This window comes from Ornithodoros turicata, chromosome 9 (genome assembly GCF_037126465.1).
Source record: "Ornithodoros turicata isolate Travis chromosome 9, ASM3712646v1, whole genome shotgun sequence".
Classification (NCBI taxonomy): Eukaryota; Metazoa; Arthropoda; class Arachnida; order Ixodida; family Argasidae; genus Ornithodoros; species Ornithodoros turicata.
In genome coordinates this window covers 8,958,020-9,080,139 of record NC_088209.1, presented here as the reverse complement: position 1 = coordinate 9,080,139, position 122,120 = coordinate 8,958,020, and the positions used below count along the sequence as shown (strand labels likewise).

The window sequence follows — 122,120 nt, the reverse complement described above, 5'->3', positions numbered from 1 at the left end:
AAAAATTGGCTTCGAATTTTAGTGATTTTTTTTAGTAATTAACTGGTTTCGGTTTACAAATTTCTTGCGCGGAGCAGTGCAGGAATGCGCTCTTTCCCTCAACTATATCCTGCACTCAAATTCGTGTTTATCCGCTTGCATTGGTCGCGTGGGAACGGCAAGATAGGAATCAGCCACGAGCTAGGGTTCGATATGGCTTCTCGTTTTCTACTACACTCGTAAATAGGATCGCGGTCGTGTCCTTGTATGGGGCCAGACACTGCGCCTTTACGCCATAATGACAAGCACTTGACAATGACCGAATGAAATGAAACCGAAACTCCGAAAGGGAGGGCTGGGTTCCACGAATGCCGAAGGTCGCGTCCCTTTCAGAGACCATCGTAATCCCCTCAAGATATAGACCGTTTACAGCAGCCAGTTGCTTCGGGCGCTAATAGATGGCGCCACAGTAGCCACGCCATTGCTTGCCTTCTGGTGCCTGTGTGCCTTTGCCTATGTGAGTGTTTCCAACCTTTTTTGCCGCTGTGCTACAGTTCTGTGCAAAATCTGGAAAAGCAGAGGGAAGACTTGTTCCGTGATTCAGTGTACAAACTGTGACAGAGATTTTATCGTGTGGGGCGAAGCTGTTTGTAGTAACTCGAGCATAGTGGGGCTAGAGTCACTAAATAAGCTAGCTTATTTAGTGACTCTAAGTGGGGCCGATCATCTGGGTCGCACGAGGACAGAAATATCACTCCTAATCAAGCAAATGCACTCACCTGACCGTTGAAGCTTCGGCCAAAGCCTCGTGTCATCCTTCCATCCGGAATTCATTGCAAAAAATTTAAAATCGGAGAAAGCGTATCTGGGTTAAACCGTCGTACTACGTACGTCGTGCCAACAGGCAGCCGAAAGAGAAGGCAAGCAATGGCGCGCAAGGTCACGTGCGCTAAGATGGCGGCGCCCAGATAACTCTGCTGTAAACGGTCTATAGGCTTTCGGGCGCGACCTTGTTCGCCCCTATAGCTTTGAGTGTAGTTCAGCTCTACCAAATTAGTGGCGCTGTCGAACACTATGACGTCATTTATTTACAAACAAGGTGAGGTCTATTCTCTTATTCTATTACAGATCAAACTGTCGGTCAAGTGATGGAATTTAAAGATTTGGTGTGACTCTCACTTGAGATTTAAAATGATCAAGACACATCGAAGTAACAAGTTCGGCTGCCTGAGTTGGCATATCTGCAAAGGGAGCTGTCCAGAACTTCTCCTAAGGTTAAATTATTAGCCTTTTACTCTATTACGTTCTAGCTCCCAATGTAGAAGTGTTGCGTGTGTAAATGTACTTTGTGTTCACCGTCCAGGGGACGAGACTGGCGAAAACGTAACACACGGGCTGTATCCCTTCAGCCCTATCCCGGGCAGTATCCCTAAATCTCGTGCCTTCAGAATCCTACCACTAAAATCTTCTTGTCTCACTTTACATTCCTGCCAAATATTTTGGCTCTACGTGACGCGAAAGCTAGAGAAAATTAATTTTTATTTTTCAGAACTCTGACGTCATGTTATAGGCTCTGAAGGAGAGCCCGGGTCTCATCTGACAACGTTGTTGCCCCTCGCGTCTTCCGGTGGGCTCACTTTTTGCACTCCATCAGCAGAGCCCCACGTGACATATCATCCGACCGCTCCGACTTTCGATTAAAAAACAAAGGAGGGAGAAGAAAACATCTGTCCCATTTCCCCCTCTTTCGATCAGTGTCACGTGACTTCTCCACCACTGACCCTCCCCAAACGCCGGCGTCGTTGCTAGGAGACGAGTGCCCTCTCCAGAGCATGACATCATCGCAATTTGTGGGCTTATGGTTACGTCACCCGCTACCCGCGTCATCGAAACTTGTGGAGGCTCAACAGATCGTCGAAAATTGACAGAAATGCACAGCGTTCGTAAACAGGATCGAAATTTCGCATATAGAATCCTCGAGGCACCTTCTTTTCAGGGACTAAGTGAAACAAAGCTCTTTTCCGTGTCCGGAGTGGCACTTTAAGAGGGAATTAAAAGGATACGAGAGCATGAGGTCACCTGGAAGAACACATCACTATACCACTATTTATACTCACTGCAGCGAAGAAAGTCACCAACTCACCCATGCCACAGATAGTAGTTTCTTGCGGCATTTCTTAATGTTGCAGCACAATTCAGCATCCATGGCTGAAAGAGATGAATACCTGTCAAAGCGTGCTGCCAATACGCCTGTATTTGAAAGGAACCAGGAAGTGGACGTGGTTACGAACCAACATATTCACTCGGAGATGTGCTACCAAATTGCGCTATCGAATTCTCAAAAAGGACCCTTGCCACTCCTGTTATGCTGCGCCAAATGCGGTGCGACATTCGCACAAATAGCGTGGCTTTAACGAAAAAAAAAGAAAAAGTGAGAGCTGTGGGGCATCACACCCAGCCCCCACCCTACGGGATATTAGTACCTCCAGTAATTTCCCCAGAAATTAAACCTCGGGAGGTAGGGGTACTGGGCTTCTATGCCATGTGGGGGGTGGGGGAGGATGTACGCGCGGTCGTAGCCTAGCTGTATTGTACAATCTCGAATGTAGGTTTTGCTTGATCCTGTGATGCTGTACTGCTACCATTTGAAAATTGTCTTGGGGGCTGTGAGCGCGCCAAGCTGCGTCGGCGGCTGTGTTTTTTTTTTTTACAGCTCTCATTAGACTTAACTGTGAGAAAAAAAATAAAATGATAATAGTAATAATCTCAGAAATTTCGTGGGCGGTGTCGCAAAGGAGAGAGAAACAAATAAAATCCCTGACCCCCCCCCCCCCCCCCCCCGTGATGGGAATCCTGTGATAATCTCTACAACCGTCGGCCAGGCTCAGGCCCGATTTCCTTGCATGACGTTGACATGACGGACCACGCGAACGTTTATCTGCTACAGCTACCGCACATCCGCGTTCATGTTTGTTCGCTCGGAGCAGAGCCATCGAACAGAGCTGAATCACAGTAGGAACTGATTTATCACTTGTCGACACACGTGTTGAAATAAAATATGAAGTATATTTGCAATCTGGCCCATTGTCGTGTGCTAACCCGATAGGAACGGCTATTGAACGTAGCTTAGACTATGGATGTCCATTAAACGTTTTTGGTTTACAGGGATGAATCCCCCGCAGATTCTCCCACTTATATTCAATCAGAAAAGAGGTGTTTCTGTCATGTGTCTGGTCATCAAAAGAACATGCACGCAGAAGGTGTAGACAGAACTGATTGCTCTCCGCACGCACTTTCTATTCTTACCTCTTCCTCAGAAAAGGTATTGAATTTACTTTTCATTGTGTTGTGTTTCTTTGTGTGTTTTCAATGATTATTCTGGAACTGAAGGTTGAGTGTAAATCCGGATGGTCTCGGTTAGGCCAGGTTGGCTGCGGAACTACGCCTGTGCTAGAATATAGTAGGCTTACAAATGTCGAGCAGCAGTCGTACTTCGAGGTAGCAGTTCCAGCGGGAGCACAAAATTACAGAGCACTGTGAATGAAAAGAAGCCGTCTGCAAAGTTTGTCGTCTGCTATGGCAGTTAACTCAAAATAGACAACGAGTTTAATACCTGTTCCACCTTGCGTTCGCAGGTTAACTTCGTTGCAAAATTCCCCTTCTGATGCGAAAAGGCTGTTCACAAGACGGTGAGGTTTGGCATATATCACTGTAGGATACACAGTAGGAGAATGCAAAAATTTCTTGAATTCTAGTCGGCAGGTTGGCCACGTTGACAGATTGCCCTATTCAATCCAATCCAATCCCAGCCAGTCACAGAACAGTCGAGTCGACCTTTAATCCGTTATGAGCCACGGTGAGGCTTTGCGCGAGTTTGGTTTGCTGCAGTTGGAGAAAAGGTACGGCACATTCGACTTTGCTTTGGAGAAAGCAATGTTTTGACAAAATGCATGTAATCTCACTAAGGCTGTAGTTGCATTAGTTACAGCTATATTCACTGTCTAACACAATACCAGTGAGTAGAATGACTGTTCCCTAGGCGTCCTATGTGAACGTTGCCTGTGTTTGGAATAGAAAAAATCACACGTGAACCCCTCTAAAACAATTAATTTCTTTGCACTGAGTTTTGCCACTCATGTCATACTTGTTTACAGCGTGGAAGATGTTGCTTCACAGAAGATAGCTCGTAGAAGCGTACATGACCGCCGTTCTAAAGAACCGAAGCGTGTGTTTCCCGAAAGTGGATCGTGGAAAGCAAGGAGTTTGAAAACCCGGGATACTGGGTAGTTTGAGCGTGCGCAGATCGTGCATCCTCACCCAAGCAAACATAATTTTCTTGAAATTTCTCGCGTTTGGAGAGTCGTGAAGCAGATGTTTTCTTATCGAGTAAACCAATCTTGATTTCACCTAGCCTGAGCCTAAATTACCGACGTGGCTTATCGCTGAATGACACGTTGTCAAGCTTGGACAAGCTTTCAGTGAATGTGTCAATCCTATGCACTCGTTGCAGAATAGCATGCTAATGGGATACAACCCACGGAAGTGGAATTCAGGTCACGTGATGGGTGGGAGCAATGCACCATTTCATTTTGCTGCAAAGTAGCAATGAAAACGTAGGCTCCTCATCAGCAACATATCTAGAGAAAATGGCATCTACACAGGGTTGGCGTGTAGGGTACGTGTATGTGCAAATTTCCCACTTGTGTCCCCAGAAGCAAAAAGTAGACACCCTCCCTGCATCTATGGAGCTTATTCACTGGGGCCTCATTCTCGTCAAAGTAATCAACCTCGATTACTTTGCGTCTCGCCTGTCCTTGGTTGTTATGTGAAGAAGGCGTGAAGGACTGAGATGAATTCCACGCGCCCTCAAGCAATGGTTGAGCACTTGATCCTGCACTCATCATGCTTTATCTACTTTATCACAAAAATTGTAGGATGGATCAAGAGCTCGACCAGGCCCACACAGCTCCCATTAGAGCCCATAGCTTGAGATAATTCAGACAACACTGGGCACGCAACCAATGAAAATGCACGGTGATACCTACCAATCGACCAATCAGGAGTGTCGCAGTTTGGCTCGCCTTTTGGCCGGTCCTGGCTGTCATCGACTTCTACTGGTTTTCATGCCTGATGCTGGTTATTCTGTATTTCAAAACAACCAAGACAAATTTTGAAGAAAACGCATTTATTTGGTGCATTGTACTGACTGAAAAGTCTCTCACAAATATTTACCATGGGTGCAGAGCCCAAAACGTTGCGTTCGTTGAAAGACTGCTATCAAACGAAAGTTAGGACTTGCAAAAGACACATACAATCTGCTCCTAGAAGTGAGCGACATCACGTGAATGCATGCGATTTTGTGGTGAGCATCCTCTTTCGTTTCTTGCAATGCATCAAAGGTTACGACGAAATGGGAAATGTCACACCGACACTGAATCCTGTCTCCGTTGTCGCTGCATTTGAAAACTCGACGGTGCTCGAAAGTGTTCCTCAGGCATCAGCTCACCACTGCATTCCAGTTCTGAACTGGAGAGATTGTTCGTAGGATACTTGCGTCGGGAAATATCGCAAAATATGCAGGGTCACTTTCACGCACGAACAAATCCGTGAACACACTTCTCTTTCAACTGTGCTGTGAACTGACGTCGTTGAGACGCTGTCACCTGCCATTCTTCCCTTCCTGTAACCACGACATACTAGGTTATAGCGACCATGTCATAGGCACCCCTGCCCAGCGCTGCATTTGGAAGCTAGCGGTGGCAACTACTCATTGGCCCGGATATTGCTTCCTCAATTTCTGTAATACTTTGTACTTCAGCTTTCCTTAGTATTTTTGTACAAGTGGTAGATGTCCCACAAGATATGCTTCTTTCTCAAGTCCATTATAATCATCACTCTACACATTTCCATGTGAGCTGTTGCTGTCGTCTGCTACAGTAGTCGTACCTCTACTTCTGCGCGTTCAAATTTCCATTGTCCAATCATGTTGGAGATCTCGCGGGCCAATGAGCAGCGCCCGTAGCGAATGGTGCGGACTGGCTCCTCATAGGGGGTTGCCGATTATGACATGGTCGTTGTAATCTAGTAGGTTGTGCTCATAACTGCCTGCCAGATCGGCAGCCCATGAAAGAATGCTACTGTATTTCGGAACTTTGCCAACCAACCGCGGTGCGCGCAATCTCCTTCAGCCAGTTGGAACTAGCGATGATGCCTCACGCAGTGATAATACTATGTGGTTATGACGTGATAACTTTTTTTTTTAGACCCATGAAGGCTGTGGAGGCCTGGCTCGACTATCGATTGAGGGTGCGTGACATTCATTTCTGTTCTTCGTGGCTTCCTCACTTTACGACCAATGACAGGCAAGAGGTTGATTATTTTGACGAGAATAGGGACCCTGACGTCTCTCCTCCAGAGGGCACTAGCAAAAGGGAAAATAGCCATCATGATGTAGGTCCCTCCAAGTTTGGTTCCTGTTTTCGTTCACTGCCATGTGCTACTGAAAGGACTATTAAGGTTGAAAGCATGGAAATTACGAGCCTGTCCCTTTGTGTTCCCTACTCTTGGGCTCTTGCATTATAGTACATGGAAATTACTTTATGGTACAAATAATATTCATACGGTACAGTAACTTTGAAGCACCAAATATACAGTGAATGTGGTGTGAGTGACAGTCAACCTGCGGAGCTACGTTGGATTAAAAACAATTAAAAACTCCCAGTGCTGGGTAGGACGAGGAAAGAGGATAAAAAGGACAAGGACCGGCACTGATCTCAAGGACCTCAATCAAGGACCTACGTTATGGCGGCAAATCTGCTGGCAACAGTGGTGCTCTCTGTGGTTTCTCCCGTGGATCATAGGGAGAGACGTGGTGGAGCTTCTACAAGACATCTATGCTGATAACAAGATAATAGGAAATTTTGAGGGGATCAGAACAGAAGAGATTAAGTCCAACAAAGGATTAAGACAGGGATGCCCACTCTCACCACTCCTCTTTATGCTTTATATATCACAACTGGAGAAGAAGTTGGAGCAGACACAATTAGGTTTTGATACTCATACATGAATATAGGACAAAAGATAATGCAAACGGTACCAGGAATAATTTATGCAGACAACATCATACTACTGGCAAACAGCAGGCAGGAGCTCCAAGATCTCATGAACATCTGTTCGCAAAGCAGGGAACAAATGGGACTGAAATTTAGTGACACTAAAAGCAGCGTAATGAGCTGGAGCAACAACCAAACAGACGAAGGAAATGAAATGTACAATGCAAGGAAATCCTGTGGAGAAATCACATAAGTTGAAGTACCTGGGGATCATAATAACAGATGAAGTAGGATACTTGAAAGAACACGAAAATGAACTGCGGCGGAAAGCCACTATGTGCCTGGGAATGCTTCGGGCGAAGGCCCTCTGGTCCTTTAACCGGTTTGAGGTACTATGGGAGCTATGGAAGACTGTGGCTGTGCTGGGACTCACATATGGGAACGCGGTGTTGCCCATATCGTCAGCGACTATACGCTTCCCAGTCAGGAAACAGAAAGAAGCAGGACGGGCAGCCCGAAACGTACATAGGTCAGCTCCGATTACAGCCATACAATGGGATGTCGGTTGGTCGAATTTGGGAGCCCAATAAGCTAAAGCAAAAATCACCTATGAAGATAGGATAAGAACAATGCCAGAAGACTCAATACCACATAAAGTATACAGAAGAATGATCTACACGGACACTTAAACTGGAGGAAAAAGACATGCCAGCTTATGAGGGACATAGGCATCACCGAAAAGACACTAACCGACGAAACTCGAATAGGAAGACGCGAAATCAGAAACCAAGTCCAACGGTGGGAAACAGACAATTGGTTAAAAGTTGTCCAGTCAAAACCAGCACTCCGGACTTATGCAGAAGGTAAAGCAGAGATAAAAACAGAGAAGCTATTGTACGATAATTCAATGGGAAGCGCCCTTCTATTTGAGGCACGGGCGGGAGTTCTGCGAACAGAGCAATGGTGGGCAAGGATAAGGCGACAGCAGAAACCACTGCCGATGGACACAACAGACGAGAGATGCGCCACCTGTGGGGAGAGCTCGGAGACGGTGGAGCACATTGTCTTGAGATGCGCAAAATTGTCCCCGAAAGCAGAAATAAACTTGCTGGTGGAGGCACTGGGCTTCGTTGAACAGAAATATGTAGACCAAACAAGAAAACGTTTGGAAATGTAGTGGAAAGGAGGAGGACGCACCCCGTCAGAAACCCCTAAACTCCTTTAGGTACTATTGTATGGATGTGAGCTGTACTGGGTGAGGTGTGAGTGAGCACTTCTGTGAGACGCATGGTGGACCAACGGTGATGTGAAGTGCGAACGGTACTTTTTATTAGCCGTATTCTTTTACTAACATTAGGTGATCTGTACTTTTTTTTTGGCTAGGTAGCGCGTTGTCAAATGCGCTATCCGCTCGATTCAAAGGGTATAGCCCCCACTATCATCATCATCATCATCATGCCGTGTGAATAAACCATGTACCAAACTGGGAAATTGCACTTCTCTCAATGCATCTGACACACGTTTTTAGAGTGACATCGACACATCAGTGGTGTTCAACCAAGGAGGGGGGATCAACTCCCCCAAGCCTCCTCCCTTATGTAAAGCTCCCATAGAACCCCTCCCGAAATAATTTTCTGGCTGCACCACTGTGCAACATTATCGAGTAACAAATACGCTGCAAGCTTGTTGAGTCGAATTTAATTTAATTTTAATGACTTGAAACATAAATATAAGTCATAGTGAGTAGTTGTCGGAGCACAATGATATCTCAATGTACAGTATTTTGCCATCTATGCAAGACTGATACACACAGTGATGAGGGCGATTACAACCTGTTCTGCCACATTCACTTCCAGGATGGGTGCAAAACAGACACCTTGCCAGTATAACAAGAATAAACTGGACGTCCCCCTCCATCATCCCATACTTCGAATTACGTGTCAAATGAGGACGGTGGCTGAAAATAAATTTACATTCTAACAGATGCTCAAGTGTTGCGCTAATAAGATTTAATGTGCGGATACAGAATCAGAATGGTCATCACCAGTAGAATGCTGAGATACTCCTGTACTGAAGCTTGATTTGATTTGATTTGATTCAGGTTTTATTGGCGCATCAGCTACAAAGGCCATAGTGCGCCAAATACCACTGAAGACTACTTAGTTAAAAAGTACATGAGCAGGACTAAAATTTGAGTAACTGTTACATTAGTATTTAAAATCACAGATCTTTTAAAAACCCAGAATCTTTAAAAAGCTAGACACGTTCTCAAAAGGAACAAAGCTGTCATCTCCCAGCAGAAGCATTGGGTGGAGGGGCAAAAAGGTTCTATAAAAGGGAGCAAAATGATGTTGACGAAGATGTTGGTACACTGGACACGTGATGAGGATGTGAATGATCGAAAGCTGTTCACCACAGTGGTTGCGTTCCACTGAAGCTTGAATTTGTTAAAGAAAAAGTTATGAGCTTTTAATGTGCAACCTCTCCTGTTGCATTTATTGTTATGGGCATTGTTATGAAAAGTAATCGCAAATTTTCTTTAAAGGAGTGCAGCGGGCCATCCAAAACAAATTCAGATTAAGACGTCTGATGAGAGTGTGTGTGTCATTTTAGCGAATAGCGCGAAAGGTTTTCATGCGTGCAATTTGTTTCTCAGAAAAGAAACCACATAAACATAGCTCCGTGCGTTCACCCTCAACTCGCTACCCCTGGTATAACGAGGAGGAGAAGGTATGACGGCACGTCACCGGTGATGTTACAGGGGCAGCGCGTTCTGTTTCGCTAATCAGTAGGGGTCAGCACCCTGTCCCTTTGTCGCCGTAACCTAGCTTTGTCAGTTCCCCTGGAGAATTGGGGACACAAGGAGCGGCCGAATAATGACCGAATCGGGATAAATGCTTTTTCAGAACCCCGAACAGCCGAGTAGCAGACGACAGCGGACCAATTCGCTGGACCAATCAGGGAGCTGGCCCCTGTAGCGTCAGCACGAGGTACCAGGCAGATCACAGGCTGGTGCTATTCCCTGCCGTTGCACGCAGTCGCTTTTTGTGACATATTTTAAATTCAATTTCTGCAATAATTATGATTCTGTGGTGCGAATTACTTCTCATGGTGCATCTTACTGACCTACTTAACAGCTTTATGGGGGGAAAACAGGGTGTTAAAAATGACTTTTGTTACTTTAATATAAAGGGCTGCCTGAAACGCACTCAAACGAAACTGGAAATGTGCAGGGAAGCATGAAGGAAAAAAATTAAAGTATGACCATGTGCAGGACGAGCAACGCGTAATCCAGTAGTTGCTTTCACCGAAACACAATGATCCACAAGGCGTACGAACAGCGATTTAAAATGGGGAAGTGTGGACCATTGTGCTAGTTGGTACCACGACCTACTAGATTATACCGACCATGTCATAACCGACTACCCCTAAGAGGAGCCGGAGGAGAAGGAAGCATCTCTCGTGAGACGTCCACCGTTTGTACAAAAATACCCACTAAGGTAAGCTGAACTACAAAGTATTGCAGAAATTGAGGAAGCAATAACTGGGCCAACGAGTAGCGCCACCACAAGCTTCCAAATGTGGCGCTCAGAAGGGGTGCCTATGACCAGAGGTAACTGTTATATTCTTGATGGTGTTACTTACATGCACCGCTGTATGACGCTCACACGACGTATAAAAATAAATGGAGGCCGTGCACTTTCTTCTTTTCTTTCTTGCCCATGCCTCGAAGAAGACATGAGTCTCCTATCTATCCGATAGCGCCCCGGGGGAGGGGGGGGGTATTTCTCGCTTCCCATGTTGACAATGTGGGCACGACAACTTCGTGCAACGTCGGGCTACCCATTCTCTCAATCGTAACAGTAACTCAGTACTGCAACTAAGTGCCTTTTTTTGGTAACTTGTAACTTAACTCTCTACTTTTGGGTCGTGGTAACTTTCAGAGGAATTCGTTTCTTTTCAGGTAACTTTCCCAAAGTAACTTAAGCAAAGTTCCAAGTTACTTTTAATTCACTTTTCACTCATGTCCACTTATTTTCTTGCTTTCTCTCCAGTTCTTTCGTGGCATTTTATGCCATAAAACGTGATACTTGATCATTGACAGTGTTCTCTACAGGGAAGTAAGAACTGCTCCCATTGAAATGAAGCTGAATCATTGTGCACCCACAGAGAGTAAGATGCAAAACATTCGAATTGTTGAACATAAACGAAAATGATCTAAGCGTGGTCAACTCAACTCAACTCAACAACTCAACTCAAGGTCTAACTCAACTGCTCATGCGTGCTGCACCTGTGTAGTTCTATTCTGTGTCCGAAGTAACTCATTCTTTTTTTAAGTAACTCCATAACTACGAGTTAAATTTCAGGCTGAAGAACTTCGTTATTAACTTAGTTACATTTTCACGTGGTAACTTAAATCGTAATAAGTTCTTTTTGACGGGTAACTTCTCAGTCTATGCTTATGACATGGTCGTTATAACCTTGTAGGTTGTGGTTGGTACATGACTACAGTCGACCCCCGTTTATCCGGACGGTGCCGTTCCCGGCGAAATCGTCCGGATACTGGGGCATCCGGATAAATGAAACGACCGAATAGAAACGTCCTACAGAGCAAGGTTTAATTAAAACACAGAAATCTCGTCAATGACAGCTGTTACATAGGTGTAGGCACTCGATTCCTGCAAACTTTTGCTAATTGCATGGAGTTGAGCCACGCTGTTGCGCTGCTCGAAGAATGTCAGTGCGGACGCAAAGTGTCAATGTCGGAGCCTTGTTTCTCACTGATGTCATCGGCACCGTCTTGCTGCACATCATCGGAGGCAACAGCAGCAATCACACTGTCATCAGTCATAGCTGCACACGCGTCATCATCCTTATCAACGTCAACATAGTCAGAAATCGCAGCATCATGTACGGCAGTCGCAGTGAGCCTCTGCATCAGGGATCGCAGCTCAGCTAGGGGAATGTCTTCATCCGCCAACGGGCCGTAAGCAGCAGGCCCTCGGGTTGGAGTTTTCCCCTCTAGAACCGGACAGTTGCTCGAGATATGTATTTCCAAATGACTGGACTGGTCAACGTGACCCAACGCACACAAAGAGGAAAGGGGGTCATCGTCCACAGTTGTCTCCCCTACGGAGGAATGTAGGTCCCTGACGTGTAACGGGAACAACCCCAACACAGCAAAACGAGTGACGAAGCGGGGTCAGTGTCTCCTCTTACTCACCGTAGTCCGGATAACTGAAGCTGGATTACAAGAATTTTCGACTTTCGTTCCCTGGAATTCTTGTCCGAGTCCGGAAGCTGAAGTCCGGATAAACGAGAACAAAATACATGGAGGAAAATCCGTTCCTGTGCCTTTTGTCTGGATACCGCGGGATCCGGATAAATGAAGTCCGGATAAATGGGGGTCGACTGTACTAAAGAATTTACAGCAAAAAATTGCCATAAACTTTGTGCCATTAAAGCTCAGTCGAGAATAGAGCTTGTTGTGTTGTGTGGCCCCCGTCGTTTTTTTTCTGAATTCTTCAGAAGACTTAAGTGGAGTTCTGTGACAGGTTGCAGGTCAGGAGACAGGGCAGAAGACGCGCCACGTGCCCTGCACCAGAAATTATTGGGCATGGCCAGCACGTAAGTATGCAATGTAAAGGTGCATACTCACTATGCCCATCGGTGTAGGGAGCCATAGACAGAGTGCAGCGGGGCGAGCTAATTTTTTATAGTGAGGATTTCACCTTTATATGGAATTCGTGGCCTTACACTGCAAAACAGCAGTAGAACCTGTCTATAGTGGATCTACAGTAAATCTTTCAGGACGGAGGCACTGAGCGACAGTCAAGGACAGCGAGTCCGTGTTCTGTGCAGTGCTCACTGTAAAATTTGCTCGTTTGGTTACACAGAATGAAGCATTGTTTTTGCAAATGTGATGCACATTATTTTCTTCCAACCACAAGCACATATACATTGATTGCACGTGGCTTTGTTTAGCTAGAAATTTGAGAAAATTTGCATGAAGCATTTCCAACTCGCTGTCTGTTCTTACCTGATCCTATATTTTTCCAGACTGTAGAGGAAAGCACTCTTACCAAACATGAGCACGCGCTGACGTGAAATTTTTGCCACAGGCAACGGTGTGTCTCGAAATCGTCCCACTTTTGTTATCTGCGTGTGTGCTTCTGCGCCACCGAGAATCATCTCCATGTGTAGTCGCGAGTGACTTTCTTTGAAACAGCAATTGCTGCACGGAAAGCTCAATTATTACTGTGTATGCCTGCCGGAGAGGAAATGGCAACGTTGCAGGTTAGGCAAAGCCAAGCTAAGGCTTGATAATATTTAGGGCCTGAAGTTTTCGGGAAATATTTTTTTCTAAATTCGGGTAGATCTAAAATCGGGTAAATAAACATGCGCTCTAAATCCATGCAAATTCAGGTGGGGAAAACTTCCAGTACACTAAATTCAGGGAGAAATCGGGCTCAGTTACTCAAACTAACTGAACTAGTTCGGTACAAGTGGTGATGTAAATGTGTTTTGTGCCATACAAGTTAGTGTGCATTCCCACAGACGTTCCAGTGAGGGCTATTTGCCGGGTAAAAATCTGGTTTCATCCTAAAGTGGCAACCTTCAATTCGGGGTGCAAATTCGGGGAAGAATCGGGTTAAACCCTCCGAATTACAGTTTGGCAGTTTGGTTATTAGCATCACTGTAGCGTTATTTACTGTGGATTGCCCGGTATGGAGCGGGATCCACTACTGGGAGGGGGAGTGGAACAAAGAGCTTCCACACTAGGTGACGTGTGTGGTAATTTTGAGGCTGTACTATGCAGGTATTGGGAGCCAGATTAAAAATGGCTGAGCAGTGAGGATGCCACACTCATTTTGGCCAGGCTGTGCGGTACCGAGTACAAGGACTGGGCCTGTTCAGGCTGTATACCATGAGGACAGGAATGCGATGTCTTCTGCTAAAAAAGGCTGTGAGCCTTGCATTCCTGCCAGTGGAACAAGCCAGGACAGGCACTCTTAGGCTGAAGGCAGGGGCTCCATAACTTCCAGCCATTGAGGAATTTATTGTCTACTTTGAGGGCACGTGGATATTGGGCAACATCGTGTCAGGAGGCCGAGAGCCAACAATGTAACGGAGGCTTGGCATAGGTAAGCTTACTATTGCGTGTTTGGCAATTTAGGTTGCACACTCGGCTTTGAAAACTGGGATGTGATTTCCCTCTATAGATCTAATTGTCATTGAAATTGGCAACTTCGAGAAAAACTGTCATCGCAACGCCTATATTTTTTCAGAACAAATCTGCTCACGATATTTCTGCCAACCTTGCCTGAATTGTGATGAAATCACCCATTTCTGTCCTTGTGCGTGCTTGTGTGTCTCATGCAGAAAGCTTCTATAAATTTTGTCTTCCCTTTTATCCAATACGTTGCACACTCTTCATCGAGACTTTTATGGAAGTACCCGTAGGGCCGTTGGAAGGAAGCCTGATGATTACCCAGATGTGGCCGTTTTTGACACTTCGTAATTAGGCCCTGATTCTTTCGGGTTTTATTTTTCAGCAACATCGGGGAAGTAAATATCTGGTTATATTTTGCTTCAATAAGTCTGGTGTATTCGGGTTGACCTGAACCTGATTCAGACCAATTCTTATTGAATCGGATAGAATCAGGCATAAGTCTTCGGTTTAATCGGCATAATACACAACAGTAGACATAGAGCTCATGCATGTAAGAGGCACTAAGGTCTCTGTTTTGACAGTTTGTATCAGCATATTTATGCATTTACAACAGTTTCCAAAGTTCTGTGTTAGTTGTGATGACTTTGGATCTCCCTGGTCCAGCAGTTTTCGGGGAAATATCGGGTTAAACCCTGTTTTTGCTGATTTGAATCTGGGGACAAATATCGGGTATAACCTTAAAAAGTCAGGCCCTATTCATAATCAGTGTTGACATTCCACATGTTTGCCTGGTAATTGGCCTGCATTGCCTGTCGCTCTAGTCTTTTTGAGAATGAGGATACAAAATGTGGAGCACCAAAAAAAAAAGAAGAAAAAAAAGTCACAAGCTTAAGTGCGGGGTCTCTGCTTCGTCAGACGCGAAACATGTAAACATTGAGAAATATAGTGGACAAGCGAGAAAGGGAATGCAACATGGTCATACGTACAAGAATGGGTGGCAAATAAAAGTAAACATATAGTTTATAGAACCATATCACCTTACAGATGTAGTTCTAAGAGGAATGGGACAGAGGAAGTCTGGAGGGGGACTGGTTTCTGAGAACAGCAGACATAACTCAATTTTATTAAAGGGGCACTAAAATGCAAAAACAAGTTCATTTCAAATTACGCTACACGCTATGTTAATTTTCATTATCACAATTCAAAACTGTGATTCTGTTGCGAAGCTACAATTGAAATTATGCCGAACTATTTCTTGCTTCTTCACTTTCTGGTGATATAGCACTGTTTGATGTTCCTACCCAGGACCTGATATCAGCCTTGAGGAGGACATCCAATCAGAAGTGGCAACTGTTTTGGAATGTGCGCGTAGATAACGAGCTTTGACTAGTGAAAAGTAGTATAGGTAATGTTATGCAAAATTCTAAGAATCGCATGCATGAAGTCATTCTATCGCGCCTCAGGATTGGACATACACATCTTACGCACAGTTTCTTACTTCGTGCAGAAGAGCCACCTCAATGTAGTCATTGTGAGGTGTGCCTCTCCGTGCTGCACATCCTCATCACATGTGCTTCACGCGAATCCCACCGGCGTCGTAACGTTTATGAATTTTACCGATATACTCTGCCTCTTCACCCCGCACTACTGCTGGCCGATGAACCCCTTTTTCCCTTTAGTAGAGTTTTAAGCTTTTTCACTCATATTGGTTTTATAACTGACCTGTAATTTTAGAAGTCCTTGTATATCTTTTATTGTATCATTCAGTTTGGTTTTACCTTTCACAATGTTTTCGGTTTTAATCTAACAATTTTTGTTTTAACCACTTTGTACTTTATTTAACACTGTCTTGGCGCATTGTGGCCTAAGCTGCTGATGCGCCATAAAAACACCAGTCATCATCATCGTCATTTCAGCTTGTGCATCAGCAGTTCTAGTGCACGCTGCGCCTGCACATGCGTGCCACGCCACGAAGCAGTCCCAGTGAAAAACATAGCGCACACTGCAAAGCGGACAGGCGTCTCTGTCCGAAGGATGTGAAGATAAATGTTATCAGTGGAACATTTGCGAGAACTGTTGTGAGCTACAATTCAGTGAACCGGTATTGAAAAATGCAGTGGTGCACATCACGCCGCACATATACGGAACACTAGGACCGGACCCGTTCCAAAACCACACGACCACGATAGGTATGCGCACGCTTCTCCTGCTGTCTCATTGGATGTTGCCAATCACTGCCCCCTGGAGATCGCATTCGTTGCCGGCTCAGTTTTCATTGTGGTTTTCTTCTAAACGGTAGCGCTGTGCAAAGTAATTTTTCTTGCATTAAACTAATTGAAACACAGACTTTCATTTGAAAGCGAGTTGTTTTTGCATTTTAGTGCCCCTTTAATAATGGATTGCTACTGTTATTTTCGGGGCTTTATGACAGTAATAATAAAATATTACTTAGAAAATGTGCGCATCATGAGACCTTAGCAAAACTCACTCGCGCTCAATTCAGCTAATGAACTGAGCGTGATTGAGCAGGCAGTGAGCAAGCGAGCCGTGAGCGCTCCGAGAACTGGGTGCCCGCTGAGTGCCCGCTGAGTGAACTTGAGTGAGCAAGAGCCAAGACTGCCATGCTTTGTATGGAGTTACGAAGGACACTTGTGAAAATAGTGCGCTCTATAGTCATAGGCTGTAATGATTATTCTCAGATGTCACGATAGGAACACCCACACAGTGCGCAATGTCTGCCTCCAGAAGAGATGTGGTAGGGGGTGGCGATTTGCACTCATTCTCCTTGTCTCCGGAAAAATTGCCCAAAATTTTCAGGCAATAAAATTTAAAAATGTAAATTTTCTTGCCTTCGACGCGTTTCAACCTGCGAACAGTGCTTTAGGTGCCTCTAATCCACCAACAACCACCAACTTAGAGATCTGTCTGGCCGCTCCGAGCGCGATAGCGTTCACATAATGTCAGAGTTCTGGTCGGAGTGGACGGGTTGTTCCAATTACCTATCTCCGAGTAGACAGCAGTCTCATGGGATGCTATGCTCTGCATTTATGCCTAGAGGGTGAACACTACTAAAGTTTCTAGCTCATTGTATGCTGTGGTTTGGTCGGCAATGCTTCGAATCAGCAGTAACCGCGTTTGTTTCCATTCTCTATCAATTTTATGGGAAAGACAACGTTTTTTTTTTAGCGATCCAAATTTCCGGAAATTTTGCATCTCTAGTCATGTCCCTCGTACCCCTTCACATTCAAGCGTGCTCACAGCAGTGCAAGCATTCGGCACGCACCAAGGTCGCTTGTCCTTTTTGGGTAGCTATCCGGATGCGAATTGTGGCCAATACAAAAGCAATTGAATTGAAAAGAGATGCTTTTCCCCTTCTTGTACTGCATTACGGAACCATCTCAGGATTGTCACATTCTTGTCTCGTGCAGTAAAAGTTCGAGTTCCTCGAGACAACGCCTGCCGATGGAGGTTACTCGAAGCAGGTGGAGAATTTCCCGTGGCAACAGTGGAAGCCCCAGGAGCAGGAGGAGCGGTGCTGGAGGAGCTTTGGAGGGTACCCTGGAAGTTCGGACAGCCAGCAGTTCTTGACGCTTAGGTCTGCATTGTGGCCAAGGCCAGGAACACGCCCGGCCGTCTGGTCGCCTACAGGGCCCTCCCCAACGCAGAGGGCTCTCCCCTCTTGGCAGCACCCAATCCCGTCGCTGCCCTCCAGCAGCGTATGGGGACCGGCCGGGCCACCAACGAGATTTCCCAGCACCTCGGGACCGTGGTGGACCACAACGGGCAGACCCCGGCGAAGCTCCCCACGGAAAGGAGGACACTCATCCTTGGCTACTTGGCTCACTTCACGACCATCTTCGTTCGTTCTTTCAGAGAGAGATGCATAAAAGGTAAGCAGCTATCGGATAGAACTATTCATGGTACACTCTGCCATCTGTAAAGTACACTGTATATGAATAGAGCCTGAAGTTTTCCGGAAATATTTTTTTCTACATTCCGGGGGTAAAAATCGGGTAAATAAACGTGTGATCTAAATCCATGCGAATTCGGGTGAACAAACTTCCAGTATTCTAAATTTGGGGACAAATGGGACTGTGCATGGGACTGACTACAAATGGTGATGTAACTGAATTTGTGCCAAAGAAGATAGTGTGCATTGCTACAGACGTCTCAGTGAGGGCAGTTTGCCGGGTAAAAATCGGGTTTCACCCGAAATAGGCAACCTTCAATTTGGGGAAGAATCGAGTTAAACCCTAAAACTTCAGGCTCTACATATGAAATACAATAGCAGTGCAATTACCTAGGTCAGGACCCCACGATATATTTCCAGCCACGACTTTCGTAAGACAGCGTTTGAGAGGAACCCGTGGAAGGAAATATATGGGTCTGACACTGCTTTCTGCGGCTTGCAAAGTGGGACGGTGCCGTGCACCATCGCGTCTCACGTCTGACAATCAATGCACAGAAGACAAGCACCGTGAACCATGTGTGAAAACCAACCAAATCCAAGTGCAAATGACGACAGCAACGATATCCTCATGGCATGTGTTTTCTGCCGAGGGCAGATCTGAGGGGTCCGTATTTAGCGCCCAGTGGCGTAGCCAGGGGGGGGGCTAGGGGGGGCTCGAGCCCCCTCTACCTGCCACAGACCGACCCACGCAAATCGTGCAAATCCGAGGAGAGAATAATATATGGGGTGACCAATGTGACTGTCGCGAAAGTTCTTGCAGTTCGTGGCGTCTATCTAAGCAGCACTCTTGAATGGTTTTCAAAGTATGAGCTTTTCAAAATATTTCAAATCGCGTGACACCGCCTCATTGGTCATTCATGACAGCCTACATGTAACCGTATTGTGAACGCCCAAATCAATTTTTTTTTCATCCGCATTTTGCGGTGTGCACAAGTATGTGTGTGTTGTCGCACCCAGGTTCAGCGGGGGGGGCGAGTTTTCGTGTAGAGCCCCCTATTTGGAGGTTTGGCTATTGGCGCCACAAATGTGTGGCTGCCGGTTGGTGAAACTAAGTCAGTGGCGACTAAGGTATTAATTAAGCTAGGTACGAGTGTGTGTATTATAGAGATGGTCGTGCCCCTGGCATGGAGACTTTGTAGGTGGAGTTTCGTGGCTGTGAGACAGAATGCAGCCTCTTTGGTGGACGGTTCCTCTACGTGGTGGGGTAGACGTCCCAGCAGGTGGCTGCCATTGAAGACTGCGACCACCACAGCCAGGAGACCCAAGAGAGGAAGAGGCACCGCAGCGCAAGCCCGCTTAGGGACCCCGACTATCAGCGAGAACGCGGTTTGAAGTAGCCAAGGCCTCCCCGCACGACTATTGCCACAAACGGAGGCGAAGGTCATCATGGAAGGAATGAAATATTTTTAAATACATATGTAAAACTTTTTGCAAATATACATGTAAAAATTTGTAAATATATGTGTTAAAATTTGTATACATATGTGTAAAATTTATAAATATATGCGTAAAGATTTGCGTAAATATACCCATAAATAAATGTTTTGTAAATCGACAGAGGAATTTCGATTTTCTCATCACCATTGTCTCGTTGGTCACAGCATTTTGTTGGACATGGTAACCTTGCGATGACAACGTGATGTAGAGCATTACCCATCGTTGCCAGATACATACTTCAACTTCTCTGGGTAGCGGTGGTTGTGCAAGCTAACAATACTACATCATCCCCCTGGGAAAGGAAAAAAAATGCTGCAAGTAGTATACGACATATGTTAAACTACGGCACTGAGAGTTAGCAACCTGGACCCCTGCCCCTGAGCCCTTCGCGTATTTTTCCCTGCACGGCGCGTGTGCGGAGGGTTGTCCGCGCGCTTATAACATGCAGAGACATGCGAAAGAAGGGTCATACACAAAAAGTACGAGTGAAAATATATTTATTAATGCCAATCAAGTTGAGATATATTTATTAAAGCCAACGGTGCTGGGAATTGTGCCAATTGTGATGCCGATCAGGTGAAGGAGAAAAACCCAGTCGAAAAACCTTCACGACCTGTAACAGAAGAAACACAAGACAGTACATGTGAATAATACACAAATTTATTAACGATATCCAGTCCTTACATTCTGAAAGAAAACATAAAATCAACATTCATCAAACTGCTTACCAATTGATCACTTATGGAGCCCCACACCAACGACCTGAAAGATGACTTATCTTTATATGACACTATATTCGCATTCAATAATACATACAATATTGCGGCCACACGGGATAATCTGGAAAAGATACACTTAATATCATCACACCGCCATTATAGCAACAATAATCTCGATTAATATTCTACTTTCAATAATACATACACTGAGGTGGTGGACCCCAAGCGTCTGGAAGAGAATGTCATTTATTATCATAATCGTTTCCTATAACTTTTACTCACATTCCTGGTGATGCGGTCGTTCTTCTCTGTTGTCTAAAAAAGATACATGCAATTAGTAATAACTAAACTTAGTCATATGTTAGTACATACAAGACCAATCGGTAGCTCCAACAAAATCGTCTGAAATGGAAGTCATATATTAAAGTCAAAATTAAACAAATTTATTACATACATCTTGACGGGGTGATTCATGATCTGAAACAAGAAATAAAATTTGAACACTTAATTTTTTCATATTCATTATAATTCCTTACCTGTTATGACTCCGTGTGAAGGAGAAAACCCCAGCCAAAAAATCTGAAGCAGAAGAAACACAATACAATACACATAACAAAGAATATACTTATTACAGGTACGATACAATAGCATTGAATAGGTATCACAGATCAAACACAATATTTTTTTATTAACTGTAATCACACAAGTTTTCAATGAATCAGAATTAAAGTGATAACACATTTAATCAAAGAAGATATTCTTAATCAATACGATTACAATCAAAATTACAAGTTTTATTATAAAAGCCTGAGACGTGAGAACCTGAGAGATGTAAGTAATTTCGAGCACAATATGGAAGCTAACTTTAATATTCCAACATGACACAAATTTAATTAATCAGTTTCTTATGAAGTGAATAGCGCAGACATAAGGAAATAATTCGAATCAACACATAGCATTAATATAAAACCAATCATCCATCATGTAGGGAAATAATAGCTACACCATATCAAAACGAGAAACGATCACCACATTTAATCAAAGAAGATATTCTTAATCAATATGATTATAAACGAAAATTATAAGTTGTGTTATAAAAAGTCTAATATTCCTATACGTAAGGATCATCAGTGCAATAGCGGGAAGTTCTGATAGTTGTATGTAATTAACTGTGAACAGCAGAGACCCTGGAAGACTATATGGGACACGAACACAAGAGGAAATAAAATCTATACCATTACAAAGAAGTTATTCTTAATCAAAACAACATAGTAATCTATCTTTCAGAAAATAAGAAGAAAAAAAATCGAACTCATCAGAAAATAGATATGTTAAAAATGAACTTCACCACATAGCACGCTCCTAGCCAACAACCAGATCTGATGATATCTGCCCTGATTTGTTGAAGACGGCTGCCAATAGATGTATGGAAGACCACGGAACACGAACGACACGAACACATGAGGAAATAAAATCTATACCACTACAAAGAAGATATTCCTAATCAAAACAATAGAGTAATCTATCTTCCAGAAAATCAGAAGAAAAAATATCAAACTCATCAGAAAATGGATATGTTAAAAATGAGCTTCACCACATAGCACGCTCCTAGCCAACAACCAGATCTGATGATATCTGCCCTGATTTGTTGAAGACGGCTGCCAATAGATGTATGGAAGACCACGGAACACGAACGACACGAACACATGAGGAAATAAAATCTATACCACTACAAAGAAGATATTCCTAATCAAAACAACAGAGTAATCTATCTTTCAGAAAATAAGAAGAAAAAATATCAAACTCATCAGAAAATAGATATGTTAAAAATGAACTTCACCACATAGCACGCTCCTAGCCAACAACCAGATCTGATGATATCTGCCCTGATTTGTTGAAGACGGCTGCCAATAGATGTATGGAAGACCACGGAACACGAACGACACGAACACATGAGGAAATAAAATCTATACCACTACAAAGAAGATATTCCTAATCAAAACAACAGAGTAATCTATCTTTCAGAAAATCAGAAGAAAAAATATCAAACTCATCAGAAAATAGATATGTTAAAAATGAACTTCACCACATAGCACGCTCCTAGCCAACAACCAGATCTGATGATATCTATGATATCTACCCTGATTTGTTGAAGACGGCTGCCAATAGGTGTATGGAAGACCACGGAACACGAACGACAAGAACGACACGAACACAAGAGGAAATAAAATCTATACCATTACAAAGAAGTTATTCTTAATCAAAACAACAGAGTAATCTATCTTTCAGAAAATCAGAAAGAAAAAAATCAAACTCATCAGAAAATAGATATGTTAAAAATGAACTTCACCACATAGCACGCTCCTAGCCAACAACCAGATCTGATGATATCTATGATATCTACCCTGATTTGTTGAAGACGGCTGCAAATAGGTGTATGGAAGACCACGGAACACGAACGACAAGAACGACACGAACACAAGAGGAAATAAAATCTATACCATTACAAAGAAGTTATTCTTAATCAAAACAACAGAGTAATCTATCTTTCAGAAAATCAGAAAGAAAAAAATCAAACTCATCAGAAAATAGATATGTTAAAAATGAACTTCACCACATAGCACGCTCCTAGCCAACAACCAGATCTGATGATATCTGCCCTGATTTGTTGAAGACGGCTGCCAATAGATGTATGGAAGACCACGGAACACGAACGACACGAACACATGAGGAAATAAAATCTATACCACTACAAAGAAGATATTCCTAATCAAAACAACAGAGTAATCTATCTTTCAGAAAATCAGAAAGAAAAAAATCAAACTCATCAGAAAATAGATATGTTAAAAATGAACTTCACCACATAGCACGCTCCTAGCCAACAACCAGATCTGATGATATCTATGATATCTACCCTGATTTGTTGAAGACGGCTGCCAATAGGTGTATGGAAGACCACGGAACACGAACGACAAGAACGACACGAACACAAGAGGAAATAAAATCTATACCATTACAAAGAAGTTATTCTTAATCAAAACAACAGAGTAATCTATCTTTCAGAAAATCAGAAAGAAAAAAATCAAACTCATCAGAAAATAGATATGTTAAAAATGAACTTCACCACATAGCACGCTCCTAGCCAACAACCAGATCTGATGATATCTATGATATCTACCCTGATTTGTTGAAGACGGCTGCCAATAGGTGTATGGAAGACCACGGAACACGAACGACAAGAACGACACGAACACAAGAGGAAATAAAATCTATACCATTACAAAGAAGTTATTCTTAATCAAAACAACAGAGTAATCTATCTTTCAGAAAATCAGAAAGAAAAAAATCAAACTCATCAGAAAATAGATATGTTAAAAATGAACTTCACCACATAGCACGCTCCTAGCCAACAACCAGATCTGATGATATCTGCCCTGATTTGTTGAAGACGGCTGCCAATAGATGTATGGAAGACCACGGAACACGAACGACACGAACACATGAGGAAATAAAATCTATACCACTACAAAGAAGATATTCCTAATCAAAACAACAGAGTAATCTATCTTTCAGAAAATCAGAAGAAAAAATATCAAACTCATCAGAAAATAGATATGTTAAAAATGAACTTCACCACATAGCACGCTCCTAGCCAACAACCAGATCTGATGATATCTATGATATCTACCCTGATTTGTTGAAGACGGCTGCCAATAGGTGTATGGAAGACCACGGAACACGAACGACAAGAACGACACGAACACAAGAGGAAATAAAATCTATACCATTACAAAGAAGTTATTCTTAATCAAAACAACAGAGTAATCTATCTTTCAGAAAATCAGAAAGAAAAAAATCAAACTCATCAGAAAATAGATATGTTAAAAATGAACTTCACCACATAGCACGCTCCTAGCCAACAACCAGATCTGATGATATCTGCCCTGATTTGTTGAAGACGGCTGCCAATAGATGCATGGAAGACCACGGAACACGAACGACACGAACACATGAGGAAATAAAATCTATACCACTACAAAGAAGATATTCCTAATCAAAGCAACAGAGTGATCTATCTTTCAGAACATCAGAAGAAAAAAAATCAAACTCATCAGAAAATAGATATGTTAACTAGATATGATAGATAAATAGATAAGATGTAGATAGATATGTTAGTCGGTCCAGAATAAAGTGCGCTCAAGCAGCCTCAGAATTTCCTCCTCTCCCACGCGGAAACTACTCCACCCACGAGCGTCGCACGTGGCGCGATTTGCGTGGTTTGAGCTGTCCTCTAACATATATTTTTTTCTGGGCGAATTAAAAAATACGACTTTCACACGTTGTTCGATTTAAAATGAAACTACCCAGTACTGCATGAACGGCACCTTAAAGCCTACTAGTCCAATATATGAAAACACTCCTGAATTATGCATTTATATGCAGTTAAAAGCCACTCCATATTGGATATAGGACAGTACTAAGATGGGCAAAAGCATATAAAGAAAAAAGTATTGCATGAAAATTTTGCCTAACGTACAAACTCGTATTAGTGGGACATACAAACACACCAGCCACATATCTCTTTGGTGCGTTCCAGTATGTTTACTTTACTTAGAGACAATTACTTTACTTAGAGAGAGAGTTTTTCAACCTCGAATGTCTACTCTTTATTCTCCCTGCTTAAGTTTGCGACAATATATGTTTGAATGCAGCCCAAATGAAAACAATGTGATCCGTCTGATCAAAGAAGTTTCCCAGTGCTACAGCAGTATAGGACTGTACCACCTTGCCAAGGAATATACAGAGAAGGTGACAGCCAGGCCACATCTGCGAAAGAGATTGTCAAGGCTGATCATATTCAACGACCAGTAATGCACTCTGCCCACTTACCTGGTTGACTGCTTCAAACTTGCTGTTGCAACTGGACTTGTGATACTTTGATGTTGGAGCTTTCACCACAAGACCTTGCTACTTAGCCTTTTTATGACTTATTCACTCTACCTCTAGTCATTTTGAACTGTCTTTACCGCCATTTACTTCCCCAGTGTACATATTTCTAGTCGATATGTTTTTACCGTCATATAGCCTTTATATCACATAATATCATTCTATAGTCCTTTGGAAGTGCCTTAGTGCCGTTCGGCATTTCGTGTCATAACTAGTCATATCTAAACTTCCTGTGCAAAGCATAATGTTTATACCCAAGCATATTAAGGTGGTTACATAAACAAACGTGCCAAACATTCCCTGGCATTCCACACCCCCGAGCAGAAAGGAAATGGGAGAAACACGAGAAGCAACACGCTGCACACGCTGACAGACGACAAAGGGAACGTAACACAACAAATACAACAACACACAAAACCAGCAAATCACATAATCGAAGTTCAACGCGTATGCGCATGCCCAGCCCTTGAGTCCGCCATCTTTGAGTGGAAAACATCGCTATGAACCCACCTGCGGGAGACTGTCATGTTCATTGTGGGGAGATAATCGGTTTCAAGGTTACGCCATAGAGGGTTACGCGGACGTTTGAGGTCTGGTAACGAGTACAATGCGCTTTCACTCTTTCCGCATTCTTCTTCCAATCTTCTCTTGCTACTTTCCCACGCAACGTGCCAGTCCGAAAAGCGCGTCACCATTATTGGGGGGAAAGACACGACGTTCGACATTCCGTCGCCAGGGGCGACGCGAATATGGAAATGGTCTATTGGAACGACACGATCTCACACGAGTACAAAATAGACATGAAATAACATGTATGTGACGGCATTTCACACAAAAAACGTAAGGAATCCAATCACGAAGGATTTCTGCAGCGATCTGTGGCAAAATTTTAGGGGAGACTCTTTTCGGCTGTAGTTCGAGTCACACCGGCTCCGCCTCATGGCGTGCGTCATATGTCACGTGAGGAGGGACAGAGAGAGCAAGGGAGAGGCGGGAATAGCAAAGGCGGGGTGGTAAGATTGGTATGTGCATGGCGGCAGAACTGTTTACAAGTAGGGCAATTTATGCGATTTTTTGGGAGTTCTAACTTCAGCCCGTCAGACTGAGAACACGTTGAAACAGTCAGCACGTCATGAAATATTATTTACGCTGTTGCCTGTGTCCTGCTGTCCGAGGCGTGTTACCCCATTACGGCTTCTCGAATTCAGCATTATGTATTCGATGCACGGCGATTTTCACATTTATCTTACTTCACAAAATAGTAAGATTATCATGGCTATGTGTAACTTTTGTACGTGTAACGTGTTTACTCTCATATTAGCCTCTGTGAAGTAGGGTAGGGTCCTGAGGCTACCAGGGGTAAACACCGCACATCATCATAACTTCACTATCATTTATGATTGTTGTTGTACGTGCTTCCGAATTTCGAGATATAGATATTAACAAGAACATACAGAGTCACAGATACAATAATCACGTGTATATTGCTCTCAGTCTATTATTTTGCTCATTTATTTTATTTTATGTTTCCAGCGATTTGAGCACACATTTGAATCACACATCACAGACACAACTGCTTGCTCACACCTGTCGCACTTACTCTAAATTGTGTTATACTGCAGTTGTCCGGGTGTTAAGGTGACGTGACAGAAGACGAAAGTTCAGGGAGTTCAGAACAGTCCTCTTGCGATTTGTAGTTGTTGATCGCAAAATTTTCCGAAGTTCAGCAGCAGGCACTTGTGTTGCCGTTCGGCAAACACTGATCCCCATCTTGCGTTTCCTCCCCTTTTTTATTTGGTCTAATATATCTCCCCACCCATCTTGCCCGCGAAGACTGGTGAACGAGTTACTCTTCTTCTTGCAATCTGGAATGATATGCTTGGTTTAATAAACGAACAAAAGCTTTCCTTGCCGTATGAATTATTTTGAGTGACAAACACCCAGCGCTGTCACGGGTCGGCTTTCCTATTTTGCCCGGGGAAGCGGTGAAACTTCAGACACTTCCCCGTTTCGCTCGGGAGGAAGAACCCCCTGAATGCACTCAGTGTAGCGAACCTCTGTCGGTTTTACGCAAACTCATCTCATGTCCATCCAGCAAGGCTATGCAGTAGTGCGCGTAAAACACATTTACCTTATGAAACTACGAGCACATGTCCACATTCCACATCTCTCCGCAGCTAGAAGAATCCCCAGCGCGCGGGCAGAAGCGACCTTCTCACGTGACATATGACGTTCGCCCAGAGGCGGAGCCCGTGTGACTCGAACTACAGCCGAAAAGAATCTCTCAATTTTAGCGAAGCAGCAAGGGAAGCGCTCACAAACAGCAAAACTTGCCACAGCCTCTACATGCATTCCAATGGGCTGTAATGGCTCTTTTGAGCACCGCAATATGGCGGCCGGTTGGCGTACCCTTTCCCGCGATACCCTCACCCATCCGCTATCCAGCCTTTATACATAGAGATCAGTGGCTTTGCCCTTCTTCTCGAAAGGTCAGTATCTTGCATATATATATGAGTACTTATAAAGTATTTACAAAATGAATACTGAAAAACTGGTATTTAAATATAATTATAAATACATATTTTCCAAGTCTGTATGTTTAAATACAATGTAAATACGCGTGTTTACATTTTAAATAATATCTGAATTACGGTGTATTTAAATAGCGCCCATCCCTGTCTGAAGGTTAGGTTGTCAGTCATTCTGCGTTCTGCGGATTCCTCATGCTGGTATCTTCTTGTGTGACATCGACGTCATGGTATTTAGACGGCTGAAGGCTGCGCTGTTTTATTGTGTGTTCTTAAAATCTGTTGTGGTTCGCTGGTAAAGACGCTGCAGCACTGGTTACCAGCCCCCCACAGCTCTCGCAAAATCTGTATCAAAATGCGTGTTACTGCGCACGGAGGAATCCGTGCCTCTCTATTGGTCGGACGCCACAAGCGTGTCCGGATTGGTTGCCGGAATTTAAAAAACGGCACTTCGCGCTTCCTCGCCTGCGTGCGGCGTACTCCCTCGGCGGTTTCATTTGAAATTTGAACGGTGGACGCCGGGTCGGCGGTATCTTTCGTTGGGAGGCAAGTGCGTTCTTACTTGGGACAGTCTTATCAGTGTATTATGGGTGTCTTTGATGGTGTTTTTTTTATTATTACTTTTTTGACACATGCTTTAAACAACATAACTGCATAATCCATACGGATCATAGCCTAAGGCTAGTACGATCCGGTAAAGAGAGAAAAAATACAGTAACAATGTTCAACAGCAGCAACAGTCAAATGTCAGTGCCAAGCTACCGACATCCAGTCGACAGCAAACATAAAAACGTAATCATACCAACTAACACTTATAGCAAGAAACAGTAATACTAACACTTATTCAGTAGCAACCTTCGCACAGCTAATTTTAAATTGTTGGACATTATAACATATAGAGGCAGAGAGTTCCACTTGATAACTCCTTGGTGTCGCAGAAGACGCTTACCATATATATTCGAGAACTGCGCAACATTAAAGTGGTGTTCCAACATAGCACGGCTCGTGCGTGTAACAGATATAAGCCTTACTCCAGCAACAGCTCCCTCATTCATAATGCAATTTTTTATCATCAATACAGTTCTCTCAAAGCATAAAAGATTAAATGGCAGAATGCCTAATGGTTGATACAGACTAGAACAAGAGATCCTCGGATATGTATTGGATATAATACGGACTGCACGATTTTGTAGAACTTCAACTGGGTTCAGATAAGACTGATAGGTATGCCCCCATGACTCTACACAGTATAACAAATGACATTGAAAAATTACAAAATATAAAGTTCTGAGAATAGGAACTGAGAGTACCTGTCGCGCCCTGAATAGTGCGCCATTTGCCCGTGCAAGCTTAGAACATATATACGAAATATGTGGCTTCCAGTGCAAATGAGAGTCTAGGATGACACCAAGGTATTTAATGCTATTAACACAGTCTATGTTTGCCCCTTTGATTTGTATTTTAAAATTCGACAATCTAACAGCTTTACGATACGAACTAAAGACCATATATTTAGTTTTTGTAAGATTTAATGTTAATCAATTTGCCTCTAACCACTCTAGTAGGTGTGGGACAACACAATGAATTTTGGCTTGAATGTCGTCAATACACGAACCCTTAAAAAGCAGAACGGTGTCGTCAGCATACATAATGCTATCAGTGTTTACCGCGGTCGAAAAATCATTTACGTAAAGAAGAAAAAAGATCGGCCCTAGGGCAGATCCTTGAGGGACTCCCATATGGACTGGTAACGCATGGGAGCGACACCCATCTACCGACACTGTTGTACTGTACCGACTGTTGTACCGACACATCTGTTGTACTGTTTCTCGACACAAGCATCGGTCTACGAACAGCCAATCGGATTTCAAACTGAAGTGTTGTGGTGAATTCTGTCTAGATGAACATGTTCGAGCGCCGTCAGATCTGCATCGCGGTGACAAGAAAGTGGGATTCATGAAGCAGCAGCATTTTATGTTTGACGTGTAGCAGGCAAGGACATGATGATCAAGAGATTGTGCGCAAGTATGTGACAGTTGTTCGTTGCTGGGAATAAGCTGTGTCGATATGCGTGTTTTGCAAGCTTGAACATTGTTCCAGTGTGCTGGAAGCGCTACGCAATGGACTCAGTACTCTCAGTGCATGTACATGCGTCAATCTGCCGATTGTGTCAGTATAATGACTCAAACAAATTTCTGTTCATTACGACACTTTTCACAGTTGTTTGGGAATCACGGAATAACTTTACGGTGTGCATGAAAGCTAGTAGACTTAGAGGTCAGTGGTAGCCGGTACAGGCCAGTATGGAAAGCAGGAGTCAGCAACAGCCAGAACCGGTCGGGCTGCGAGCCCGACGGAAAGATTTCTGATTGGAGGATTGAGGGAGCAATCGCTGCATTCTCATTGGTCGTGTGCCCAGTGTTGTGTGAATTTACCTATACTATGGGCTCTATGGAGAGTTGGTGAGAGCTGTGGTTACCTCTTCAGTTCTTTCAAGGTTTGGACAGCAGAGGAAGGTGAAGAAAAGAACGACATTTTACGTATTACACGCGTGGAGCTTGAGTACAGTATGAAGAATGAAACGCATCAGTTTTTGTAGCGGAATACGGTGGTGCCAGTAGTGCCGGCATTCCCGGCGTTTGGAACACAGTGCGAACGAGAAGATCGCGAATGCCGTAAAAGCGGTGAATGAGTTCCCCGCGGCTTTCGACGATGTAGTGTGAACGTAGCATCCTGAGGTGTAAGGTTGCCGCTAATCTTGATGCCACTTCCAAGTCAGCCACTTGGGGCTTGAATGGGCATGACGCAGTAATCCATATTTTTTGCTGTGCATGGTGTTGCTCGGCTAATTGTAGCGTCTCGGATGGGTTGCCAAAGTGCACATATGTTATTTGAGTCATGAGAGAACTGATGTTCTGAGGCTGGAAGAACATATAGAAAGGTCAAATACACACAAGGCCTCAAAGGCGAGAAGATGTGGGTTCGAGTCCTACAGCTGGCTAATCTTTTCAGTGACTTCCATCTTTCAGCGTTATTTGAGACATTGGTTCGAATTTGAGCCACGACGGGTTGAGAAATATCTTTAGGCTTCATTTGAGACTGCACGAGGTATCTACCATCTGAGACTGCAGGCTGGAGACTTCTAAAGGTATTCCCGAGTGTGGAGGCACCTTCGTCTGACGTGTACAGCGGGGGCTCACGGATGCTTTATTGCGTTCCGATGCCCGGGAACCTCCGTCAATTCCAAGTGGAAAAGAAGGTACGTGTAAAGAAAATAAGATCCCCTGGGAAGTCCAGCACCAACTGCGAACTGGCGCAGAATGGCAGTTCACGCGGAACTTCGCGTGGACACTCCGTCAGGACTATATAGGAATGGCGCTTGAAGAGGTACGGGTCCTGTATACACTGATAGTTCCACAGCTCCCGCACTGTTTGCCAGTTCACCATTTACACTACGTACTGCTGAAGTCACAGGGCATAGGATGTCCTGTCTGTTGCGCAAAGTTTCCTGACGCTATATAGACAGCTGCACCGGTGTCCAATACCACGTAGACGTTGATTCTCTCAACGACTGCTGGCACAGTCATGAGATGTGACCCGTGGTATGTTATGCATACTGGGTGCTCTTGACACACCAGAGGGTCTGATGCCTACAGCACCTGCTGGCCCGTTTCGCTGGTGTTGGCTTATCCGTTGGAAGGGTGCAGTTGTTATTGGCTGCGAGGCTATAGAAAAGGTTGGCTCCGCTCCGATGGCATTGGTTGCTGGAACCATGGGCTGGATGGTGACCACTGTGCCAGGTGTATTCCTCGTGCAGGTTCTATGGTGCACTGGGGGAACTGCCTCATAATGTGACCTGGCCGATGGCACTCCGGCTGGCCTGCTTGGCTTTGTGCTCGGCGTGGAAGGAACCGTTGTGCTGTAGCGGGCCGTGGACAACGACGAAGATGGCCACGCGCCTGGAGCACCTGTCTCAGTTCCACCGGCGCGGCCATGGAGATAGGCCACCGTCATCGCCTCTCCGTGGCATACCATCATCGCCGGTCGGGGCTCATATAGAGGAACAACACCTCCTCTACATTTGGTGACCCGAACTATGAACACCACGTTCGGCGCAATTAGGCCCTTGACCATCCCAAATTTCTGACACCATCGACTACCACTACCACGGTACGCTCTCCCTGGAAGCCACCGCCATTACTCGACTCATTACAACGACATCATGGCCTCTGCTCGCCTCTCGATGAACACGCCGACCGCTTCCGTCTCGCTTCCGTCCCGCTTCCGTCCACGCTTCCGACCCGACCGACCGACCCGCAACGACCCACCGACCCGCACCGCTCGACCGACCGACCCGCAACGACCCGACCGCTCACTGATCATCGCATCCGCCCACCGACCATCGCTTCACGGCTTCCAGGGACCGACCTGCGCTATCCACGGCCTCCAGCACACTAACGACCCACTGCTTCATTTCATGCATCTCCACACTCATCCCCTGCCGGCCGCGACACCAGAGCAACGTGCTCGCCTGCTGGTTTCGGCAGTCGCGGCAGCCGACGCCACGGCACGTTTCAGCCGGCGTCTCGGCAGTCAACACAGCTAACGCAGCCTCACTTCCTGGGACCATACGAGCACTCGCTCACGTGCCGGTTGCGGCACCCCAGACGACTCCAGCGCCCGTCCACGACTTCAACGACTTCGCCCTCATCGACTTCTTTCTGCCAAGTGTGCTTTGCCGTGCCATGGACATGTCCAGCAGTGCGTGTCTTCCACGGTCGCTCTTGCTTCTCCCTCCTGTGTCGACGTGATTCTTCGATATTTCTTGTCGCCGCTCCGCGTCTGAGGGGGGAGCACTGTAGCGGGCCGTGGACAACGACGAAGATGGCCACGCGCCTGGAGCACCTGTCTCAGTTCCACCGGCGCGGCCATGGAGATAGGCCACCGTCATCGCCTCTCCGTGGCATACCACTGCCATTTGGTGACCCGAACAAAGAACACCATGTTCGGCATAATTCGGCCTAGCACCATCCCAAATTTCTGCAAGCCCACCTCCGAAGGTACGGTGCATCGTTCTATACCGAGGAACCGCTGGGCGACGACGTCAATTCACCGCGGCTCCACTCATTGCAACGCACGGCCGCGCAACACCATGGTTCTACCTAGCTCGCTCATCTACTCAGCTCACATCGCCATGGTCTCTCACTATGCGTCACGTCGCCACATGCTTCGCGATGGCACTCCTCGGGCTTTCACCAGCGGCACCTTCACGAGCATCACGCTCCCATACCGGTCGCGGTACGCCGCTGGCGGCTGAATGGTCCCATCCTCATCGTCATGCCATTCCCAAGAACCCTGCCCACCTTGCCTTCCCACCAGGCTTCGATACAGAGTGCTGGCAGCCCATCCAGTGGCGCTCAAGAGGCACCGGGACCAACGTTCCACCGGGGACACGCACGGAGGCCACCGAGTTCTACTCCCGGTCTCCCCGTGCTTCGCGATGGTCCTCCCCGGCACTCTCCTTGGCGACAGTACGAGCTCACCGCTCACGAACCGGTCGCGGTTCTGTCGCTCCATCCTGCATTACGTTCTGCCTACTCTGCTCTCCACTTCGGCCCGCCCCTGGAACCCTCCCGGCCAGCTCTTGTCCGCACCGTTCATCCCGCCACTTCTGCCCACTCAGCACAAGATGCAAGACCAGCCGTCCCTGTTCCACCTGTCGCCCGTCGTCCTCCTCTTCATGTATCGAGGCGGACCCCAACCGCTAGCTCTACACCGCTCCGCGTCTGAGGGGGGGAGTGATGTGGCGGCCCGTGTGTGATGACGAAGACGTGCCTCTGCTGCCACGCGCTACGGCGCTGGCACGGCAGTTCTACCGGCACCGTCCTAGCGTGAGACCACGCACATCTGCCCGCTGGGACAGTGCCAGTGTCTGGTACATCGTTTCGATAGACCTCTACCCGAGAAACGTCATCATGACGTTGGTAAACAGACGGAAACCGAAACAAATCGGAAGATGAGGGCTGGGTTTCACGATTGCGCACTTGTTCGCTGCCTCCTATTGAAAGAAAAGTAGGACAGAAGGTCGCTTCCCTTTCAGGGACCATCGCAATCCCCTCAAGACCATGGCTTTCGGACGCGACCGTGTTCGACCCTACCCTCGAGTGTATAGTTCAGATCTACCAAATTGATGGCGTTGTCGAACACTATGACGTGATTTGTTTATAAACAGGCAGAGGTCTATTGCTGCCGCCAGCGTTCTCACGCTGTCTTGAGCGAGCTCGGGAGTGTTGCAGTGTCTTGACCCATGTTGGCGGTCGGGACCTTTAGCGGGGGGAGTCTTCCCGGGATACACCACGCTGGGAGGGTCTATTGTGAATGTGGAGTCTGCTGCAAATCCTGGCAACGGTTGAGACGGCATGCCGTGCTATGGCACCCGGCCGTACGACGCAATCCCGGTGGCATTCGTGGACTGGTGATTGCGCCCATTTCAGGACTAAGGACACGCATATGGAAGACCTCACTTTTTCAGGGTCTGTCATCAGGGGATTAGCTCTGCTACAAAGTGCGTCATACACGCACATCGAGGGGGGTTCGTCCAGCTGCTGTCGTCGTTCTTGAAGTTGCATGTATGCCAAGCTAGCTCACGTTTGCTCCGTCCTCGTTAGCGCTCGTTCAATGACCATGGTGCACATAAAAAGCCCACGTGGCAGCGATGGCATTCTATATGTGCTGTGTTTGTGTTTGAAGAGACCTTGAGCCTATGTTGGCGCGTCGGTTGAATCAGATACAGATGGAGTAAGGTAGTTTATGTTGAAGACAGTTGAACAATTTTGTGAAGAGCAGTCAGAATAATCACCTAAATTGTACCATAATTCGAATCCCCAAGCCTTTGAGAAATGATCCACAAATTACTGTGGTGCTAGACCAGGTATTTATTCCGCACGAGGCAAAATGACATCAACTTAATATTTTCATCAACTTACCCCACCCTATGAGTAAGTTGAGGACGTCAACAAACTAATACCCGGTTTAAATTTTGTCTTTTGTTTGGGCCAGCCGAAGCGGTCAGCCACGAGTAGTGCACATGAAAACACAGGGCATGCAATGACACAGCATATCATAACGGTAAGGCATATTTTATTAGCCGGGGAGCAGAAATGAGCAAATTGGAAGTCAATGCTCGCGAAAGTTACAGATGGGACCCTATTAGACCACATCTGCAAAACAGCGTCTCACGTCTTTCTAAAAAGCCACGTGCAGAACATCAACACTTTGCTTCGAAGCCGAGACAACGACAGTGCTTCACCCTGGTGTCACATACGAGAAAAAGTTATTGCTAAGAAAATGCCACGCGAGAAACCCAAGCTCAGCGGTCCTCCACTTGCCCCCGTCTTCAAGTAGCCCCACTTGACCCTATACCATTTGTTGGGGCCCGTTCGTTTGTGTAGTGGGACGTTTGTAACGGTGTCGGGAATGCGTTTTTTTGCAATTAACACGTACGCCTGCAACGAGTTAAAGATACCAGCTGAACTCCTAACATCCCTCCCTGTCAAATACTTTGCTTTAAAATCAGGTTATTGCCTTACTTGGTGAGCGGCGCTGTGAAACCAGCGTCATTTTTTCTTCCAGGACTTCAAACACAGTTTTAACACATACGTCCTAGTTCAAATGGGGTGTAAGAAAAGTGTATTGGATGTAAACACGTCTTTGAACACCTCATCTTACTCCGCTGGATTCACACATGCGTTTTTTGAACGCGTTTCGCGTTCGCATCAAACATGTGTCTCGCATCTTCTCGCCAACGATTGATGACTCCAGCAGAAATGCTTCACGATAATTCTAAAATGGATAACGTGATTCACAATGTAAATTTTAAGGAAGAGCGCTGGAAGTGTCAGTACGATCTTGACGTAGTAGCAACAATGAAGCGCGTTTCAAGGATGGCGGCTCGACTATCGGCTGCGCCGCGAATGCTGAGGCGGCGCCGCTTTTGGAACGCATGTGTGAATGAGCCTTTAATGATCAACACCGGACAAAATGTGGCGTATGTCGATTTTACACCTTCAGTAATGCTCTTGTTGAACACCCTTTGGTTCAATCTGCGGGATGGTGAAGGGCGTTTTCTCGTAAGAATACCCCTGTTTTGAGCGGATAAAGATTAAAATGGTTTACTGTCTACGGCATTGGATCACACCCGGTGGCCACACTCTTAAAAATGAACTTCACCACATAGCACGCTCCTAGCCAACCATCAGCCCGAATGACAACGTTCTCGCCTTAGATTTGTTGCAAACGGGAGGAGGAGCCTATTTTGTGCCGTGCATAATGGCCACAAAATAGGCTCCTCCTCCCGTTTTCAGCAAATCAGGGGCGAGAACGTTGTCATTCGGGATGATGGTTGGCTACGAGCGTACTATGTGGTGAAGTTCATTTCTAAGAGTGCAGCCGGTAGACCCAGGGGATATTTTCTCCGCGTTTTCGGTTGTATGTGTTTTTTTCGGGGGGAGTGGCATTTCTTCCAGATCCCTGGAAGGGTACAAAAGTCGGCGACATGGTAAAATGTGTGTGCGGCTCACTTTCCGTTGGCGCCATACAATTATCGTAACATTTATAGTCATCGCCGAAATGCATGTCTGTTTTTCTCTTTTTTTCAGTGTGACACTTGCCCTTCGGTCGAAACGCAGCGGCACAAGCAAAACGCCTACTGGTGGTGGTGGTGCGGGTGAAAAGACCTGCAGTTGTCGGACTCACAGCTAGGTGGGCAACGTCGCGGCTGACGCACCGAGAGAATGTGCGTCCTGGGTCTACTTCTAACGGGAGATGTGCCGATACATGTCTGAAAGCGTCTGTGGGAAAACCCAGGAAAAAAAAAACCAGATAGCACAGTCGGCACCGGGATTCGGACCCGGGTAGCTCCCAGTCTCGACGTGACACGGCTAGCAGGCTAACCACTGAGCCACGGGAGCCGGTCTCTTTGAGATTTATTGCATCGTGCTCGAAATGACAGCAAACGAAAGCTTCCGTGAGATGAAGAAGTGAAAAAAAGAGGGAACAGCCTCGTGCTCCCGCAGACATTTTCAGAGGCATGGCTTCCAAATGGGTTGTGGTAATCGTAGTCTTGTGCACAACTCTTGAGGTCGTTGTTTCTCAAAGGCCGCCGCACTGGAGTCACCAGGTACGTGGAGTACTTTGTGTACACTGTTTGGAATACTCAGCAATTGTTTCTGTGCCATTTCGGTATCCACGGACTTCCTTTTTTTTTTCTTCTCGTGGGGGGGGGGGGGGGGGGTAACGAAGCCTCACCCTCCCAGGACGTCTTTTCCTGGAGACGAACGCTACATACTGCGCGGGTCACTAGAGGGTCATGCTGAAGCATCTGAGAGTATAGTCATTGCCGTAGTAGCGTAGTGATAATTGCGTAGTCATAGTCGCGACGTCAGCTCTGATGGGATCTAAACACTGGTGCTAAACTTCCATTCTGCTGTAGTTCGTTACCGGAACCACTGCCTTTTCAAAATTAGTGAAAGGTAAATATCGCATACACGTGAAACAAGGTCGTACGCTGAATCTAAAAATATAATATTTATAAAGCCGTGTGGTCTAGAGCCTTTTTGTATGCACTTCAACAACACCAACTGAAGCACTTCTAGCGCAGGAGAAACACGGCAACATCCTGTTTAATTTCGTTCCTAATTTGCTCCTGCTCCAAGTAAAAACATATCGTTTACGCACTTCTTTTCTCTGGTTACAAAAACGCAGTGGTCCCGCGGTAACGAACTACGTCCCTTCATTGCTTTCCGTATACCTGTTTCTTGACTGCAGATTGTTATGTGAGCCAGGAAGACCGGGTTGACTACTGGCAGTGAGATGAAAGTACCAAAACATAAGTCGTATACCAGCAGTTATAGAAAAAGAAAACACGAGATTTTAAGCGACGGTAATTAGTTGACTATATTCGTGTTCAAAGTAAGAAGGAAAAAAAGAAGCCTGGTCCGTCAGCTCTGAAACTGCGCCGCAGATGGAATGGCTGGACGAAGAGCGGACACTCTTCCTCCTGCGCCAGATAATGTAATCGATCGTGCTTGCGTACTGGCTGTTAAGATTGGCTGCATGACACTACCAGCGCCACCTAGATACATAAAGCCTGCTCATTACCTCCTCTCTCTCCTTCGCTACGTGGACATATATAGTCAGAATTCGTCTGCTATACTGCGATTCACCGTTCTGCGACTTCAGGAACTCGCAAACGAGTGCAGCTCATCTCAAAACTGCATACCTAAATATTTAGACAAAAAGGGCAAGACGCTTTCAAGAAAATCGGATTTGAGAAAGACTGAGACCGTTTTTGCGCTTTGTTTTCAAGTTTTCTCATTTACACTCTAAAAACTGAACTTCACCGCATAGCACGTCGTGCGCCAACCATTGCGACGAATGATAGGACTATCGCCTCTGATTCGAGGAGAGAGGGAGGCGTACGCCTTTTTGTGTCAATTATCATATATCCAAATTGACACAAAAAGGCGTACGCCCCCTCCGTCTTGGAATCAGGAGCGAAAACCCTTCAATCCCTGCGAACGTCACGTCGAATACACAAATAGCTTGAAAAAATTGAGGTGAGGTGTGGAAAATTTCGAAAAAAATTGAGGTGAGGTGAGGTGAAGAAAATTTGCAAACCATTTGTTGAGGTGAGGTGAGGAAAAATTTTCAAAAATTTTTTAGGTGAGGTTGAGGTGAGGAAAATTTTTCTTCTAGAAAATTGAGGTGAGGGCGAGGCTCGTGAGGACAAACGCCCACCTCTGCTCGGGAGTAAATGCACGGGAGTAAATGAATTTCACAGATTGGAGACTGCATTTCACGCTCTGTTCTAAGAGTCCCAGGAACAAAATTCGCGTGCATGCATGAAAATACTTCGGATCAAACAGTCAACAGTGATGTGTCGAGTGATATAAAATCTTACGACATGCATAAGGCACAATTTGCGAAGAAAGAAGCGCTAACTGTTTCTTACTCTGTGGGAGGGGAAAATTGGTAAGTTGGCTGAGTAATACAGCCTTATGCCATCAAATTGACCACGAGCAGTGGTCACACAGACTTAAAAATGAACTTCACCTCATAGCACGCTCCTAGCCAACCATTATCTCGAATGATATCGTTATCTGCCCCGATTTGTTGAAAACGGGGGGCGTACGCCATTTCTGTGACACTTATGCTGTTCATAATTGTCACAGAAAAGGCGTACGCCCCGTGAAGTTCAGTGACAATTTGCAGTCCTGGGGAGTAAATGTCGGGGTTATGGGCCAAAATGGAGAGTAATTGCATTCTAGGGGACTATAGAAGCTGCAATTACTCCCCAGTTTACTCCTTTTCCTTAGAGTGTAGGTGGCGTTGAACAGGGCCCCATCGCTCTGTAGATCACCTACGCTCGTAGGAGTCAGTCTGACAACACATCTCTTTGCCAGGAACAGTTTCTTCTTACGGTCGCATTCACCCATTCTCTGTAACTGCCCTGTATGTTAACACGGAACACGCATAATAACTGGCCCAACACACAAGGTGCTGCTGCCAAGTTTATGTGTACGATGTACGGCACATAATGCGCGAGTTTCACAGTTTTACATGCCACCTACGCTTCAGAGCACAGCCTATTTCTGAGTATTTAGTTTCAGAACTCTTAACTCTACATGAACAGAGAACATGCGACAATACACAAACATGTACGCACGAAGAATTAACCACAAGGACCACTCATACTGCACACAGCTCAGCTACAACAGGCGCTCTTCTGGGTCCCGCAAGTGGCGCCCCTGGCGGGCGCTCCGCGCGTGCATACGGCACTTCCGCTCCTCGAGGCGCGGACGGAAGTCCCATAGGCGAACGGGCGAGTGTTATGGTCGTGTATTATAGAGATGGTCGTGATGTAGAGTTACTAATCAGTGACTCTACTTTGATGTGATGCCACTGGAACTCGCATCGCATATGCCTGTTTCTAAATATGTAAGGGATTAAAAGGTAACAGCGTGTTTTGTAGACCGCAGTTAGCGATTAACGCTTACAGTACAAGTACATTAACATTACAGTACAAGCATCCACGACGGAGTCTTCTTTCAACGACTGAGGAAGAAGGTATGTTGATCAAATATCCTTCACGGGGATAATATAGTATTATTATCTCGTAAGAATTGTTATTATGTACGCGTGAATCGACGATAATTCGTACAGGATGTACAGGACATACAGGGTGTCTCGAGTAACGTGTCAATAAATTTTATTGGAAGAGAGCAATAAAAGAAAAACGACCGTTACTTTTCTGCTACTTGAGTTACAAACGGGTGCTACATCAAAAGTATCACTCGTTTGCACTAGCTCCACAACCTGTTTCCAGGTTGTGCCGTTCTTGACAATTGGTCCGCAGCTCAGCTCTAGCGCTATGCGCGAACGGAGTGACCAGAGTTATCGGCCCGACTCGAAGAGAAACGGGCCCCGATGTTGAACGAATACAATTGTCACGTGAATTGTCACGAATTGTCACGTCACGCGCTAACCGCGGTTACACGTAACCACCGCCGGACGACTGAACAGACGTCACGCCGCTAACCGCGGTAATGGGAAACCGAGCTGGGAAACCTCGGTTTTGCTATAGGACCCCGCACCAAAAACGTGTTGAGTTAACAGTGCGACATCGATCCGTATAGTGATATTTCAGTGAATACAATTTCCCATCCTCAAGGCACAGATATATATAGTTAGGAAAGGAACATTTTCCTTTGAATTAATAAACCTCTCCTCAACGGAGAACGAAAAGAATAAGCAAAACGCCCCATTCCTTTGAAGTGGGTGACATCATATTGTGGATCTTTGTTTTGACAGCTTCCCTTATTTTTGCCAAGTAATTGATCTGAGGCAGGAACACACGAACAGACAACAAGAATTTTATTGTGAGCGGCTGGATGGGGAGCTTCATCGCCAGGATGATGCGGGGAATGAAATAACAGGTCCCTTCACAATATAAGGAAGGAAGTCTTATGGTATCCAGAAACGTCAAGAGAGCTTCGAGGGCAGAACGTAACGTTGGTGGGCTGGATGTGGTCAGGGGCCAATCAATTTTGTGAGAGAGGGGAAGCGAGAGTCATGCTCGTAAAAGGGGCACTAAAATGCAAAAACAAGTTCACTTCAAATCGCGTTCCACGCTACGTTAATTTGGTACTTGTTACGATAATTCAAAACTTTGATTCCGTTGCGAAGCTACAATAAAAAATATACGGGCCTCTGTTTTGCTTCGGCGCTAAGCAGTGAACGACGTTTCAGCTCGTGCATTGGTGTTTTTAGTCCATGCTGCACGAGCACGCGCCTGCCACGCCATGGAGCGGTCACGGCGAAAAACATAGTGCGCGTTGCGAAGCCGACTGGCGTCGCTGTCCGAAGGACGTGAAAATAAATGTTATCAGTGGAACATCTGCGAGGACTGTTGTAGGCTACAGTTCAGTGAGTCGGAATTGGAAAAATGAATCAGTGCGCATCATGCGGCGCATGATTTGCAGATCGGATTTTGCAGACGAGAGGAACGGGTGTAAAGTTGTGCGTCTTTGCGCAACTATGTACACTGTTCAACAAAACGGAAACGAAACCAGCCGAAGCCTTCGTACTTGTGTATATTTTGTCTAGAGTCTTAATTAATGTTGTTGTTGAATCACGTGCATTTCCCTTGGAATCACAGTGCCTTGAACGTTTTGCTAAAGTATCTGCCTGCTGTTTCATGCGGCCGAGGATTGCGCTCTTACATGCAATAGACGAGTTCAGAAATTCCCAGTGCTCTTTGCGCACGCATGGCATCCTGGGCGCTTGCTGAGCGGGGGAACGAAGAATAATCCTTCACACATTTCGCTTTCGCTGACTTTGACACGTCGTGGACAATGGACCGGTAGGGGTGAAATCGGAACAGTTTGGAGGCCACCCGTTTCTTTCGTATTAGTAAACTCCCACAGTTCAAATCGGCGATAAACACTATGGGATTTTCTCAACTCGTCTATTGCACTGTAATTGTCAGCAATTTATTACCATCATACCTCCATCAATGAAACGCATTTCGTTGCAGATGAAGACATGGCTCCAGGTAAGTGCACATGCAGGTGCAGTATATATGAATGAATGATATTACGGAGTTTTAGAATAGCGGGCTCATGCCACACAAGGGAGCGCTACGTGCGCGACAAATAGCGTTATCACCACTGCGCATGCTCAGAACGTAAACTGAGCTTTTACATTTTTGCCTGGGCTCGCTATTAATTGGAAATTGCGGGGCCAGGCCAAGCTGCCTTCGCGGCTCTGCGTTGCTCTCGCGGCCGACCACAAATAGATCTCTACCCGAGAAACGTCATCATGACGTTGGTAGACAGACTGAAACCGAAACTAATCGAAATGAGGAGGGCTGGGTACCACGAATGAGCATTTGTTCGCTGCCTCCTGTTGAAAGAAAAAACAGTTCGCGTCCCTTTCAGAGACCACCGTATTCACCTCAAGACCGTGACATTCGGGCGCGGTCTTGTTCGCCCCCTAGCTTTGAGCGTAGATCAGCTCTACCAAATTGGTGGCGTTGTCGAACACTATGACGTCATTTGTTTACAAACAGGAAGGGGTCTATTGCGTGAGCATTTTGAAGATTTTTTATCATGCGCGGGATTACGCTGTCGTCTGCTAGACGTATCCAAGTAACTCACAAGAAAACAGCGAGTTGTCTTGCGATAGTATCTGTCTTTGTTACGGACAAGAAAGCGTGTTTAGAAAATAGTAATTCGTCTTTGATTTTTCATTCTTCTTTCGAGTCTTCCATTTTAGCTGTAACGGCGCTGCAAGCGACAGACGCAAGCCAGTAGCAGCTTTACGTCACAGAAACGCTACTCTTTCACTTTCACTTTGTTTATTTCCGTAGAAAGAGGAGGTACAGGAAAAGAAGCGCGATTCCAAGCACAGGGGTGGCATTCTATGTATTGCTCCGTACACTCTAAAAACAGAACTTCACCACATACTCTGGTTCGAAGAGAGAGGTGGGCGGCGCTCGAGTGGAGGGCTGCTGTTGTGGGCGTCGCGTGGCCGGAGGGCTGCGTGCGCGTTTACCGTTCAGCCTGGGCCGCCGACTTTCGTCATTTTTCAGCCTGAGTCGACTTGAATCGTAATTTTTCCAGCTACAACAGGTGTGCAGTTTACATGCAAATGTTATGACTCTGCGTGAATGGGAAAAACTTAGCCAAAAATCTGAAATAGAAGGAACACAATACACGTAACAAAGAATATACTTATTACAGGTACGATACATTAGCATTGAATAGGTATCACAAATCAAACACAATATTTTTATTAACAGTAATCACAAGTTTTCAATTGATCAGAATTGATAGCGCATTTAATCAAAGAAGATATTCTTAATCAATATGATTATAAACAAAATTACAAATTGTATTATAAAACGTCTAATATTCCTATACGTGAGAACCATCAGTGCAATAGCGGGAGGTTCTGATAGTTGTATGCAGTTAAATGTGAACAGCACAGACCCTGGAAGACTATGGGGCACGAACACAAGAGGAAATAAAATCTATACCACTACATTGGTTAATCAAAACAACATAGTAATCTATCATTCAGAAAATGAAAAAATCAAACATCAGGAAATAGACATGTTAAAAATGAACTTCACCACATAGCACACTCCTAGCCAACAATCAGAACAAAGAACGACACGAACACAAGGGGAAATAAAATCTATACCACTACAAAGAAGATATTCCACTACAACACATAGCACTCTCCTAGCCAACAAACAGAACAAAGAACGACACGAACACAAGAGGAAATAAAATCTATTCCAATACAAAGAAGATATTCCACTTCACCACATAGCACGCTCCTAGCCAACAAACAGAACAAAGAACGACACGAACACAAGAGGAAATAAAATCTATACCAATACAAAGAAGATATTCCACTTCACCACATAGCACACTCCTAGCCAACAAACAGAACAAAGAACGACACGAACACAAGAGTGAATAAAATATATACCCCTACAACGAAGATATTCCTGATCAAAACAACAGAGTAATCTATCATTCAGAAAATCAGAAGAAAAATCAAACTCATCAGAAAATAGATATTTTAAAAATGAACTTCACCACATAGCACGCTCCTAGCCAACAACCAGATCTAATGATATCTGCCCTGATTTGTTGAAGACGGGTGCCAATAGATGTATGGAAGACCACGGAACACTAACGACACGAGGAAATAAAATCTATACCATTACAAAGAAGATATTCTTAATCAATACGATTACAATCAAATTACAAGTTATATTATAAAAAGTCTGAGACGTGAGAACCATCACTGCAATAGCGTGAATATCTGTCATAACATTTCGAGCGCAATAGGGAATCTCAATTTCATATTCCAACATTACTCAACTTTTAATTTCTTAGTAAGTGAACAGCATAGACGTAAGGAAAAACGAGAAACAACACAATCAACAGCTACAATTAATAGAAAGCCAAACCTGCGCACCATCCAACACATAGAGAAATAATAGCTAATCAATCTATCAAAGGCGAAATAGCACAGACTTAACGCTGAAGAACAGAGGAACACGCGGCGACACGTAAACAACAACAGAGGAAAATAATCTATAATTGAACCATCATAAAATCGACCAACATACAATTTTCATTCTAACAAACACTACGAACCTTAATGGAGGTATCCAAGACGTAGGAAATATGCACTGTTTTCACTCTTTTCCTCAAAGCCGGGAGACTTTATGTCTCTATCTATATGGCCAAAGCACTGCGCATGCTTTATCACTCAAATGGTTTGGGGCTATATTCCTTCGTCCAGCAAACAGAACGCTCTAGAGGTCAGATAAGAGAGAGTTCAAAGGCGATATATTTTATTGTGCAGCGCAAATAGATGTCGATATCACTCGCGGGGGTCACTATCTTTTCGCATCCTATCCCTGAAACGGAAATCTTTCGTCAAAGTGGTTGACAAGTCGACTAAGTTTGTAGAGATGCGATATTGATATTGAACACGTAGAGAAAGTCCAAATTATTAATTGGTAGCAACGATACTCAATCAAAAAACAAGACACAAATTTAATTACATCAATTTTTTGTAATATCTTGCAACAGAAATTTCTAATGAACCACACAGAAATATCAAATGTGAAATGCAACTCAGAGTTATGAGGCCTTCCCATCTTAGAGGTATATTATGTCAATCGAGTGAACAATTGAAACAAATACAAGACAATAATTATTTCAGGCAGTAAGTTCACAACTCATAGAATATCAGTCGAGCGAATACTTGAAACAAAATCAAAACAATAATTCTCACGACAGGTGGAGATTATAGCATTTTAAATCAGATAATAAAATTTTAATCAATAAAATAAACATAGATATGCTTTTAATTAAGTGTAGACATGCACTTGAAAACAGAAGAGACAATTGCTCTACTTTGAAAAGATGGACAGATTTTGTACTCGATACCATAAGTCATGGGAGGACCTGATAAAAAGCTGCTTCGAAAAGGAGGAGTCTCAAAACGATTCAATTATCGCTGCATTTCAATACGTCCTAGACATGGTCGTATTCGGAGATATGGTGCAAATTATGGAATTCAAGATGCGAGAACTTGTATGCCGAATCTACAATAGTTATAAAAATATTTGCACGCAAACATCGGAAGGACCACTGGGATTGATGGCGGAGTTTTTGAGATTTGCTAACGAAGAATTGAAATACGCTAGACCAGATGTAATTGTAATCATTGCAATGGGCATTGCATTCATCAAGAAAGCAGTCGGATCAAATTATCATATACAAGCGGTCTATATCGCACATTTCATTACGGCTACAGTTCAGTGAGTCGGCATTGGAAAAATGAACCAGTGCGCATCATGCGGCGCATGATTTGCAGATTGGATTTTGCAGACGAGAGGAACGGGTGTAAAGTTGTGCGTCTTTGCACAACTATGTACACTGTTCAACAAAACGGAAACAAATCCAGCCGAAGCCTTCGTACTTGTGTATATTTTGTCTAGAATTAATGTTGTTGTTGAATCACGTGCATTTCCCTTGGAATCACACTGCCTTGAACATTTTGCTAAAGTATCTGCCTGCTGTTTCATGCGGCCGAGGATTGCGCTCTTAGATGCAATAGACGAGTTAAGAAAATCCCAGTGCTCTTTGCGCACGCATTGCATCCTGGGCGCTTGCTGAGCGGGGGAACGAAGAATAATCCTTCACACATTTCGCTTTCGCTGACTTTGACACGTCGTGGACAATGGACCCGTACGGGAGAAATCGGAACAGTTTGGAGGCCACTCGTTTCTCTCGTATTAGTAAACTCCCACAGTTCAAATCGGCGATAAACACTTTGGGATTTTCTCAACTCGTCTATTGCAATGTAATTGTCAGCAATTTATTACCATCAATGAAACGCATTTCGTTGCAGATGAAGACATGGCTCCAGGTAAGTGCACATGCAGGTGCAGTATATATGAATGAATGACAATACGGAGTTTTAGAATAGCGGGCTCATGCCACACAACACACACAATAGCGTTCAATAGGGCTCATGCCACACAAATAGCGTTATCACCACTGCGCATGCCCAGAACGTAAACTGAGCTTTTACATTTTTGCCTGAGCTCGCTATTAATTGGAAATTGCGGGTCAGGCCATTTCTGTGACACTTAATGCTGTTCATAATTGTCACAAAAAAGGCGTACGCCTCCCGTTTTCAACAAATCCGGGCAGATAACGATATCATCCGATATGATGGTTGGCTAGGAGCGTGCTATGCGGTGAAGCTCATTTTTAAGAGTGTAGAGCTCCTGATCTGTAAATCAGAACGGGCGTAACCGGCTGTAATAAAATAATCGCGGAACAAAAAATTCAAAAATGCCTGTTGTTCCTTCTTGCCGCGACCCTCCGGGCAAGAGGAGACGACGCGTGGGGCTAGGTGAGACACGCCGTGGTAATGAACTACACAAATTAGTTTTACGTTCCTTTTTCTTTCTTTTTGCAATTTAAGCACCTACACGGCCCCCTTTAGCCCACCGCCTAGATATGACATGCAACAAAAGCACACAGAACCCTGTGAGTATTTACTCTCCACTGTCCTTTGCAAACAACTTAACAAGGTACCGCCAGTCTGATGTGTCACTAGTCGCTCCCTGTTGAGTGCGCTGCTGCTTGGCTGGAGATGTCCTATAGGACACAGGAAAATTTGATGGCAAACCCTGGGCAATGTTCAAAGTAGCAATCTCTGACGAATAAGCATAACGCCACCTAATGGATGAGTGATCAGTCTCTAAACTGCATTACATTTAAATTACATTAAGTTGTCGCGTCTTGCCCTGTGGATACCAACACCGATGCATTAATTTTTCAGTTAAACACCGCATAACCGAGAGCGCCCATATTTTGCATATATCTAAATGAATATATATAACGAAATATGATGTGGACTTACATTGACAGGACAAACCTTCGGCACGCTGCTGCACAGGTGACAAGAAAAAAAAAAAAAAAAAAAGATCGTCTACAGAAAATCGCGGCTTTTTTGCCGATCTCTGTATTCCAGGCAGAAGCAACAGATTTATTTATTTTTTTCTCTTCAACGCAAATACTAATCCGGAGAATTCTCACGTGGAATATACGAGTAAAGCTTCAAGCCCATTGGGAAACGCGTCTTTGAGAACAGACGGCGTCGAGCAGAAAATATCGTATCTTACACCATGTCGCATCTTGCCACACCTTACACCATACCGGGTGTTTCAGTTAAATCCCCGGGCTAAATAATTCGCGAACGGGTGCACCAATCCACGAACTTTCTTTTTTACAAGTATCTGTCCGATACCACCTACAAGCTGCACACCGTATGAATGAGTGGGAGGCGCTCATTATTAAAATAAAAATGCAAATGAGTTTCGTCAAAAAGCGTAACTTCTAAAGCAGGGCGCTGTCGGTATTAAAATGGGTACTACCCCTTTTGGGACCTTCAGTGGACACCTTTCAGAGAAAAATCTGCCACCGAAGCGGGTCATTTGTTGCAGTAATTAATTGGTTTCGGTTTACGTATTTTTGTCGCGGCTGGTCGCGGCGAAGCGCAAAAGGACGTAATTCATTGGTGTAATTCATTGGTGTAAGGACGTAATTCATTGATGGATAAGGGAATGAAAGAGCGTCTTTTTGCGCTTCGCCGCGACCAGCCGCGACAAAAATACGTAAACCGAAACCAATTAATTACTGCAACAAATGACCCGCTTCGGTGGCAGATTTTTCTCTAAAAGGTGTCCACTGAAGGTCCCAAAAGGGGTAGTACCCATTTTAATACCGACAGCGCCCTGCTTTAGAAGTTACGCTTTTTTACGAAACTCATTTGCATTTTTATTTAAATAATGAGCGCCTCCCGCTCATTCATGCGGTGCGTATTCTTGTAGGCGGTATTGGACAGATACTTGTAAAAAAGAAAGTTATTCGATTGGTGCACCGGTTCGCGAATTATTTAGCCCGGGGATTTAACTGAAACACCCTGTATATATAGCCGTGTTATCACTTCAGGGCCCTGTTCTGATGAGCAAGGTACTTGCAGATTATCAACCCAAGGAAGAAGAGAATTGCAACTTGACAGCTCTGGAGCAACTTGCGCAGTCCACGTACTGCAGGCCTCGCATGGACTTCGAGATCCTCTCACGTCCTAACGACCATTCTATCCTCTATCCGGAAGCGGTCCGAGTGGAACGTTGCTCCGGAGGATGTTTCGGGGCAGTCACTTGCTCTGCCGTTACCATGGAAAACGTCACCGTTCCCGTACGTCGCTCTCTTCTCTCGCACGGAAAACCGTATACAGTCAACCCTCGATTTATGAACACCCTCGGTTCCCCGAGAAATCGTTCATAAATCGAGGGATTCATAAATCGAAAATTCCGTTAACTGAGTACTATCGAGCAAATGGAACAGTATTTCCGAGTTGGGATTGTGTTTATAATGTCATATATTGTGTAATTTTGCTTTTGACCATGCCTTCTGCTGTATCAGTCTCACAAAGAACAGACGTTAGCGCATTCACACACTGTTCATTATGCAATACTAAATTGTTTAAGATTAAGATTCGCACTGGACTGCTCTCGGATTTCCTCCGGGATTTTTAACCTCCGTTTATTAATCTCCGGGTGACAGCGACCACCTTATTCATCAACTGAGGTCAGGAACACTTGGTCGCACCTTGTGCGACCCCGGAAAACCCGTTTGTCGTTCGGATTTCGAAGGGTTAAAAACCGAGGGTGCAATACCTGGAAAACGTTTTGTCCGTTCAGGCGTCATTCATAAGACCACGGAATAATCCCTTTGAAGGTTTCTGTTGACCTCGGAACGATCCGTTGATAAATTGAGGGCAAAAACGCTGGGCAACTCCAAGTTGGTTCCCAGAAATTCCGTTCATTATTCGAATATCGAGGTTCATAAAACGAGGGAAAAATGAATGGAAAAAGTTTGGTTCCCCGTGCTCGTGTTCATAAAACGAGGGAATTCATAAATCGAAGGTTCATAAATCGAAGGTTCATAAATCGAGGGTTGACTGTATACCGCGTTGTTGGCAAGCGCACAACTTGAAACCCGATCCCGGATCGACTCTGCACTCAATATACGCTCGTTGTAATGGGTGCGTTTTTTTATTCTACCCGGGGAACTCGGGGGTAACCCATACTGGACGAAAAATCGAGGGTGACGGAAGTGACGTCATAGCCTACCGGCGAAAATTACTCTTACGGGTTACTCTGGGTACCTACTCTCACTGACCCAGCTCAGCAGGTGGATACCAGAGGGTTATGACGTCACACGACGTCAAGTGAGAGTCCCACGTCTTTTAACTTTCGGATTCCGAGCATATTTCGGTGGCTTTAGCACGAGTGTTGTTTCGTTGGATGCGTGCCTGTTTCTTCCTTCGTCATCATCTTCCCCTTCGTCAAATGCGTCAAGCAGCACATGTGCCGCAACTTCTAGAATCATGTCCTCGTCAAAAACGTCGTCTGCCTCTGCCGCCAGGTTCGCTGAGACGGGCGTAACTCGTAGTGGGCGAAAATTATTAACGGGGGTACATACACACAGGTCACGTGACATCTCACTCGGGTCGCGTGGTGTGTAACCCGGGGGTCACCCGGATAGAATAAAAAAAACGCACCCAATACCACGCGAGGCGTCTATAGGGTGTTTGTAATACCACACGGGCGTCTATAGGGGGTTTTTATAGGGGGTATAGGGTGTTTTTGTTTCACCCTATAGGCGTCTATATGGTGGCATGACGTCAAAGGAACGTGTTTGGCCGCCATGGTGGTCGTCACTTTTTCGGCGTAGCTGCCGAGATTGATCTAGCATTTGCTCGAAAACAAAGCTTGAATGGTGTTTTGAAATCCGGTCACCTCCGTACCCTGGTTTTATCCCGAAGACGCTTCGTCATTGTCGTTCTCACGTTTTCTGTCATGAAAATTGTGGTTGTCGCATCGAAAAACAGCGCAGTTTGTCGTCTTGCAATGCAACTCGGAGGAAAAGGGACCACCAGTGCGAGGAGCTTCCGAGCACGTCACTGCTACGTCACCAGTGCCGGATTTACAGTGGTGGGGGCCCCCGGGGCACTCTGCTGTGGGGGCTACCTCGTGTATTCTATATGTCTATCCAATGTGTTATTCGGGGTCGATATGCGTGGACGGATGACATATTTTTACAAAGTTTCCGTTTCAGGGATGCGTTTCAGGCATGCAAAACATATTTCCATTTTCTGGTGGGGGCCCCTTTGTGGTGGGGGCCCCGGGGCAAGTGCCTCGTCTGCCCCCCCCCCCCCCCCCTAAAATCGGGCACTGCACGTCACAATATGACATAGGTGAACTCCCTATGCAGTCTAAGAAAAAAATAAATGGAGTAATTGTAGTCAATTTTTGGGAAATATAAATGCGTGGCAGCAAAAATATTTTAGTCTTTATAGGGAGGAAATGCATGTCACAGAGGAGTTTGACGCTCTGTTCTAAGAGTTCAAGGTGCATAATACGCAGGCATAAATGAAAACAAGTTGAATTAAGCCGTCAACCGTAGTATGTCGAGTGATATAAACTCTCGCGGCATGCATATAGAGCGCAATTATAAATAACAACAAAAAACGCCTCTAGGTAGGTGGAAAATTATTCAGTTAGCCAAGTTGTAAGGCCTTATTCCATCAACTTCATCGAATCTCCAGCTTGTTGTTCGCCACCTAGGGGACTCCAGCAGAAGCACTCAGTTAATGATAATAACAGCAAATGTAGAAGGTATGTTTCGCGCTGTTCCGGAACTGCCGCAACTTCCCTTCGTGTACGATGGAGTTTCTCGGTCTGCAGAACTCAAACAGTAACAGTATTGCTCAATTCCGCAGTTCAAAACCACTGTGGAGAAGAATATTCAATGTCGAGAAGGGGAGAGGAGAAATATACAGGGTTCGCCAAGATAAACTTCGGGGTTTGTAACGAAGATAAAACAAATAAGAACAGTGTCGGGAAGCTAAAGTAGATGTTAGAGGACGTATTACGCCCCAAAATTTTATGTCGATAACACCGCTTGTTCTGTTTCTCTGTGGATAAATCGTGAAAAAGAAAAAAAAAAGAAAAAAAAAAACGCCACTGCCTAATCGGCTATACCAGTGTTTCAGCGCCTTTCCGTCAGATGGCGAAACGGTTGAGCGCGGCATTGCAGACGACATCGAAACCAAGTGAACGAGTGGAAGTGAATGCAGAGACTACTGTGCGAAACACGACCATCTCGATCATGAAGTCGTCCGCAACGCCGCGTTCGACCGTGTCGCCATCTGACAGAAAGAAGCTGAAACACGGGTATAGCCGATTAGGCAGCGGCGTTATCTTTCTTTTTTTTTTTTTTTCATTTTCACGATTTATCCGCTAGAGAAACAGAAGAACCGCCATTATCGACATAAAATTTTTGAGCAAAATACGTCCTCTAACATCTACTTTAGCTTCCCGACATTGTTCTTATTCGTTTAACCTTCATTACAAACCCCGAAGTTTATCTTGGCGAACCCTGTGCTATTACAGGAGCGGCGTGAACGAAACAACGAAGATAACGGGAAACCACGCGCCAGTTATGTTATTTGTACAAGGATCGAATTTGATTGTATTGTATTGATTTGCATTGTATTTGAAGAGAGCACAGGGCGATTTATTCATCGGAAATATTTTTTTCACGGCCATCTTGAGAACGACGCGAGCGCCTCTATCCGTGTATTCACACGAGCGACATCCTGACGTAAGATACACGTGGAAGAAAAAGCGAAAACAGTGCTCACAGAGCCGAAGTTCCTTTCCGTGTTATGTTGAGCATTCACACTGTGCGGAAAAGCGGGAGTGGCGTACTGCGTTTATAGCAGACGACACTTAGCAGACGATACCATCAGCGTGTTTTTCTGTCATCTGCTACGGAATATCTTGTGGATGTGTAGCAAGATATTCAACACGGTTAGCGGTGTATACGTGAAGACATGACGTTGATCTTTCGCGCTGACGTGACAGCACAAGGCTATGGCTCTCTTCGCTTCTTCCGTTTCTCGGGGAATGTCGCTCGTGTGAATACACGGTACAGGCAGACTTGTGCCCGTTACCGAAAAAAAGGAACCAAATACCGTTACCCGTTACTTCAGGAAAAAGTAACTAAATACGTTACTCGTTACCAACATACAAATGTAACGAGTTCTCGTTACTCACAGGTAACGAGTTACTTTTACGTTACCGCAGCATAGTTAAAGGAGCCAACAAACATGCCGTCACTCGCCTTGAGGAATTGCACTTCAGAAGAAGCTGATACTCGAAATTTGTCGTCCGTCCTTCATGTTCCGTGTCTCTCGGCCCGTTACCATACATATCAGTTTGCCTGGACCTTCTCCCTTGTTTCCGAAGTGGGGGTGATCGGAGATTACGAAAACACAAGAAAAAACACTGGTTTTCGTGCCACCGATCACAAACGCTTCCCAAAAACAGACGAGGGGCTGCGTCATAATTTGGAGCGCTCAGAGGCTTAGCAAAGACAAGAAAAGGCTATAAGTCGAAACACGTTTTTTGTAGCCATAGCAAAATTGGTGGCCATTCTTGGGAAGCAGTGATGATCGGAGATTACTGAAACAAGAGAAATGACAACAACACATCCAGCGAGGAACTGGAATAATACTTTGAGTCACACGTCACGCAGGTCAAATCTGCACGCATTGCGCCGCACGGAGTGCCGAAATGTGCTCCCCCGCGCTGAAGAAAAGGAACGAGTAACGTCAGTAACGAGTTACCAATTTTCGTAACTGATTCCGTTACTATTACAATTTTTTAAAAAGTAACTGAATCGTTACTTCGTTACCAAAAAAAGTAACCGTTACCAAGAAACGAGTTCCTTGTAACGAGTTAGGCACAACTCTGGGTACAGGTAGTTGGAGAGGCGAGGGAGACTACTTGCCAAGTTTTACGACTATTTGCAGTCCTATATAGGGAGTGAGTTCGAGAGTTAGGGGCTGGGGTGTCTATGGGCCTGAAATTATTGTCCATTGTATGTGTTTTATGTTCCTCGCTTTGCAGGTTATTCGGTTTAATATGGCGGAAGGTGGCACGCTCCAATGTACCGAGGTGACGGTCGTACGGCACAAGACATGTCACTGTGGCTGCACCAAGAAAGAATCAGACTGCGGAGAATATCAGGTGATCACGTGATGATTATTTACAAAGTGCACGTTCCGTGCATGCGTCCTGCACTACGTGTATAGTTCTCGTCCTAACCTTTCGACGAAGTTGGTCTGGCAGGTGTCTCCGCTGACGTTTAGGCCCATAAATGGACGCGGAACTGCGGAATTACATTGTGCTGAACTTAAGAAAGAAAAGAAATGTACTCCGTTAGTTACGTACGCCTAGAGTCACTAGATAGGGAAGCAGAGTAGCGACACTGAGCCACCGGCGAGCGAGCCCGCCATCTTTGGTCCGGCGCGGCTGCGTTGCCTAGCAATGGGACGCCAATCTCCCAGTTCTCCGCCGGAGAACTGTGCGCAGTCGAGCCAGCTCGGAACCGCGGAAACCGGTTTTGGATGGAGGGGGCTCAACATGGACGGCGCGTTCTTGGAAGGAGAAACCACGTGACACGATCGGCCCAATTGGGGGACAGCGGTTCCATCGCGGAAAAGAAATGCGACACTCTGTACCCCTGTTTAGAGGCTCTACAAATGCCGATGGAGATGAGCAGACGCAATAGCGCACCACGACGACAGAGCCATTTATAGGGAGAGTTTGGCCATTCTTTGATCTTTCGCCGCCTCATGGGAGGAGCTTATTTTGACGTCAGAGTCGTCGTTGCGCCGCCCAAAAAGCCTGAATCCGAGCGGAATCCGCTTATCAGCCATCTAGTCCGCGTCATATTGATGCTGTCCGCCAGCTGGTCGACAGCTTCCTGGTCGCGTTGAATGTAATCTACAGGAATAACCGGATTATGACCTACTGTCGCCGGTGATAAGGGGAGCTTCGTTGCCGAATAGGAAGAGTTCAAGGACGAAAGGCTTTTCAAGCAGGAAGTACGCACGTGTCTCCTCTCCTTGGATTGTAAACAACGATCAGCATCGATCTGGCGTCGGCGACCCGTTGACGACTGGATAACAATGGAGCACGACGGGGGGAGGTCGTTCAGCCATGACTTCGCATGACGGCTCCTCCTAATGTCCAAACTCTCTCTATAAACGGCTCTGCACGACGAGATACACTCTTAAAAATGAACTTCACCACAGAGCACGCTCCTAGCCAACCATCAGCCCGATTGACATCGTTCTCTCCCCTGATTTGTTGAAAAGGGAGGAGTACGCCTTTTTGTGACACTTATGCAGAAACGTTAATTGTCATAAAAAGGCGTACGGCTCCCATATTCAACAAATCAGGGGAGAGAACGGTGTCACTCGGGATGATGGTTGGCTAGGAGCGTGCTATGCGGTGAAGCTCATTTTTAAGAGTGTAAGGCAGCGCCATCGTTCGCTATCATCGCTCTTAGAAAAACGGGTGGGAGCAGTTACACCTTTGAGGAGGTAATATAGCCATCGCATAAGTTTTGCTTAAAAGGTTGCAAAAGTTCTACCTGCTACCTACGAATGATGGGGTTTCCGCTTCTCATTCGGTGAGCGAGGGGGGCGTACGCCTTTTTTTGTACTAATTTGGAGATATGACAATTGCTTTTGACACCCTTTTATACCCTTTATCAGAATCTATGCTGACCTAAATGTTAACTATTGGAATTAGCACCTTTTCACACCCTTTTTTTTTCTTCTTAGAGTGCAGTTTTTGCCGTAGCGTTGTGTCATGTGGTTAGTCTTAGCGAGTATAAGGAAGCAGAGTGGGCTGATGAATTACATCAGCGTTCGCTCTAAAGAACATTGACTGTATCCGGCGCAGGTGGGAGCATGGCCTCTATATGTCTAGGCGTCATGCCTGCGGCGCAGTAATATTTTAAGGGCTGACACACTGCAGTCGTGCATGCGAGAAGTACAGAACAACCGCCTGCGTTTCTGCAAGCACCAGAGAAGGGGTTTGTTAACTTTGACGGAAAGTGAATAGAAAAAAAAAAAAGGAGAGGGAGGTGAGAAAGCAGTTGATACTTGGCCTTCCACCTTCGAGAGGCTCGAAGGTCCAACGCCAGCGTGACGCTGTATAGCGGCAGGTCAACGCGCACCCAGCTGCTTATTGGATACGATAAACGAAAACGGGACATAGAGTGAGATCCGACAGGACGGTATAGAGGGTGCCCTTCGGCTGGCAGTAAAGGCGGGCGGCAACAGCTTGTCCAGCCATTCGCCCTTGTAACCCACATGCAGAACACAAAGCTTACGTGGCGTTTCCAGATTACTCGGGCTGATGTCTTGTGGCGGTGTGCTCTGGAACGCTAACCCCCAATGGAACATAATTCTATTTCGCTTAATGAACAGTTTCGTAGGACTCGATGTAGGACAACTGATATAAAACGAGCGAGATACGATATGCTAATTGACTGAACAGCAACGAAGACTCGCGCACTCAAGTAGTATAGATGAGCACGTACTCGCTATTTCAAGCCCTCCCCTTGAGCGGCCGCACATCTGGCATGCTGGCGACGTTAGAGTCACTAAATAGGAAGCAGAATAGCGCCACCTGTCGGACGCGTTGCCTAGCAATGAGACGAAATCTCCCCTTTCTACGCAGGAGATCAGAGCGCGGTCGATCCTAGAGTCACTAAATAAGCTACGCTTCAGAGTATTGACACTGAGTTCCAAGAGCGAGCATGCGCCATCTTGTTTCCGCGCCACGTTACCCACACGCACGCGCACTTTAGCGCACGATGCCATCTATTGTGCGCAGGTGAAATGTTCCTTTCGTTTACAAGCAGCAGTTGACGGCCTTGAGCTCACCTTGACATCCTCGGGACGCTGTGGTGGACAATACGTGGATTATCGCACAACAATTATACACGCTTCCTACCCCACAGCGAGCATTATGTTTGCCGTCTTTGATCCTCAACTGGAAATGGTACCCGTGTGGTGCGGAAACAAGGTGGTGCCCCTGCTCTTCCTTGGGCCTCCGTGTCGATACTCTGAAGCGAAGCTTATTTAGTGACTCTAGTCGGGCCAGCTCGCAACGAAGGAAACCGGTTTTGGATGGAGGTGACTCAACATGGACAGCGTGACAATACAGAACTCATGTCCTGAGGCTGGAACAATATAGAAAGGACAAATACATACAAAGCCTCAATTTGCTTAAGAAATTAGCATTGAAAGATGAAAGCCACTGAGAAGGTTGCGAGTTCTTGTAAGGAGAAACCGCGTGACACGATCGGCCCAATCGCGGACAACGAATGGCGGCGCGGAAAAGGAATGCGATACTCTGTACCCCTATCTAGTGACTCTAGGCGGCGGTATAGGTCACATCTCGTCCGAGCCGTTTATACAGAGAGTTTGGCCATTAGGAGGAGCCTAACTTGTACAGCGTCATGCGACGTCACAGCTGAACGACCTCCCTCGATGCGTTCTATTGTCGTCAACCGGTCGCCGACGCCATGTTGATGCAAAGCGTTGTTCTCACGATGCAAGGGGGAAGACACGTGGGTATAGCGCCCTTCAAAAACCCTTCGTCCTTGAATCCTTTCAGTTTGGTAACAAAGCCCCCTTATCACAGGCACCTGTCGGTCATATAAGCTGGCGACTGTTGTAGATTACATTGAGCGCGACAAAAGTACCTGTCGACCAGAGCCGTTTATAGAGAGAGTTCGGCCATTGGGAGGAGCCTAACTTAAACCGCGTCATGCGACGTCACGGCTGAGCGACCTCCCTTGTCGTGCACTATTGTTATCCAGCCGTCAACCGGTCGCAGACGCCATATTGATGCTGATCGTTGTTTACAACCCAAGGAGAGAAGACACGTGCGTACTTCTTGCTTTGAAAGCCTTTCGTCCTTGAACTCTTTCTGTTTGGCAGCAAAGCCCCCCTATCACCGGCGACAGTAGGTCATAATCCGGTTATTCCTGTAGATTACATTCAACGCGACCAGGAAGCTGTCGACCAGCTGGCGGACAGCATCAATATGAGGCGGACTAGATGGCTGATAAGCGGATTCCGCTCGGATTCAGGCTTTTTGGGCGGCGCAACGACGACTCTGACGTCAAAATAAGCTCCTCCCACGAGGCGGCAAAAGATCAAAGAATGGCCAAACTCTCCCTATAAATGGCTCTGCTGTCGACTAGCCGGTGGACTGCATCAAAATGGCGCCTACCTGCTGGATGGTAAGCGGATTTCGCTTGGAATCAGGCTTTTTGGGCGGTGCACAGCGACTCTGACGTCAAAACAGGCTTATCCCGTGAAGCTGCAAAAGATTAAAAAAAATGGCCAATCTCTCTCTATAACGGCTGTGCATCTCGTTACCTGCGGAGTCAATGTTACAGACTCTCAAAGGGAAGCCACGCAGGGTTGTAGCTCATAAGGACCAAATGCTCATAACCTCCAAAAGCCCATATGCACCGAAAGAACAGTTGGATGTGTCATCCGCACCACCTTTTCTGTAACTTTTGACTCGAGCATACGGGGCGGACAATCAGTGTCCTCTGCTTTTTGTTGTTGTTGTTGTTGTTCCTTTCTGCGGAGAGACCACTGGTTATTTGCAGACGTTTGTCATTTACGAGCCAGTAGGACACATACTGGAGAAAGTGCCCCAGGTTGGGAGCAGCCGATAGTCTGTGCTTCTTCTGAGCACCCTTCTCATTGCTGGTAACATTTAAAGGGAACGGTCTGAAACGGGACAGCCATATGTGCGCGAAAGCCACTGGAAGTCTGTGGATGCTAAGAAGGAAATTTAGCCATAGCACAACGAAAGATATTAAATTAACAGCCATATAAAACCTTAGTTCAACCTCGTTTAGTGTATATGCATCTGCAAGTCTGGGGTCACTACACATGCACGCCATCAAAAAAAAAAAAAAAAAAAAAAAATAGAGAAAGTACAAAGATCTGCTGCCCTGCTTACCTTGTCTGGGTTTCGAAGGTCTTCCTTGGTTACATGTCTGTTGTGTAGTCGTTTTTCTAGTTTCTTCCCATACGCGAAAGAGATCCATTGGTATGTTGAAGCGCCTAGATGGCATCGGATACGATAGAGCACCAGCGAAGTTGTTTGGGTTTAAAGGGATAGTCCGGGAAAACCGGAGGTTGATTTTTTCCAACTGCCACGGAGGCTTACATGCTCTGTGGAACGTTTCCGCTCACAAAATGGCGTGGTTTTCGAGACACCGAATAAAAACTACTCCTCTAAAGATCGACATCCGGTTTCGTTTTTCTCCCTCGCATACTCCTTGCCCCAAGGACCCTCTATGTACGTCAGCCGTAACGTGAGCATGACGTCCCCAAGAGACAAAGTGGAGCGGAGGACTGTGCCGATGCTGGGAATGCAGAGAGGTGTTCCTTTTTTATTTAGTTTTTGTATGAGCGTACTGAATAGAAGGCTGCGTCGTGATAAGTATCTGTGGTTACATTGACGCTACTCTGCATCTTTACTTTGCATAACGTGTGATGGCTACTCAAAATCATCATAATGGGCAAATGCTAGCACGCAACAACCAACTATCGCGCAAACAGGCATGCGCAAGTCACGTGCAGCATTGCTCTTATGCACGTCACGCGAGAGCTCGTTGCAGCCTTTACTCAGGACCAACTGCGGCACAGAAAAAAATCGATCGTGCGATACGATTTCTGAAATATTTTGCACAGTGGTTTTGAGGAGCATTAGAAATCATAAGGCGGTGTTTTCCCAGACCTATGTTTTCGACCGGACTGTCACTTTAAAGGGCTGTTGAACGTTGGACATTGAACAGAATAAGAAGAGAGTTGCGGCTTGCATCGGCGGGACGCGGTATGGCGATGTGTCCGCGCTTTTGGTCCTGAGAGTTGAAATGGAACGTAAAACGCAAGTATTAAAGTGTGTGTGTGTGAAGAGAGTACTACAACTTCTGGAGTGGGATAAAGATCCGTCTTGGACTGTGACGGCGAAAGAAATGTGCGAAGAGAGCGAAGCCTAAAAGCCAACTATACGCTGTACGGAAACATGGCAGACGGCAACAAGGAAAGTGAAGTCTGGGAGGTTCCAACGGCGGAACTTTTGCGCATGGTTTCGGAGAAAGATAAGCTAATCACAGAACTACTACAAGAACGTAAAGCTGACCCCCAGCGACCTGTGTCAGGTTTTTAAGTCATGCCGGACTTAAGCAAGGGGATCACAGACTTCAACGGAGAAGGCGGCTCATCGTTAACACGTGACTGGATGGAAAACTTAGGGAGTACGGCGGCTTTACATAAATGGCCAGAAGAAATTCAGCTCGAAACAGCAAAGTCCCATTTGAATGGAGCTGCGTTGGACTAGTACCGCAGCCGAAGTAGCGAGATGGCGTCATGGAAGGAATTCGAAGAACGCAGCCGAAGGAGCGAGATGAGGTCACGGAAGAAATTAACACTTGAAGAGGACTTTCATAAGTCAAGCTAATACAGCAGAAAGGCACATGAAAGAGAGAGTCCAGAAGCGGAATAAAAGCACAGTGGCGTATACTTTCATGCCAAGATTCGATTGTGCACAGAAGCAAATCTGGATTTTTGCCTTACCAGAGAGCAAGTACTGGTGGGATTGCGATCGAGGCAGTTATGCAGTTTGCTGACGGCACGGGTTCACGACGATGAGGACGATTTATTGCACGACATTCAAGAGTTTGAACGGGTAGAGCGGGATGCGGGTTTGGCGCCGTCCGCAAGAAGCCGACGCAAGATAATGAATTACGTAGCGCAGAGGCAAAAGACGGGGAAAGACGTGCAACCTCAGTCCGGAGCTCGAGTCGTCTCAACGGGAAAGGACTTGCGTCCTCCATTACGAAACGAGAAAGGGGATCCGAAGTGCTACAACTGTCACGAGTACGGATATGGTGGGGTACTTGAGCCGGTTAATGGATCTTCACAGAAAACTGTCCACAGAAGGTTACGGATTCACCGATAACGAAGTTGCTTTGGTCGTGCTTATGGGATTTACCGGAAGCCTACGAGCCACTCATTGTGAAGCTTGAACAAGACAAAGCCACTCTTAGGACGAGAGAAGTTAAAGCAGGACTATTGCGTGACGAAGAACAGGTGGCAGATCATGAAGGAGAAGCGAAGGCCCTTGCAGCCAAGGGCAATTTCAAGAAGTACGGTCACAGGAAAGACGACAATCAAAAAGAATCAGAGAAAGGAAATGACAACAAGATCTTCATAGGCACTCCTGAGTCAACAAAACCACGTGTGAGATGTGTTTTGTCACATTGCAAGGAACTGTGAAGCAGACGATGCTGACGACAGGAATCAATCTCAGGGGCGAGACGGTACATCGCAGGCAAAGAACGTGAATCATAAGGCATTATGCGCGAAGAATACGGGCCAAGAGAGAAGGCACATTTGGCATTTGGACAGCGGCGCAACTGACCACATGACGTCGGACGGGACTAAGTTTCTGAGATTTTACTCGTACACTTGAGCAGTGGAAGCAGCAGACAAAGAAGTCATGCAAGTTCTTGGTAAAGGTGAAGTAGAATTTCAGCTTCCGTCAGAGAAATACGTCGGAACGTATGTCGCACTTAAAGAGGTTTTGCATGTGCCAGTCTTAGATGTTAATCTTCTGTCAGTTGGAAGAATTGAGGAGCTTGGATTCAACGATGGAAAGCGGAAGCACGAGAGAAAAATAACGAGCTGGTTCTCACAACAGTACGAACAGGAAGGTTATACAGAGTAGAAGAAGAACTGCACTCAGCATCGAAGCTGTCTAATACCCAAAAACGCACCGATGCAGGATCCACATCGCGCGCAATCGTCATTAGGCACCGATTGTAATCGCCCTCAGGTGCGGACAAAGCGAGTCTCGCCGACGGAGACCAACAACACAGACACTTGTCACCCGTTCGCGAATATGATGATGCACTTCAAGGAGGGTTGGCGCAGGTGCAGTGGCTTCCCTTCGCCCTGACCTTCTCGCTACTCGCACTGCCGGTTCCGGGTTGGCAAGATGGCGGCGATGACAGCAGCCTGCACAAAGAAAGCATCGACGAACGCCGAAACAGATGAAATCGCATTTGTAATAATGCGAATTTCTTTCAAAGTAGACATCCTGGACCAATGTTTTCTTTTAATTTGTAACTTCTGGAGGTATTGTGTAAAGCTTCCACCAGACGTCTGCAAATGGAAACCAAGAACACGAACTTGAAGTAGCTCGCCATACTTGAAGTGCGGACGGTACGACGTGCTCAGCGGGTTTGAGCCGTCCAGGATTGCGGACCGATCCAGATTGTGTGCGACAGTGCGTTTTGGGTATAAAGTAAGACACGCAGTGGGGGGGACGCATCGTCGTCGGCTATAGGTCATCTACATCAGGATGCTGTACGCCATCTTTGCGGAGAAAGCTCATGCACTGAAGAAGAAAGGTGCTCGATATGTACGCTAGGTAAACAAGGAAGGGAGGAGCTTTCCTTGTAGCGACGTCCCGCATCATGCAAGAGCACCGTTGGAACTAATTCATTCTGATGTGGGAAGAATTACACCAACGTCAAAAGGAGGGGCAAACTAGTTCGTAACCGTCATTGACGACTATTCGAGGTATACTGTCGTGTATCAAATGAAGACGAAGCGTGAAACACTGGTAAAAATCAGACGAATACAGACTCATGGCTGACAACGTGCACACTACTACCGTCAAAGTTCTTCGCGCTGACAATCGTGGCGAGTACATATAGGAAAAAGCTCCAACAGTTACGTGGTCAAGCATGGAATACGGCAGTTCCATGACAGTTCCTGGAACGCCACAACAGAACGGTGTCGCCGCGGAAAGGGTGAATCGGACGTTACTAGACATGACGAGATGCCTTTTGATTGAGTCAGGACTCACCAAAGCGCTTTGGGCGGATGCTATTGTTACAGCAGCTCATATACGAAACAAGTGTCCGTCAAAAGCTGTCTGTGGTCTGGCTCCAGAGACAATATGGGTAGGAAGAGAACCCAGCATCGACTACCTCAGAGTCTACGGGTGCAAGGCTTGGGCTGTATATAGCAAGCAGCGAAAAAGAACCAAGTTAGACCCGAAGGGGGGCAGCCGAGTGTGTACTTGTTGGTTACCCTGAGGGCGTTAAGGGGTAAAAGCTCTGGGACTAGAGAAACGACAGATTCTTCGTGAGTCGAGATGTTGTATTCGACGAAAACAGTTTTCCAACCAAAACCAGAGCACATGTCAACGAGAAATCTACAGCAGCGACTCAAAACACAGATACCTACGACGGAGTTGTATTTCTCAACCTTGAGGATGATGAATTAATCGCACCGCAAGCAGCATGCTAATGGGAGGTAAATATCAGTACGAGTGCGACGAACTTTTGCGAGGTCCAACACGAAGAAAATAATGAAGACACACCGCAATCAAATTCAAACCATTTTCCAAGACTCAGAGTGACTAGCATACAAGCCGCGACCGAACTACTGCTGTGTAGTCAACAGTGACTTTATCCGAGAGCCCACTGCTGTCGAAGAAGCTCTGTCTACGCCTGATGAAAGGAACTGGCGGTACGCCACACAGGAGGAGCTTAATAACCTAAAGAGGAACGGTACATGGGAAGCAGTTCCGAGGCCGAAGGGCCGACGTGTCGTGAAATGGAAGTGGGTATTTAGAAAAAAATACGAGGAAAATGGGGACTTTTTGCTTGCGGATACTCCAAAGTTCAACGCAACCTTCTCCCCAGTTATAAAATTGAAGTCTATTCGCATATTGCTCGCGTTAGTAGTCTAATGGGGATGGCCTGTACAAAAGGTCGATATAACCGCAGCTTACTTGAATGGTACTTTGAAGGAAACCATATACCGTATTTTCACGCGTATTAGCCGCGGCTTATGCGCAATTTTTTTTTCTCACGGGCGCCCTGCAGCTTATCCACCGGTGCGGCTTATCTGATGACTATTTTTTCCTGGTATTTTCCCCATACACCGATTTTAACAGCACTGCCCTGCCGATGCACGAACAGTGCGTAACAGGAACGGGTCCATATTCGAGTAGATTGATCTTCCTGGTGCATTCCCCCAAGCAGCTTTAAGGAAAGTGGTGACAGTGATTCACGTCTTCTGGAAGATCGCGGACCCATCAGTCCACGAAAAACACCCGACAAGGGCACAATCCGATCTTGGTAGAACTCCAGAACTGACCTCCTCTGTTGTACACTGTGCCGACCCCGGAGTATGGACCACAGGGTTTATGGCCTTCTCTATGGTCTCCTTTGTCGCACAAATCAGTCGTCTCGTATTGCCCGCGGCTTATCTGCGGGTGCGGCTTATCTGCCAGAAAATTTTCAAAACGTCCCAAAAAACGCGTCCTGCGGCTTATCTGCGGTGCGGCTTATACGCGTGAAATTACGGTACGTGGAACAACCTGTCCCGTTCCATGAAGAGTTTATATGGACTGTGCCAGTCAGGAAGCGAGTGGAATATTCGACTGGACAAATTTTGAAACAGTGAGGGGCTATCCAGATCAAAAGCAGATCCGTGTGTCTATTTCAACATCGAAGAAGGCATTATTGTCGGAGTATATATGTGGACGACATACTGATTCTTGCGAAGAATGACACGAAGTGCAACGACTTGAAGGAGAGCCATGAAGAACGTCTTTGAAGTCAAAGATCTTGGTGAGGCAAACTACATACTGTCAATGAGAATTCAACGTCACCAAGATGGAAGACTCACTCTCGACCAAACAGCCTACGCCGAAGACATCGTGAATACCTTCCGGGATGAAAGACGCAAAGGGGGCTTCATCGCCACTGGACCTTGCATGGGTTTGGGGAACTCACTAAACAGTTGGTGTATTTTCTGCCGAGTATCACTAAAATGTGCTGCGTGACAGCACACGAATGCAAGTGTGACTCGTTGAGAGTTACATTAAAGGGTCGGTCTCGTACAGCCGGGGCGATTCCGAAACTTAGCCAAAACTACCTTCACGAGTACTGTATACACATAACCGTCAAAGTTTCATTCGCAATAACCGAGTCGTTTTCGAGGAACTTGTCGAAACGTGCCGTAATAGCAGACGACGAAACCTGCGCTTCTCTCATGCATACATCACGGGTGACGTCGGCCTGCGGGTACGTCGTCGTCATGGCAATTGTAACTTGCAGAAGGACCTTAAGCCGAGTCATCCCCTTTGCTCTCGGGGACACTCAGGCATATATCTCGGACAGCAGAGAATGTAGTCCGAGCATTAACTGTGGGGTCTCCGATAATGTGGCGCATAATTGCATACATGGAAGCTAATACCCCTGTCACACGGCAAATTAAATGTCATTCCCAGCGAATGATGTTCGCACTGAATGACATTCGTTTCGTGTCACACGGTGAAATCAAAATGGCAATACATGCGAATGACATTCGCTTTTCGCTCTCGCACCGACAGCGTAACCTCGCACTAGGGTGGCATCAAAAACAACAACGATAAACCGTATGAAGAAATGAAAGACGAATGAAAAGTTGTACTCCAATATTTTATCACGAATTTTATAATTTTTGACGCGAAGGAAGGAAGGCTAGGCACTGTTTTTCGGAGAACTACTCTGGTTCCCAGTACCCAAGCAGCACAATGTATACTGAAAGTCGAGTGCAATAGGGGTGGGTGGAAGGCCTTGAGCAGACTCGTGAAACTATTGTACTCGACTTTCAGTACATTGTGCTGCTTGGGTAGCCACGTTGCCAAGTGTGGTGCGGAGAGGCTTCTTAGTTGTCTTTGCCAAGGGAATTTAGCCAATTTGGTGTCTTTGATAAGGCAACGGTTCTGTGAAATAATCTAATGTTTCGCTAGTTTCGAGCAAAAGAAATAAAACTATAACTAATGCTTCAGATGTTCGGCCCTGGTGTCTTAAATATCGACAATGACATCGTTTACGAATGGCATTCTATTTCTTCGTGTAGCTCGATGCAAGGCGACATTCGGTGCGATTGTCATTCGGTTTACCGTGTGACCGGGGTATTAGTCACGTATGTTCTTACCGCGAGTATTTAATGCGGTTTTTAAATAAGCACGCACTCCTCCTCCATGTACGTCGTCAGCGACATTTCATTTCGAAGCACGATCACTGTGCAACGGGGAGTGTAATGGAAGCGCGCGTAATATATTTTTGGTCGGAGCTGTAATGCGACCGCGCGCGCCGATGGCCGGCGACTTCAGATGTGTGATTGCCGGTGGGGTTGTCCTGCGACTTTTAACTTGTCCCTGAGGACTGACATAGTTGTTCTAAACCACCATGTTTGCCACTTCTTAGAATGTGCGTTTTTCGCCTGAGAACTGAAAGAAAATGTACGAGAGTTGACGCGGTCCCCAGTAATTTCTGAAAGTCGTCTGCTCACGCTGGCGCACTAGCGCGCGCAAAAACAGACGACTTCTGTATCCTATCACGTGCTTTCCCACAGGGCGACGTGGCCGTTCTTAGTGTTGCCAACACAGATCGCGGTATGCTCTGCAATCTCTATCAGTTTAATTCGGTTATTTAATAACCGTGACGTGTTTTGTCGGGTAAATTCTCAGTATTCCATTTTCAACAAAGGGCAATCGAATGGTACACTTTATGAAAGGGGCAGGGGGTACGAGACCGTCCCTTTAAATCAGTCCGTCTGACAGGGGTACAGTTTTAGACGCCATATCGAGGTGCTAATTTTGCGCGTATCTATGGATCAGTATTTTAAGGTGAAAACATAAAGAACAGGGAATATGCTTATGACTACTTGATTTACCTGTCTTCAGTGGAAAATGCATTAAGTATGTTCTGGAAACGTATTTTTCGCGGCGTACTTACTTGCACAGACCGGCAGTCCCGCGATAGTCGTGGAAGGAAAAGGACGCGGACAACAAATTTTAGGGAATGTAGGAACACTAGTTTACTTAATGGGCAGCAAATTAAACGTGCAAATGAAAAAGGGTCGACGTTTCCACAGTGGCACTGTCTTCGTCAGGGCAAATGATGCATAGGCGGTTACACATTGCTTAAATGGGTTTGGTACGTGACGTCATAATCGGTACAAGCACGCCACGAGGCGGTTGTCGGTGAGCAGCCTGTTAATAGCATGTTTTCTGAACGGCTAAGCCGTATTAACAGAGAGCAGAAAAGAAAAGTAAATGAGGGCGTCCTTTTTCGGCACACGTGCCGTTGTTACTATTAGTTTTCCATTATGACGGCCTACACAGTGCGCTCACATGGAAAATATATATCTGTTGAGTCACCTCTTGAACGCGGTGGGCCTCATTAATACCTTTCCTTGACAAGCTTCACTGGGTCAGGAAGTACCCGCTCACCCTTCCGCCTCTCCCTGAGAAACGGGGAAAGCCTGTCCTTACCAGGACCATCCCGCCCACGACCATAACACTCGCCTGTTCGCCTATGGGAGTTCCGTCCGCGACTCGAGGAGCGGAAGTAAAGTGTTTACGCGCGGAGCGCTCGCCAGGGGCGCCACTTGCCATACCCACGCAGAAGAGCGCCTGTTGTAGCTCAGCTGTGTGCAATATGAATGATCCTCGTGGTTAATTACTCGTGCGTTTGTGTATTGTCGCAGGTTCTCTGTGCGTGTAGAGCTAAGAGTTGCGATACTGTGCTCTGAAGCATAAGGTGATACGTAAAACTGTAAACTTTGCGCGCTATGCGCTGTACATCGTACATATATGAGCTTGTCACCTTCTGTGTTGGGCCAGTTAGCATGTGCTTAAGATTGTTAGATGCAAGCGTGTTCACAGCGCGTGAGAGGCTTTACGTTAAGGGGAATCATTTCTGCGCAAGACAATAGAGAAAGTTTGTTCGCACACCGCTCAGAAACGGCGTAAAATATCGTCAAATCAGAAGTACTGGCGTATTCTCCTTGCTTTACCCTTGTCAATGACACATTTTGTAGAATCCCAGGGCTATCCGTTGATTTGTATTTGATATGTATTGAGCCCGAATTCGCAAATATTTTAGTGCGCGACACTCTATCGATAATGGCAGCACATGTTCGAGACGCACCAAACTTTAATTAATGAAAAATCAACGGCTCAACCTTGTCCTCTAAAAAACACGTCATTGACTAGAGAAAAGCTAAGAGACCACGCCAGTGCCAATCTTATGATGATAGTTTAGAGCGTTCACGTGTCTTGTGCGAACGAAAATCGCCCACAGATTTCTGAAGAAGTGGTTACTCCTTAATAGGCAGTTATAGGGAATACGACCGTAAGAAGAAACGCAAAGAAACGACTGACACCAGTTACGACGACATCCCAAAGAATTTGTTGTATAAGCAGGCGTGGTCGAGTACCCCGCTTTCTGTGGTTCTGGGCGCTCGGGTGAAAAGATCATTTGGCGTATGTTGATCACTGCTGCCCGCGTGCCCAGAGCAACAGAATGCCCAGAACCTCCGCACATTTTTTCGGATGAAATTAGTTTTTTCGGATGAAATTAGTTTTTGGAAATGGGCATTCGGAAAACATGGGGCCTCAGTGCCGGTTCCAGCTGGCGCTGCCGCTGTGCTGTCTGTTTGAGCGCTTGCGAACAAATTTGAAAACGGCTAATAATCACTCATAAAACAAATCCGTCCTTATGGGAACCCATCAGTGAGCAGTAGCCACCGGATGTCATCGTGGCGTTAAATTTCTGAACGTTCACTGGCGTCCGATGGCGTGAAACGCAAGAAGCGCGTTTCACTCATTCACTTATCCCGCAAAGGAACTGGCGAATTTCGGGGCACTTACCTCGCCACGCAAATTCACGTATTGTCGGATCTCTGAAACCCTCTGTACCGTAAGAGCCATTATAGGAAACCGGCGTTTTAGAGCATCTCATGTTGTCGCTTGGTCAGAGACTTTTTCTTCTCGTATAGCACTACAACCGGGACACCTGTTCCTGCGAGTGTACCAACGACGCTGAGAAAGAACGCTGCCGACCACTTTCACCACCCATGCGGTGGAACTCGTATTGGTGCTTTTGTCAGTGCCCAGAATGGCACAGTTGCGGCAGTCCACAGGACTACTTCGACCAAGACTTATGCAGGTTAGTGCACTCCCGCTGTATAGTGGATAAGGCAATTAATAGATATCTGCCGGAGAAACGTCGTCACGACGTTGGTAGACAGGCTGGAACCGAAACATATCGGAGGGCTGGGTTCCACGAACGGTCACTTGTTCGGGTCACTAAATAAGCTACGTTTCAGAGTATCGACACTCAGATCCAAGAGTGAGCATGCGCCATCTTGTTTCCGCGCCACGCTACGCACGCGCACCTTAGCGCACGATACCATCTATGAAATGTTCCTTTCGTTTACAAGCAGCGGCCTTGAGCTCACATTGACACCCTCGGGACGCACTGGTTGACGATACATGGATTATGGCACAACAATCACACACGCTTCTCTATCCTAGAGTCACTAAATAGGGGAACAGAGTACCGCATTCGTTTTCCGCGTACCTTGGGATGCGTACCTCGTACCTCGACCACCTTTCACCCGAAAAGTGTGTCGAGCTCCATTTCACGCGCCAAAGCTATGACCAATTTCCCTTTTTGGCTTGGTGCAAAGAAGCTTGAGCCGGTACGCTTCCACCGATTCCTTGGCGTGGTAATAGACTCGGACTTGCGCTGGGCTCGGCACATAGGCGCCGACTGCGGGGGGAATCCCCCCCCCCCCCCGGGAAAATGAAAACTCTCCGCCTCTGGCTCGGCACATTAAACACCTTGAAACTATAGTGCAGCGATGGCTCCCCGCAATTCAACATCTTTCTGGCTCAGGATGGGGCTGTGATCAGCGTTCCCTGCTCGCGGTTCACGCGGCGTTGGTGAGGGCGACTGTGCTTTACAGCCTTCCTATTCTGCAGGGGATATCAACAACATCATTAAATACCCTTCGGACCCTGTTTGCTCGAAGCCTTCGTCGGTGCCTCGGAGTTCCAAGAATGGCTGAAACACGGCAAGTACTGGCTGAAGCTGGTGAGCTACCGATTGAGGTTCTCCGTGGACGTGAAACGGCTCGGCACTTCCTCCGTTTCCGTGCTCACATTCCCCGTCATCCGCTCCTCAGGAAAATTCGATACCGCCCTGAAAGCGACTTCTATCGAGTAGCGCAGAGGACGCGCCAGACTCTCACTGGCTTCATAGCTAAGGACATTATACCGCCGGAAGCCCCCTGGTCTCTGCCGGTATCACCGACTTTTGTACGCCTTCCAAACCTTCTGGAAAGAAGAGATCAGGTGCCCCCTCAAGTCCTCCGAGTCCATTTTCATGCTCTGGTAGACGAGAAGTTTTCTATGTTTACGGCAGCATATACCGATGGCGCATCCCGAAACAACAAGTCCGCCTCAGCCTTCATCATACCATCCGAAGGCGTAGTGCACGGAAGACGCCTTTCACATCCAACCTCCTCCACAGCTGCGGAACTCTATGCCATCCTTTTCTTTCTACAACACATCGCTGATTCTACCATAGGTGGGCATTTTGGTGAAACCTCACTCGCCCTCACCCTCACGGCCCTCACGGGCACATGCCCTCAGTCGCCCTCACCCTCACCGCCCTCACGAGCACATGCCCTCCCTCGCCCTCACGGCCCTCACAGACACATGCCCTCAATCGCCCTCACCCTCACCGCCCTCACGAGCACAGGCCCTCACTCGCCCTCACCCTCACTGCACTCACAAACGCAAGCCCTGAGGGTCTTACCCTCATAATGTCTCCTGTGGGTGCACTCATGAGGTCTGAGGGGCGCCAGGTCTCTGTGAGTGAAGTCACTGGTGAGGCCTGAGGTATGTGATTCCAGCGACACAACCACTGGCTGTGTACACTTTAAAGGGCTGGTGTGCACATATTTAACAATTTCGTCTACGTCGCGCTGGGAACACAGCAAAGCGTCCTGAGCTGACTGATTACTTTGCGATATGGTTCCAGCGACCTAACTACAGGCAGGGTGCACTTTAAAGGGCTGGTGTGCACGTTTTTACAAATTTAGTCTATGTCGCGCTGGGAACACAGCAAAGCGTCCTGAGCTGACTGATTACTTGGCGATATGGTTCCAGCGACGCAACTACAGGCAGGGTGCACTTTAAAGGGCTGGTGTGCACGTTTTTACAAATTTAGTCTATGTCGCGCTGGGAACACAGCAAAGCGTCCTGAGCTGACTGATTACTTGGCGATATGGTTCCAGCGACGCAACTACAGGCAGGGTGCACTTTAAAGGGCTGGTGTGCACGTTTTTACAAATTTAGTCCATGTCGCGCTGGGAACACAGCAAAACGTCCTGAGCTGACTGATTACTTGGCGATATGGTTCCAGCGACCCAACTACCGGGAGGGTGCACTTTAAAGGGCTGGTGTGCACGTTTTTACCAATTTCGTGTATGTTGCGCTGGGAACACAGCTAACCGTCCTGAGCTGACTGATTACTTGGCGATATGGTTCCAACGACCCAACGACAGGCAGAGTGCACTTTAAAGGGCTGGTGTGCACGTTTTTACCAATTTCGTCTATGTTGCGCTGGGAACACAGCAAAGCGCCCTGAGCTGACTGATTACTTGGTGATATGGTTCCAGTGACCGAACTACCGGCAGGGTGCACTTTAAAGGGCTGGTGTGCCCGTTTTTAGCAATTTCGTCTACGTCGCGCTGGGAACACAGTGAAGCGTCCTGAGCTGACTGATTACCTGGTGATATGGTTCCAGCGACCCAACGACAGGCAGAGTGCACTTTAAAGGGCTGGTGTGCACGTTTTTACCAATTTCGTCTATGTTGCGCTGGGAACACAGCAAAGCGCCCTGAGCTGACTGATTACTTGGTGATATGGTTCCAGTGACCGAACTACCGGCAGGGTGCACTTTAAAGGGCTGGTGTGCCCGTTTTTAGCAATTTCGTCTACGTCGCGCTGGGAACACAGTGAAGCGTCCTGAGCTGACTGATTACCTGGTGATATGGTTCCAGCGACGCAACTACAGGCAGGGTGCACTTTAAAGGGCTGGTGTGCACGTTTTTACAAATTTAGTCTATGTCGCGCTGGGAACACAGCAAAGCGTCCTGAGCTGACTGATTACTTGGCGATATGGTTCCAGCGACGCAACTACAGGCAGGGTGCACTTTAAAGGGCTGGTGTGCACGTTTTTACAAATTTAGTCCATGTCGCGCTGGGAACACAGCAAAACGTCCTGAGCTGACTGATTACTTGGCGATATGGTTCCAGCGACCCAACTACCGGGAGGGCGCACTTTAAAGGGCTGGTGTGCACGTTTTTACCAATTTCGTGTATGTTGCGCTGGGAACACAGCTAACCGTCCTGAGCTGACTGATTACTTGGCGATATGGTTCCAACGACCCAACGACAGGCAGAGTGCACTTTAAAGGGCTGGTGTGCACGTTTTTACCAATTTCGTCTATGTTGCGCTGGGAACACAGCAAAGCGCCCTGAGCTGACTGATTACTTGGTGATATGGTTCCAGTGACCGAACTACCGGCAGGGTGCACTTTAAAGGGCTGGTGTGCCCGTTTTTAGCAATTTCGTCTACGTCGCGCTGGGAACACAGTGAAGCGTCCTGAGCTGACTGATTACCTGGTGATATGGTTCCAGCGACCCAACGACAGGCAGAGTGCACTTTAAAGGGCTGGTGTGCACGTTTTTACCAATTTCGTCTATGTTGCGCTGGGAACACAGCAAAGCGCCCTGAGCTGACTGATTACTTGGTGATATGGTTCCAGTGACCGAACTACCGGCAGGGTGCACTTTAAAGGGCTGGTGTGCCCGTTTTTAGCAATTTCGTCTACGTCGCGCTGGGAACACAGTGAAGCGTCCTGAGCTGACTGATTACCTGGTGATATGGTTCCAGCGACGCAACTACAGGCAGGGTGCACTTTAAAGGGCTGGTGTGCACGTTTTTACAAATTTAGTCTATGTCGCGCTGGGAACACAGCAAAGCGTCCTGAGCTGACTGATTACTTGGCGATATGGTTCCAGCGACGCAACTACAGGCAGGGTGCACTTTAAAGGGCTGGTGTGCACGTTTTTACAAATTTAGTCCATGTCGCGCTGGGAACACAGCAAAACGTCCTGAGCTGACTGATTACTTGGCGATATGGTTCCAGCGACCCAACTACCGGGAGGGCGCACTTTAAAGGGCTGGTGTGCACGTTTTTACCAATTTCGTGTATGTTGCGCTGGGAACACAGCTAACCGTCCTGAGCTGACTGATTACTTGGCGATATGGTTCCAACGACCCAACGACAGGCAGAGTGCACTTTAAAGGGCTGGTGTGCACGTTTTTACCAATTTCGTCTATGTTGCGCTGGGAACACAGCAAAGCGCCCTGAGCTGACTGATTACTTGGTGATATGGTTCCAGTGACCGAACTACCGGCAGGGTGCACTTTAAAGGGCTGGTGTGCCCGTTTTTAGCAATTTCGTCTACGTCGCGCTGGGAACACAGTGAAGCGTCCTGAGCTGACTGATTACCTGGTGATATGGTTCCAGCGACCCAACGACAGGCAGAGTGCACTTTAAAGGGCTGGTGTGCACGTTTTTACCAATTTCGTCTATGTTGCGCTGGGAACACAGCAAAGCGCCCTGAGCTGACTGATTACTTGGTGATATGGTTCCAGTGACCGAACTACCGGCAGGGTGCACTTTAAAGGGCTGGTGTGCCCGTTTTTAGCAATTTCGTCTACGTCGCGCTGGGAACACAGTGAAGCGTCCTGAGCTGACTGATTACCTGGTGATATGGTTCCAGCGACGCAACTACAGGCAGGGTGCACTTTAAAGGGCTGGTGTGCACGTTTTTACAAATTTAGTCTATGTCGCGCTGGGAACACAGCAAAGCGTCCTGAGCTGACTGATTACTTGGCGATATGGTTCCAGCGACGCAACTACAGGCAGGGTGCACTTTAAAGGGCTGGTGTGCACGTTTTTACAAATTTAGTCCATGTCGCGCTGGGAACACAGCAAAACGTCCTGAGCTGACTGATTACTTGGCGATATGGTTCCAGCGACCCAACTACCGGGAGGGCGCACTTTAAAGGGCTGGTGTGCACGTTTTTACCAATTTCGTGTATGTTGCGCTGGGAACACAGCTAACCGTCCTGAGCTGACTGATTACTTGGCGATATGGTTCCAACGACCCAACGACAGGCAGAGTGCACTTTAAAGGGCTGGTGTGCACGTTTTTACCAATTTCGTCTATGTTGCGCTGGGAACACAGCAAAGCGCCCTGAGCTGACTGATTACTTGGTGATATGGTTCCAGTGACCGAACTACCGGCAGGGTGCACTTTAAAGGGCTGGTGTGCCCGTTTTTAGCAATTTCGTCTACGTCGCGCTGGGAACACAGTGAAGCGTCCTGAGCTGACTGATTACCTGGTGATATGGTTCCAGCGACCCAACGACAGGCAGAGTGCACTTTAAAGGGCTGGTGTGCACGTTTTTACCAATTTCGTCTATGTTGCGCTGGGAACACAGCAAAGCGCCCTGAGCTGACTGATTACTTGGTGATATGGTTCCAGTGACCGAACTACCGGCAGGGTGCACTTTAAAGGGCTGGTGTGCCCGTTTTTAGCAATTTCGTCTACGTCGCGCTGGGAACACAGTGAAGCGTCCTGAGCTGACTGATTACCTGGTGATATGGTTCCAGCGACGCAACTACAGGCAGGGTGCACTTTAAAGGGCTGGTGTGCACGTTTTTACAAATTTAGTCTATGTCGCGCTGGGAACACAGCAAAGCGTCCTGAGCTGACTGATTACTTGGCGATATGGTTCCAGCGACGCAACTACAGGCAGGGTGCACTTTAAAGGGCTGGTGTGCACGTTTTTACAAATTTAGTCCATGTCGCGCTGGGAACACAGCAAAACGTCCTGAGCTGACTGATTACTTGGCGATATGGTTCCAGCGACCCAACTACCGGGAGGGCGCACTTTAAAGGGCTGGTGTGCACGTTTTTACCAATTTCGTGTATGTTGCGCTGGGAACACAGCTAACCGTCCTGAGCTGACTGATTACTTGGCGATATGGTTCCAACGACCCAACGACAGGCAGAGTGCACTTTAAAGGGCTGGTGTGCACGTTTTTACCAATTTCGTCTATGTTGCGCTGGGAACACAGCAAAGCGCCCTGAGCTGACTGATTACTTGGTGATATGGTTCCAGTGACCGAACTACCGGCAGGGTGCACTTTAAAGGGCTGGTGTGCCCGTTTTTAGCAATTTCGTCTACGTCGCGCTGGGAACACAGTGAAGCGTCCTGAGCTGACTGATTACCTGGTGATATGGTTCCAGCGACCCAACGACAGGCAGAGTGCACTTTAAAGGGCTGGTGTGCACGTTTTTACCAATTTCGTCTATGTTGCGCTGGGAACACAGCAAAGCGCCCTGAGCTGACTGATTACTTGGTGATATGGTTCCAGTGACCGAACTACCGGCAGGGTGCACTTTAAAGGGCTGGTGTGCCCGTTTTTAGCAATTTCGTCTACGTCGCGCTGGGAACACAGTGAAGCGTCCTGAGCTGACTGATTACCTGGTGATATGGTTCCAGCGACGCAACTACAGGCAGGGTGCACTTTAAAGGGCTGGTGTGCACGTTTTTACCAATTTCGTGTATGTTGCGCTGGGAACACAGCTAACCGTCCTGAGCTGACTGATTACTTGGCGATATGGTTCCAACGACCCAACGACAGGCAGAGTGCACTTTAAAGGGCTGGTGTGCACGTTTTTACCAATTTCGTCTATGTTGCGCTGGGAACACAGCAAAGCGCCCTGAGCTGACTGATTACTTGGTGATATGGTTCCAGTGACCGAACTACCGGCAGGGTGCACTTTAAAGGGCTGGTGTGCCCGTTTTTAGCAATTTCGTCTACGTCGCGCTGGGAACACAGTGAAGCGTCCTGAGCTGACTGATTACCTGGTGATATGGTTCCAGCGATCCAACTACAGGCAGGGTGCACTTTGAAGGGCTGGTGTGCCCGTTTTTAGCAATTTCGTCTACGTCGCGCTGGGAACACAGTGAAGCGTCCTGAGCTGACTGATTACCTGGTGATATGGTTCCAGCGATCCAACTACAGGCAGGGTGCACTTTGAAGGGCTGGTGTGCCCGTTTTTACCAATTTCGTCTATGTTGCGCTGGGAACACAGCAAAGCGCCCTGAGCTGACTGATTACTTGGTGATATGGTTCCAGTGACCGAACTACCGGCAGGGTGCACTTTAAAGGGCTGGTGTGCCCGTTTTTAGCAATTTCGTCTACGTCGCGCTGGGAACACAGTGAAGCGTCCTGAGCTGACTGATTACCTGGTGATATGGTTCCAGCGATCCAACTACAGGCAGGGTGCACTTTGAAGGGCTGGTGTGCCCGTTTTTACCAATTTCGTCTATGTTGCGCTGGGAACACAGCAAAGCGCCCTGAGCTGACTGATTACTTGGTGATATGGTTCCAGTGACCGAACTACCGGCAGGGTGCACTTTAAAGGGCTGGTGTGCCCGTTTTTTTTGGGTGGTGTGCTCCCGATAGCGCTTGGAGACTGGGAGGTCCGCGGTTCGAATCCGCGGGCCGGCTGTGCCGTCTGGGGTTTTTCCTGGGTTTCCCTCAGATGTGTAATAGGCGTATGCCGGCACAGTTCCCCTGAAGTCGGCCCATGGACGCAGCTATCCTCCCCCCGAGCGGATTCCACTCGGTCTTCTACTTCACCCTTTCCTCTCCTCCTCTCCACCACCTTTCCCTTCCCGAGAAACATGCCGCCTAATCAGGCAGGCAGACCTCTCGGTTCCTCCCAACGACACTCCTCCTCCTCCTCCTCCTGCAATTTGCAGACAACTCCGACAATACACCAAATCTTCAAGAAGGTTAATCCCAAATAGGGAACACGTGGAGGACACAGCCTCTTTGTAAGATAACGGCCTCTGTGCCCTCCTTTCGGCTATTTGCCCGGTCTTCGCAGAATGAGTTGTGATATCGGGCAGCTTATTCGAAGGCAGACAGTGGAGGATTGATGATAGGTCGAAGTCGAGTTGTCGCGAACCCCAGCTCGGAAAGTAGCGGCAAATTTGTAACGGAAGTACTTCTTTCGTTACCAGTTTAAAAAAGTAGCGCGATCTCTACTCCGCTACCGAAAAAAGTAACGGATACGGTAGCGCCGCTACTAGTAACGGCGCTACGTACAACACTGCTTGTTAGTCTAGGTGGCATTGACTGCTGCATGGCGTGTGCACGCCAGCGTGGTCTAAAGACAATGCACGAGCTGAATCGACGTTCAAGCAAGAAAGAGTCCGGTATAATTTCCATTGTAGATTCGTAATGGAATCAAACTATGATAACAAGTACAAAATTAACATAGCGTGTAATGCAATTTAAAGTGAACTTGTTTTTGGAATTTAGTGCCCCTTTAAGCAGTATGGCTAAACGGAGTTCCAGGAATAATTTAGCAGAATGGGTACAGATGAAGGCACGTTGACTCACGAAGCGGTTGGGCGGGTCGTCCGAGCTCGTCTGCTTCGCATCGAAATATACCGAGTGAAAAGTCCTCGGTAAATGCGCCGACTTTCGCTTACTGTAGTGTGAGCTGTGACGTGACCACGGTGTTACGTTCCCGGCTGTACGAACATGTCGGATGCTCAGAAACAACATTTCACAGTAAATCTGTTCCTGTGGCACAGTGGTTAGGATGATAGCTTACCACGCCGAGACTGGGAGGGGACACTGGCTCTCACCGGCTGTGTTGTCTGAGGTTTTCCCTCGGTTTTCCGAAGACTTTCCAGAGGAATGTCGGCACAGTTCCCCATGAAGTCTGCCCAGGACGCATACTAATCCCCCACTCCTTCTCTCCATATCTGTCCACGTCTGTGCGCAGCTCATAGCCACAGTTGCTTCGCGGCACTAACACGGAATTAAAAAAAAACACCCACCCATTTTGCACCCATTAGGGTGTAAAAGGGACGTAATTTGCGGATAGCACGCCACTTTTTTCACTTACACCCTTCGCTTCACCCTTGTGAAATTACAAGCGTGTTAGTGTTTAATTAGTTACAAGTGTAAAATGGGTGTACATTAGAAACACACCCTAATAACACCCTAAAACACCTTATGACTGTGTTACTGGCCGCGGATGTCTAAATTCCCATGTTTGCTACAAGCAGCATTTGAATACAGGGAATGGAATAGGCCATTTGAAACAGTTCCAGGGAGCAGTGCGCACCCTGGCAGCCCGTGCCAGAAAATGTGCCAAAACGACAGCCGTTTGGCTATCGCCAGGGATGGGATACTCCCATTGATCGCAATGGGGACGTTTTTCGGGCAGCAGCAGCGCCAAATACGACCCCAGTGGTTGCAAGACCAATTCTGCGCATGCGCATTCGCTATGATTTTGGATAAGGCGGCGGGTAGCGCATTCATCCGAGCACGCTGTTTTTCATGCTTATCCAACATGACGGAGCGCTCTGCGGCCTCTCCGGTGCTGGGGTTCTGTGCCTTTCATTAATTATTCTACTGGTTTACGAGGACGTCAGAAAGTGACAAAAGACAGATATTGGAACGGAAACACTGTATTCATCAAGCTTATTCATAGATATGCAAATATGATGTCACTACTTTTCTCGAAATCGCTGCACAGGCGTTGCAAAATAGCATAATTGCATAGTTTACAAACACATCACAGGGTTTCTTCGCAACAAGTCCCTTCTGGAGGAGGCATGCTTTGTGACTTGCTTTCCAGTATCATGAAGCTTGGCTTTCAGGCGGTCTTTATATATTGGCAAGGTTCTCTGGCACGCCCAATGTGGATTTCCGTACGTACACAACGCTTCCGGGAAAGCAGTTTCGGTGCTCTGCACCCCGAAAGATTTGAAAATAATCCATCAAATGTGAATCCTGCAATTCCGGTTTCCGCACGTACTAAAAACCTTCGCAGAGATACGACTATTCTTATACCAGTGCGATTTTGCTTGGCGTATATCCGTGTATCTGGAACTGGTGTCTATCACATCTGTGCAATACAAAATCGCATAACAGTTCACGCACCCACCCAGGCACATTCATCATAACTCATAATATTTCTACGGTTGCTTACTTTGAAAAATACAGGCTGATACAAAGCGCACACTAACGCACCAGTTTCCACCTTCCACTGCTGCCACTCCAACGGTCAACGGTTCAAAGCTCGCGCCCAATGTTTCCGATTGCTTGCTGGCGGTTCAAAGGAACGTGACCACGTGACACACACATTCTAAATAAAAGAGAACGAGTTTACTCAAAGAAACGTAGGCTCGCACTTTGTTCAGTTGTTGTAGAAGAAGTACACCTATTAAGTGGGGTTTTGTTTTCGTAGTGAAGAAGTCTTGCGAAGTGATGGCGCCCCAATCGATACTACCGTGGCGACACACTTGGCGCGGCCGCGAAACTCTCCCAGTGGCCCTCCCGAGCTATCGTCTCCGATCACAGCATTTCCCAGCATGGCTTCCCAGGAACTTTTGTAAACGGCACATTGAGGCTCTGGAACGTATGCATAGCTAAGGCTGCTGTTATAGATTATATGGACTCGGAGGGGTTTAAATTAAAACTATACGCTTTAGTGGTGACATGCACGATGGAGAGTGGCATAGACTGGAGTGGATGGAGAGTGGCATAGACTGGCAGTCATGCGGCCGTTGCAGATCGAGCAGCAACGGACCGTCCCAGCCTTGCAGAGGAGTGTATCGCCGCTCTGACAGTTATGTACAGTCAATCCTCGTTTTATGAGCACGAGGAACCAAGCGTTTTACGAACCGCGATATTCGAATAATGAATGGGCAATTTATGAACGGATCGTTCCGAGGTAAACAGAAACCTTCAAAGGGATTATTCCGTGGTCTTGTGAATGACGCGGTAGCAGCTAATATCGTCCAAACGCGTATTTCCACCGACGTTCCAAATCAACAAAAGCTCATTTCCTCCGAAGAAATATTCGGAGGTTCTGGGCTTTCGGTTGATCTGAGCATGCTGGTGGCAGTGACCCATATCCCCCAAATGCTCTTTTCATCCGAGCGCCCATAACTATAGAGTCACTTAGAGTCTACGCACAGCCAGACACGCAGCGTTTACACTGTGCAAGAGACACCCGATCACCTTGGCGACACAAGAGCAAAAATAAAAGGAAAAGAAAGCTCTGAACATGACGGACTGACTCCTCTTCTCTGTCGTGTTCCGCTGAGGTAATCGCTGGGTCAAAAACATTCAATTCATTCAATGCGTATCCTCACATCTATTGCGCAGACATAGAACGAGGGGATGGCATGACGATCTCCAATATGGTTTATTAACTGACGTCACCTCGCCGCCATACTGTAGGTCCAAGTTATGTTCCCGCATTAGTTCGCTGCCATATGCTTTTCGGGTGACTATTAACGTCGAAAACATGGAAATTGTTTGGATATGCTACAAATCACACTGCACAATAGCTTTGAAACGCCAAATATACGGTGGGTGCGATATGGTTAGCCTACAATATTGGACCTACAATATGGCAAGCGACAGTGGCGCTCTCCTGCGGATGACGTCATGTCAATAAACCCTATACGGGAAAACGAAAGAAACAAGCTATACTTTAGTCGGAATTAATGAATGCTCAGCTACTATATACCACACACTCGTATTGCAAATGACTCAACCACTCGAACCACTCTTTGCACTAACCGTGTATTCACACGAGCGACATTCACCCAGAAGCGAAAGATGCGTCATAGCTTTCTGCTGTCACGTGAGCACGACCGCTCAACGTCGTGTCTTCACCTACACTGATAACCGTAGGGAATATCCTGCGACGCAACCCCAAGATATTCCGTAACAGACGACAGGGAAATACGCTGACGGTGTCGTCTGCTAAAAACGCGCTGTACGCCACTCCCGGAATTCTGCACCGTGTAAATGCTCAACATAACACCGGGCGGAACTCTGGCTCTGTGAGGCAGTGTTTTCGCCTTTTCTTCCACTAGAATATTCTGTGAGGATGTCGCTGTCTGTGAGGATGTGTGAATACAAGGTAAAGGGAATAATCTCTTCGTTGCAGTTGTCAACCGTTCATGACCAACCTGCCGGACGCGAAGATGATCCTGAATGTCATGAAGCCGCTCGAGTGGACCAAGTTACCACCGCCGCTTTGAGGCTTTTCAAAAATGAAACACAATAAATTTTGTCATGGCACTAATATACTATAGTTTTCGTCCATGCTGCGAGAATTTTAGGCTCCCGATAGAAATTTTCCAATTTCATGCGGTCGTGCGAAATCGAACCGGGGGAAATGGGGAAGACTTCCGTGCGCGCCCAATACAGATACGAAGATATCACGCTAATCCAGACTTGTACAGGTTACTCGAAAAAGGTAATCGGTTACCGTTGCTATTACTCTGATGGCAAAATTCTTTTCACCGTTACAAATTACTCGGCCAAAATTGCAATAAAGTAAGGGCTCAAGTCTCAGGTTACTTCGACCAGAATTGCTTTCGAGAATAAGTCATGCGGCTAATTAAAATTCGTGAAACTACACGTACCTTGACCTAGAGTACCTCGACCCGCTTTGTGAGGCTGGAGCTGATCGACTTTGAACAGAATATAGGAGCTTTTCTTTATGGAAACACATTATGCCATTTCAAAAACACATTTGTTTTTGTCTTTACTCTCCATCACTATAAACATTTCCGAGAGGCTGAAGCCGTAGCGATAAAGTCGGGAGAGCTAGTTGACATGGCAGTATGCAATGACATGGCAGTATGACACGGCAAAAGGTGCAAAACGCAATGCAAAACGAATATGCAAAACGCAGCACCCTCTCGTAGCGTGCAAGGGAACCTCCGGAATTCCCCGTCATGTCTGAGGCTCCCTCCCCTACCGGAGCCATACACACGACTCACGTCCAGCTGTTCTATCGCGTGTCTTGCCTCACACATGTGCTGTTTCACTACGTAATTCACATGGTGAGACGAAGGGATCAAAAGGGAATGCAAGCAAGGCAAGTGTGCTTCTGAATTCCTTGGTGCATTGGAGCGCCGTCGTCCTCTACCCGACAAACGTCATCATGACGTTGGTAGACAGACCGAAACCGAAACAGATTGGAAGGGGATCGCTGCCTCCCATTGAAAGAAAAGGTGGACCGAAGGTCGCGTCCCTTTCAGAGACTGTCGTAAACCCCTCAAGACCGTGGCTTTCGGGCGCGACCTAGTTCGCCACTTGCTTTGAACGTAGTTCAACTCTACCAAATTTGTGGCGCTGTCGAACACTGTGGTGAATGAGCCCGTTCACCTCGCGGTGAGCTGGCCTACACCTGGTGTGGGGAGCATAGTGGGAAACATCGAGACACAGGCACAACAGAGGGTTTCAAACGTGATTTTACTCCCTTGGAGGTATTGGCTGCCAGGGATGTCGCCGGACTCGCCCGGGATGATGGAGAACCCTCGTACGACGTGACAGTGAGGCGGCAGCTGGGATAGAGCGAGAAGTGCAGTGGAGGTTGCGGTTCGAGCCAGAAGTTTCGGTCCAGTTCTTTTCCAGCGAAGCCAGTCTGCACCCTCTCTCGAGCTGCACCTGCAAGGAACTGCCGCCGCCGCTTCTCTTCGTCCTTCTTCCGCGCTCCCATGCACCAGCGCCACCACAAACACTATGACGTCATTTGTTTACAAACAGGTACAGGTCTATTACAGTGCAATGCTGCTCTTTAATGTCATCCTATGCCATATTTCGACAGTTCAGTACAATCCATTTAAGAACTATTTAGTGCACTGTATAAGTAGGGAGTGACTTTTTCGGGATAAATGCCTTTCTCAGATTCGGGGGTAAAAATCGGGCGCTATTTTTAAATCTGTAATTCGGGGAGAAATCGGGCGATAATTGTGCCTTCGGGTGTTATAGGGTGTTTTTGTTTCTCCTCTTGTCTATTAAGTCCTTTCCTAATCTCTCTTTTTTGTTCTTTTGTTGTTGTTGTTGTTTTTCGGAGATCGTGACCTTCCAGCGGTAATCCCCGAAGGCATAGACAGTGTTGACACACGTGGGTGTATTGCTGACACACGTGGCGACCTTTGTTCGTCTTCAGTGGCAACGTCGCTTGAGGATTTCATTGTGACTGGAATTCGGGGAGAAATCGGGTTTAACCCGAATTGGTCGGTGGTCAGTTCGGGGGGGAATAACCGGGCGGAATCGGGTTTAACCCGAAAAAGTCACTCCCTGTGAATACGGCATAAACCTTTGCAACAAAATAAAAGCTCAGTACGATTGCGGAAAGTATCGATGGTCAATTGTCCTAGAACTATCTATGGTTCTCGACACTATCGATGACTTATAGTTACCGATAGTTTTGTATCACTACTACGCGTTCCCTTAGTAGTTTTCTCTCTGGCTTCTTCTTGAATGTGAAGACTGATGGCACAGCAAATTCATAGACACCCCGTTTTCCATTTGGAACGTGCCGTGAACACACCTTTGCTGTGTCACCATTGAACTAATCTTTTCTCGTGATGGCCAGCAGTCACTTCTGTTCTGTCTCAGGGAAGCTGTACGTTGAAGGTGACTGTAAGGCAAGCATGAAGTGTCTTCGCACTAAGTGATTGAAACAGTCAGAGTGCACCGTCTGAGGGGTACATCTCAGGAAGGAAGGTCTAGTATAAAGAGTCACATGAAATGCAGTGCAACGAAACGTGGCAGTTATGTGGGAGATGGTCATATAACGAAAACTCAGATTCACCGAGCTCAGAAAGACCACAGTTTATACCAGTGTGTAACGGTGAGTATCACAGCGGGTTTCGAAGCAACAACTGCAATCGTACTAAGCTTTTATTTCGTACCAAATGTTTCTGCTGTATAAAGTGCGCTAACAAGTTCTCAAATGACCTGTACTAAACTGCATGTATACATTTCTTCTGGGATGGGATAACAGCATCGTTCCACTAGGTTGTAAGGTAATTTTATTGTCCAACCTATGTCACCGCGCTCAAAGCTTTCGATGTAATAAGGAATACAGACATTTGAGGTTTTCTTACCTGGCTTACGTTCCCCTTTGAAACCCGCGTCTCATCACATAGAAATAGCTTATGTGAGAAGCACGACACACGAGAGAACTGTTGTATGACAGTCGTTTGCATTGCTCGGGCCGGGTGGGACGCCTCAAACATGGCGGAATGTCGGTAGGTTCCCGGGAGTGCTACGAGATGGCGGTAGGTTTTGCATACGGTCAGTGCCGTCTGTGCCATACGGTCTATGCATGCGTCTGCGTACGGTCTATGGCAACTACGAACTCTGTGTTCTAAGCAACCACTCTGTGAATCTCCTTCTAAGGCGTTGAGACGCACTACATTTTAATTTGGAAATTCCAGCATCTGCTCCTTGCAGTAGAGTCTCTCCAGCAGCTGGAGCGCCCTCTACTAGCCACGTGTTAACATTTGAGTTAGTGATGGGCGGTAGTCATCCAGACACCATCGATAGTACTATCGATGGTTGAGACGACTGCTCATTTCAGTATCGATAGTTTTGTTCAAAACTATCGATAGTTTCACCTATCAATGCCCGCTTGCTAGCCCGCGATACCCGCTTGCTGCAAAAATGTACGTAGAAGTCACTGCTCCGTGTTGCTTATCAACGCAATCAAATACCTTTGTTTCAAATACCGCCGAATGGTGATTAGCATGATGGGAATGGACGTTCTGAGACCGGAACAAATAGAAAGTTCAAACAGAAGGGAGCTGGCTATCCTTTTCAGTGATTTCCTTCTTTTATCGGGTAATTATCAACCACGAGCAAAACGCGCTCGTCGAACTGCATGAGCAAGAAAGAGAATTCAGAAGGTCTTGTTTCCGATGGAAATCTGTTCGCCTTTAAATTGTGAGTGCCTAAACGATAGTTTGCAGGAGGCCAGGAGCGAAACGCGAACTCATACGCTTAAAAAAAAAGGTAAATTTTTAAATGCGTAGTCAACAAACTATTGAGAGTTTGCAGGAGTAAAACGTGAAATTAGAGAGTTTAATTTTCAACAGAAATCTGCTCACATTTCAAGTTCGGAGTGAACACACTATTGAGAGTTTGCAAGAGCAAGAGCGAATTGAGAAGGTTTCGTGCTCAAAAGAAACCGCTCAAATTTCAAATTCGCAGTGGTCGAACTATTGATGGTTTCCTGGATTGAAACGCGAATTCAGAAGGTTTCACTTCCAAAAGAAACATGCGGAAATTATAAATTAGGAAAAAACTATGGATAATTTCCAGGAGCGGAACGGAAATTCAGAAAGCTTCGTTCTCGACAGAAATCTGCTCCGATTTTAAACTCGTAGTGAAGAAAGTATTGATAGTTTGCAGGACCGAAACGCTACTTCAGAAGGTTTCGTTTTCAAAAGAAACAAGCTAAAGCGTTCGGAGTGAATAAAGCATCGGTAGTTTGCAGGCAGTAGCGCAGTGCTGGATTGGCTTGGCTTAAGCGACGTGAAGCTCGGTGAAGCGCACTACCCACGCGCCAAGTGCACCAGTCACGATACTATCGATAGTCCGAACAACTATCGCGATACTATCGATATTCCGCTTCACTCGATAGTTGGACAACCGATAGTCAAAAACTATCGATAGTATCGAATGTTTCGATAGTATCGCCCATCATTAATTTGAGTTGTAACTTCGGGGCGGTTCTCCTGCTTTCCTTCAGTTAGACTTCAGTACAGCGCACATTTATTTAGTGGCTCTAGGTTAGACAAAGTTACACTGCGCTTTCGTAATTTTTTGTAATGAAACAAAAAAAGAGAGAAACACTGTCAAGGAGCCCGCGATGAGGGAATCACACACGTAACATGAAAAACGGCAACTAAGGTCTATTTGAACAAGAACTTTCGTGCAAGAGACTGCACTTCTGCAGGATGAAACGCGACGACTCTAGCCAGGCAGGCCTCGCCGAAATGAAAAAGGAGTTGAATACTCCCAATTTCTTCAGTGGGTTTGACATTTTTACTGTTGCTGGTTTTTACAGTTTTCTTTCTTTTTTTCTTTTTTCAGCGGTGGGTTTTAGTTTTCCCGGTTACTGAGGGATGGGTTGGTGTTCTCTTTTGATACATTCCTTGTGGAATTCGAGGGAGAGGCGGTTCTACACGATCATCCTTATAAAAAAAGGCCCGTACCGTACGCATACCGTAAGCATACCGTACGCTGTCGCTTTTGCGTATACGTAAGGGATAGCGTCTTGGTTCTGCGCAATGCGCAAAGCCCTGCTTATGTCTTGTGCGTGCGAACCACTTAACGCTGTCTCTTACGTGCGCAAAGGCGACAGCGTACGTTATACTGAAACTCACTATTAAGTGTGCAGCAAAATATGCGGAAATCCACCTCTCTCATTACAGGGCTTTCTAAACGACAACCTAATGAGACCTTACGTTAATTATTTAGCTAAAGGTGCCGTCATGTCTACTGTTCAATGAAAGAATGTCTAAAAATTGCTGTGTAGTTCTGCATTTTCGAAATCTCATTTTCGTTTCGAACGTTTCTCCAGAGTATTCTATTAAAACCCTTTCGGCCCTGGTGTACTACAAAAGGCACGCAACAAAGATCTGTCTTGACGCCTCAGTGAAATGGCCGAAATAGGCAAAGAAGAAGCGAAAATAATCGTAAGACATCCTAATCCGTATCGGCATCGCTTGTTGGGCTCTCGCGTGCCCTGGAATAGGGGAAGAAGACGACGAAGAAGGTAAAGACACCTGCGATGGGAGCAGCGGGAACTACAAAATATTCAATTATTTTATGAGTCAAGTATTGTAACGGCATTGATGAGAATTTTGCATGTTATCAATGAAACATTGAAGACATAATGCTCACTGAAAAATTATTGCCCCCCCCTCCAAGTGTATGCATAGGATATGGCACGTCCAGGTACTGCTTGCGACACACTTGTCTGATATCTCCAGCCCCGTAAAAGCGGGTTACCGAACAAAGTTGCTGTGCTACCGTCGCCTTCACGTCACTTCCGTTCCCCTGGTGGCGGTGGTGCTACGCAGCGCCACCAGACGGGAGAGATGGCGATCCGATAACCACGTGTCGTCTGCTAGCGCCGAATTCCCATCCCACTGCGCATTCCGAGGAAAGCGCTGCCCCGTCGACGCATTTGGGGCTAGCAGACGACGTGCGGTTGTCGGATCGCCATCTCTCCCGTCTGGTGGTGCTCGCAGCCCCGGCGCCACCAGGGGAACGGAAATGACGCGAAGGCGACGGTAGCACACAACCTGGTTCGGTAACCCGCTTTTACGGGGGCTGGAGAGATCGGACAAGTGTGTCGCAAGCAGTACATATGTGCTATACTTAGTAGATCAGGGCCCAGTGCCTGTCACTCCTTGGAAGTTGGGCTCAGGAAGTACTCCTTCGCTAGAGTGTTTCCTTTGCTTTCTTTTTATTTTATTTGTAGGAATTGCGCCTAGTAGGTTTCATTTTGAAACGAAGAATTATCCCTTCATATCCCCATGTTTCCTTACTTGACAATTGAAAGGCATCGGACCGAGAAGATGATCCAGGTAAGGAGGAAGACGCAGAATTTGCTTCACGAGGTGCGGCAGACGACGGGCATCATGTATTATATGAGCTAAATGACGAGTCTGAAGAAGAGCAAATCACAGGGAATGTATAATGATGAAATAAACTAATGAAGAAGCCGTACGGCTAATTTTTTTGTCTAAAAAAATAAATGTTCTTCTTCCAGAAGGATTTTCACATCCGCTGCATTATTTATGACAACTGTTAGCTCAAGGCGATCATCGTGTACATTTTCCCATTTCTGTACAGGGTCCAAAATAAATTATAGCGTCAAACATATTTACCTTTTTCACAACCACTGAGCCCTGATGTGCTATATTTAGTACATGACGTCATCTTCTATAGGGCTGTTGCGCTAAAGTTTGAGGAGGGCGACTGGAGCGCCACTCTGACCCCTACCGTCGGAATGCTACGACACGCGGCCGCTCTCGCCCCGTATGCATAACTAAGCAGCGGGTAGGACGCGTCAAAGAGTGCGCCGTTATTTATTTTTTTTTTTTTTGAAATAGAACTTTACTCGAATGGAATCGAACTCTACTAAAAATAGCAAACTGCTGTTGTGTCGTACGCATAGCAGCAAGAAGATGGCGACGGCAAAAACTTGCCCGCCCAAGAAAAGTCCCCGGAAAAGATGTCCCAGAAAGAAATGTCCCCGACTGGCATCGCTATTCCAGCTCCCGGCGATATGCAGGCGGCTGTATTATCTTTTGTACTCCAGAACAAGCTAACTCTTAAAATATGAGGCCCTGAAATAATTATTCCTGACTGCTGCCGCCGTTTACCGTTTTCAGTCATAGACTTACATTGCGGCTAAGTAATGTCCAGGTATAATTATTGCAGTAGACAAATATCGGCATCCGTTCTAATGAAATAGAACACCAAAACTTTGACCAGATGTACTTTTCTTTTTCTTGTATTTGCTTTGCAGTTTTCTGCTTTTTATATTAAAAGTCGACTGTGCAGCCGATGCTTCGGATAATTGTCGCTGTGTGACAGTAAGATGAGTCTAGGGACGACGAAAACAGACACACACAGACAGACAGAGTTTGGAGACATCTGTATGTGTCTGCTTTCGTCGTCCCTAGTCTCCGGGTCTTACTGTCATGAATTGCACTCACAAGCTCACTTGTTTTTATCAATTCCTTCACTGGGTCGTCGTCACCAGAAACTCCATATATACATATACAACAAAAAAACATAGCCGAGCTCTTACAAACATATACATATACAATATATAGCCTCGTGTATATGTGCACAACCTTTGTTTCCGTACGCCTTAAGAAAAAGTTAGCCTCGTCTGTTTGAACGAGGCGGACATATGATAGCTGATTCCAAATCTAAATAGTCGAGAAGGTCGCTCAGAGGTCCCAGGAAAGAGCAACTATTTGGGTGTTGAACCACAAAACAGTTTGTGTTTCTTTTAGATGTCCCGTTAATATTGTTCAACTATCTTCAATTATAACGGCGAGCGTTTTGTTAAGTTCCCATTGAATTCGATGAGCACCCTGAGAATTAACTTTGCCACGTTCTTGTTAAGCCTGATTTTTCTCAGAATGAAATTTATACTTTTACTGGTGCACCCCCAGTGCACCAGAGAAGCACACTAAACACCCTAACAAACAGCGTCATTCGCGACATACACGCGTTCTGCATATGTGCATCGTGCCGCGCATTGTACACATGTTTCAGCGACTTTTTTAGAAAGAATTTATCGATCCTTTTGACTTTTTGTCTATCCGGAAAACAGATGATAAACGACAACGCCACACCAAGTTAGCCAGCGTAGACTGAGTGTCGTCTGCTAGGGAGCGGCCGTGTGTTGAAAAGGTCGCCACTAGCGGCGCTGACACACAAGGTTTGCTGCGCCACCTGGCAAGCGCAACAGGCCTATAGCCAAGAAATAGTAACATCGTATTTCGTATTTTTGGATTCCTTGAACGCTATAGAAATCAGATCTGGTCGGAAAAAATTCAACTGAGTATTTAAAAAAGCCAGGGACGAAAGGTTAAAGTTGTGCAATGAGCTCTCACAGACATACTTTTGTTGATGCCAGAGAGCCACCAGGCCAAGGAAACGCCAGCTCACCTGTACCGTTTGTGAATACTTTATGCAAATTCAGTTACCAACGTAGCTGTGACCTACCTCTTCGCGTGTTTTAAGAGGCCATACCAGTCGGGGAGGGTATCGGGCCACTACATCCAACGTGCCATTACATCCAACGAGTCGTTACATCCAACGATGGATGTAATGGCACGTTGGATGTAACGGCATGGTGTGGATGTAACTACACGATGGATGTAACGGCATGTTGGATGTAACAGCTCGTTGGATGTAATGGCACATTGGACGTAAGATTATGGAGTGGTCCCCTTTGTTCAGGCCCCATTCAGAAGTTCATGGCGGAGGCTGAATGAGTTAGAATTCCTGGGCATTTATCTGCATATATCTGCTACATTAGCATTTGTGGTCCTGGTTCTTCAGAGTTACTACTATTATTGTTATCATTATCATCATCATCATAAATCTTTGCCCTTGATCAGCGGGCATATATCTGCTACATTAGCATTTGTGGTCCTTGTTCTTGTACTACTATTATTGTTATCATCATCATCATCATCAATCTTTGCCCTTGATCAGCGGGCGAAACATAGACAACAACTTTTGTTTTTTGCTAGCATCGTCTCGTGAGCGGGGAAGCTGTACAAATTGCTGAACTATTATCGGAGTAATAAGAACTAATAAACAATAAATAATTGGTAAATCGCACGTTTACATGTCACAATGGCTGGAAAGGGATAATAGAAGTTTGAAAAATGAGAAATTACCACTGGCGAGCTTTCGTCCGCGCGACACTATTGACGCTGAGCGTGAAAACTAGAAAAAATTCGGGGAAGTGTTAAGGGGTCCTTTAAATGCTTATAGGCCCGATTTCACCCACAGCGATTAGCTTCTGAACGCAGTTTTCGTTAACATAAACTGAGATCCGATCATTCCGAGGCGCCAGGTCTTTGGCGTTAATCGGTGGTGGTGAAACCGGCCATTAGAAAACTCACGTTTTATTGAGTAAGTCTTGCACCGCTTTACCCCTGACGGTTTCAGCTACCGAGTTCAAACAAAATACGGAACAAAAAAATAATGCTGCTCATCAACTGCGTAAAAGTAAGTTTAACGTCGGTAGCCGCGGAGGATGGGCTATTTTTCCGAAACCTTACTCCGTGTCATGTTGTTGAAACATGCTGTTTTTCAACGTAACATGGGCCACTGGAACCGGCGACGTGTCGCCGGCAGCCTTGGCCTTGGTGCTGAGGTCATAGCAAGATATGCATCGATAATACATGACTGATGGGTCCCTCGGATTCACATACTTGAACGAAAACTCAAGAACGGCGCCCTGCCATCTTCTGCTCCGGTACTGTAAAACTGGGTGGCGGGAACGTCGCTTCGACTGTACGAATTTCACGTCTCCCAGGTCCATGGCATGCGAATCACTTGGAACTGCTAGCTGGCAAGTGGCACGACGAAAAACTCGCCACGAAATGACAGATGTCCTTTTTCCTTTCTGTGGTTCTTCCGGACCTCTTCCTAGTACCTCCTGTATACGGGAAACCAGATTAAGCCCTTACACCCTGGCCAAACAGCTTGGGCACGGGGGTGATCAACCTTCTTTTTGAAGAGGTCGCTGAAGAGAAAACAATGTTCAGTCGGTAGCAGCATATATGCAGTTTTTGTGAGATTCAAATAGGTGGACGTTCCGCAGGTCGGTAATCCCAGATGTGTTGTGGGGGGAAACTTCTTGGAACACTGTTTTGTGTGCGAGTGTGTCATTTTCGTAAAGGAAAAAGTGCTTCCTTTTTTTCTATCCACTCCTCCTTCTGGCACACATGTGCTGCGTAACAAGCACAAAACACCGACGAAATCAACGACCTTGCCGCCGACATCGAGACCATTGACCGAGTTTTCTGTGTCCGTGGATGTAATGGCTCGTTGGACGTACTGACCCGATGGATGTAATGACTCGTTGGATGAATTGGCTCGTTGGATGTAATGACCCGTGGACGTAATGGCCAAAAATGGATGTAACGTCTCGTTGGATGTAACGGCACGATGGATGTAACGGCATGTTGGATGTAACGGCTCGTTCTTGGATGTAATGGCACGTTGGATGTAGTGGCATGGAATCGTCGGGGAGCAACTCCGATTCACGATTTTCCCGATTCTAGATGGCGCCACGCTCGCCGTCCTTATCACGCCGTTCGCCTCCAACTCACGAAATAATCCGCATTGTGCATGGTTGACCTTGCGAGTTTAAGCGCCCTCTGCGCTGTTTGTCGAGTGGTAAAGTGTCGGACTTTGCCACGAAAGGTACGCAATTCGATTCGAGACATTCACATCTTTTTGCTTGTCTCCTATTGCTACATGAGTACTTTATTTTTATTTTTTTGTTCTTACATATTCATGCTACAATTATTGTTTTCACAAGTCACTAACGCCTGTACTGACTGATTATGGAATTTTTAGTTGCTCTTCGTATTGTTTTACTAGTGCATACTTACTGTATGCCGACGTACAAGTGTGATCGGATAGTACGGATGCCGGTATCTCGGTGCAGGTTTTGGGTCATCCAACGTGCAACTAGCAAGGATTGTCGAAAGATGGAAAATCCAGGGAACCGGTCTCGAAAAATTGGCCGTATCTCAACATAACGTGATCGAAGTCCCCGTTGAAAAATAAACTACTGTAAATAAATGTTATCTGGCTATTTCTGCGTATGCATATATTATACACCGCCTTGGTTTATTCTGTATACTGGTGGCAGTACAGAAGCTTGTAGCAACATTACGGCGCGCGTTATGCACCGGTGCGCGTTATACATGGAAGTTTTTTTCAAATTCGGCTCATTTTTAGGGGTGCGCGTAATACACGAGTGCGCGTTATACACAGGAAAATACGGTACTGTAAATAAATGTTATCTGGCTATTTCTGCGCGGAAAATGCCAAAGCCCACTAAGACTAACCTGAACATGAAAATGCAAACACCGAACTTTTACTAACCTAATAATCAACTAACTAACGTGCTGTTCCGTCGCGTCCGTTTCATTTATCTCCTATGTCTTAATTTTATTTATTTGTTTATTTATTTATGTATTTTTGTAATAGCAAGCCGACGTCCCGTTTGATTGACCTTTAGCCCGTTTTCCCCCCCTTTTGGTCTAATAAATATATCCCCCTCCCCCGTCGCTGTCGTTGGTTGTCGTTGGTTTTCCTTGCTTCGCGAACGTGAATTTGGGTTCCGGAAAAGACTGTTGCTCATTGCGTGGGCGGAAATTAGCAGCGGCGGGCCGCTGCTAATCACGGCGGGCGGGCGGGCCGTGCGTCAGGCCCGACGGGCCGCTCGTCACGACCAACGCAACAGCTCGCGTCCTAGGCCGACTTCCAAGGAAACCGTACCGGCATGTGATCGTCGGGGGAAACCCAGGTAAAACCTCCTGGCAGCACGGCCGGACTGGACATAAGTAAGAAAGCACCAACACGGCTTTACGACAACGAATGGCGCGAAGGCAGCCAATGATATAAGTGACAACAAAGCAGCGACAAAGATAACTTCCCGGAATGCAGACGCAGCATTGCGATTTTTTCTATTTCCAAAGTGCTGTCCGTTGACAATACAAAAAGCCATCTGCTGTACACCTAACATTTTATTAATATGCGCGTTGCTCCACACATGCGCATTGCTTAGAACTCAGTTGATGTTGATGTTGACGAAAAAAATAATAGGGAGAAATAGGAAACTCAGTAACATGCCTCATTCCCTAACGACCTTCGTTTTGTGGTTGTACCAATATAGCAGCTGTCTATGAACCAATCAATGTCAATCCTTATTACAGGTCACTTCTTTTTATTTAGTTATTTTTTTTTTTTCCTATTCAAAGAAGTACCCGTGAGGTACCGCGTTAGCATCGTAACAGCTCGTTGTGCATGGTTTTCTGTTGGATGTAACGGCTCGTTGTGTGTACTGACTTATGAATGTATCGGCCAGAAATGGACGTAAAGTCTCGTTGGATGTAGCGGTCGTTTGTGTGTAAGAGCAGGGTGGATGTAACGACTCGTTTTCGGATGTAAGAGCATGATGGACGTAACGGCGCGTTGGATGTAGTGGCACGGAATCGCTCTAACCTAGGTTCCCACCGGGGACGATTTTTCCATATCCCGGAAATTACAGGAGCGCCGTTGTGAACAGTTGAGGAAACGGATCATAGTCGATCAAGTGCTATCACATTATTTGTTTAAATTGGGAGACGGGATTTTTTAAATTAACATGCATGCTAATGCACAGTAAAACCACTGAACAAGGAACATAAATGCGGTTACACCCACTGCGCCTCTTGCGTTGTGCAGACTTGTGCCCGTTACTCGAAAAAAGTAATTGATTACCGTTACCGTTACTTGTACGGAAAAAGGAATTGGTTACCGTTACCAGTTACTCGACTCCAAATGTAATTGAGTAACGAGTAGAAAAGTAACGCGTTACTCCGGTCGTTACTCTGCATTCACGCAAGTTATACCCATCTTTGTGTGCCTCAGAAAAGAAAAGGAAATAAAAAAGGTCCAGCAGCAGCACAACTGAAATAACAAAAAAAAAAAGGAAAAAGAAAGAAAGACGCCTAGGACAAGTAGCTCTGTATGTCTACTGTATTTATCGTACGGGAAGACGTTGACCCGATTGTGGAAGAACATTGCGTGGAACTTCCCCATGACTCACTAAACTTCCAAAGCTTCAGGTACCACGACCACGACACAGATGTAGGGAGAGATTAGGGAGAGAGACCCTGAAATTCCTGAACTTCATTACAATGACCTCCGCTTGCTATAGTGGAACGGCCCAACAAAGGCTCGCAGCACGAGGGCCTTGACCTGGGACAGAACATATGAAAGATAAATTAATCTCTGCCGGAAAAGTAATCAATTACTGAGTAATCGATTACTCAGAAAAGTAATTGATTACTCGAAAAATTACTTTGACAGTTAAGTAACTGATTACTCGAAAAATTACTCAAAAATGTAATTGATTACAAGTAACGCAATTACTAGTAACGCGTTACGCACAAGTCTGTCAGCAGATTACATCTGTTCTTTCTGTTCCTCTCTCGCAAAGTTTGCTGAGTGCAGACAATGCGGTAAGATTAGGAAGGGATTCTCCAACAACAAATAAATCTTGACTATGACACGAGGTGATTCATCACTGGTGATTTTCCAAGGTCCTGCTACCTTCTACTTATTTCTGGCAGATATGTTAGCCGCGTTCTTTTATAAAGGGGAGTACTACAGAATACTGAGCGCAATGACACATTACCTTCTGTATTCGTATCAATGAAATGAAACGCAAATGCCCACTATCCTGAGGCTCTGACTTCACGCTCGTTGAACGTGGATATCGTCGGACGTAGTTCCCAACTCAACCGGAATACTGGTATTTTCATATATAGTTCTGTTTTGTTGTTGGTGGCGGTCAGACAATGATGTTGTAGTTGTTGTCTCATACTTTCTATGTTGATGAACCGTATTTTCAATGCAATCAAACCGCAATGAAACACCCGAATAAGTGGGTGTAGAGCTTTTATAACCCATAAACATCGGCCCAGAAAAAGATGTAAGGACAACTGTAACACCAGTGTCTGACTGACAGTAGAGAAATACTATAGAATCCAGCGAACGATATCGCTAGCGAACTAATGCAGCAAACTATGTATATCCATTTTATGTTGCTTGTTGAATGGAATGTAGATTTAACTACTCATTATTAACACATAAAAAAAAGAGAAAAGCACCCTATGTCTCCCAATTTCAACAAATCCGCAAAGCGAACGATAACATTCGGTCGGCTGTGATGTATTTCATCGGCTGTCTAGATTTCAGTTCTTACTTGCATCTATATTCCAGGGGCTTTTAATGCACAATTATCCTCACTTTACCCACCACACACTTTCTTTTCGTAGTAAACATATTGTAGATTATTGTTTTTCATATTCGCTGGCTAGTCTATTTGCGAGCACCAAATGCTATGCATTCCAGTCATTTGATTTCTAATACAATAGCCACAAAACTTTTTCATAATCTACACCATCCCATTCAGTGGTCATTCACTGGAGTGCTCACCCGGTGTCTCTTTGGCCTTTCCATTTTCAGCCTTCTGACAGTTCGGCGTTATGATTTTTTGGTCTTTTGGCTGTCGGCCTTCTGATAGTTCGGCGTCATGATTTTCGGCCTTTTGATAGGCTCAATCAGCCTAAATAAATGCATTGCATTTAGCAACAGCTATTCAAAAAAATGAAAAAAAAAAGGAGAAGGAGGAAGCTCCTAAAACCCCTTGAACTCCATCTTTATGTATAAATGAACAAGATAAAATCAAAGGAACTTGACGCGCGACGAGGTCTCGGAGCACGATTTCCGTCTCATAATTGCGCTGATTATTACACGGAAACTTCAGTACTATATTTTTAGACACTCCTTGGTTTTCACAGGGTACTTCACATTACATTTACACCAGACCTTTCGTTCAGCGTAGAATCCCCAGTGACCCGGAGCTTTTCCTTATCTTCCTCAGAAGGCCTCCCTTTGTGCGCCGTGCAAAGACAGACGGGTACAGGTTTTGGGTCATCCAACGTGCAACTAGCAAGGATTGGCGAAAGATGGGAAAATCCAGGGAACCGGTCTCGAAAAATTGGCCGTATCTCAAAATAAAGCGGTAACCGCATACGACGATTTCTCGACGAAAAAACGGCCAACTTCCCCACCGGCATGACAACTCGACGGAAAAACGGCGGGATGAACCGCATGCACAGATTTCCACTGCGGCGGACGGTGGCTTTCCTAGCGGGCGTTTCGTTAGTCCGTGTTAAATTTTGACTTTAAATTAACTGATAAATATTTTGCTACACATAGAAAAGTTATAGTGACACACAGAATAGTTCTTGCGGTCAATGCATATTCTCGAAGCAAGCGCTACAAAAGCGCCCTCAGACAGCAGCGAGCGGACGACTGCATCCTTCCCACTTCCGAGGTTAGCCATACGGGCATTCGAAATGCCCGCCACTGGCCCGGCACATCCGCTCGTGGAACGAGAGCGCGCGGAGCGGTCCTATTGGCTGCCGTCGAGCGGCCGCTTCCGCTCTTCGCCGAATTTTTCTGTCCACCGCTGTCGTCGAGAAATCGGTGAAGTTCCCATTGCTCGCGTCGGCTCACCGGAAAAACGGTGACGGTGGCCGTTTTTCCGTCGAGAATTCGTCGTATGCGGTTAGCGCTTTACGTGACCGAAGTCCCCGTTGCAAAATAAACTACTGTAAATAAATGTTATCTGGCTGTTTCTGCGCGGAAACTGCCAAAGCCCACTTAGACTAACCTGAACATGAAAATGCAAACACCGAACTTTTACTAACCTAATAATCAACTAACTAACGTGCTGTTCCGTCGCGTCCGTTTCATTTATCTCCTATTTCTTAATTTTATTTATTTGTTTATTTATTTATGTATTTTTGTAATAGCAAGCCGACGTCCCGTTTGGTTGACCTTTAGCCCGTTTTTTTTTTTTCCTTTTCGTCTAATAAATATATCCCCCTCCCCCCGTCGCTGTCGTTGGTTGTCGTTGCTTTTCCTTGCTACGCGAACGTGAATTTGGGTTCCGGAAAAGACTGTTGCCCATTCCGTGGGCGGAAATAATTGTGCAGCAGCCGCTTGATCGATTTTTCTTATTGGTTCACGTGGAGCGTTCATGAAAAAAAATAATAATAATAATAAAGATAAAAATAAAAATAAATCGATCAATAAAAGAAAGAAAGAGAAACAACAAATAAAGCTGCAGTTTTAAGTACCGTTATCCTAAGAAACATTTATCTGTGTGTAATCCGCTTGCTGGCTATTTCAACATTACGAATATTACAGGGCAGTCCTGTTGAACGTTACTGGAATGTTTGTGAAGTCGGCCTTCCACTAACCGTAAATACGAGAGATTTTCGTTAGCCTTATGAGACAGTTGACTGAGTAAGCACAAACCCGAAACGGCAAAATCGAGCAAATTGACGTTTCATCAAGAGAGAAACTGATGTTCTGAGGCTGGAACAAACATACAAATTAATCGTTGACGTTTCATGTCAAGCTAAGAAACTCATCTCACTAGGGCACCGTGCACTAGCGAGAGGACGCTGCGGTCGCTTGATCGACAGTGCCACCCGTGGCGATTTCGCGCGTAACGGTCTGGTACTGACGCCGTATCGGCGCCTTCGCGTATGTAGCTTTGGTGCGTACGGGTGTTTTCCCGAATTTTATATATCGGCTTTGGGGCTTTGGACTCATTAACCCGTGAGACTACTTGTGTGGAAGTGGTTTGTCACGCAAAATGTATGCGATGGGGAAGCCTTTTGCACGTGGAACATTATGTGTCTATGCACAATGTGTGACACAGTGTGTAGCGCAGACAAGCGTGTAGTATTCGTTGCCCGTATTTACGTGAAGTTAAGTGCATATTTATCCGCAAGGGACTACCAATTATAGACTACACATCAGAGACTAGCTATGTCCAGTACCTGCGCTATGAGGACGGAAATCTCGCACTGAAGAATTCACAATAATACAACAACAAATTGGAATATACATTACGAAGATAGCGGAAAAAAAAACGTTCTCGTTTCTTTCTTATGCATAATCCGTTAACGTGATGATGCACTGTGAGGATAAGTTCCTTAGTCAAATTATTCCCAATCTTGCATCGCTCAAGTCGGGGGATTCCCTTTTAGCCCTTTGTGCCTGCATTTGATGCACAGTCATAGTAATAAAAATCAATCAGTCAATCAAGATTGTTTCAGGATATAAATAAGGCGTGTTTTTGTTTGAAACTGGATATGTAATGATAATAATGTTTTATTAGTGCTAAAACACGACCACAGCGGCCTTAGTATAGGTGAACATAGCGCATCAGACACATTGTCGCAAATTGCAACATAGAAGCAGCCAGAAATATCACGCAAAAGAAACACAAAACATAAACTATGCTAAAAAATAAAAAAAACGGCAATAATTAAGAAGAAACAGTGAAGTTGCTGTTCGACAAACGCATGATTACTTTTGTGTGTGTTTGCGTGTGTGTGCGCGGACGAATAGGAAGGAGCAGAGAACCACTTGTAAACCGAGATCACAAGATTTGGCAACGATAATAAGATCATAAGGACAGAATGCACCTACATAAAATGATGACGGCTTGCGAAACGCAGCTCGGGGAGGACAAATAACTCCCTGTGTTCGCATGCAAGCTTTATATTGAAGGAAGACGAGGTCCAAATCCAGTCTTCGCCGACACGCCGCAAAATTAGGGTCCGAGTAAAAGAGATAAATACTGTACGACATATGGCAGACACTAATTTTAGCCAAGCTCCACGATGTTCATTGGTCATTCATTGGTGTATTTCGCAACTTTTTCACGTCAGTTGCTGTGCTATAAGTCCGCATCGTGATGCTCAACTGGTCATTGACAAATATACTAAATGCAAGGAATGAGTTCTAAGTTTGAAACAACGGATTTGAGCGGCACGTTGGGTGGATTGCCGTGAAAGCGCTCTCTCAAATACGTGATCGGCGGGACGATACAGCGAGAAGGACGAAACCTTTACGGCAAGTTGCCTCTCTTTCACAGTAACTTGGTTGTCGTGGCAGATTATCACATAGAATTAGTTTCCATTTTGTCTTCTCCTTTGACTTTCTATGCAGGCAGCTTCAAATCGCTCTTTTCGAACGGCGAAACTAGCACAGCACTGCTAGACGCTGCTGGCTGGTACCAGGGCATTACGCCGCGTTTCCCCTCGAGGTGCCGCTGCCGTCGATAGAAAACCCTAGCGCACGGTTCCCATAAGCGCACCGAAAAAAGAAGAGGTTTATTGGTCTCACGGGCCGCGACAACGCTGGCTCGTCTACCAAACGTTCCCCCCCCCCCCGACAATGCTGGCTGACGATAATCCCTTTACGAGCAGTTAAGTAAGCTTTTGTTCTGGTCTCCAAGGCCATGCTCTAAGTCCGCTGTTCATGAAAGTAAAGAGGAGAGAGGGCGCGCCGCATGGTCGGCGGATGGATACGGTCAAAATGTTCCGCGCGGTTTTTCCTGTGCTACGGCTAGAGGGCGACACAGAATGACGCGGTTTACGGGGCTTTGAGACGGTATTTATCCGTACTCACTTTTCATGCTTTTTTTATAAAAACGGAAAGTGGTAGACATATAAATTTGATGTCTATCGATTCCTGAAATAATTCCAGAGAAAGTAAATGGAAAGTTTTTTTCGAAATGGCTATAGAAGTTTAATAAAACCTGTTCAAAGAGGGTGGAGAAAAATTGTGTATTTTTTACGCATTCGCGACGTCGCCGTAAAATACATACGACATATATGAGAAATCCTGTAGCGTAAATAATTTCATCTCGTCTTCCTCTTTATGATGAAAGCACCCGCGTCAAAATCTGCGCGGCGGTTACCGAGAGAAAGCATAAAAACTGTTCCATGGGAGATACATTGGGACGGAGAGCTGGTATGCCTTCTTAACTCTACATATCTAACCCCCCCCCCCCCCACAACCATAACAATACTATAACCGTTCAACCACAACATAACAATTGGGGAAACCGACAACTACTGAGATTACATGCTTGCCTAAATAGAATTTCGCAAAAATCAGGGATTTTGGCATGATTCCAAGCCAGACAAGACAATGCACGGGGACATCTTCAGCACTAGTCCAGTGATGTGCGTTCATAAGTTTTTTAATAACTCGGGTAAAAGCCGATATCTACCCCGAAATCCTTATGGTCCTTCAACTTGTCGTTCTAGCTAAACCGTCGGAAAAGTGAATCATAATAGCAGCAAAGAGAGCTGTTTGTGACAACGTATTTGTCCTCCTTTTATAATCCCCTTCTGCAGGAGCGAAAGACGAGAGTTATGTTCCTCCTCGGGGTGGGCCTAGCGATGATGAGACATTCGGCGGCCCAAATCCCGGATTGTACCGACACCTTGCTTGAAGAACGGACTCGCAGGCGACGTCAACAGACAAACAACTATTTACATTTATTTACAACATATGATGGCACGTCGATAACCGACAATCAACCCCAATGATCCAGAAGCGTCGCCTTTTAACGGAAAGGCCACACCTCCTTCACCAATCAGATAATTACAAACTGACGTCAAGGTTTACACGTGAACATGAGCTGATATGGAAAACTTTCACTTTCAAACATAGCTTTCTCCGAAGTGGGTAACAAAGGCATACTGGTCCGGCTGACCCGCTTTCCACGACTCCCAGCCGGACGTTCCGAGGGTTTGAAAGGGACGCTGGCTCCGGACGACCTAGAAAGTATATACCGTAATCCCCATTGAGGGATCCAAAAGCGTATGTCGTTCTTGTAACGTGTCCTTCACGTAGGCAGCCAACAGATGCACATTGAAAGTTAATTAACAGCAAAATTATGTGTTTGCTCGGCTAGATGCCTAACAACGAGCTTTTGTGAAGCTCGGGCAAGTGTTTGAATACCGCGGTCAGTCACTGCTCCAGTTCCGAGCGTAAACATAAAGTTTCTTGTTTCTCGTCCAAGTGTGACAGCAACGGCTTGTTTCATATGCCTTTCGTTTCACCCGAAAATTCCCCGATGACTTATCAAACAGAGATCGTAGCGCCCAATTTCTCCCCGAATTCTCGTGCGTAAATAGCAACCGATTTTTACCCCCGGATTTGAAAAATCATAAAACCCGAAAACGAAGAACCCTATGCATTCACAAGTCCTTGACCAGCGCTCCTTTGTCCAAAAATTTGTCCGGGAAGTTCGTGGGCCAGAAACGGTGTCATAACAACAGCCAACAACTTTAGCTATTTCTAAGGCCAAGTAGAGCAGGAACAACAGCAACGCAGTCAAAGCAAGCGAGGATACGTACCCTTACTACCCAACCAAGTGGGGCAAAGTCGCCATCTTCCCATGTATTTGTTCCTATCCCGATGCGTGTAATGCCGGAGGCCGCCCTTAGATACCCCATTGTTACCAGACGTTGGCTTGCGTTTGATTGTAGCGCGCTAAAGATCCAGTTGAAGCACAATCCAAGCCAGGCCAAGTCACCGAAGGAGAAATGGACGACTGCGTCTGCGGCGCCACTGGCGGCGCCTGGTACGACAGGTACGCTATGTGATGCACGCAGCCGTGCACTAGATCCTTCCGATCGCTCAACACGTTTAAAAACGCGACCAAAAAGTGAAACACGACACAGAAAGTTGTTATACGCATTTTATTTGGACATATAAAGACTAGATTCATTCGCAGAAACAACAAAAACATTTTGCCGCTAAACTTAGCGCGCTGAAGTGATCCGGAACGGCAACAGTGGGCTATCTAGTGGCGGCCTTCTTCGTTGCACGCTTTTCCGAGGTGAGTTTGGGGGACCTGTTTCAGCCTATTCGCAGCGTAAAACACCGTAGGCCGCCATTAGGTGACTCAGTTGGCTCGTAGTGGATTATAGTAGGCTACAGATCACCCAACATTTTGCACATGACGCTGGCTCCACCTACGTGGTGCGAAAGGAGCGGATTTTGTAGGAAGAGATAATGGATGTGCTTATAGGCACTCAAAAAGTCAAAATGCGTGTGCGTTCCACTCGAAACGATCCAGCGGCCCTCATCCGCTCTCCCACAACTATCGCGGATTTTGACAAAAGATTTTTTTAGCAGTGCAAAACGACATCCACGAAACGCTTCTTCCCAGATTCACATGTGGCTGGTGCTAGACGCGCTGGCGAAAGCCGTGTCAGTCGTGAACGGCACCTACTGCTCATACAAAGCACCTAGAAGTGTGCGGTTTTCTTTCCCATATAGAGGAAAACATGCCCCGCACAACGTGGAATACGCAAGTCGGAAGTTTCGCAATTTTCCTCCTATTTCGCGATTTTTTTTCTTCCTTTTTTTTTTTAACGATCGAACCACTATATTGAATATTTTTGTTCTAAGTAGGGATGGATCAATTGAATCCTCGAATCGTAGGCAGGGATTCGAGATTCGGGAATCCGAATCCCAGTGCCCAAAACGCCGAATCGAATCTTTCGAATCCACCGACCACGTTTCTTTGTTTCTTTTTTCAAATCGGCACCTCCGGAGTTCGCCGAAAGCCACATTGGCCCACGGGTGTTTTCTTGTTTCTTTTGTTAACATTGCTCTGGGCTGAAAGAGTTCAGGCAGGAACTGTTACATTACAAGTTTAAAAGTAACCTGGCTTTTGCTTTTGATTGCTGCTTAGTTTTATGGAAATAATTCAGACTCGCAAATTTATGCATCTCTTGTAGTCAATGAACAACATGCTCATCAGGTTCAATTACTGTTAAGAAAAACTTGAGTGTTTTCTCTTGAAAGTGAACGCATTATTTAATTTGCTTTTCATTAAACAAAGTCACGATATTCTGCTTCAAAACACTTTTCACCAGAAGTGTTTTTTTTCTGAGTTTTTGAAAGTCTTTTTAAAGAAAGGATTCCAAAAATATTGGATTCGTCTCATCTCTAGTTCTAGGGTGTCATGAAATATTTCAACAGGAAATGTCACAAGAAACGTAACATTCGTATTCATTGCAGGAAAAATAGGGCATAAACATTTGGTCGAAAGCCACTTGATCGAACGCCGTTTGATCGAAACGGCAGCGGTCGTTTGATCGATTTTTTTTATTGGTTCACTTGGAGTGACAGTTTACTCACTTGGAGTGAGTTTTTTTAATTGGTTCACTTGGAGCGAAAATGACAAAAAAAAAAAGAAAAAAGACAAGGAAAAAAAAGCTGCAGTTCTAAGTGCAGTTATCCTAAGGAACATTTAACTTTGTGTAATCTGCTTCCCCGTAAACACATTCCTCATGCTAACCCACTTTTTAGTGTCCAAAAAGCAGTACAAGGGTCAGGGTTGTTCACCTTTAACCCGTTGGACAACCGAATAGGTTTTATCCGCTCTGACACATAGTGACTAAACATGCTGTACTTGTTAATCCCCCAGCCCTTTGTGAAATAATAATAGATGTCAAGTATTAAACATTTTGGCAAATGAATTAAAAAATAAGTAAATGACATTTTTGATTATTTATTCCCGTCGAATGTGAACAAATTTTAACAGTGGATTATTATTTGTAATCAACTGACCAATGTATAGGAGAAAGAGCAGTTTCAGTTTATTTACTTTTCGCCTACGTGCAAGTGAACCTAAATTTAGTTCTTGCAACAGACATGTAACCGAAGAAGTGCTTCGAAACTTAGACAAGATTATAGGGCAGCAGATCTCTGTACTTTCTCTATTTCTTCGGATATCGTGCATGTGTAGTGATTCGAGGCTACAGATGCATACTCTAAGGGCGAACTAAGGTTTTACATGCTGTTAATTTAATATCTCTCGTTGTACCATGGCGAAATTTCGTTCTTAGCACCCACAGACTTCGAGTGGCTTTGCACATATGACTATCCCGTTTCAGACCGTTCCCTTTAAATATGTCGCCAGCAATAAGGAGGATGCCCAGAACAAGGATAGACTATCGGCTGCTCTCAACCTGGGGCAGCTTTCTTCAATATGTGTCCTACTGATTCGTAAATGGCAAACGCCTGCAACTAACCAGTGGTCTCCCCTCTTCGACTGCAAAAAGCAAAAAAAAAAAAAAAAGACGAAATAAAAAAAGCAGAGGACACTCATTGGCTGCTCCGTATGCTCGAGTCAAAAGTTACAAAAAAAGTGGTGCGGACAACACAGTGCATGCAGCTTTGAATTCCCTTCGAACAAACGTCTTTCGAACAAACGGCGTCGATTAACCGGCTTTCGATCAAACGGCTTTCGACCAAGCGGCGTTCGATCAAACGCCTTCGATCAAACGGCGTTCGACCAAACGGCGTTCGACCAAATGGGCGGTCAGAAAAGAGGTCAGAAAAGACGACTGAAACCAGTGCAGTTTTATAGAACGACTCTTCCTCTAAAACATATTATAAAAATCTCGAGGGTGTTTGTGAAGTTATTGCCTCCATCATACTTCGTTTGTAGTGGAATATTACCGAACCTCGAAGTGACCAATCTAAGTGGCGACTCAAGGCTACTCCCGCCGTGGAGCTGTGGGGAAGAAAGGACTCCGCAATACGCACGGAAGGTCAACAGGGACCCGTCATAATGGATGAAGGTCGCGGAACGCGAAACCTACCTTGTCGCTTACCTCGGACCGAGGTGTAGCGGAAAGTGAATGTGATTGTATCGATCACTCAGGATTTGGCAGTCGGGTGGGACACTGGTCTCCCCGTGTAAATAAACTTGTATATAGTGTACTCCTAGTCTACGTTTGCTTCATGCACGGCCGTCAAGGCACCGACGAACACCAACCCCTTCCCCCGTCATTACCATCATCGACTAGGGGAAAATCTTACTGTGTTTTTTTTTTTTCGTATAAGAGATTTGTTGTTGTTGTTTTTTTTTTAGTAGAGTTTATTATGGTCACAGTGACCCACGTTGCGTGTATTCGGTGGGGTGCTCTATATTTGTTTCTTGAGCACCTGTTTCAATTCTTTTCATATCCTATTTTTTTCTGGTCTGCTTGGGTTTCAATGTGCAAGCAATCTGCTGTGGCACAGACTTCTGCAAGGTTGCCACAGTCTTCTTCTGTATAGCGTAACGCGCACATTGCAATCCTGGGTGATTACGCCTTATGGCATTGCTTTCGGTGTGCACGGTCCCGGCGACGGAGATAGGGGATTAGCGGTGATGGCCAGGTCTAAGTAATAATTTTTTGTCGTGTGAGCTAAAGACCTGCGCGGATGAGCTTTTTGACATCCGCGTCCGACACGCAACATCCGCGTCTCGCATGGCACGCAGCGTTTCTGGGCTCGATATATGTAGCCAATTGTCCAGGAAGTCAACTTATTTCCCGTCAGCACCTAAACAGCACAGGAAAAAAAGCCTAACAAAAAGAGCTGTCACCGAACTTCATCCACATGGGCGACTTCATCTCTCTCGTTCTGACAGTGAAAACCCATAACTTTTGTAGCGAGGACAGGTCCTGAACATCCATGATGCCACCAAAGGATACGCAACAGCAAGCACAGATTCAGCGGCGTCGAAAGAATATACGGAACCAAGTACAGCAACACATTTTGCAACCGTGTCTTCCCACTTTGCCTATTCCTATTTCGCCTAATGCTTTTTAGCGGATTATCTCGTAATCCCTTACGAGGTTCAAGGGGGTCCCATTTGGCAGAATGTATGCCGCAGACCAGGCCCCCCAAACTCACCTCGGAAAAGCGTGGAACGAAGAAGGCCGCCACTAGATACCCCACTGTTGCCGTTCCGGATCACTTCAGCGCGCTAAGTTTAGCGGCAAAATGTTTTTGTTGTTTCTGCGAATGAATCTAGCCTCTATATGTCCAAATAAAACGCGTATAACAACTTTCTGTGTCGTGTTTCACGTTTTGGTCCCGTTTTTAAATGTGTTGGGCGATCGAAAGGATCAAGTGCACGGCTGCGTGCATCACATAGCGTACCTGTCGTACCAGGCGCCGCCACTGGCGCCCATAGGTCGGCATTTTGCTGAGAATTCATTCAACATCACATCATGGTCAGTTTTCCGCCAAGCCCATCACATCACATCACCGTCATAGACCATCACATCACGAGCCCGTAACTCAACTTCAACCTCAGAATTCATCACTTCATAACCCATCATTCAACTTCAACTTCAGAATTCATCACATCATAACCCATCATTCAACTTCAACTTCAGAACCCATCACATCACATCACATCATTCAACTTCAACTTCAGAATCCATCACATCATAACCCATCATTCAACTTCAGAACCCATCATCAAAATTCAACTTCAGATCCCATCGCGGTTTTGAAGTTGAATTCCTATGATGGATTTTGAAGTTGAAGTTTGTGATAGGGCTTTGAAGTTGAATTCCTATGATGGGTTCTGAAGTCAGTGATGGATTTTGAAGTTGAAGTCTCTGATGGGGTTTTGAAGTTGAATTCCTATGATGGGTGCTGAAGTCGGTGATGGATTTTGAAGTTGAAGTTTGTGATGGGGTTTTGAAGTTGAATTCCTATGATGGGTTCTGAAGTCGGTGATGGATTTTGAAGTTGAAGTTTGTGATGGGGTTTTGAAGTTGAATTCCTTTGATGGGTGCTGAAGTCGGTGATGGGGTTTTTGAAGTTGGACTCTAACGAAGGCCTACGTGGGGTGTGCCCGGCTGCAGGATTACGACGCTAGCGTCCTGCTCGCCTGTGTTTGCGTGGGTTTCCTGGTAGTGGCAGCAAAAGCGTAAGCGAAGGAGGGGTATGATGTTTGGAGGGGGCGGTCGGCCTGCACTCGGTTGGAAGCAGGGTCTACCAATGAACGAGGAAAGGGAGGGATGCCACGTTTGACCTCCGCTGTCGCGTGTGAACTGCGGAAGGTGTATTGCTTGCGCGGTAGGGTTGTTGCACAATATTGCGCCCGTTGTTGACAGATAAGTGAGCGCATAGCACATTGCGCGTTCATGTGGCTTCGGGTGACCGCTGATGGGGTTTTGAAGTTGAATACCAACGAAGGCCTACATTGGTGTGCCCGGCTACTCGCTGCTGGAGGATTACGACGTTGGCGTCTTCCTCGCCTCTGTTAGCGTGGATTTCCTGGTAGTGGCGGCGAAAGCGTAAGCGGAGGAGGGGTATGCTGTTTGGAGGGTGCGGTCGCCTTGCTCTGGGTTGGGCTTGGAAGCAGGGTGCACCAAGAAAGGAGGAAAGGGAGGGATGCAACGTTTGACCTCTGCTGTCGCATGTGAACGGCGGCGGGAGGTGTGTTGCTTACGCGGTAGGGTTGTTGCACAATTTTGCGCCCGTTGTTGACAGCTAAGTGAGCGCGTAGCACATTGCAGGTTCATGTGGCTTCGTACGATATCCTTGCCTGCCGGCACATTGAACATTCATATGACTTTGTACGATCGTCGTGTCTGCCGGTACGTTGCACGATCATGTGGCTTCGTACATCTGGCTTTTCCGCCGTGCCATTTTTCACTCGTGACGCGGGGGTATTAGCTTCGGCATCGGAATACATCGTGGCCAGCCACTCCGTATTACATGAGTTCTTGTGACATGATGCTTACTGACACTGGAAATAACCGTCATGAACGAATTCAGCGACTTGTAATCACCTTCGCTGAACATATGTTTTTACTCTAATTCTTTCATGCAATACACCACTGCAGTGGTTTATCCGGAATCCCAAGCAGGGGGCGTGGTCATTATTACAGCTACGTGATAACAGCTTTACACGTATAATTACCGACAGGTCATTACAGCTGAAACGGCAAGCCCCCTTTTTTGCAGAGGGTGTCGCCAAACTTTTTTCTTTGGCGTGGGGGGTATCACAGGGATGTATCATGGTCTGGATAAATCACTGACACCAAAAACTGAGAATCTGTCCTCGGAAAAGTGTAACTCATTGTATTATTTTTCCTCCGAGGAGGGTATATACGGACGAACACTAAGTGAATTCTTAACGACCGAGGCGTTTGGACACATGTAATACACACAGAATGTGAGGCGCAAATTGAAGTGAAGACTGCAAGGAGCCCGGAAGACCACCAACTTACAGTCCGCGAAACAGTTTCTTTTCCTCTCTCACAATCTCTAAATAAATATGTGTCGACACAGTTCCCACGACACAACAATTCCCACTCTTACCTGTTTTTATTTGATGTTTGAAACAACCTCTCATTATAATCACTTGACTGTAGTGTTACTCACTTTTTGAGGTAACTTCGCAAAAGTATCATGAGCAAAGTTAGAAGTTTCTATTTCGCTTCACGTCCAAGCAGGCAGAACGCACAACGCAGGCTCCTTTCTTTTTATTTTGCTGCTGAAAAATCCGACGACAGTGACCCCGTCTCTTGCACGTGCGCGGCGCCAGCAGCCTGTCTGCTCCGCCTTGTTGCAGCGCGATGTACTGGATGTACGCAAACGACAATTCCGACGTGCTTCTGAGTTAGGTCGCAGCAGAGCATGGAGTGCATTTTTTTTACGGGGAAGGTGATAAGGCCACTGGCAACGTTCTATGAAATGTGCGCGCAAAATGGGAACTCGCAGAACTTGAAATTCCAATTCTCACTTTGTGCCCAATTGACAAGGTATATTCCGAACTCCGCTCCGAACTTAATTTCGGCATGGTAGCAAGAACTTTCATTTCTCACTTAATTTCATTTTGATAACTTGAAGGTTGTAACTTCATTATATATTTAGCTTAATGACGTAACTCGTAACTAGCAACTTTTGGGTGGTAATTAACTTCACCGTCTCTGCTGAAATGTACTTTATTGGCGATGAATATCGAAGAAATAGCAGCTGCGTGCTCTGATGGAACACCTGTGTCCGATGGATGCAACATGCATGCCGAACACATAATTCCCCAAAACATGACCTATGCACCTCAGATAAACAAGAAACCTATAGTGACCTCTGTGTATTACATTTAAAGACGTCCACAAAAACAATGCCAGCCCGATATTGTCGTATTTGGATCCCAATCACACAAAGGAAAAATAAGCAATCTAAGAAGACACAAAATAAGCCTAATAAAACACACTTCGTCAGCACGACAGGAATCTACTGTCGTCTAGTAAAACGCGCGTGCGCGACCGAAGGCGGAGGCTCAAATCCAAACCCATCCAATATACATATACACGCACATTATAGCTGTAGGCGAGCAAATGAGTCAAACAGAACAACCGCAACGTGCAGACCGCGCGACCGCAGAACGCCAAATCGCATCTCGATCTAATCTACCGCTCACATTCACAACATACAGTTGCCTCCGGCTACATGACATTGCCCTCCGCGCCCCACTACGCCAGAGTAACGCGTTCTAAACACTTTCCTCCCTGCGACCGCTGATACACAACAAAGGGGGGGGGGGGAAGTCCGCCAGGCATCTGCAGTGTCAGGCCCATACGCCCACACCAGACACGAAACGCGAAGCGTTTATGTGCGCTCGGTGCACTCCAATACACATTTGCCATTCGCTCCGCACGCGTTCGCACAAGTAACAGTCACGACACGTGAACGTCAGACATCGACTAAACATTGTCGGCTTCAAAACCTATTATGAGGACTTCGCAACCTATCCGTCATCTTCAAAATCCATCGCGCAGACTTCAGCTTCAAAACCCATCCCGCTGACTTCCCCTTAAAAACCATCGTGCTGACTTCAAAACCCAACACACGGTCTTCGACTTCCAAACCCACACACGCTGACTTCAACTTCAAGACCAATCACGCTGGCTTCAACATCAAATCCCACCACACTGACTTCAACTTCAAAACCCATCACGCGGACTTCAACTTCAAATCCCACCACACTGACTTCAACTTCAAATCCCATCACGCGGACTTCAACTTCAAATCCCATCACGCGGACTTCAACTTCAAAACCCATCACGCGGACTTCAACTTCAAATCCCATCACGTGGACTTCAACTTCAAATCCCATCACGTGGACTTCAACTTCAAAACCCATCACGCGGACTTCAACTTCAAAACCCATCACGCGGACTTCAACTTCAAAACCCATCACGCGGACTTCAACTTCAAATCCCATCATAGCCCTTCATTCAACTTCAACATCAACTTCACATCACATCATAGCCCTTCATTCAACTTCAACTTCAACTTCATTTCACATCATGCCGTTCATTCAACTTCAACTTCAACTTCACATCACATCATGCCCTTCATTCAACATCACATCATTCTCTATGACGTGATGGTGAATGAAGTCGGTGAAGGCCATCATGAATGAATTCGCCGACCTATGGGCGCCGCAGGCGCAGTCGTCGATTTCTCCTTCGGTGACTTGGCCTGGCTTGGACTGTGCTTCAACTGGATCTTTAGCGCGCTACAATCAAACACAAGCCAACGTCTGGTAACAATGGGGTATCTAAGGGCGGCCTCCGGCATTGCACGCATCGGGATAGGAACAAATACATGGGAAAATGGCGACCTTGGGGGACCTGCCGCAGACAGTCACACTTTGCCTACTGATCCATGTCACGTGATGGAAGAAGGCGGTCCATTGGCGTGCTGCCAAAAGTCACTTTCGCATCATCATGTAACTTTACAACCTCGTTGGTTTTATTCGAGCGTACTTCCTGAAAAGTAAATGCGAGAAATTTGTTATTCTTTGTCGGGAAGCCAAAGTTAATTACGCATCTCCACATGACTACACTATCCCTTTGCTAGTTCTATTCAAGCGTGCTGCCTCAAGTCACTTTACCCGTTATATTTCGTATCTGTGTGCTAAACCAAGTCGGTCTGTTACAGGTCAGGTGCACAGGGACCACATCACGACCATCTGGTTGGTCACCTTTCGCCATGCCCTTCGTGCTCCATCCGCTCTTTTTCCGAGTGGGGTTTTTCTTTCTTTTTTGAAACGAGCAAAAATCCAAAAATCTGGTTCTTGCTTTGTTTCATTCCAAGTCCAATTCCTTGAGCCGCACGAAAAACCTGTGTCCCCGCTAGTGATTTTGCAAAGTGGTAGCAGGTCCAATTTTGTGTCCAGTCAGTATGGAAACTTATGCGAAATTGCAAAATTCCCATATCGGACCCCCCTCCTGGGAACAAGGCTAACCGGAAGTCGCGCGTCGCTAGTAATAAATTGCGCTGTAATGTGCAAATTCTGTAGTGAGGTTAGGTTAGGTTAGGTCAGTACATTTTACACGCGCGGGGGGGGGGGGGGGTCCGGGTTGTTCGAGACTGTGCTCACTTCCGTCTAAGCCTCGTCCCCAGGGTTAGATCGGAGGGGGTCCAATGTGGGATTTCTGGCTCACTCAAACTTATGCCTTTTATACGTTAAACATTCATCCATAAATTCATGAATCAACGAAAACGTTGTACTCGATAATAATCTATTCATTTTATTATTGGTGGTATTGCGCACACTTTCGTTTGCAAATGTAACGGATGCTTGTTTCGGACGACGTAAGGTTGTCGTCGGACGAGCGCATTCATTTCTTGGAGACTTCACTATCGGGGCGGGGCATGTAAGTACTTGTCGACAGTCCCGTTTCGCCTAATGAGATTGCGCAGCTCTCCCATTTCGCCTAACGCCAGTGACCCCTCTTTAATCCAATAATCCGGATTAGGCGAAATGGGATGTAACCTTCGCAACAAAGCGGAATAGGTAGGGTTTATCGCAAGTGGAACGTATCATCGGCGCCGAACGCGTACTTGGACTCGAGACGAGACCTCTCCCAGTCGCGTGAGCGGCTTGAGTTCACCTTGTGTTCGGTACCAATGGTATACAAGGATTGTTGCCTAGGGAGATCTTTTGCATTTCAGTCGCCGGTTACGTAATTTCACAATCCGGAGCTCCAAACTTCCCTGTTTTCTGTTTTGTTTATTTTTGTCTGTGCGTGTGTGTGGGGGAGGGTCACAAAGCACGGACAGTTCGCTCGAAACATGGCGTCTCTTGGGTCGGAGGATCAGATCCAGGCACCCGCCCTGAACAGCCATGGGGTCATAAAAGATTTTACGAACGACTCGCAGTGTCTTCCCCATGGAGGAGAGACCCTGCATCTGCGGATTAGCAACAACAAACAGACACGCCACAGGAAAATATTTCGGGAAGGGTTCTGTGGGGAGGGGGATCACCGCTCCTTTCCCAAATACACAACCAAAAGTACGACTTGGCATTTTTTAAATCGAAATTTATTGTACGTGACAAAGTACGCGCGCACACACAAGTCAACTGTTCCATGATACCGGGTCAGTAGCGAAAGCTATAGTTGAGACCCCGTAAAATAAAATAACTTTTAAAAAATAAGTGTACAGATATGGTCAGTTCACACAGGTGCTCATTATACTGGGTGAGTCACGTAACACTGACCGAAATTTTCTTAAATTCGCGACTTGTTTTTCTTTCGGAAAAGTACCCCTTGGCATATCATTATCGACACATCGTGTTGGGCGATCGGGCAATGGTTTGTCTACAGTTCACCGCCGATGACGATATCATTGCGGCTAAATATTTCAATTGCTTTGTCCTTGCACTGTTGAAGTCTACAAATAAATATGTCTGTAATTTGCAGGTATAGCACACGCAAGCACCGTACATGGGCACCTTCATACACGTACGCACCTTGTTTTGGGTACCTGAATGCACCGAATTTTTTGTTGTTAGCATTCCATTTCGGCAACAATTAGAAAATTTTGTCGAGGGAAATTTCAATCTTGTTCTGAGGTCAACCCTATAAGACAAATACAGGATGTCCCAGAGAACGTGTCATTAAATTATAATAAAAAGCTACTCAATCCTACGATCAACGGCATTCGTTCCTACTATGTTTTGCCGCCCCCTGACGGGGGTGTTATCTATATGAAGCCTTCTTTATGTCAGTTTATACGAACTCAACTCGGAAATTTCCTGAGTAAATGCCGCTTTTTACCCCAGCAGTATTAAGCCCGTGGCGAATTCGCTCAAGTTTATGATAATCATGACCAGAATTCAGGGACACGACACAGAAAGCCGGGATAGCAGACAACCATGCAAGAAAGCCGACTTGATAGATCTGTACGAGGATATGGGAGGAGGGAAAAATCGGGGAAGGACGAGGACGAGAGATAAGAAAGAGAACTTTAGCGTCATCTGCACGCGGGGTACGCACGAGAGCTCGTGCTCAGGTAAAAAAAAAATGCAACGCGTGGCTCAGAAATTGAAACATGCATCAAGCCTTTTCTGTTGGTTGAATGTCGTTGCGAAATCAAAAATCGCGCTATAGAAGCTCGTGAAGCGAAATTATTGGTCCGCGTGAGAAAGGTACGATCTTAATATTAATAACTGGTGGCGCCGACTATGATCACGAGCGACGCCACGGTAGATAGATTGGTCTATTTGTGAACAATTTCATGATGCAAAAGCAGCTATGGCCTTAATGTAACCTTTAGTGGAAATTAATATATACATGAATGATGTACTCGAGTATAATTTCTATTGCAATTAAAAAAGAGTAGACAGGGACGTCCAGAGATCGCTATTACAGACCTGCTGTTCGTCAATAGGTACCAATGTAGCTACATTTACGGGATCACTTATTTTTAGTACGTACCCGACGTAACCACTCGCGACAGTAAGATAATGAGATAGCTGCCCTTTTTCAGTGTGGTCGCAGTTATGTCACTGTGTTCACCTATCTTTGAATGAAGGTAGCATACGTTTCTCGGCGCTTATAATCTCTCTTACAGTGTTTTATGAAGGCCTGCGGTTGAATTATTCGTAAACAAGTTGCGTTCGTAAACAGGTGTGATCGGATAGTACGGATGGCAATATGGACTATTATGTATGTGGTGGCGCTGGTGCATGGGAGCGCTGAAGAAGGACGAAGAGAAGCGGCGGAGGCAGTTCCTTGCAGGTGCAGCTCGAGAGAGGGTGCAGACTGGCTTCGCTGGAAAAGAACTGGATCGAAACTTCTGGCTCGAACCGCAGACCTTGCAGACACCGGCCCTTGGTGGACTACAACCTACACTGCACTTCCCACTCTATCCCAGCTGCCGCCTCACTGTCACGTCGTACGAGGGTTCTCCATCATCCCGGGCAGGTCCGACGACATCCCTGGCAGCCAATACCTCCAAGGGAGTAAAATCACGTTTGAAACCCTCTGTTGTGCCTGTGTCTCGATGTTTCCCACTATGCTCCCCACACCAGGTGTAGGCCAGCTCACCGCGAGGTGAACGGGCTCATTCACCACAATGTAATACACACACAGATGGTATTATAAACGAATGTTGCCAGCAGTGAGTCTGAGCAGAAGGCAATTGCCAATTAAGAAATCGGGAAACGGCCAAGGAAAGGTAACTTCATATGCTATCAAAGCTCGCCCAAGAAACATGCCGATGAAACAAAGAGACACACACAACCGCAAACGTCACCTGGCCCGGAGCACTGAATATACCCTTGTCGTGTGAAACACTTTTACGTTCCCGCCGTATAGCTGGTTCCCATTGTGGCACCCACTAGAGTCACTAGCACCCACCAGAGGCTAGGAGCGTTGCGTCGCCTAGGGCGCGAAATCGTGCTGGGAGCTGTTGCCCAACAAAGTCAGCCAGAGGTCTCCTTTGTGGCTGAGGGAATGTCTCTTCCCATAATGGCCATAAACTGCCAAGTTTCTCTGTGGAGGAAGCACCTGCGGAGGTTAGGTCAAACTGCATTTGTCATCTGTTTCCTGCTGATGACTCACTTTTATGCACAGGACTCACTACGAAGACGCTTTAAAATAAGGATGTGCCAATCGAATCCTCGAATCCTAGGCAAGGATTCGAGATTCGGGAATCCGAATCCCAGTGTCCAAAACGGCGAATTAAATCCACCAACCACGTTTGTTTGTTTCTTTTTCAAATTGGCGCCTCCGGAGTCAGCCGAAAGCCGGATTGGCCGACGGGTGTTTTCTTGTTTCTTTATTTGCATTGCTCTGGACTGAAAGAGTTCAGGCAGGAACTGTTACATTACAAGTTTAAAAGTAAACGTGGTTTTGTTTTTGGTACTTGCTTAGTTTTATGGAAATAATTCAGATTCGAGAATTTATGTATTTCTCGTAGTCGTTGAACAACGTACGTTAAATAAATTACGTTCAAGAAGAACTATACGGGTATAGGTGGGGTGCATTTGCGTAAGCCGGTTCACCAGAAAGAGTGAAAAGAAGCACGCGTATAGGCAAGGTGCGCCAGTTCACCAGAAAGAGGGAAAAACCACGTGTAAAGCTATGGTGTGACGTCATATGCACGCCACCTATATTGTCTCCTGAAACGGCACTATTATTTAATTTGTTTTTCATTAAACAAATGTATCATATTCTGCTTCAAAACACTTTTCCCCCAGTTGACGTTTTTTTTTTTCTTTCTTTCTTTTAAACTCTTTTTAAAGAAAGGATTCGAAAGATTCGACATCCGTAAGATTCGTGGATTCGGAGAACCTTCCTTGGATCCGGATCCGGATTCGGATTCGTAAAATCCTGGATTCGTCCCATCTCTACCTTAAAACAATACGGGTGGGTGCTCTAAAAGGTCAGTCACATTTACGTGCATGACGTGATACTTCCTTGACCGATACTTCGTTGGCACACAGACTTCCGCTGCCTCATAGTAAAGAATTTACGCCAGAGAAACCTAAGAAAAAAAATTGTGGATACAAAGCACAAAATAAATACGACCACGCAAGGTTGTGTCTCAATGCGTCGGTATAGCGCATAGGAAATGCAGGAAGACGAAAGTTTGTGTGGTCGTATTTATCTTTTTTCCACAGTGCATGGGAAGCACGATTTTTTCGTATACATTTCTCTGGCACAAATTATTTACTGTGTCGGTGACAGAAATCTGTCTCTCAATTAGATATAATAGCGTCAGACGCGAAAACGTGACTGACCTTTTATAGCACCCACCCTGAAGGTAAGTGCATATTTTTCAACTGCCGCATAAATGGCGATATATTGTCGATCAAGTGGGCCTCCTTATGAAAGCACTAGCGACCTCCTGAGGCGTTGTGTCGGTTCATTTTGACAAATGAACTCTCCAATTATGAAAGGTGAAAGTTGGACACAATGATAGACCGTTTTGGAATGCACTTTCTCGTGGTGTTCGATGATGTTTCTGGCGGGAGAGACACAGATCGCCTCCAAATATGCGTACAAATAAAACGGAAACCACTCCGTATACGCCTCGTGCACAGAGTAAAGGTGGCGCTTTGCGCGGCCACGTAGCGGTGAGAAAGCGAACGTCTTGTGTGAGCCGTCCAATATCGAAACCAGTCAAAAGTGTATGTGGCGGGCGTCATGAAAATAAAAAATGTGTGAATCGGTTGTGTAACTTTGCGGATTTCAATCGCTTTAAACTCCGAACGACTACTTTCGGTCCTCAGCGGTCAATAAGGCATAAAGCAATGTAAAACTTGCGGAAATTTTCAGCTGCGCGAGGGGAAAAAATGATATTGAAATAATTCTGACATTCGAGGCGACGGGGAGGTTGAGGGAGGGAAGTAGACAACACAGGGTTCGCATCTCAGCAGTGAAGAAAGTCATCCCTGCCAAATTAATGCAAAGAAGAAGGGGGGAATGAATTCGATGAAACGGCTTTCGATGAAAATTTTCGTTGAAACGGTAAGGCTCGAATGGATGTAGGAGGATCTACGAGGATTAATTCGACAATCTTAGGATTTGCCGTTCACTGACGTATTGTTTTTGTTTCACTTGTAACTCAAGGCCCTGGACCCTTTCGTAAGTACACGACTTACATGCCGCTGAGGGTTGTCAATATTCAGTGTGGGTGCAGAGAAAGTGGCCCCACATTGTCGCACATTGCGCGTCTCCTGCGGCCCACGACGACACATTTATTTGATGAAAGCCAACACACAAGAAAAAAGAAAGAGAATTGTGGTAACCAAACTGTACGTAAAAAAAATCGCTAGCCACGGGAACTTCGCTACGTGTATTTCCAATGGGACATTGCAGTGTAGCACAGTTGCGTCGTCCTACTGTTGCGGGCGCCACCTATGCACAAACGAAACGAAATCTAACATGCACACCTAGCGGTATAGCTAGACGCAACTGTGCCATGACCGCCATATTGACTTCTGTGCGGGAAATTCGGGATGCATAAGGAGAGCAACGTTTGCGCGGATAACTTAATTGTTACGTCAAGTCTGGTTACTACGATTCTGTTGTTGGTTTTCACGGCATAAATTCGTCGTCGTGCACCACCGGAAGCTCACGCTGTAACTAGGGAACGCCATACGTGCATAAATATATGGGGATACTTTATCTGCACCTACCCTGTACAAAGTTCGAGCGGTAGATGGGAAAAACAAATGCGGGGCTCAGGTTGTGTGTTGATTTAAATGCAGTTGTTTCAGTCACGGGCTGTCTCTTGTTTATTTTCTTTATTTTTATTTCTTTAATTTTTGCGGCACTCCCCTAAGGTCTTGTTTCCAAAGCGCCAAGCGAGCATTAGAAGTCTAACACACTGCTGCCTGGTTCCCATTCTCTTCGATACTCCGTAGCTGTCTAGGTCACAAGTCACAACCCAACCTGCCGAATCTCATTTCGCCGAACGCTCCTAACAAATTACGTATCTGGTGAAAGCTAAAACCCTTTCGGCAAGCCGGGAAGCACCGAAGAGCATTTCGGCGAGTCGAGTATGGTGGTGAATGACCTCAACTGTAGAGAAACTGCGGTGTCAGCTGTCAGCGATAGTCTTTGTCGACATGTTCACTCCGATGACATCCGAAATCACAGCCGAAACGATATCAACGGTGCAGAAAGATGCCATCGTCAATAAAGAAGTCCTAAGGCTTAGTACCCTCAAGGCAGTGCAACCAGCTGCTTACAAACCTGTGCAACAGTATGTTGCTGTTGCATGTATTTAACAATATCGTTTGGTTTAGTATTTAATACGTATACGCATAACGATATCGGCTACAATATAGATGCTCATTTTTATTTCGTCTGGTTTAGTTCAAAAAAAGAAGGAAAAAAGGAAAGAACTCTGCCCGGTACTGTTTTGTTTCGAAGCACAGCCGTTAATAACTTTCTGTATAGACATACAAGCTCTGAGCCAGGGAACCGAAAAAATGTCCCCGGCCCTGAGAAACTTGCACTTTTTGTACGCGTGGAATTGTTGCGAAATCCCCGGTTGCGATATTTCCGTTCTTGGAAGTCCTCGGACTCGAAATAAATTCTAAATTACCTAGCCACTTATCAAGTGTTTTTACCTGGAAAGTTTGGGCCACTTTGAATTGAGCCACGTTTCACTGAAAATAGTGTATGTTATACGCAGCATATCCTGTAATATTAAGTCCAAACAATTTCGCGTAGAGAATACACTGGAATCAATCGTCACGTTTTTTTTTATACAACGTGCACACGTGGCTAGGATGTTCTTATTTTATTTATTTCTTGTTACAGTATGAAGTATATCCTGCAAAAATCGAATACGCATTGTCCTAGTAAAAAGTCAACGTCCGAAGTCAGCCAGTCAGCGCGTACCAAAAGTGCATATTCCTCAGGGGACATCTTTTCCGGTGACAGTCTGACTTTGTGTGCAAGTGCACCCACATTTCTCAGCAGATTGTGCACCGCTAGAGGACGCACAGATCCAGGTGCGCCCAGAGCCGTTTATAGAGAGAGTTTGGCCATTAGGAGGAGCCTAACTTGAACCACGTCAAGCGACGTCACGGCTGAACGACCTCCCTTTCCGCGCTCTATTGTTGTCCAGTCGTCAACCTGTCGCCGACGCCATGTTGATGCAAAAGCGTTGGTCACGATGCAAGGGGGAAGACGCGTGCATACCGCGTCCTTCGAGACCGCTTCGTCCTTGAATCCTTTCAGTTTGGTAACAAAGGCCCCACTTCACAGGTGCCTGTGGGTCATAAGCCGGTGACCCTGTTAGATTACATTGAGCGCGACAATAGTACATGTCGACCAGCCGGTGAAGTGCACCAAGATGGCGCCTACCTGCTGACTGATAAGCGGATTTCGCTTGGATTCATGCTTTTTGGGCGGTGCTATGACGACTATGACGTCAAAACAGACTCCGCCCGTGAAGCGGCAAAACATCAAAAGATGACCAAACTCTCTCTATATACGGCTCTGAGGTGCGCCCCACGTTATTTCTCACTGTCCATCTTTCTCTCATTACAAAGCGGCCATATTGCGACAACCCTGACATACATTTTTCACAGGCACTCTCTGCTTGTGACTTGGACTTGGCTGAATGACAAAGTTGTCTCGAAATAAATATTGCTTTTCTATTTGTATTGAGAACGTCGGTTCCATATGTGCCCACCACTGCTTCCTAACTATCGCTTCATATGTGTCTTTGAAAAACCGGCCAACATATTTCGTTACCATCAGAGACGAAAAAAAAAAAAGAACCGTTATATTTTCGAGTCATATCATTCTACCATATTATTCTACCATCGTCCTTGTCCCGCGTGTGAGGCCGTGAGACTTATGAGTCCCCAGTGATTACCCCCCAAACGCTCAAAACCTCCAAACGCTCATATGCACCGAAAAAAAGTTGGTGGTTTTGAGCGTTTGGTGCAAATGAGCAGGAGGGGAGAAGCTGCTCATAAGCACCAAACGTCCAGAACATCCAAATGCTCATATGCACCGAAAGGCGGGCGACCACAAAGGCCGGGTCTTCCTCTCCCGCATTTGGAACAAGGTCATAGGGTAAGAAAGGTGGAATGAATGGCGACTACCAAGGCCGCTTAATGTGTCAGTTTGAAGTTTATGTAACAGCTTGGTCCTGCTTGTATGTAGCCAGAACGAATAGTGCCTTCTCGTTTATGGATTTCAATTTGAGCTTTATTTTCATAGACATGGAGGTAGCATAGGGCAAAAGACTTGATTCTATAGCTCGAAAGGCACTCGGCTCCCAGGGCTGTAGCAACAAAGAGTGTGGTCCCCTCCGAACATATGCCCGGGTTCACTTACAATGCAGAAGCTGGAATACGATATTTATATAGGTTTTATATTATGCATACATAGGCAGCAGTGAACAATTGCGCAAAACCGTTCTTTCGAGCCTTCTTCTTCGCAAGTTGGTTAATCAATGCATCATAGTCTAGAGATATGATAATCATGTTTTCGGTTGACTACGAACTCCGAAAGCCTGACATCTCTTATGGTTGAGCGCAGGATATTCTTGATCGGTCAGTTTCATTGTGCTGAGGCTTCTTTCAGCATCAGCGACAGTAGCTGGTGTGGTCAGAAAATAGAATCCTGACGCAAATGCAAGGATTCAGATATATCTCCTGGAGGCTTTCTTGTAGGCGTCTCTTTGTTGGGCGTCCTCTCTTTTTCTCAATGACACGAAACGATATTCCATTATAAGTTCGCTGGCATGGATGTCTACCATTTTTACTTCAAAATTTTTGCTGCGATTCTCCAGTTCAAGATCCCATTGACACTGCCCTAAGTTGTTCGCGTTTTACAGAAATCCAAACAACTTTTACCACTCCACGAGTTGGCCGACAAAACAGAAGATATGGCCTGATCAGTGAGAATAAGAAAGAACTGAGATTTGAATTTTCGCTCTGCACAAAGACGACTCTTCCTTTTCTCATTTTTTTTTTTTTGTTTCACTTTTAGGAGAAGGTAGCAGACATTGCAGAACTGCTTCCTGATCTTGTCGCGTTGTCTGTACTCCGCAAAATAAAGAGAGGAACAGAAAGAACAGACGCAATTTGTACAATACAAGCGGTGCAGCAAATGGAACCGCTTTTATGTTCCTCATTAAATGGCGTGCAGCATTTATTGTTCATTAAGATTAATGTTAATTTAAAAAAGCATGTCTTCGAATTTCGAACAAATGAGGAGTGCGAATGATAGCACTTGATTGGCTATGATCCGGTTTATCAGATGTCCACAACGACTCTCCTGTATTTTTGGGCGCACGGAACCGCGCGGGACCATTTCTTCCACCACGCAACCAGGGACCAATTTTTCCGAGACGAACTTTTCCGGGACTATTTTTTTCCGAAAATCCATCCAACATGCTCTACACATTCTCGCTCCTATAGTTATTCTATCTTCGGTCTGGAAGATGACTGGCTTGGTTCTTTGGATGATTGGTTTTCAACTCATTTCTGTTTGCCCACCGTTTTAGGCACGGGGCGTTGTTGGCCTCACAGAGGTGGGCAACGTCATGACTGACGGCATGGGGGAATGAGCACCCTGGCCGACTTCTAAAGGAACTGTGCTGACATATGATATGGTTGAAAGACATTTCATCGAAGATCGAAACGGCAGCGGTCATTTGATCGATTTTTTATTGGTTCACTTAAAGTGTTGAAAAAAAGAAAAACAACAACAACAAAAAACAACGCCGGAGTTCTAAATGCCGTTATCCTAAGCAATATTTAACTGCGTGTAACCCGCTTGCTCGTAAACACATTCCTCATGCTAACCCACTTTTTCGTGTCCAAGAAGCGGTCCAAGGGCCCATGTCGTTCACCGTAGCCCGCTTGACAACCTGATAGGCTTTTCCGCTCTGACACATAGTGACTAAACATGCCATACATGTTAATCCCCCAACCCTTTGTCAAATAACAATTGATTTCAAGTATTAAACATTTTTGGCAAATAAATAAATAAATTTATGACATTTTTCGATGATTTATTCCTGTTGAATGTGGATAAATTTTATCAATGTATTATTGTTTGTAATCAATTGATCATTGTATAGGAGAAAGAACAGTTTTAGTTTATTTACTTTTCGCCTATGCGCAGGTGAATCTAAATTTAGTTCTTGCAACAGACATGTAACCGAAGAAGTCCTTCGAAACCTAGACAAGATAAGCAGGGCAACAGATCTTCGGTACTTTCTCTGTTTTTTCGGATAGCGTGCATGTGTAGTGACCCCAGATTGCAGATGCATACACGAAACGAATTTGAACTAAGGTTTTATATGCTGTTAATTTAATATCTTTCGTTGTGCCATGGCGAAATTCCCTTCTTAGCATCCACAGACTTCGAGTGGCTTTTGCACACATATGACTATCCCGTTTCAGACCGTTCCTTTAAATATGTCACCAGCAATGAGAAGAGTGCTCAGAAGAAGCACAGACTATCGGCTGCTCCCAACCTGGGGCAACTTTCTTCAACATGTGTCCGACTGGTTCGTAAATTACAAACGTCTGCAAGTAACCAGTGGTCTCCCTGCAAAAAAAAAAAAAAGAGAAAAAAAGAGAGGAAAAAAGAAATAAAAATAATAATAGCAAAAAAAAAAAAAAGCAGAGTACACTGATTGCGCGCTCCGTGTGCTCGAGTCAAAAGTTACAGAAAAAGAGGTGCGGATGACACAGTGCATGCAGTTTTGAACTCCCTTCGAACAAACGTCTTTCGAACAAGCGGTGTCGATCAACCGGCTTTCGATCAAACTGTTTTCGACCAAGCGGCGTTCGATCAAACGCCTTCGATCAAACGGCATTCGACCAAACGGCGTTCGACCAAATGGGCGGACACTACGGCGGACGTATTGGTCACGTTCAAACACCCATTGACTCACGATAACCCCATTCAAACCCACACATTCAGTCAAATTCGAACTTCATAAACTTCGTTTATAAAGATAAAAATAAACTTCCATAAAAATTCGTTCTGGCTACAT

The 122,120-nt window shown here is 46.0% G+C and overlaps 1 protein-coding gene and 1 long non-coding RNA gene across 4 annotated transcripts; both read left to right on the top strand.

Annotated features, from left to right (window-relative positions):
• The first annotated feature begins 3,797 nt into the window (after positions 1–3,797).
• On the top strand, positions 3,798–19,730 carry LOC135369279 (uncharacterized). 2 transcript variants are annotated; one of them, XR_010415045.1, is made up of 5 exons: positions 3,837–3,878; positions 12,587–12,659; positions 13,852–14,176; positions 17,634–18,095; positions 19,306–19,730. It is a non-coding gene; the product is annotated as an uncharacterized LOC135369279 (long non-coding RNA). The 2 variants fall into 2 exon arrangements; XR_010415044.1 differs by lacking the exons at positions 12,587–12,659; positions 13,852–14,176 and having other exon boundaries at positions 3,798–3,878.
• A 17,126-nt stretch (positions 19,731–36,856) lies between these two features.
• LOC135369277 (balbiani ring protein 3-like) lies at positions 36,857–80,591 on the top strand. 2 transcript variants are annotated; one of them, XM_064602884.1, is made up of 8 exons: positions 36,857–36,984; positions 39,887–39,932; positions 41,902–41,919; positions 46,311–46,328; positions 48,456–48,673; positions 53,458–53,577; positions 68,298–68,467; positions 80,452–80,591. In XM_064602884.1, the coding sequence occupies exons 1-8, from the start codon at positions 36,895–36,897 to the stop codon at positions 80,543–80,545; spliced, it is 774 nt and encodes a 257-aa protein (XP_064458954.1). In that variant the 5' UTR covers positions 36,857–36,894; the 3' UTR covers positions 80,546–80,591. The 2 variants fall into 2 exon arrangements, with proteins under 2 accessions (XP_064458954.1, XP_064458955.1); XM_064602885.1 differs by lacking the exon at positions 41,902–41,919.
• Positions 80,592–122,120: the final 41,529 nt, after the last annotated feature.

What these genes read in the sequence shown, in the direction of transcription:
- LOC135369277 (XM_064602884.1), top strand. Translation starts at nt 36,895, where the DNA reads ATGGCTTCCAAATGGGTTGTGGTAATCGTAGTCTTGTGCACAACTCTT. An exon ending in CAGACTGCGGAGAATATCAG is followed by an intron (nt 53,578 to 68,297) that starts GTGATCACGTGA and finishes CTTCTCGTATAG; the next exon opens with CACTACAACCGGGACACCTG. An exon ending in TTCGACCAAGACTTATGCAG is followed by an intron (nt 68,468 to 80,451) that starts GTTAGTGCACTC and finishes TCTTCGTTGCAG; the next exon opens with TTGTCAACCGTTCATGACCA.